General features: G+C 38.4%; 3 protein-coding genes across 5 annotated transcripts in view; 2 read left to right on the top strand and 1 right to left on the bottom strand.

Annotated features, from left to right (window-relative positions):
• The window catches only part of LOC6565482, a 1931-nt gene extending 1488 nt beyond the window's left edge, over positions 1–443 (bottom strand). Inside the window, exons 1-2 of the mRNA XM_001991528.3 lie at positions 203–443; positions 1–142 (exon numbers count right to left, since the gene is read on the bottom strand). The exon at positions 1–142 is cut by the window's left edge and continues 1488 nt beyond it. Of these exons, the coding sequence (XP_001991564.1) occupies positions 1–142; positions 203–362 (302 nt within the window). The 5' untranslated portion in view covers positions 363–443. The remainder of the gene's footprint in view (positions 143–202) is intronic.
• A 5040-nt stretch (positions 444–5483) lies between these two features.
• Positions 5484–7038, top strand: LOC6565483 (eukaryotic translation initiation factor 4E1). 2 transcript variants are annotated; one of them, XM_032738393.1, is made up of 2 exons: positions 5484–5592; positions 5776–7038. In XM_032738393.1, exon 2 carries the CDS (start codon positions 5794–5796, stop codon positions 6694–6696), a length of 903 nt encoding a protein of 300 aa, XP_032594284.1. In that variant the 5' UTR covers positions 5484–5592; positions 5776–5793; the 3' UTR covers positions 6697–7038. The 2 variants fall into 2 exon arrangements, with proteins under 2 accessions (XP_032594284.1, XP_001991565.1); XM_001991529.3 differs by having other exon boundaries at positions 5494–5592; positions 5779–6883.
• Positions 7039–43883: 36845 nt separating this feature from the next.
• On the top strand, positions 43884–140373 carry LOC6564669. 2 transcript variants are annotated; one of them, XM_032738390.2, is made up of 7 exons: positions 43884–44277; positions 68210–68355; positions 86387–86492; positions 100647–100688; positions 122611–122677; positions 137830–138183; positions 138294–140373. In XM_032738390.2, exons 6-7 carry the CDS (start codon positions 137931–137933, stop codon positions 139757–139759), a joined length of 1719 nt encoding a protein of 572 aa, XP_032594281.1. In that variant the 5' UTR covers positions 43884–44277; positions 68210–68355; positions 86387–86492; positions 100647–100688; positions 122611–122677; positions 137830–137930; the 3' UTR covers positions 139760–140373. The 2 variants fall into 2 exon arrangements, with proteins under 2 accessions (XP_032594281.1, XP_001991566.1); XM_001991530.3 differs by lacking the exon at positions 122611–122677.
• The last annotated feature ends 3806 nt before the right edge of the window (positions 140374–144179 follow it).

Below are 144179 nucleotides of genomic sequence, written 5' to 3'. Positions count from 1 at the left end.
TAATCGTTGCTGAAATCAATGCCCAAAGAATTTGGAACTTTTCCACAGGTGGACTTAGTGGCGGGTCTTCGCAGCAGTTCCTCCAGCGGGAACGAGGGCATCTCCTCTCGGATAAATTTCAATTTCTGCGGCCAGCTGGGTTCTAAAACAATAATATTCAGGTTAATAATAAAATAGTGACAATTGGTAATTAGTTTCTTACCCTCTCTTTTGTCAACCAGCAGTTCATCGATAAAAACGACTCGTTTAGATCGATGACTGTGCTCAGAATTGTTGTAACTGAAGAATGCGAGTAGTATGAAGATATTTATGGAGATGATCAAGACCAATATCTTGAGAAATCTCACACGACTTAACTGCATACTGAGCTCTGAGCTGCTATGCTATTTAGAAACGCTCCAATGTTTAATTACCAAAACTGCGCCACTGAACGATGTTTGATGTTTGACAGCTTCTTCTAGAATACCGTCAACAGAACCGTTCCGCTTTCGTGCAGCCCGCAACCAATGCTATTTTAGTAGCGTTGTCGCCGACGTATGTACATGTTATATTGATAAAGATATTTTTTTTTAGACTGACTGCTTAGGAGTCAGAGCAACATTCTTATTTACGCTAGTATATAATGTTTTTCATCTATAATGTTTTTATTTTGTTTACATAACTTCAATAAAAACTTGAAAAATTTGTTAAATCAAAGAGATTCTTAATGTGTTCACGTCTTTTTTCTGACAGCAGAATTCCAATTGAAGTTCTCAGAACACATAATTTCTTTATGAGGTAAAACGGTAATCTTGCGGTTGGTTCATAAATTATTTAACTCTTACTTTGGCACGTTGTTGATTGAGTAGCAAAAAAATTTCACACAAATCAAACAGGCAGATATGGCACATACATATAACATAAATACAACAATATTAAGAACCAATTAAGTAACATAATATAAATATCTATATATATATATATATATATATATATATATATATATATATATATGTTGGATATATAGATTATATAGTATATATTATCGATAGACAAAAAAGCACACACGCAAACATAAATCTGTTAGTTAACAGTTGTTGGCTCTGCAGTTGGCTTTTGTTGCATGAACGGAAACGACAAGTTGCGCTTGTGGCGCTGGTGGCAGACAGTGTGTCAGTGGCCCGTTGAGTGCCACAGTTGTGGCTATATTGTCTATATTTTCGACAAAATTATTCTCAAATCAGTTGGCCAAAAAATAGTTGGTCTCGTGTTAGTACGTTATATATACCATTTTTATAAATATATATTTCAAAAATATGGTCAATAATATGGTAGGCTTCACAGACGAAGCTGGCGATAAGCCTTTCTTTAATAATTATTTAATTTCCACACAATTTCGTGATGCTCATTGATTGGAAATTTTTTCGCATGAGCATCTGGGACGCTTAGTTGCAGAAAAGTGATCGAAGGCCAGTGAAGTTGGCTGCGATTGCACTGCGATTGCACTTCGATTGCACTTCGATTACAATGGGCGTTGCCACCTGCACCAATAAGTCCTGCCAATTGTTTGTCAATCAGAAAAACGCAGATCAGCTGCTCTCTAAGTTGCCGCCGAGTTCGAAAATCAAAATTTTAATGGGACATAAAACAAATAAAATGCAACAAAATTAATTTCCCATTATTTTTTAGGACATATCCTCACAAGCTTTTATTGTTAACTAAGTCTAATTTATATAGTAAGCAGTGAATATAATTTCGCCACCTCTTAAAATTGCGGACTAACTTTAAATGTCATCACTTTTGACTGCCAGAAACTGATTTGGGTATAACGGCCAGCGTTTAACACTTAACGCCGTCATAAAGTGCCGGGGGGTCAAGAAAAATTCTAAAACATTGCACAACAGACACAAAATGAGCAAAAAGTGCGCAGCTTGCCAGATTTGCTTTTAAAAAGCGCGCTGGGATTGAAATTGGCTCCGAGGCCAGAGCCAACTTGCTATGTAGTCAGACCCCAGCACCAGCTTTATCATCAGCCCCAGCCCCCTAGTCCCAGCCATCCAGCCATCCAGCCACCCAGCCCCATGCCCAAGCCACACCATCAGCAACAGCAAAAGCCTCAACCTACCAATCCTCAATTCCCAGCAACAGTGACTGGTCCAGAGCATCCCATTCATGCACACATACTTACATACTTCACTCCGCACAGTCAGAGCGCACTTACAAATGCGCTTTTAACTTAAATGACAGTCCTAGGAGGGGCCGCTGGCTGCTGGAACCCTTAGTACACTTCCTGCCTGTTTAAGATCCCGGGCAAAGCTCAGCTAAAAGAAGAAAGTAAATACGCATTGTAATTTTTTATTTTGAACGCTCCACGCAGCTAGCCCCTCCACTTTCACATGTATTACAACAATTTGATGTAAATATTGTATTAGTTGAGCCAAAGTGTTGAGTAAATTTATTGGCAGCACATAAATCGTTTTCTGAATGGACGATGCGTAGGCGATGCCACACCCGATGCCATTTGACAAACTTCCACAGGGATTGTGTGTGCGGCCACTTGCCACGTAAAAAATGAGTCAAGGTCTAGGTAAATTTATGTTCAAAAGATTACTGTTCGCTTTCAAGAATTGTGCACAATGCTTAGGAATCGTTATATCTACACAATTGCTAAGCCAACTTTACTTTTTATAGATATTCGAATTAAGTTATAAAAATAAAATATAGCATTACAATTTGGTGTAAAATCTAATTTGAATGCATTAGAATTGGATGGATGCTTGCATCCTTATTTATATTTTTTATATTCCAAAATTTCACAGAAAATCAAAATAAAGCTCCACGTTTCTAAACATATTATCAGCAATATGCAACTGAAACTCAAACGTTAGAATATGTGCTACATTTGTTATTTATATTTTTTATACACATACACCATAGTTAAATAGCATACTTGTTGGAGCAGCATATAACTAGTCTATTTTTCCAAGCTTATTTTTTTCACCAGCCCAAAAGTATAAGCAAAAAACTTCAATGAACTAAATTTTAAAATGAAAGGCAACCAATGGTTATTTTAGTTAGTTTTCACCCGTTGAAAGTCAGTGAATGGTAGTTTTTCATTTCATTTGTACGCCATCCAATAACCGATTGGCAGTCTCATAAATGTAATATTTAAATCCAAACAAAGTGCCTAATACATTATTGGCTAAACGTCAATTTTAATTTACATAAAACATGGTTTTCTCGTGTTCAGCTTTGCTTTCTGTTGTTTAATTTCATTTTGTCTCATGCTATTTGAAAATGTTATTTACTGTTGCATGGAAGCTGAGGGCAAATAGGTTGCGAGAAAACAATTGGAAAATATGTGTATTTTTTTTCTCCATATTTACCAGTATTCTATTAAAGTTTTAATATTTGTTGTACAAATGAATATAGACTTTCATGTCTACTTAAATACTTATATGCACATTTTTAATCGGATATAAGGAGAGTGAATTTATGTTTGAGTGCACAGTATTATCTAGTCGATCATTAAGATAAAGTTTATAAGATTTGGTATTTTAGTTTAGTTTATTTAATGTATTTAAGTAAATTAGAGAATGAAAACAAATCATATTTAAAACGCATTTCAAATTTTATAGGGAATATTTTTGAATCTGTGCAAATTGCACTCAATAATTTAGATTGTGACTAATTGGATACTCGGCACAAGCTTTCCTTATGTTGAATATATCCCAACGATGAATTTGGATTTCATGTGCCCAATGCACAAATATTTGCTAGCCATATACTACGAACTGTTGCCATGCCTTTGGACTTTGACATTTTTCATTTATCCATCTGCTGCTTTGGATGCTGTTGTTGTAGTTGCTTTTCCTTGTTCGCCCAATAACCCCATTTAAACTTATGTCAGCTGGAGCCAAATGAAAGTTTGCTCTTTTGCTTTGCCTCAATAACACTCGACATCAGCAAACAAAAATGTTGCCATTAGTTAAAGTTGGCTTACTGTATCCCATTCCCATTCCCATTCCCATCCCTTTCCTTTTCCTTTTCCGTTTTCTTCCATTTCTTTTTGGGTCCGACCGAGTCCCATAATAAGTTTGGAGCGCAACTTTGTACAGTTTTTGAAGTGCAGCTAATAAGAAATGCGTGAAGTGTTGCTCCAGCGTGTCGGCCAAGTGTATTGAGTGTGTGCGGCTGGTGTAGTGATGTGTGTGTGTGTGTGAATGTGCTTCTGTATGTGCATGAGGGTATATATGTGTGTGTAAATATTTATTTTGAAACTCGTCAAGTTTTGCGTGCGATTGGAATCGAAATTGGGCTTTGGGGCAGAACTCGAAATCCGACTCGCAATTCAACACTGCACACGTTTGCTCGCTCTTTTGGTCAGCTTTCAGCTTAAGACATTTCATACCCCATACTTTGTCCAGAAGGAATCTGACTTATTGTATATATAAGCAAGTATTTTTTAAAAAATAGAAAACTGTATGTTGTCGCTGATATAATGAAATGTATAATGCAGTAGATCCGAAGCATGTCGAGCATTCGAAACAAAAGCGATCTTTCGAGTTGTATTTACTTAGTATTGGTTTCTTGTCAATTTTCTAAAATGAATTTGAACAACAATAAAAACTATACTAGTGCCCTAGACGAGAATGCTTCACTAATAGATACCCTGCACCCAGCCCAAACATACAGTCGTAGTTTGATAGATTCACAAAAGCATATAAAAGATATTTCAAATATTAATTCCCAAATGTAAGCTTACCTAAACTTAAAGTTTATACCTATACTCTTTAAAATGTAAGCATATCATTTTTTAACTTGAATTTTTTAGTTCTTCGTTAGTTTTCTGTAATATTGCTGTTCAAAGTGTTTTTATGTTTGTTGTTTGAATGAATTTGTTTTTAAAGCTTTGAAGTATATCGATCTGATTGGCAGACATATGGCTGATCAACTCGAAATTTGCAGATTCAGATAATATTTATACTTTGTGTTTAAGCCAATGTGTATTTTTTTTTAAACAATTTTTAGTGGATACAGGTTATGAAGATACTTTTGCGTGTCAGTGTATTTGTGCATTGTAAAGGTACAATTAGCTGAACATGTTTCAAGTGAGTTGTACGTTCTTCGGATTTAATCGTTTTGCAACACTCTTTGTGTTTCGTACTTGCTTAAAGCCACAAGTTTGTATTTGCCTTCCAGAAATATTGGAGATGCACTTACCTTGATGTTCACATTTGAAAACAATAAATTAATTATATAAAAATATATAAACTAAAAAAAAAACAGCTAAATAGAGAATTGTAATTTTGTCATCAGTTTTAATTTAAACGATGCTGTGTTTATATAAACTTGTGCTCCAACAATGCCTACTTGGTTTACGTTAGTCCTAGTTGAGTGTCATGTGGGCAGTTTTCTAAATCACTTTCGCTTGAACTCAGCTTGCCAAGTGTGCGTTGCCAGAAATATCTGCTTCGAATAGCTTTCCAGCTGAGATATAATATCATTCGCATATTATAAAAATCCTACAAATTCAAAGCGAAAAAACTTGCATTAGTATCCAAGTTCAGCGACTCCTCATCGACTGCGATCACATTTATTTCGTTTGAAAAGGTAAGACAATAATTAATAAAAAAAAAGAATACAAAAATGATTTAACTAAGCGCAATGGCTTTCTTTCTTGGACCAATATGTATGTATATACGTATATACATATGCGCATACACATATCCATAAACTTATAAATGGTATATTCGTATATCGGAGTATCTTGAAGTCATTTTGTCTCTTCTGTAGTAGCTTGAACTTTTCAAGATGAAGAACTTTGCCAATCCAAGGACCATGTTCAAGTCATGCTCCAACAACGATGATTTCTCTACTCAGCCAGTACAGAGTGACTCGTTTAATAAGAGTGGCAACAAGATGGTCCCGAAACCGGTCTCTTTCAGCGGCAGCCACAAGAGCAACTTGAATGCAGAATGTCGCAGCAACGATGGCGAAAACGCTTCCTCGCAAGAGTCGAGTGCTCGTTTGCAGGTGGATGGGTACACAGCTGGTATGGATTATATTATGCCATTGGGACGCAGCGATCCCAGTGATGGAGCTGGAGCGGTTATGGACAGCGATGAGCCAGTGATCGACAGCAGTGAGACGGAGCAGTTACCAAGTGAACCGCATCATCCATTGCAAAATGAGTGGACGCTATGGTATTTAGAGATTGATCGCACCAAAAATTGGGAAGAAATGCTACACGAGGTTTTCACTTTCAATACGGTCGAGAACTTCTGGAGCCTAATTCATCATATTAAAACGCCGTCGGAGATCAAAATGGGCAGCGACTATTGCCTGTTCAAGAAAGGCATACGGCCCATGTGGGAGGATGAGGCCAATGTGAAGGGCGGGCGTTGGGTAATCAACATCAACAAGATCAATAAAAATTCTTTGGATAATATCTGGTTGGACACCATGATGATGCTGATCGGCGAGAGTTGTGAGTGCTCGCAGGAGCTGTGTGGTGCTGTCGTCAACACACGAATCAAAAACAGCAAAATATCAATATGGACAGCCAATGGGAGCGATGAGGCAGCCGTTCTCGAGATTGGGGGCAAGCTGCGTGATGGCCTGCACATAGATAGCAGCTATGAGCTACGCTATCAACTACACACGGACAACATGGCCAATTCGAAGTCTGTCGTAAAGACCATTTACACATGCTAAAGTTCACATAATTTCAACTCCAATGATGCCAGTTAAATTCGCTGTGAAATCCGTTCTTTTAAATTGATTTAGCTCTTTTGGACTTGTTGACTGTCAATACTAAAATTATCATACAAATTCCATGTTCCTTTATATATGTAAATAGCTATAACCAATTGAAGTTCTGCTAATATAGAAAGTATATTTAAATCTGTCAAGAAATTTAAATATATTTTCTATATTAACTTCAACTTCGATTTTGTTATGTCCAATTATAGAAACTTTAGCACTTCATTTATGTAATTACAAACATACAAATTGTTCACAAATTGGAGGATTGAGTAAATAAACGTACAAGCTCTATATATATTTGATAAACTTCTTACAGGTAGAAAAGTTCAACTGCTATTAGTTTGGGAACAGCGTATTACGTTGTCGGCTATGCTTGACGGTTCTTACTTGTTGTTGTTTTTTTTTTTTTTTTGCTTCGCTTGGCTTGTGGTCAATCGGACTACTCCGACTGCTTGGAACTGTTAGGGGTCCACGTAGTTGGCTGGACTTATTTGGCGCACGGCTTCACAAAACTTGGCCCGCTCAATTGTTTGATTTATTGACGTTTATTGGCAGTTGGCATTTTATTGTGACTATTTTGTTTGCCGCATAGAGCCGTCTGTGGGGGAGCAAATCAGGTGGTCCCGCCACATGGTTTCTAATGCTTATTCTAGCGACGCACCCTCCTCTCCACCATGCACACACACACAGACCCTCTTTGAGGTATTGACCACTTGCCTTTGTTGTTGCTGGTTCGTTGCCTAGCACTGGAACGGCGACCAGCAGGCCACGGGTCACTCGCAAGCCGTTAACCATTTTTCTTCCATTTGATTGGCTTTTTTTTGCTTTTCATTTTTTTCTATGCTTTGTTCTTAATGTTGGTTGTGTTGCCTTTGGTTTTTTTGTTCGGTTAACAATATGTTTCTGTATACATTGCCATTGAGAAACATTTCCATCAAACATTACTTAACAGTTGTTGTCGAATCCTGTAAACTGTCAATTGCATATTGACCTACTGCTAACTTGCCTTTAAATTACATCAACAGCTTCATATGATACATATCAAATCGCATTTCGGTCTCCCATGAGCAGTTGTATAACGGCAAGAGCTGAATTAAAATTCATCACCAATGAATTTTGAGCTTACCAAAATGACAAAAAAGCCTACAATGTTGCAGCCAACTGCGATTGCTTTGTCGGCAGCGGCTTGGCCAAAGGTCAAGGCGATATTGTTGGTGCCATAAATATGAATGCTGCTTCTAAGTTGGGAGAGCTCTCAACGTATTTGGCATTGATTTATAGCATTTAATTTCATTTTATTGCATACACACGGGGTGGTAGCAGTAAATTAGTTGTAATTGCGTCCTCGTCCTCGTCCAAAAAGAAAAACTTGACTCAGAAATTGATTAAAACGCTTTAATCGACAAGCAATCTTTATTGCCTCCGCCTGAATAACCAAATATATAAATATATATATATATGTATTGGCTGGCATATGCCATAGCCATAGCCATATACAGTTTCGATTCGATACTTGTTACACGTATGTCTAAACTGATTATCCAGATTGCATAGCACTCGGGCATAAATTAATTCAGAAGATGTTTGTTTATTTTTTTAATAAATATTTAAAGCGTTTCTTCCATGCCCATCCTTTATTATATCCCATATCTTGACATTCTAAATTCACAAAGCACTTACGGTGCAAACATTTTTGCGATCTTGGGTTTGGGGACTTGCCAACCCTTAAACCACTCGTTTCTTGTTGGAAAAAAAAAAAAAAAATACAAATAAAATAAAACCACATATATGTTTAGAGTAGTGACTTCAAGTGTAGCACAAACGAAACCGTCACAGAGCCCATTTTGACGTGCTGAAAATCGAAAAATATGCAAAATATATGGCGTAGACGGAGAGGCGCAAAGGGGAAAAGCAGACCATACACAATTTCAACAATTGGCAGCTCTACTACCCCAACCATTCCATTTCCAAGTGGAGCAAAAGAAAATTTACCTGTAAGCTGCCAACTACACCCCAGACAGCGCCAGCTAACGGGTCAGAATCTGGTGGGCCCCACAGGTGGCATTTGTGTTGTAAAACGTCGATTTACATGCGTGTTATGTGCTAGCTAAAGGGCGGTGCTGAGCTGCCTCTCAGTGTGGATGCCGCTTCTGGCGCTCAGCGTATTTCAATTTATTTATTTTTATTTGCGTATGCAAAATAGTCGGCTTGATTTTGGTTAAACACACACACACAGACACACAATCGTGCACACACTTAGTGAGAAAGTGCTTTTCCATTTGCGGCAAGGAGTGACAGAGGTATATACATACATACATACATACATACATACATACATACATATGAAAGAGGAGTGAGTTAGATGACTGCTAAAGTGATTGTAGTCTGTACTATCTTAAAGCTGAACCGGCATTAAATCCCGTATAAGTAATACAGAAACCGAGTGGAATAAACAATTTTAGTTGTCTAAAGTCGTCAATTGTAATACAAATGAGCAATTAATTTCTGTATTTAGCAATATGTGTTCGTTTATGTTTACTTTAAATACTGTCTTTATTAATTCAACAGCTTAACTATAAAATTATAAAATGAGTTTATATTATGATTTCTGACACACACAGTAAATTATTTGCTATTCTTGTTTACAAATTATGGAAGTTTAAGCAAAGCGGATAACAATTAACTTGAATCATGCAATATGCAATAATATATATGTATGTATCTGAAGCGCATACAGACTCTTAACTCTCTTGCAATCCCTAAGCAACAATTGCCAGATACAATTTCCAGAAACAATTGACAGATACGCCATAAGGATGGGTGTAGTGAGTGTGGGAACTTGGGGCAAGCCATTATTACAGTGTTGGTTAGTGCATGAATATTAGGCGAGGTCGATGTCCTTGTCGTCATTGATGTACTCCTGCCTTGCCTTTGTCGTTGCCTGCTGTCAATCATGCGTTGGTGTGATTACCTTTTAGCCAGTAATGACCGGTGACCGGTGACCGGTGACCGCTGGCCGATGAGCAGTGGCCAGTGACCTGTAAACTGTATATTGTAACCTGTGTAACCTGTTTTTGTCAAGCTCCAGGTTTGAGTTCAGTAAGTAATTTGCTTTGGCCATTTCGACCAGTCAATCAGCAATGTCCAATGTCCAATGTCGGCTGTCCAATACAGTTGACAAATTTTCGTTTCGGACAAACTGGCAACGATAAATGTTTGCGAAAATGTATTAAGTTAATTCGTCGTTGCATATCAGACTGTCCCAACAGAATTTTTACTCTTCGGTCCCCGTTCCCGTCCACATCTCCATCTCGATGCGCAATGTGCAACGTGCATCGAAATTGGTTGAGTTCAAAATGCAAATGTTGAAAATTAGTATAACGAAAGAAATGCAAAACAAATTAGAATGTGCAATGTCCTGCATCCCATGGCCATATATATATACACATATCATTCTCAATAGAAAAACTTCATTTTTCAGACCCAATTTCGACGGCCGTACAAATTAAGTCAATAAACCACAAAATAAACTTAAAATGTCAGTTGCACTTGTAACCTTTTTCGCCCTTTTAAGAAATTATTAAAAATTTATTGCCAGAGTCAGAGAGCAAACGCATTTTTGTTATTTCAATACTGAGCTACGGGAAAATAAAATGTAAAAGTTATCGGCCAATGAATTTATTAATATTATACATGCATATTTTAGTGGCACTGCTTGCCTATTTTTATACATCTACATAGGTAGATATCCTAAATCATGCACAAGGACATAGAATTTGAAATAAATAAATATTTAAATATTTTGACGTATGAAAATAAAGTTGGAAAAATACATATTTAGAGACATAAGTTTGCATTAGTTAAATAAAAAATCAGAATTCTGTATTATTGTCTGGGGGTTAGCAAAACTGGTTACACAAAAAACTTAAGCAGCCTTTGCTAGGGTTGGTTATGTAATCGCAAATTTTTGCTATGCGCGTAATTGGCCAATTGACCAGTCAGCTGCAGTTGTCAGCCAATGTGGTGGCACTGACGATGTTGTTGCTGCGATAGCGTTATGCCATGCCGCAGACCAAACCGAACTGAACCGAACCGAGCCATTTGCAAATTAACATCAGATCCTGGCTAAGGGTCTCGCCAGTTTGGCTGCCAACCAACCGCAACATGAAAATCCGATGCCAATTGAAAACGGGGCTGGCCAATAAATCGAAGGACGTCAGCTTTGTATGACCCCAAAGTCCAGCTATTACTGTTGCTGTTACTGTTGCTGTTGCTCTTCGTTTACAAACTTCATTAAGGACAAATTAAATGGATTGTTTTGCCCTGATCAAGATAACTAAGCCGACGTGAAGCATTCACGTTCATTCCTGTCGCATGTCCCAGTTAAAGCCCTGTCCTGCTGCAAGCTTCCGTTTGTTTGCCAAAGTGCACTGGCAAATGTTGACATTCATTGTCGTTTCTATTGTTGCTTTTGCTGTTGCTGTTGCTGTTCCTTTTGCTCCTGCTGCTGCTGCTGCTGCTGCTGCTCCTTTAATGCGCTTCTATTCCCATACCAAGTCCGATGCTCAATCCTATTCTACGTCTTCGTCTCGTCTGTGGCGCATTTGTGCGCTGGATTTTGTTTTTATTATGATTATTTTAACTGCCAAGGCAAAGGCAAACACACAGCACAAGGATCCGTCTCGCTAAGCAGCTGGGCTGTGCGGCCACTGTGGGGTTGGGGGCTCTAGGATAGGGTAGCGTCGTGGCAAGTAGCGCAGCATAAAATGCAATTTTCACATGCCTGACAGCAGTGGCAACTGGCAATGGAAACGATTGGTGGGGGGCAAATGAATTTGGCGTCAGGGTAGCAAAAACAACTAAAAGCCAGTAAAGTGAAATGCAATAAAACAAAAAAAGAAAATATATATATATATATATAAAATATAATAAAAAAAAAAGCGGAAGGGCAACAGCGGCATCTACAAAACGGTGACTGCAGCTGCGACTGTCTTGTCTTTTGGATGGGAGCTGCAAAATTGGTAAACGGCTACTGAGAACTGAAAACTGGCAGCTCGAGCTACAGCAGCAGCAGAAGCAGCAGTTGCAGCTGTGACAACGCTGCCTGTCAAGCAACACGCTGTTAACCCACACCACGCCACGCCACACCACACCAGACCATTCCCCATTCCCCCCCACCACACAGTTTCGCATCCCACCAACCATCGCCTAGTGGGAACGCTATTGCATTTACAGTGCAATGATTCAAATTGTCGCCTTGGATTATGGATTTATTACGCGTCTCGTTTTTAGTAAGCTGCAAGCGACTGCAATAGTGCATGCTGCTCGCAATTACTATCAATGTAGCAACCAGACTGACGACGACAGACCAACACTCTTCCCCAACCACCCCCCCCACTGACACACGCCTCTCCATTTTGGTGTAGTTTTCGGTTGAACTCTGCACTACGTGATACAAGTGTGTAAATGGGTGTGTGTGCCAACTTGACACTTAGTTTTGTGTTGGCGTCTGTTCTATATGTGACATCTCGAATAGAAATGCGAATATCTGCATACTAGTCAAATACAACCAGAAAACTGTAACACACTTGAATAAATATATATAAACTCTAAGTGTGTCCAATTCGAAGTCTTGAATCTCTCCGTAAATATGCTTTTTATTGTGCATAAAATTATAGTTAATATTTCAAGAAAAGAATATGTCCCATGCATTTATCTCTTATGCTCTGAGACCTGAATAAAGCTAAAGACTTTAAAGTACATATATTCCGACATTTTTACCTGTTTATTACAATTATTATTATTTTCCCATATTTGTATTACTATGCTTTTGAATTTTTAATAACATGTAATTAACTTCATCTAAACTAATTATTGCATTTTATTTCAATTGATTTTTGCACTTAAAATTGTAGTTTCCTTAATAACAAAAGAACACCTTTAACAATAATAATAAAAATAATACTAATATGAAATTGCGTAATAAATTATAGACTTGTATTGAAAGTGCAGAGTATCATAATTATAAGCTACACATTTTAAAGCACGTCAAAGTTCAATTTGTTTATTTCATGAATGCTCACAAAGTTTAGCCCAGAATCTTCAATAGCGCTAAATAAATTTTGGAGGCCATAAATTGACCAAGATTCCTTACAAAAATGTATAAGATAATAACAATAAGATTGTGCTTAGTCAGAAAATTTCACAACTGCCGGGTCGACCCTTCACCGGGCTCTTGGGTCCAACGAGCAATAATATTCAAAGGTACAGACAACGAAAATTGAGCAAACTCATGCCCAAGCTAACGCTTTATGCCACATGCATCATGCCGCATGACGCATGCCGCATACCATATTTTTGTGCTTATATCGTACTGGTGCCAAGGCCCCATCACAAATGCCTAAATGCGGCGACCAAAACATTTAAACAAAGCATTTGAAAGCTTTTCGTAATTATTATTATATATTATGCGTTATTTGTGTACAAGTGTAATTGTTGTCAACACAAAAACAAAAGCAGATACAACATTTTGCAATATGTTGCAGCCTCTGAAATAAATACGCTAGAAGTAAGTGTCCATCACTTTTGTCATGCAACATATGCAATCGATGTCGAAAGTGGCATATCTGTGTTCAACATTACTTCAAAATGTATGGGATAGTTTGTATTAAAATGAAGTCAAATTTTAGGCCGAAAATACAGTTGAAACCTAAGCAATTGTTGTATTTTGAACTTCAATAGTCAAATATGAGTTTTATTTTGGCATTTCATAAATATTGGATTACTCTAATTTCTTATAAATGTCTGATATAGCAAAGATTTATTTTACACATTTTACACACGGATAAAAATCCTGTTAAAAATATTTTTGGAAAATAATTTTCTAAAGCGGAATGTTGTGGCCTTAATTTTTCTAAACTAATATTAAAACTATTTAAAAACAATTCCAGAGTGTTTTTATATGTGTACACAGAACTTGAAAATTACATTTTTTTGACAATTACAAAAATTTGTATTTACAGAGATAAAATATGCAAACATTTTAGGATGTCTCAACCTTTTAAATTAGACGACCATTTTCAGAATTTTATAAAGTTTTCTTCTTCTATAAATTCAGCTTTGCATTCGTGAAAAAAAAGACATTTTCAATTTTGAGTATATTTTTTACCGTATGATGCCGAGTTGAGAATAATTATTCCACATCTTTGTTGGACACAAAGTATTTTTTAAATACAGGTTAGGTTGTTGAAACGGATACATTTAAGTAACCAAAAAACTTAATCTAAGCTAGGATTTTGCCTTGCATGGGCAGAATTGGATTAAGATCAATTTACTGCATTTACATATGGCACATTATAGTGTCTGCAAGGGTATTTAGGCATCTGCACAAGACACAAATCTAACTAATCATTCCATATTGTTGCTGTTGCTGTTGTTTGATGTCGTTGTTGTCACTGCGTTGCGAGTAAATTGCCGTTGACAACGCTGACATTTCAAATTTAGACGTTGCCTGACTGTTGACCGCACATAACCAAGTGCTGTTTGTGTGCCACGGCAAGTAAGGCTGAGACCCCGACCTCCCGCTACCACAAATGGCATCACTCGATGCCCCTCTCACCCCAGAAAGCCCCTTCAATTGGCAGGCAAACAGCCACAGCAAATAGCCCACAACTCAGTCACTCACACATTTTTTGCTACATTTTGTTTATTTTGTTAATTGTCATTGTGGTCGGCTTCATCTCCGTCTTGGTCGCAGCCGCACATAAAAAATTATGTAAAAATGTTAGAAGAATTTCCGTTTGGCAAAAACGTGTTAAAATAAAATGTTTATGGCATAGCATCTAAGCGTTGTCGTGCAGTCAACGGAGCCAGGGCCCAGTCATCGGGGGCAAGATTTGGGGGCATGGCAGCAGTTCGACCTGCACAAAGATGCAGCAGCCGCCACAATGGAGTTGAAGGCGTCACAGATTAATTAACGTCTCTGCGATAAGGCACGTTGCACTCAAAAGCAGCCCGCTGCCGATGTTGCCTCATCCAAACACCCAACGTAAATCCCATGGCCGTGATAACCATTTGGCTTCACCTGCGGCTGCCGCATTTGAAAACCCCTCCAAATGAAAGGGAGATGCTCCAACAAGCTGCACTTATCACTCATCACGAACAGTGGCTAAACAAATTCCAATTCTTTTGAAATATTATAGAGCTGTAAATGAATAAATGTAGATAAACAAGAAATTACTCTTTACTGAGATAGTAAAGCTCAAAACCGGAAAGGCTTTCATCTTCAAGACCCATTACAAGAGAAGAACTTCCATTAAAGAACCTATTGAACCTATTGAACCAATTGAAAATGGGTGAAATAGACGTATGTAAACGGCAAAAGGAAGCATCGCCGGCCAAATAAAAAATATTCTATTCTATTCTAAAGTATTATGGATCAGGATCAACAGCCGATTCGATCTATTGTATCAGTCAGTCTGTCCGTCCGAATTCAAAGACTATAAGAGCCAGAGAATATAGATTTAGAATATAGGTTATCGATAAATCCATACAGATCAGGCTTGCTTAATTTTGTCGATAACTGTCTCAGTTTCTCGAATATCGATAGTTTGCGACTGGCATAGGCTTCTAATTGATATAAAATAGGCATATCGAAATTATTAATCAAGATCGGATATGAAACACCCAAGTTAACTTTCATGGGGAATGAGTGCACGCTTGGGTGCACAAGGCTTTTGAAAGTAAAATGTGGCAAATAAATATATATATTATAATTACAAATACATAGGTTCAGGTTATATCGTAGTCGACCTCACCCGACTGCGTTCTTACTGTGTTTTTTCTTTTTTGTTCTGTCCTATTTGCAATTAACAAAAGTAATCGAATTTTGAAAATTAAATAAAAATACGTGTCCGATAATATTTTTTATATACAACACGTAGACCCAACAGTGGCTTTGGTCAGTTAAGGCCATGATTAATGAGAGCAATATCCATGGTATGTCCACAATATGGCTGAATTAGTTGGGCTGCAACTGCCGGAGAAATGTGGTAAATCGCGGCGCATGCTGATTTATCTAACATATCGCGAACAGAGCGACGGGAATAGGGATATGCGAGCAGGAGAGCGCTACGGCTCTCGACTGAGAAATGACGTCTAGACGATTTTTGTTTTCGGCCAAAACAATGGGACTCGGCAGCAGCAGAAGCGGCAGCAACAACAATAGCATCAAGTACAAGATTGCCAGCTTCGTATTAAAGCTTGGACGTTGCATGAATTTTAGCCTCTACTGCCTGCCTCCTCTGTTGGCAGCTGTCCATTTCCTTGGGATGTTTAATTTTTTATTTCTGCGCTTTTTTCAGGTATTGTTTTTTTCTTTCTTCTTTTTCTGTTTCTGACATTTCGCTTAATTTTCGTTGGCCTCGGCTCTTTTTTCGCTGTATTTTGCCGTCCAGCTAACTAAATACCTGTATAAATATTTTATTACGCAAATGAAACAAGCATTGTTTGCATTTTATTTGTATGCTTGGTAACCGTGCCACATCCTGCAACAGGATGGCGCCGTCTCTAACAAACCACTGCGCCATGTCCAACAGCGTCCAAGTCCTGCCTGGCTGATTCTGCTACTGGTGCTGCTGCTGCTGCTGCTGCTGCTGCTGCTGCTGCTGCTGCTGCTGCTGCTTTTGACCAAATGAAATGGCCACATAAAGGTGACGGCTCTGCCGACGGCGCGCCCAAGGAGAAGCCGATGAGAGCACGTGCCGTATCCTGGCGACATTCATTTGCATGCTGCCTGCAAGTGGAATTGAGAATGGTGAATAGGAGGAGGAATGTTAATGGGATGGCGAATGGAGGATAGAAGATGGAGAAAGGGGCCACCTTGACCACAGACACAGAGCAGCCACAGAAAGCATAAAGAAAATTCAAGAGAATTTCTAAAGCAAGTATACACATTTCTAACCAGTGAATAGAGGTGTGTGTACGTGTGTATGTGTTGAATGTGTGTGTGTGCGCCTGCGGGGGATGTCCTTAGTTGTTTAGTGTATGCGTGTGTGTGTGTGTATATACACTATAACTAATCAAAGTGCGTTCCTGGATAACAGTGACTAAAATTCTTATGACTGTCAGCTACACACTCCAGAATCGACTGAATGTCGTAAAATAAACAGGAAAAATGAAGACGATGACTGAATAGTTGCAATTCTCAGTTAATAAATATATGTATATCCATAAAACGAAATCAGTTCTTAACTCAAACTTGTTCACAGTGCATTGGAAGTAAGGTTATTTAACGTGAATGCAAGGATGGCAAAATACAGAATACACTCGAAAGGCAAATAAAATAGAGGGAAATGGAAAAGAGAGCACAGACTGCACTCAAAACGTGTTAGTTAAGTTGCCGTTGAATGGAAAATGAACAAATTTCAAGCAAGTGCTGCGTGAATAAATCAAAAGTTCAAAATTGCACACGAAAATTGGGTGAAATGTGTTGAATTCATATTTCCATTTGATTGTTGAATGCAAATTCACACTCGAAACCAATTCGAGCACCAAAGACAATCCACTTAACTCCAGTACTCAGCCAACAAAACCGGGAAAACAAATTAAACATAATACTTCACAGAGCTGGGCCTATTGGCCAAGTCAATGTGTTAATTGGTAACACAACAGCACAAAAAAGAAAGAGAAAAATATAGCAGATAGCAAATAAAAGACAGACAGACAGAGACAGAGAGAGACTGCTAATGAAGATTACGTCAACTTAACTTGAAGAGCCTCAGAGCCAAACCAACATGGGAAATAATGTGTATTTTTCATGTGAGCTTGTCGCAATAGTAAAATAGATTTGCGTATTGCTTCGTTGAAATTTCATGAAACTAAGCATCTGATGCATTGGATCGTGGAACTGGCAGGATCTGGACAATGGAGTCGTCTGGTGTCCCCCAATGATCAAGTTCCCTGTGCTGGCTTGTTGATCTTTAATCGACCAACTGGAGTCGGCTTTCTTCAATTCCTTCAATTAACGATCAAGTTCAGGTTATCCTGCCGGTGATCCGGAGCTGATGCAACCTTCGAGTAAGTATACAATAAATCAAAATTCGCTTTGCGCATCTTTTTCCTACAGGAATTGAAGCAGCCCTGCAAAATTCTAGTTTCCAGCAAATATATGCATCAAAGTCTGGAAGCATTTTCAAAAGTGTAACTACGAATTACAGCATTCCGAGTATAAACCTCATATAATTAAACCGCTTTCAGATTTTATTATCAATTATTAAGTACAGTTTCAAACTCCACAGCTGACTGTGAGTCTCTCCATGAAGGCGAATATTGAAGGAGTTCTAAATATATCGTAATATTAAAGATATAAAAAGCAAAAACCCTTGATCTGGAGCCAGCGAAAGACTTATTTTTTATTATTATGTACTGCAACAGTTTTTATTATTATTATTATTATTGTTATATTAGTTATTAAGATCATTCTGTGCATTTAATTTGTTTTTTTTTGGTTAGTATATTAGGAAGGATCTTCAAAGAATTTTGTATATTGACCCGATGCAGACTAATAATAAGTAAAAGGAGTATTATGTGCAAATCAATGTGACAAGCACATCATACTCGATGTAATCTATGTTTATTTAGTCTTACAACTTTCTGACTATGGTAGTCCTTCGTCAGCTGCAATTAAATTCATGTTAATATCCATAGACGACGAATACTGGTCACTTGTTAAACACAAATCCAACCCAATACAATCCAACTGTTAGCAGCTTCAAATGATTTCAGTTCAAAGTGTTGCAAGTCGTTGATAGAAAAATGTGATATCGATTCAAAAGGAACAAAAAATAAAAATGTTTATGGCAAGAATGAACGACTTTCAGATACTATGAACTCAGTTGTAGAGTATTTGTATAAATTCCAATATTTTTACAGTAAATAGACGTGTACAAAACATCACTGTCCATAACTTTGATAGACTCTGAGTTCAATAGCTGGACTCGTCCGGTTCTATTTACATTCCTTTACACTGTTCGCTTTATTATACCCAGTTTTACGCATTTCACAGGACACAGGGTACAAAAAAAAGAAGGAAACTGAAAAAGAAACATTACGCATACGTCGCATATGACAGTTGGCCATCCATTTTATACAGTCGTCGCTGGCTTGTTTGCTTAGCAAATGATAAAAACCGACGGATTGGACGAGGAATGGCTAGTTGGCTTTTAAGTCGGGAATAGCGTTTCAGGAAGCATTCAACCACGGACTTTGCTTTTAGCTTTTGCCGGCTAAATAATCAAACAGCGAATTGACACAAAAAATTAGGCTAATGACAAGCTTGTTGAGTGAAAGCGACAACATGGCTAAGAGCCAAACCAAACAAGCCAATCAGTTGGGTATCTCGGGCGAAGTATGCTGGAATATCTATCTTGTTTTCTAGATATATATATATATATATATATATATATATATGTATGTGCCTTTAATTTGGTACTCTCTTGATGATTTAAGTGTTTACTCGATTGCTTGTGCAATTATTCATTATTATTTGTGTTGTTTATTTATTTATTTGTCTGCCAAGCGAAGTGACTTAACAGTTCATTCATTTGTACTTGAAGCTCTTTAGTTAATGCAACATTCATATTTAATATGTGCGTTTATATGTATTTATATTTTTATTTGTATACTCTTAGCGTTAATGATGCAACTGGCTTCCCTTTGGGTCATGGTAAAAACACAAATCGCAATAGAAAAATATCGATGTCAATTGATTGGAAGAGCTAAAAAAAAAACCATTCAAATAATAGCAGCAGCGATTTATCAGCCTTACTCAGTTGAAGGACGGTGCCCAGCATATTTTTTGGGCCTTGTCGTCGAGCAGCCTTAATGACTGCCACACAACAGCAGCGTGTGCATTTCTTGGCCATTAGCCGCATGCCAAGTACGAAGCAAGGCAAATGCATTTTCCAACTCATTTAATTCGTTTGATTGTCCTGCCCCATCTTATGTCTGGGCTGCATGGCATTCATATTCCTTGCCTTCAGACTTCCGTTTTCGATTTGCCTCACTCTTCTGCACGCCTGCCATCATCATGCACACAAAGCCAACACCATTGCCACTGCCATTGCCATTGCCATTGCAATTTTCCAACAATTTCATTTTCATATTTTTTTACTCTCTTGCTCAAAGTTTTCTTCTTTATATATATATATATATATATATATGTATATGCGCTTTGCTTGATTTTTCATGAATTTTGATCACCTAGCCGAGAGATTTAATGGCTCCGACTGGCACTGGACTGAAGCGCTTAGCAATCCAAGCTCTCTCTCTCTTTCTCTCTCTCTCTCTGTTTCACTCGCACTTAAGTGATTTCAACATATGTGCATAAATTTCACACGTGGCAAGCCTGCCACGCCAGTCTTCATGCATTTTACATGCACAAAAGGATTTCCAGCTCAGCATCCTCAAAAGTCGGCTGTGGAGCATAAAATGCTTCAATACCCAACCAAAGTCAGTTGTTGATATTTCTTTTTTTTTAACTTTACATCTTTTCCTGTGGCCGAAGATGCAGCTGCCAGATGGCAACTGGTGCAACTTGTTCGTTAATATGGCAACATTTAATTTTTAATCGTTGCATCCGACTTACAATCGCAGCAGCAGGCAGCAGCAGCAGCAGCAGCGTTAGGGCTGACCACGTTGCAGCTCGTAACCCAATGCGTTACATATGTTTAATGAAGAGCGTTGCACGCACGAGCTGCCCCTGCCATGTAATTCCATCCATGCGATTGGAACTTCTGCACTCATTGCCATTTCCACTTGTCATTCCACTGCCATATCGACCGACAGTCCTTGAAGCCATAGTAACACCCACAGAATTCATCCACTGAAACGATTTTTGTGGTCAATAGTATGTCTATATTCATGCAGAATCATGTAAGTATTATTTTAATTTGCTCTAGATACGAATATCTTGCAGAGCACATGAAGTTCTTAACACAACAACTCAGCTGCAGATTGATAGTGTTCAATCCATCGATAAAAAATAAAATATAGCCAAAATTATAACTAGAGAGTTTGCAGAAAAAAAAGGAAATTTACAAAATTTATTAGGTTTAAGCACTTTATTCTTAACTGCTTATATATAAAATAGATTGGAATTCTTAAACTGTTTTTTAGTTCGGGAAAAACACATAATTTTGCATATAGAGCACATCGCATATAATTTAAATTCAATGTCATCGAAATGTATATAAGTGCGTAAGAATCCATAATATTCCAACATCCCTTCTTAGGAATTCTTCACCCAATCGATTTATGTTTACTGTGTACAAAATATAAATAAAAATAATGTGTTCTGCTGTATTTGGTAAGTATTCTGCAATTGCAATTGAAATTTTCTTGCAGCGTAGTTTGGTAAGCCACCTCTGTCTGTGCACTCCACTGAATGACTCTCCTTAGGCTTGCACATATGCATTTAAGGCCTTTACATGTATGTAGCTATAAATATGTACATACATACTTACATATACGTATCCGTATGTAGTTTCAGACGGATATGTATTCATGCGGATGGTTGCTGCAAGGCACTGCTCGGCACGGCGGGGCGTTGCGCTTGCCTCTGATGCTGCGGCAAGTTATTATAACAGTTCATTGATTTTCAATTTTCGATGCATTTCATTGCAAGCGTTTTCATTGTTTGCCTTTCATGTCCCCGCCCCAGCTATTGAATTGTAGTCGGTACGGTGAAAGCGGGCCTACCCAAAAACTCCGCTCGCGTTCATTCATAGGTCGTTTATTTTGGCAGCACTGGAATTAAAAAATAAAAAAAAATATAAAAAAAAATAGGTAGAAGGTAAATTAAAAAATAAATATAAAAATTGTAAATGTGGAAAAAAGATATATGTTAACGATTTTCGTTTGTGTGTGTGGCATTTTTTCAGTTGGTAGCTTAAACATAGCAAAAGTGCTGTCGTAATTCTGTAATTCTGATTGACTGCGACTTAATGTACTTCCATCTGAATTCATACACAGATCCATACTAATATACAAACGATTAGTATGTATCAATGTATATGGCTTTAAGTATTGTTTTTTGATTAAATAAAAGCAGATGCAGATATTCTTGTAAGATTTGGATTTAACTGCTGACTCTAGTTGAAGACAGGCAAATTTCTAAGAGGAGTATTCCAAGTATTCCGAGTATTCAAATTAAGTGGCTCTAGCTATATAAACACCAATATGCTCTGTGTATCGTCGGTATCAGGGTATAAGCATTCTCAGCATGGCTTATAAAACCACACACTTTGCAATAACTTTTAGCATATTTTTTCTTTTCCACCTGCTGTTCGTGTCTGGTCAGACTTATGCAATGCCAATGGACCAAAATGAAAAGCGACTGGCTAGACGCCCATATATCATATGTTATTGACAGCTTATTATTTATTTAACAATTTAATAGTAACAAAAAAAAAAAAAGTCATCTTATTGTCGCATATTTGGAGCAACACTTTTATCGAACGGCTTTTGTAAGTGACCGAACACTCGCTTTTTAGGATGGTGCTGTGTGTGTAGATGTCTTGCGATTGGCCATGGCTAATTAGTAGCACTTTCCCGGCTCTAGATCCCAATTGTAATGACCATGACTCTGTTTTCTATTTGCGGATACTTTCAAATTTAGCCACACAAAGCCCATGCCACATTTGCTGCCAGACAACGATTGGTCATGCTATTTAAACATCAACTGAATAAATATTTATTTACTTGCGCGACTGTTCCAAAATAATTTCATAAATAATATCTCATTATCTTTGCAGTTAAAGAAGGATCTTAGTTGGCCAAGTGCCAAGTTACACTCCTTAAAATATTGATTTAACAAAAATCAATTCAGTCATCTTCTGGAAGTCTGGAAAGAATGATAAAATCACTAACATTATTACAATATATGTATGTATATATGCCCAAAATATTTAATTGTTGACAATGTTGCACGTTTCTCAAACAATTGCCAAATCTAATAGCATTGGAGAACTCAGATAATTGACTGAGTAACAATAGTTATAACTAACGAGTCATTGTTATGAAATTTCTCATTATTAAAACATACAAAAAAAAAAAAAACAAAAAAAAAAATGTAGAAAATTGGTATTTCAAGCCAGTTGATATATTTATAAATTTGTTGTTGTGCGTTGGGTAATCAATGTCAACAAGTGGAATAAAAATCATTTGGATTTGGTTGAACAAAACAACAATTTTGTTCAGGTTAAAAGAAAACACAGCACAGAAGAGCCAAGATTGAAATTATGGGAAACAGATTCGAAAAGCACGCACAGATCTTTTATAGCACATCAAGTATTTTCACATATGATCATCTCAACAATTATCTTTATAAATTATAGTTTTAAGTACACTTAAATTTTAAAAGAAAATAATTAATTGGATTTTTAAAAAATGTATCCACACAACTAATAACACTAATAATATAATATAATAATAATATATAATAAAATTATACACTTGCATGTAAGAAGAATGTAACTGAATTTAATAAAGAAAATACTTCAAATATCTGATTCTGGATTTCAAAACTGTGCAATGGTTTTGTATTCAATCTAACAATTTTTATACCACAAATGATAAATCCATTTGGATTATTTATTTGCAAAATTGAATAACTTGTGTACTTATTTATCTAGCATTACGATTATTAAATCAAGAATATTTTAAAAACAAAGAAAAAATGACAATTTATTCGAATTTATTGCCAAGGAATATCTTGCATTCCTTGTGGAAGTCAATTAACGCGTTTTGTTACCCGCTTCGTGTCACCGAACAGAGCCACATTTTCAGGCATATCTCTTCGCTTGCCAGCCTTTATTGCTGGCTTGGTATTATTCATTTGAAGGTGTGCCGATTATGATTGTTCTGCGTCCGCCTTTGAGCAAACAGCTTCGAGTCATGTTAATGAGAAGTGTGCTCGTTCCCTTTAATTATGTGCATTTTGTAGAACTGCAGCGTGTCCCCTTCATGTGGTGCAATGTGCTGTCAAATGCACTGAGCCATTTAATTAGGCCAGCATGCCCCCTTATCCATAAGTCGAGCTACATGTGTATATATATATATATATATATATGGACATTTGTATACGTATGTGTAGGTGTACAGTTTCCTTTGTGCAATCTACAAACATAATTTGTTTCTTTGGGGGTTGTTGTCAGTTGCGCTGCACCATAGGGTCCATTATTAATTAAGTGACAGCACCGAGTTGGTTGACAGCAGTCGCTCCTGTGTTGGCAATGGTTGTTGTTTGGTTTTGGCCACCGTAACTGAGGGAGCCAGCCTATTGGTGTCATCAAATTAACACTTGTGTCGCATCTATTTCAATTTGCAATACCATTCGATATATTGCTTTCCCGTTGCTGTTGTCGTTGCCAGTGCAGTTGCAGTTGCAGTTGCAGAAAACTCACAGTTAGCGCTTTCTCAATCTAATTTTCGACTAGCTGCCAACCAACATTTAAATGCTGCCACCGAGAACAGATCCAATCAGCCCCAGCCCCATCCTATCAAATTGAAGAAGAATTGCGGGACCAAAAGCACAAATCGAATCGATTCTAAGCGGCTTATTTCGGTGGACATTGTAAAATGTGCGGTGTGTTAACCAAATTAACGAACTGCCCCCGGGTGTTGCCACTATCATTGGCCTGCACATAGCAGGCCACCATCCACATCAGCACAGTCCATTGACCGCCTTCAGTTCGTTCAATACCCGCATTGATTTAGAGTTCTGCAACACCAAATATTTAAATATACATTGATTAAAATGAAAATACACACATACATACACACTTGTATATTTTGCTCGTTATTATACCTTGATACCCAAAGTATCATAGTATATTGGTTTTGTGCAATGTCCACAATTCTCAAAAGCCGAAAACTCCCACAATTTAAGTGCTACAGTTACCAAACTTGGAAGGAAGATTACAAAGAACCGTCTCCAATAATAAATAAAAGCCTATAAAGGCAGACTTGAACGTTAGATTACTAAAGATCCACTTCAAAGATCGCTCCCCTCTGCCACATGTTGTCAGCTGGTATCAAAGTACTTCGTAATCTGCTACACTCGACTGCAACATTCTCGATTGTTTAAATTATTTTGGTTATTTTTGCATTTGCTAGCTGCAGTTTCCAATGGGACTATTATGGCCATTCATACATGTATCAAAGATTTTATTTGTCGCAAAATAAAATGGAATACCATAGCTATTATGGTAATATTTTGAAGCAATATAGTTCTATATTTATGTGTTATATGTGTCTAACAATAATTCATCATCATTATTATTATTTATTGATGATATTAGCAAAAAATTACAAATTATTATTGCTGTTATGATTCTAATTTGTATTATTAACATAAGCAACAATAATTATTTGCCTATTCCCATTATTATTTTGGAAAATTGACTTGCAACACAAGCTCAACAAACTTGCTTGTGGAACAAATCGATCTCAAATCAATTCCAGTCAACTCTTCACATATGTGTCTCAAAACAATTGTGGAATTCTTAAAGCTATTCCCAGTATATATGTACACATATACATATATATATACATATATATGTATGTGTATGTTCGACAAGAATTCGTCAGAAATAGTACAATCAAAAGATTTTCGCATCATATTCTTGGCCGCTGCCAACTGCAACGGCAAGTTTGTGGCTGCCCCTCCCGTCTGGCCCCAATGGCACCCCATGGTCAACAGCCGGAGCTAGGAGCAACTTTAAGAGCTCAGCACCAAATTTGTGGCACACGAGTGATTGCAACTTCTGGCAGAAGCTGCCACTGTCCCTTTTACGGCGACCTTAAGCCACATAAGTCCAACAGTTTGTTCACCCGCCCACCCGACCGCCCGCTCTCTCCATCTCTCCCTCTATCTATCTCTCTCTCCATCTCTCTCTCCTTCTCTCTCTCTCTCTCTCTCTCTCTCTCTCTCTCTCTGTCTCTCTGTCTCTTTCTGCCACTCGACTGTGCCCACATCCTGGTACTCCGACATTCATAATGCATGAGGTCTGCAACACTGCGCCTCGCCGCCCTTCAGTGCCTCGGTCGAATTCGCAATAATTCAACTTTTGCCATCGACAAGTTCCATGCATAAAAAACTAAGCGTTCCATCATTTGAAAGCCGAAACTACCAAAAAGGTGCAACTTTTCTTTGTTGTTGTTGCTGTTGCTGTTGCTGTTGTTGTTGTTGTTGTTGTTGCTGTTGTTGTTGATGTTGTTGTTGTTACGAGCGCTTCACTTTTTTTTTTTTAAATTTCCACATTGCCCATGCTCACCGATGCCAACACGCCCACAAAAATACGCCCCAATAATATTTTTCGAATGCAACTGTAGTTTTTGTTGTTGCTGCTGCTATTTTTGTTTGCCGCATGTTGCTGTTGCTGTTGCTGTTGCTGTTGTTGTTGTTGCTGTTGCTGTTGTTGCTGTTGTTGCTGCTGTTGTTGTCTGGCTACATTTCGGTTGTTGTCGGTACGCAAAAGTTGCCACTGGCGTTTTTCAACCTACGACCTACTCCAGCAGTCCCCACTCCTTGCCGCACCTCTTGTCTAACGGAATCTGTGTGTATCAGTGCTGAGGATTTATGTGTATATATTGCGAGTTTGAAGTTAGTTTGGCAGTCCGCGCTTTTCTAGGGCAGAGCAATTGTTGCTGTTCCTGTTGTTGTTGCTGTTGTTGTTGCTGTTGTTGTTGCTGTTGTTGTTGCTCAACAGGAGGCGGAGCAGGAGTAGCTGTAGGAGCAGTAGGAATAGTGGTCTGTCGTTGCTTCTTGGCATGGGAATGCGGTTGCACAACTGGCGGACGGTCTCATAAATTGCAGCCATGCTTATGTATCGCATCGCAAAAAGTGTTGCAACATCTACAAAAATAAACAACATCAAATTTTTGGCGGCACTGACAAGTTGCCACAGCTTTGCGCGCAGCGCGTAGAAAGGGGCATGGCCGGCTGTTCTGTATGGATTGATTTGTTTGGGTTATTCTCATTTTTGTGCGCTGCCATTGAATTGCTCTGATTGAATGCTGGCGGCCAGTGACTAAGCCATTTGGTTGCATCAGGGTGCGGGGAGAGGTGCACTGATTTTATGCTGATGGTGAACAGTGTCGCCGGGAATGACGATCCGATGAAGTATGCCCAGATGTGACAGGACAGCATAGTGAAGAAGAAAGATTCCATTCATTGAGTTCAACTTAAATAAATTGTGGAAATAAAAAGCTGAAGCAATGAAAAAAACAACAAAAAAAAAGCAGAAAGAACTTATATCTTTGGCGCACCAAATATTGGATATCCTGAATTGATTCAGTGATTTTCTTATCAAATATTATGAATCCAACAAAACGCATATTTTATGAAATCATTGTGAATATCTTGTCAAAAATAATTGTTTTAAAACGAGAATAAATTTATTGACCTGTTGTATAACAATATTTTAGCCCTTTAAGCGATTTAAAAGTCAAATTATAGTTTGGATATCAGAGTATAAATAAATATTTCATTAGTTCTTTCAGGAATCCCATAATGGACCCCATATCCAAAATAGTTTGCGCTGTGCTGCCATAAAAAAATTTAGATTGCTTTTTAAAAGCAGAACATAAACTAATGGAAAACCGTAGGCAACCAAAAAGAAGGAACAACACCAGCAGCCAGAGAGTAAATACGATCACACACACACGCATGTATATATATATATATATATATATATATATATATATACTATATTACGTATATAATCGAACAAACTGTTATGCATATGAAAAATTGCGTTGGGAAATTTTAGCATATTGGCTCACCTTCTGCAGCGGTAGCTTATTCCGCTATAAAAAACACATGGCACATAAATCTTGCAGCCTTCGTCCCATTCGTGCCCCTGCAACGTATTGCAACCCTTAGCCCTCGCACCTGGCAAGTGCTGCTCTTGCGAGACGAGGTGCTAATGTTCCAGTGCCGCCTGAAGTGGCTGCGAAATGTGCGAGTTGCCTCCTGTGCTGTTCAATTTTAAATGTAATTTCTGCCACACCATATACAAGCGCCCTTAGCAACGAATCCATGCCATAATTTAGTCCCCATTCCACAGCGACATCCACATCCACATCCACATCCACATCCTGTCGCATACTCCTTTTTTATTGGCGCGAAATTGAAAATTATGCGAACGCGCGTGTTTTTGGCAAAAGCGATTTATGCACTTAAATTGCCTGAATGTAAACGATTGGAATTATTGGAATGTTAACTACCAGCCGACTTTCACATTTGCGCTTATCAATTGCCATCGGGAAACAAATATAATTTTTCGAAAATTATGAAAATGTATTTTCTGAAATCCAATTGGTAACTTTTACACATTACACATTTTATTTTAACCACCAATCGTTATTTGGAGTTGTTCCTTTATCTAGATTAAATTCATCTCGAAATACTAAATAATAAAAAATTATGTATAATAAAAAAACAAAATAACAAAATCAAAAAACACTCTGCATAATTATTAATAATGAAAAAAAAGCGATTACGTAAAATATAATTTAAAGGCATTTTGACAGTTTAAAATTGAAATTAAAACTGAACAACTTTTTAAAAGCTATTCAATATAATCTTTAAAAATCATAAAATCTTTCTTTAATTCACGTGGAAAACCAGTTTTAGTTTAGTCGCAAACTAAAAGATATATATGTATTTACTTGGGCAATTCGAAGGACTTGAAACCGTATCCATGCCCGCAAATTAGATCCGTTGTTAAGGCCATATATGGAGCAGTTATGTGTCTGCTCTCCTATAAAATAAAATGCATCAGATATTCTGACCCTATAAGGTAAGCCTAACAGCTCATAGAAATATCTTTTTTATGTTCTTTAAAGATTGAACGAATTGTAGCATTTTCTATCAAGTTGCCTGTTTTTCCCAAAAGTGAGAAAACAAACATTTTTCGGTTCATGATATTTCATGGGTTTGATTCACTTAACATAAATTATTATGCATTGAAGGATGTACCGAAAAAGATCCCGGCGAGCCCATTAGATCGAATGCTTTAAATGTTGGTCCATCCATTCGCATGAACCAGTGGAACTATCAAAATTCTTGGCATTAACATATATTACATTAGTTAACATAATACCTTTGACTGGTATATATAATATTATATATTGTATAACTCGATGTGTATTATTATTATACAATTAGTTACCTGATTGTCATAAATAATCACCAAATGTTGATTAAGAATTTGGAGGGCATGCGAATCTCAATAGGAATTCCGAGCATAAATAATATCAATATTTAATGTATATCATCAAATAAGTCGATGACAAATAATAACAAATGCCCAGCTGATAATCGTTGAAACTGTAAATTGTTCAACTTTCATAATGATGCCGTCAATTGATTCAATTTTCCCAGTGGGCATTGATCGTCAATCGATTGATTTCGTGATCGTTTCGATTTTTGACAGCGATTTTCAGCTACTGCAGGCCATTTGCAGTTGCTGCAATATCGAAAATGCCTAAAAACTGTGCCCCATTAAGTGTTGCAGTTGCAATTGGTGGCAACACTTTGGCCAACGTGCTCGCAATTAAGCCAAGTCTAAAGCGAACGCCTCAAGTGCTGACGCGACCGAAAAAGGGCCAAAAACTTAGACGTTTGCAACACAAGTCACAGTCGCAGTCACAGTCGCAGTCGCAGTCGCAGTCGACGTCGCAGTCGACGTCAAGGTCTTTGTCTATGTCTGCGTCTGTCATTAAGATCTAGTGATCATCAAAGACCAAAAACGAATCTTTAACGAGTGAGGCAAATGACAGCACTCAGTCAGTCAGTCACTCAGTCAGTCAGTCAGACAGTTCGTCAGACAGTCAGTTAGTCAGTTAGTCAATTGGTTAGTTAGTCGGTCATAGCGCTGCAACCGAAAAGTGCATGGAAAATTAAAGTTATTTAATCGGTGGCTCTCCAATTGCAACAGCTGGCTGGCTACAAGACATTTCAAATCAGAGCGATGATCATTATTTCAAGACTGTGTCTGTGTTCGTGACAGGCAGGTTCATCTGTACCAATTTTCTGTACCGATTTGTAATCATTCGGCTCAGCTTATTTGTTGGCTGATTAATCCCATAGCACAGCAACAACAACAACAGCAACAACAACAACAGCAATAACAACATCAACAATGCAACTGCAATTTGACATATCATTGAGGAAGCACTACACAATTATGACTATGATGGGTTTACTCTATTTAATTTGTGTTTTGTTTCTTTTAAATGGGAATTGCCCAATGCAGGCGGCATCAATCATGGCCGACGCCTGCTCTGTGCTCTAAATAATGCTGTTCGCATTATTAAATAGAGAGAGTGCTATTAAACCTGGTTGGGGTAGGGGGATATTTAGTAAGAAATTGAGAAGACGCACAGCAAATACATGATTGCCCCTGATAGCTTGCGTACTCTATTATATAATAATAATATAATATAAATAATATTATTATGATCTTGTAAAAGGTTTTGCGGCTGAAAAATGTTAAGTATTTTGAGCAACTTTCTGAAAAATTAGATGAGTTACCCTCGGCGTCAATAGTATGCCGATTTGTAATTGTATTTGTGATTAATAGTCGAGTTTTTACGGACTCGATTTGTTTTAGTGACGGACAATTATCGAATTAGCCATAAAGTTTTACCAGTCGGAATAATTATCTATGATTGAGAAACAACGTAATTATTTCGAATATGTTTCGAAGGCATACCATAAAAAGTATTTGAGTTATGCTAGTAAAACTTTTTAGTTTGTAGCATAAGAAATATCGGTTAATTTATTATGCGAAAAACCAGTTTTAGAACTTTTGGTTATTATTATATTATTTACCATATATCAATCAGCCATCTTTAAAAACTCGAATGATTTAATTAACCAATCCGTTTGGCTCCAACATTTGCAACTGAAGGACTAAGCGGAGGACTCTTGCAATAAGCCCGATCAAGAATATATATAATTGTGCAATAGTGATGCCAATATTTATGACCACTTTCAAATATAACTCAATGGCATTTTGCACTCAGAGCTTTTGCTGTGTTCAACTTTTTTAGATACTTTTCAGTCTGTTATGTTTTATAGTCTATTTTTTCTCATTTTTTTTTTTGTGTTTTTTTTTTTGGTGTATGTTTTTTTAGTCTTTGGCATTGTAGAATTTTTTGTGTAGATTTCTGCACGGGAAGAGAGAAAAAAGTTTCTTTGGCAAAGTTTATGTGCCACTTGCAAAGATTTACTGGCTAAACTTTTGCATTTTGCATACACAGAGCATAGATATAGATATATATATATATACATACATAAAGTCCAATACAAATGTATATATATATATTTAGCTTTGTATATGCAGTGGTGAATGTTTGTTTTTTTTTTTTGTGTATTTCTTTCGTTGGCAGACAAAAAATTGAAGTTGCTAAAAGTCTGCACATAGCCGTCACACAAGGTGCAAAGCAAAGTTGAAACTGAAGCTGCAAAACTTTTGCAGACAATTCAAATCATGCGTGTCCTGTTTTGGCAACAGGCACAACGCCAACTCCTGAATAATGTATGTGCCTCAAGTCCTTGACAGGCAGAGCTAGCTGGCTGCTACTGATTTGGACACTTGATTACGCGGGCGAGAAAATTCAGTGGCAAACAGTTGCAAACGGTACACAACTAAAAGAGTCCAAAGACAGCCAGACAGACAGAGAGAGAGAGAGAGAGAGAGAGAGAGAGAGAGAGAGAGAGAGAGAGAGACACAGAAAGAGCATTAATAGTCAAGCTAACAAGTAACAAAGTCTAAAGACTAACTTAAGCATATTCAATAGCTTAATGATCTTCCATTGCCTTTGAGATTAAGGTTAGGGCAGAAAACTTAAATTTGATTTTGATTACAATTTGAAGATTATACGCTTACACTTGGATAATACAGCTCAGCTTGTATTTAAGATACATCTTAAATGAATTAAAAAACAAATACAAAATGAACTTTTTGTATGCAACATTATTGTGCAATGCAGTTCTCAAGTTAAGTGTTTAAGTTATTTGAGGCTTTAAGCAGTACCACTAAGTATACAATATATACAGATGATAGAGCTAAAATATATATTGACAACTCTATATTTTGAATGCTTAGTGACACTACTTCAGAAATGAGTCTCACTCGCACAGAAAGCGTTTCCCGGAATTTTAGAAGACTTTTGGCGCCAAGGGTAGTTTATTCTATTATTAAGAACGTATATGCCTAATTCGATTTTTCTATGATTAAAAACAAATAAATATGTCTAATTTCCAGGCCATTTCTTCGATAGTTGAGTGATTGGAGTGAACCAAAAAAATAAAGGCATTTTCTACTTTTAAAAAATATATTTCTGAAAATTTGAATAAACGAAAACCTTTATAATTTCAAGAACTTTCATTTGGTATATTTAGAAATGATTGCTGAGAATAAGAAAAAGTTGCTAGTTTTGAGGGCGGTTTTCTTAATTTCAACACGATTCTTTTTCCGAGTGTGGCAAGCTTATAGATAACTTTAAGCCGTGAATCTTGTGACAATCAGCTATAAATACTTAAAAAAAAAAAAAAACAACTCTTTTCACAGTTAGAAAAACACATACATATATAACTTTCCGTGCATACAGAAGTCCTAGGCCAAACTATTTGAAAATATGTTTTCTTGCACTCGATTGCAGTTGCCATAACATTTTCCCATGTAAATTGCGAAAATTGTGTAAAAAAAAAAAAAATATGAAAAAGAAGAGCTTAGTTGAAAAACTGGCAACGAATGCAAAAACATTTTTGTCAACTAAAAATACATAAAAAAAAAAAAAAAAAAAAAGCGGAGGCGACAAACAAACTTTTACTTCAACTGTTTTGCCAGAGTTACAATAGTTCAAGTAACAGCAACAGAAACAACAACATCAAAAGCAAAATCAAAAAGTTCATTTACGTAAATGTGAATTCGGCAAGAGATTTGCCATTGTGAGAAATTAATCAGCAAATGGATTTTCAATTTCCCCATTAACGCTCGACGACCAGAGTTGCCACCACAGTTGTGCCCCCCCCCCCACAAACATCCCCACTACCCACTGCCACCAATCCCGGCATCTTTACCAAAGCTATCTGCGCTTTGTTTCACACAACGAAAAGCAACAAAAAGTTGCAATTGAAGCCCAAAGAGCGCTTGCAACAGAAGCACATGTAATTTCGAAAAGGCGCTGGTGGGTGGTGGGGGGTGGGGGGTGGTCTGGCTGGGGGCCCAACGACAGCTTGCAAATCTTCTTGTCGCGGCTTGTCGAATAAATATAATTAAGTAATACCATTTTGAAAGAGGAGTTGTCGGGTGCTCGCAAGTAAATGTTTTTTACGCCATGCCTAATTCAGGAAACAAGTTGCGTCAGTCGCCAAAAAAAAAAAAAAAAAAAAAAACAGTTGCCGCATCAGCCTCTCCATCTGCCACGCCAACTCTATCACCAACACCAACACCAGCACCAACACCAACACCATCACCATCTTCAACTGTAACTCTCCAAACTCCAACTCGATGTCAGCTACCGCTTGCGGCTACTGGGTTTTGGGTATGGGTCAAAGTGTTTGCTTGCTGTGCACATCCACATGGTTACTTAGCTGGCCACGACGTGTCTGTCAGTCTGTCTATCCGTGTGTGTGTCTCAGCTTGTGTGCTTAGGTTTGGTTTGCTTGCCTAGTTGTTGTGCAATGCAACAATGTTGTTGCAACAACGTTGCATAACACACTGAACAATCGCCTCTTTCTGCTGCTCTCCAGAATAGTCAAGGTTTTCCCAGTTGACATCCTCCAAACAACTCCGCTAGGCTGTAACTATGATCATTAATATTACATAAACTACAGCATCAGCTCGCTGATACCTTGTTGATATTGAATTCAGTTGGGTATGTTTTCAACTGGCAGCGGACGGACAAGATTGTCCTGAAAAGTACACAAATGTTGTATTTTTAAGCAATCATTTTTATTTATACTAAAAAAAAAACATTTCGAAAGAGTACAAAGCGTTTTTTTCTATTTTTAATAGTAAACAATATTTGTAAAACGTTGCAATGAAAACCCTTATTTTTATTTTATTCTATAAAAAAACATTTCTGATATCCAAAAAAAATAATAATGAAATCAGTTTTTTTCAGATAAAATTAAATTAATATATAAACTACATAAAATGTTGTGTATATGAAATCATCAGTTACTAATAATAATAAAGGCTAATAATTAAAGCTAATGTAAGAGTTCTTTGCACACATGTAAAACAAATACCCTGCAAATATGATATATTTTTTCTAAAAAATACCCTCGAATAACGAAAAGGGCAATTTTTTCTGAGGTAAACATATGTTCGAGATCATCAACAATAACCGAAACAATGTAACCAATTCTAAAATATACATTTGCTGTCCATGTTTGGCAAATATCGATAAAAATCGATTTCCGATATTGAACAAATAGAAAAATGTCATAAGTATCGGATAAGCAACATAGATTTTGATAATGATCAAAATAAGGGAAAATCAAGTTTTGTTTTAAGTGGGAACAAAATATTAAGCAGCTGGGCTTAGGGTATCTGCTAGCCGAGCACTTACTTACTTGTTTTGTCAAGACTTATCTGCGAAATAGATGCTTATTTAAGCATTGGAATAATAAATGCACATATTATTGGCATACAAATTAACATCTGGAAACTGGTTCTAAATTAGTCAATGTTTCAATTCGTGGCCTCATTAAGCATTTAAGCATTTCATTCAGAAAAATAATCGGTGATTTGGAGTGCGTCTGTTGCTATGATGCTTTAAGTGAGTTGCTTGCTGCAAGCTGGACGCTTCTAATTGTATTGCCGATGTTGGAGGCGAAACGAATGGGCGGCAAATGTGTCTAGGAGGTGGCCAACAGCCAATAGCCTTTTAATGGAGTCTAATGGGCATTTTAATTGCCCCGCCTGGCACTGTAGGACGCCAAGCTCGTCCGAGTGCTGGCGATAAAAGACGCACAAGCACAGCAAAGCGCATGCAACACGCTGTCGAGGCAGGCGTGGAAGGAGAGGGGGGGGGGCGGGAGGGGCTGTTGCGTAGGCAGTTGGGGATTGCCAGACTCACGCACGCACGTTTTGGGCTTAAACGGTGACTGGGCGGAGTTTATCTTTATGAATATCGCGACACTTTATGAGCTCCAAACGGGCGACGGGCGAAGGGCGACGGGCGACGGTGTCGGTGACGATAACAAGAAACGTGTCCGTTCGGACAATGCGGCATATGAGCAATGCGACAAACGACAAACGACAAAAGACAAAATGACAAACAGACAAACAGACAGAAGCAACGTCACGTAGCTGATACATATGTCAGATGCGTCACTGATAGTGGCCCTGACTGGCTGACTGGCTACACTCCACAAAATCGTCCTAAAGTCATACACAGAAAAAATTATCTACTTTTAAACAAAAAAAAAAATTAAAACGTTTTCTAGAAAAGTTTTCTATTATTTCGAAATAAACAAATCAAAAATAAATCATAAACTGTTTGTTTATGTGAAATCTTCAAATACTCAAGTTGAACTTTGAGAATTTATTTTTCTATTTAATTTATTTAATATGGACTAGAAGCAGTCCAAAATTTGAACAAAACACTTGCAAATGTAATTTGAAATTCAATTTTAACATTTAATTATAAACTATGAAAAGTGAGAAATAAAATTGCAATTTAAATAAGTATTGGGGTAATAAATATCACTGCAGCTTAGACATATATAGACATAAACAAAAAGATATAGATAACGTGAAGTTCTCGAAAGGTTTTCTAAAATTCAGATCGAGATTTGTTCTGAGTGTAGTGGCGACCCACAACCCTGATATATGCGCCAACTGATCTGTTCTGACAACTTTGAGCAAGTGGGTCGACCTTCACCCACCCCTCTTTTCATTTCATTTCATTCGTTTTCTTAATTTGTATTTTGTATTTTGTATTTTGTATTTTGTGTCTCTCTTACCTCGCTTGGCATACACTCTGTAGACTGAATTTTAATTGGGTAAATTACGTAGTGAATTCAAATCATGTTCATGATGATGATGATGATGATAAGACATCGACAATAGAGTTTTTAATCAATATTTATTTATATTTATTTATGCTGTGGCTCGCATAATTGCATTTAATGAGCTTACATTACATAAACGGAAAGACTTATCAATGGAATTGTTAACAAAATTACAAGCATAATCGAAATAACTTGATTTATTTGTTCATAATTAATTTTATTATTGACTGAAATGACAAATTAATTGTGGGTTTATTCCAATTATTGAATTGATAACGCTTTCTTCATATATGTGAAATAAAAACATTCTTGTTTTTATTTAATTATACAACAAAATGTACCCTGGAATTAAGAACAACAGTTTGGAATTGCAAATCTGATTTCTGATCTGATCAATTCAATTAATTGAAACTGTTTTCCACAGTCGATTTGAAACTGATTAGATTATTAGAACAATTTCGAAAAATGTTTCACTTACCAACAACATAAATCGAAAGTGAATAATATTATAATTATCATTTATAAGTTTGATACGATTTTTACGAGACAAAAACGCTTTCAACAATTAATGCTATTTTTTTGCAGAGTCTTTTTAAGAACTTTTTATGCATATGTGTGGAAATGTGCTTATTTAAATAGAATTTTTGTCACTCTTTGCCCCATGTGGCCAATTTTTTTTTTTGCGAGTGCTGCAAACATTTTTGGTAACACTTTTTGGCCGTCTTGCGAAACTTTTTAAATGGCTGACGACTTTTTGACATTTGTCGACGGCAAAATTGTGAAGGAAACAGCACGCGGCAACATTCTCATATTCAACATCATAAACGTGGCCTTATTAAAAGTGCAAAAACTTTCATATTCTTGCAGATTGTTGTTGTGCCGCTGCGTGTGGGCGTGTCTGTGGGCGTAGGCGTTGGCGTCTGCTTGTGGGCGTACCTTTTGGCTATGCCTCGCATTACAGTCTACAAGTTTGGGTGGCCAAAAACTAACCAAAAAAAAAAAAAATTATTATCAATGCACGCATAATTCATTAAAACGTTCAACTTTTTGTGTGTGCGGGTGTAGGTGTGGAGGGTGGGTGGGGGGGGGGTCTGGGGGAGGCTGGAAAACTGCTAAAATTGTTCGCTGCCTGCTGCTTACTTGATGACAGCGAAGGCGACGAGCGCTGCTGATGATAATGTCAAAGTGCACTTTGTCATTATATAAGAAGGCGCATGTACACAACACACACACATCCACACACACACACACACACACACACACACACACACACACACACACACACACAGACACACATGTGAACCGCAAGCGGAAGGAAGAAACTAACTAGCTTTGTTAAAAGTACGCTCTGCTTATGCAAGTCTATCTGTCTCACTCCCACTCTGTGAAGTCTCTCTTGCTCTGCTCATATACGTGCTTGCCTCATTCACACTTTTTGTGTGTGTGTGTGTGTGTGTGCTGGTGTGAGTATCACTTCAATGAAGTTATCGTTCAAGTTTGAAGCGCGAACTTTTTGCCATGCCAGCAGCCACGCCTTTCAGCCCCACTTTTGCCCGAACCCAGTCCCAACCGCAGCCATTGCATTGAAAATTTAACGCCTTCCTCTAAGCGGAAGCCAAGAGTTCCTTGGCTTAAACCCCCCGCCCAATTCTACTACCTACCCCATCGTTGCCCCACCTACCCCTCCCACATACCACATCATAATTTGCTATTAGAAGTCACTTAAAAACTTTTGCAAGTTTTTCCATGCAGCTGCCAACATCGTTGTCAGACCGCCTAGTGCCACGCCCACACACACCAAACTATTCGATAGTCCACCTCTCTCTCTCTCTCTCTCTCTCGCTCTCTCTCTCGCTCTCTCGCATACACACACACATTGAGTTGGCAGACCGAAAAAGTTTTAGCTCGCTTTCATTGCTTTCGCTGAAAATTATATTAATTGCGCGGCATGCACTTTTTAATTGACCCACCCACACACCCACCCACACACCCACACACCCACACACACACACACAACCAAGACAAAACGGTGCATAATGCAATCCACAGGATACACAGCTGACAGCCACGATTCTTAGCAGATAATTATTTTATTAGCCTAATTGAATTGACCAACGGTTCAGTGTGGTAAGACAAGTCGATACTATTCAACTAGCAGATACCCTGTAAATATCTAACCAAAAATATTCGTTGCTTACATTTTTATATTTACCAAATTTCGGTTCACAACTTGTCTGCTGCTATTTGGGTACTTTCAATATATATATATATATATATATAAATCGCTTAGTGTAATTAGTAATTAGCTGCCAACTTCGCTTGCAAAATGAAGCATTTTAAATTCAAATTTAAACGCAACAGAAATTTGTAATGCATTCACAATTATCGCATTAATTTGCTTAATATATTAAATTGATAAATATTCCGTGGCAATACATACACTCACACTATATATGTATATATATATGTATATATATGTTTATATGTATTATATGCGTTGAGTCGATTTTTGCGCATTAAACTGTGCACAATATTGCGCATACGACGCGTGAGCCGCTTAAATTCGATTTAACATCGCACTTCAATTAAATTAATCTCCAGAAGCGGCTTCTGTTGCTGCTGCTGCTGCCGCTGCTGCTGCTGCTGCTGCTGCTGCTGCTGCTGCTGCTGCAGGGGCTAGATAGGGAGCCTTCTCCCCGCAAAGTATGCAATGAGTATTATTAAATGCATATATAATTGCATTTAAACACGCACAAACAAAAGCCAGAATGACAATGCCACCAAGCCCCACCCTTCTTATTGGACCACTTCCCCTCCCCCCCCCCCTGAAATCATCATTAAAGTAATTATAGCTGTCAACGCGACAGTGCAAAAAAATACAAAAACAAAAAAAAGATGGAAGTAAAGAACAATGAACAATTTATCTGGGGCGGTGCGATATAGACGACAGACAAGAGACAAGGGGGGGTGGGGCAAGAGACAGCGGACAACGGACAAGACAGACAAGAGGCCCATAGATAGGTAAATTGCCAGGACTCGACTAAAGCATCTTCATTAATACCTCGCTGGTTGGCAACTAGCCAATACGTTGAAGGCTCTTTGTTAGAACCAAACAATTATTGGTCTTTTCTCTTTTGCAGGATCGTGTTCCTCATATCCTCGTAACCTAATTGACAGGAAAGTATATCCGCCGGCCTTCAACGTTTCCTCAAACGTTAGCTTAACCAACCAACCAGTTAAATGTAAATTTTCTTTTCAATCTTTACAATCTTTAATGAAGTACAAGAAATTCTATACAAATTATTGACTTAATTATTATTCGAAATATAAAAAAAAAAACACACATTTTAAATTGAGCATATTTCTACTAAATTTTCTAAGACTTTCCAATGAATCTAAGAAATGAGAAGAAAGAAAAAAAACAACAACCTTGCGTTTTAGAAAAATACTTTCTGAATAATATGATTAGATCAGATAAGATAAGATTAGATTAAAGCACATTTTATTAATTTACTAAGTTAAACTTTTAATACACTTAAATACAAATAATATTACAATTATTATTACAGACCTTCAGCACAAAGTACATTTTATCTAAGTGAATTTGTTGAAATTTATGCTAAAGGCTCATATAAAATCGTAACTCAAATAAATTATGAAATAAATTTGAACTCAAAAGAGTTAAACCTGTGTTGAGTGGAGATCTGAAAGCTTTTTAGAGTTACATAAGTTAGTTCAAGGTAAGATCTAGATATGAATATTATCAAAGTAGTTGTTAATCGAGCTTGTTTGCTTCTGGAGAACTCATAAAATTACGCTCTTAAATAAATATAATGTGTATTGCGATCATATCAGAAATATTATTTAACAATCATTAAGCAGACGACGTCTCTCACAGGGCTAAGTACCGCTAATTGGCAAATCTTTGCCATATATCTTTAATTTAAATACACGCGGTTGGAAACGAAAGCAAAAGCAAAAGAAAAACCAAAACCAAAAGCAAAAACAAAAGCAAAAAGAAGCAAAAACAAAAGCTCAACATTAAGTTGTAAGTCAAAGTCATTTTAGCGCTTTTTTCTTTCTTTACATCTGCTTTCCCCCTTTTGCTCTTTTTTTTTTGGTTTGTCTAACATGCCTACCCAGCAGCGAACTAGTGAATGACCCCGTATCATTACCGAATGCATTCGGTATGCATACAATGTAATTAATTACATAGTAGTGCTCTTGTAGGCAGAGTTGCACGCTGAAGCTTCTTACATATACCTTATTTATGTTTTTGTTCCTCATTTGTCTTACTAACTCTGCTTATCCAAGTTTTGTATTTTTAAATGTTTGCAATGTGTGTAGTGAAAAATAAAATAAATGTATATGTTTATATATAAAATTGTTATATTTTCTGGAATAAGTTATCATATTGTATCTATATATTTCCCGTATTTGAGGGTGTAATGCAGCTGCATTGCGATATATATATATATATAGTTGTATGGTATTCCGATTACAATCCTTCCAAGCAAGGTAAAGCGTATAAAAAGCTTTGGGCAACGCATACTTTCTGCTTTGCAGGCTTGTGGAAAAGTAAGGCAAAGTAGAGCTTACGAATCGAGTTCGTAATGGGGCCTCTTCGCTGCTGGGTATCTTATGATTTGCAGATCGCTTCGCTCTTTTTCCTTTTCTTTCTCTTTCTCGCTTGACTTTGACTTTGCTTCGCCTCGCTGCACTTCATTACCGCTGCAGCCAACAACAGAACAGACTTTGGCCCCAAATGCTTTAACTATAACCTGCCTTGCCCGTCCCCCTGCCCCTCACCTACCACTCGCTTAAGAACTTTGGCACTGTGACTGATTAACGTGATTTGCTGATGAGTTTTGGTGCCGACTCAAACTTTTCTTCTGGTTATTGTTGCTGTTGTTGTTGCTGTTTCTGCTGTTGTTGTTGATGTTGTTGTTGTTGTTGCTGTTGCTGTTGTTGTTGTTGTTGTGTTTACTCTTCGACGCTTCTTTGGCTTGTTGACTTATTGTTTGCTGTTTGCTGTTTGTTGTGGTTTGTTGTTGTTGCTGCTGCTGCTGCTTTTAATAACTCTAGCAAGCGTAGCATGACGCAGTGCGTCGCAGCTGGCGTCGCAGCTTGCGTAGCTTGTTCTTGAGTTTTAATTGAAACTTCGCGCGTTCAGCCGAAGCGGCATAAGATTCATCATGAGATAGATAGAGACAGAGAAACACAGAAAGAGAGGGACACACACAACTCAAACATTGAAGAAGAAGCAGAGTACTAAAATGTAACTGTGCTTGTGCTTGGGCCTGTTGTGTGCAAGGGGTGACTTTCTAGGCTGCATCGAAATGCTAATGCGTCTGATGTTAATGAGACGACATGCTTACCATACACACATACATACATACATACATATTTGCGTATACACAGACACACATATGTACATACACACACATATCTACTGATAAAGTTTAACCAACGGCATAACGGTTCAATGCCGAAAAATATGTGTGCTCCGAAAACTTTTGATTGACTGCCGCCTGCATTGACAAGACTTTGCACTCAATTTTGGTCACGAACTTGCAACATTGTGGCAAGTGCATCTCGACGCCTGTTGCAGCCTGCCAAATAAATGTCAGCCAGCTGCCAATTGCCCAGCTCAAGTTTAATTTGAGTTTGCGCAACTTGATAGAAAAGATTAAAAAAAAATATGAATTCAAAAGTTGTGGACTGCGCCATACCCTGTATTTCAGCTACGAATTAGCCAATATATTTGACAAATTAAAACAAGTGCTGAACTTTGAATCACTACTCTGTTTGAAGATGAGCGCATAGTATGAGGATGTGGGCGAATGAAAAAAATTATATTAATTTAAAAAAATTATATTAAAGCAAACTATTAGTTATATAATGTTCCTTTTTAATATATTCTCCTTAATATTTCCTACAAATTAAAGTTAGACTGTACTCTTTTCAATGAAAGTGTCAAAAAGTAGCGAAAAATATTATTGCACCACCTAAGCATTCTTTATAGAAATCGCTTATTTAGTTATAATTTTGATAATTATAAGTGCACATTTGTAAAATTATATTAAAATTAGTTTCCTTCATTTTCTTCCTTTATTTTAAAATAATTTTTTTTTATTATTTTGATTTAAATTAAGTTTAATTAAATTGAAATCAGTGAATAAAATAATGTAATTTTTTTTAGTGTTTGCTTCCACTTCTAAAACGTATTCATAAGTTCCTTAATCGACACTACACACCCCATTTGCATATATGGTACAGGGTATAATAAGGCGGCAGAAAGAAGAAAAGGAAGCAATAGCTGCACTGCAAATAACTGAAGCACAAGGCAAATAACTAAAAATTCGCCGGGCTCTGCTTGACTTTGACGTTTGGGCAGTTCTCAAGGTCAACAATCAGTCAAGAACAACAACAACACCAACAACGACAACTACATTTAAATGCATTTTCCAGCACTAGCAGCAGCTATAACAACAACAACAACTATTAATTTCACAATGTACCTCACCCCCGGCCCGGGCTTTCGATATTACCCTATTCAAATGCTCAAAGTCAAGTGCAAAAAAAAAAAAGCAAAACAAAAACAACATGCGACATCCACTCATTAAAATGCTGAGTAAACGCTCATCGCACCGAGCAACGCGCCCCGAGCAACGCGCCCGGAGCTGATCATTAATACACACACACATATATATATATTTATATACATATATTTATACAGACTACTCTTCCACGCAGAATCTGTCATCTGGCATCTCGCTCGCACACACCATTGCAATGATTAATACTGTTGTTTCTTAGGATCGGGAGCTTAACTAATTTCATTAGTGCTTACGCACTCATATACAATATACACACATACATACATACAAAAGAACATACCTGCAATGAATTTTGCATTGAGTGTTAAGGTTCAATGTTTACCATAGAAGTGTGTGGAAACATGTGTGAGTGTGCGTGTGTGTGCTTTTAATCAAACGCAATGCTGTAAACACCTGTTACTTTACAGGTCAAACATGTTCCATGTTCGACATGTGCGCATGCGTCTTTCAATATATCGTTCGCCGCACCGTGGAATGCTATATACGACATTATTATTTATTTCATATTTAATTATTTTTGTTTATTATTTCCAGCCTGACTATTGCGACGAGTTGTTACACGTAAGAGTTTGAACAACTGGTTGTGGGAATATTCGTGCATTCATTATCTATCAAGTGCAAAGTAATTGTCTATATATCTGATTATCACACAGAACAATAATATTCAGGAAATTATTTAACATTCAGCAATGCGCATCGTATTAAAAATGAATCGACTTCAAAATGAATAAGATATATGTTAAACAGCCCTTAAGCATTTACATAGTGCACGCCATTAGTGTAAATAACAATGACATTTTACAGCCATTAAAAAAGATTCGCTAATGTCCGAAGACCAACTACATTTATTTGCATTGTCAATTTTCGTCATGCGTACACACCACTGTGCAAACGGACCCAGCAACATGTTGCAACAACAGCGCTGCTAACTGAGTCTGTTGATTTAACAGCGCGTCGTCAACTTAACGGTTGGCTGTTAGACCATGTTGTTAGTCTTTTGCCGGCATTCAAATCGAACGCGCGCATTTCACGTCCGCAGCCGCCGTGTATTTTAGCATTTTTGTAAAACGGTTCGCAGTTTACGTAAATATTTTGCTGTTAGTTTTGCGCGCGTGATTCGCTCATTGTCTTAGTTCGTTGTTTGTCATTTAAGCAATTGAAATCATCATAGAAATTGGCCCAAACATTATTTGTGGTCCGTGTGGCCAGCAGGACAAATATCAAACCACAAAAAATTGTGAAGTATTTTTTTTTTTTTTTTCAAATCTAATTTCAAGTGCATTTGCTGCTATTTTTGCTACACACACACGCACGCCTCTGTAGATCGGTATGTATGTGTGAAGCGTGTAAAAAGGAAAAGCCAAAGCAGCAAAAACAAATTTTTGATGTACAACAAGAAATGAGAAAAAATACCAAGTCCAAAGAAATTTAAAACCGGATTCCATACAACAACAACAACAACAAGACGAGCAGCTTCAGCTACACCAGCAGCCGATACACCACCAACAACAACAGAAAACAAACAAATTCTGCTTCTACGCACAGCAGCAGCGACGCCAGCGTCTACGTCTATCCTCCTCTGCTCGGCAAGAGCATCATCAGCAGCTGCTCAGTTGTTTTTGTTGTTGTTCTTCTTGTTTCTGCTGCGGCCACTGTGTGTGTTAGAGGCGGCGACGTCGGCAGAGCAAGCGCAACAGGAGCAACCACAACTCCAATCGCTCTGCAAGAACTAGAAGAAGCATCAGAAGACGAAAAAGAAGAAGAAAAGGCAGCAGCAGAAGCAGAGACAGCAGTTTGCAGACGAAGCAAAAGGTGAGCGCAGACTACACACACACACTCACATACACATACACATGGCCTGCGCAAATGTTTGCTGCTGTTGTTGGTGTTGTTCTTTCAGTTTGTTTGTTTGTGTGGGCAGCAGGAAAAAATGTGAATAGAGTGTAAAGAAACTACCAAGTAAGAGGAGAATCAAAGTAAAAGGAGACGCCGACGAATAGTATGTGTAAATAATGTTGGCAATTCTTCGTCTTCTTCTCTCCGAATGAAAATTGTGTGCAGAAATTAATTTCGACTCGGGAAAGTTTTATAATTCGATTGACTCATCCTATATACATAAATATAGATACATGTATATATATATATATATATATATATATATATATATATATATATATATATATGTGTGTGTGTGTGTGTGTGTGTGTACGTACACATAATTATGAATTATCTGTGAGAGTGCATTTAGAAGTGTAGAGTAAATCAGTAATAAAGTAGACTGAAGAACTCATTTTGATCCTAGAAAATACAACTGTAAAATGATTTCCAACGGTTGGAAAGTTTTGTATGTATGTGTGTTTATTTGTGTGATTGATTTACTTTCTCTGGGTAAGAATTCGACGATTGGAATGTTTTGAATGAATAAATAAACATGCAAATGTGTTTATCTACTTCTCTCTCTCTCTCTTCTCTAATATATTGTTCAGATTATAACAATTGCACGAATTCTCTATGTCTATATTATAAATTAAATATCGATTCAATATATCGTATGCTGATCAGTTCTAATTTCTAATTTGTGTATATTTCTACTTTTGTAGAACTCTATCCGTCCATGCAAATAAATCTCGAGAAAACGAAAGACTTTTGTTTTGCTTCTGCTTGGGAAAGTTGCAATAATACTGTGACAAACGTAAAAAAGAGAAATAAAATCATTCATTCATAATTATGTATATGTAAATCAATGCAAATATTGGTCACGATACAAGCACACACATGTCTATTTGTAAGGTGTGGTTGACGTGCGGCGCCATAAAAAAAAAAACGCTGACATAATGAGCTAAAAAGCTAAAAAGAACCAATGCAACATGGCCAAGACATGCAACATGATAATGCTATTGCAGTTAGGTTCTTACACATAATATGCCTATAGATGTATATATATATATATATATATATATATATATATATATGTATATATATCTACATACACACAGATAGATTTATTGGCATTGCCCTCTTTGCCTGCTTCTCTTTTATTTTTTCCCTGCTCTGCTTTGCTCTCGATTCATCCTCTTTTTTTTGCGATCTTAAAGCTCTGATGAATTATGCGAGGGGTTTCCTATTTTCCATTTTTCCATATTTTTGAAGCTGTGCCAGACCTAAGCTGTAAATTATTAAAATTTTTGGTTCTGAGAACTTCAGGAGAAGGAACCAACCGAGTATTTAATTTGGCAAATGAATTATTTAATCATCATGCAATTTCGCAGTGGCTAACAATGGTATTCCATTAGCATTCTGGGAGGGGAGATATTTAATTTTAATTTTGGCTTTTTTAATTAATTTTCACCAAAAACAAACCATATAAAAATTAAGAAATGATTTTTAAATAAAATGGAAATCAAATGTAAAATAAAATGATGAATTAGGACAAAAGTTACAAACTAAATGAAAAGTTATTACGCTCCAATTTAAAGTGAAATAATAAACAAAAAAAGGATATAAATTATTACAAAATGGGTATATTAAAGTGAATGCATGCAGTGTGTATTTATAGGCCTACCAATTAATTATTATACATACATTTCTATGCGAGATATGCAAGACGAAGACAATTTCTTTTTGCCTGCCAGCAGAGCTGCTAATTGAATTAGCACTTGAAGGGCAAAGGGGCAAAGGGTTTGCTGCGAAGGGGCGAAGGGAGCTGAGCGTAGCAGTCGACAATAAATTGGATTAATGCAGATATAAACAGAGCAGCAGTAGCATTTTATGGTAGCTCTTTATATACATATATATATATATATATAGACAAATGACAAAAACATACTCGTACACACGCACACACACACATATATATATATATACATATAAATATATATTTTTTTCGATCTACCTCTTTATCGCTCTTCCTGTAAGGATTTGGTTGGAGGGAGGGGGGAGGGGTAATCGTGTGCTCAGCGCCGGCGTCAAACGGATATTCATTCCCTAATCGAAATACAAATAATTGCTGTTAACTCATTCAAATTCCTTTTGTTGTTGTCCGTCGTTTTGTTTTGCTTTCTTCTGTTTTCTTTTCTCTTTTATTGTTATTGTTGCTGTGATGTTCTTATGTTTTACTATTTCGTCTTTTATGTTTATGCTTTATTATTTCGCCTTCGTCTCTCTGTCGTCCGTATTTCTACCCTATATTTGTGGTTTGTCTTAACGGTCACCTTATCAATTTTGTGATTAGAACCTTTTTCACCTGCACTGTGAATGCAGAACTGCATTTTGGTCCCCTTGTAAAGTTTTAGCAGCAATGCACATACATACATACACACATAGACACATAGATACACACACATTTGAATGCTAAGTTAAATGTGGCTAGTTGACAGTTATCGTTTTTTGAATAAACTTAACTTAAGCAGCGGCAAGGCTTGATTTGTCAAATTGCTGCTGAGACAGATATTTATAGTTGTTTATTGTGTTATTTATTATTATATATGGATTGATTAATCTGCTCTGTAGTTATCTGAGCGGATTACATATTCGATTTATTAACTATCTTATCATTTAATTGTCTTTAGTTAACAATTGCTAATAATATTATAGTCTAAAATAAATAATATGATTTTTATTTCGATTTATTTAGAATCAATTTTGGGTACTTATTGTTTGAGACATTCAGTGGTTTTAATATATTTAAATATTAATATTTATTGATCAAATAAATTGAAAAACTTTTCAGATTGCCAATTATCGATTTGATAATTGGATAAATATTCGTTTTAGTGGCATTTAATAAATACAATCGAGACTCACTTTGAAATATTCGAATTGGAGACAATAAAAGTAGATAAGCACTATTTATGGCCCGTTTCGCGTTGTAATAATAATATATGCAATAAAATGATATCATCTGTGAATGGTATTGCCTTTTGTGATCTGCTGATCTATTGTTTCGCTTTCAACATATTTTTTAATTCGATTTGCGAAAAGAAAGTGAAAATCGCATATTGCCAAAAATATGGAGAAAAAAAAACACTCAAAAAAAAACTGAGAGCCAAACCCATCCGCATAATCAGCATCAGCATCAGCATCAGCAGCAACAGCATCAGCAGCAACAGCATCAAGACATTACCATTAACTTTAACATGAACATTATCCCTTCCTCCCTCACTCCATTCACTACTCCTTCTTCCCCCCGCGCACCCCTGCCTTGCCTTGACTTGCCTTGCGGACATGTTAGCTAATTAAAAACAAAAAACAAAAAAAAAAAAGCTGGCAAAAAGACACTGATGTATTTTTGAGCGTCTCCATCGGGCTGATTAATGTCTTTATGGTTATGGTGGCCAAGTTATTTGATTTGTTTCGATTAGTTGCCGATGCGATAGCAGCACATGTTGATAATGATCACTCATTCACTATACACATCAATGTGTGTGTTGCTGTACTCACTCGTGCTGCGAATTCATAATTTATATTCAATTTTTAGCATTTGCGCCAACGCATTGTAATCTTATATCATATTTGTCGATTCAATTCCATTATGTCGAAATTTTTTTGGGTGTTTATTTTTATTGTTTAGTTTTTTTTATATATTTTATTTATTTTTTTATTATTTTTGGTGAGTGCAATTCATGTTGCTCTACTTTGGGTAGCCGGAAATGTTACTATAACTGAACTTTTATGTGTTACGACATGAAAATGGTTTCTGTTGCACTGCCAGTAATAGCATTTGAAATCCATCAAATAGCGCTGACAACCTGAGATAAGAACACCACCACGAGATATGAGCTTGTGTTTGTATTATCGATAAGCTCTTGTTTGTGTAGTTAAATCCATTTAACCAGCATTTGAAATTCACCTAACAATAATAATCAGATTAAGGAACCCAAAATTTGTCTTGTGAGAATTCACTTCTTTTTTTTTGTGTTTTTATTCTATTTAAAATATAATAAATGTATATTGCATATTATTTGTTACATTTTACATTTTAGCTTAAATTCTCATTTGAAGCTAATTATTTTTAATGTACTTAATTCTATTTTGATTATCTAAATTTCCAATTTTTTTTTTTTTTTTAAATTGGTATTGGTCTACATTTAATAAATAAATACACAAATAAACTTTCTTTGGATATTGGTGATTGTAGGAAATTTTCGTATCCGTTCTGTCATTCTTTTGTGTGAAAATTTGGCTTAATTCGCTCAAAGAAAAGTGTTTTCTTTTTACTGCTTGAGAGACCCACAAGTTTATAAGTGTACTTATTATTTTAGTGGCATTTCCACAGTTCCTCAAAATATCTTTAGATATCTGCAAGATCAGCTCGGCTCGTCAGCGCTTCGTGTCTAATGGTGTGAGCTTCACGCTCAGTTCTAATTCCCAGACCTAATGCAACAAAAATAAAGAAGAAAAAAAAAGCAGATAATAATAAAAAATTAAAACCACAACTTGGCAACCGCAAAACCGAATTACGAGCAAGAACCGAAAATACGAAAAGCGACAAAAAAAAAAAAACCAAACATTTTCTTTAGCTGATTTATTGTAAAATGTGCCTATTATCATTTTGGCTTGTTTCATTTTCGTAGCGCTTTTTCAATTGTCTAGCGTTGCATGGTTTTTATTATTTTTTTTTCATCGGTTCAGTTGGGTTCGGTTTGGCTCGAAATTATTTTTATATATTTAGCTGCTTCTTGGGGTCTTTTTGTCTGACTTTTTGCGCGCGCTTCTCTCGAGAAGCTCACAAATACATACGCTAAAAAAAAAGACCACAAAAAATAAAAAAAAAGAGAGGAAGCAAAAACAAGCCGCATAGAAATGCATGGTGTGTCGTGTGGCACGTTGTGAGAAGTGGCAGTGGCACAGTGGAATGCGATGTTACGGGGCACATTTATATATATGTGTATATTAAGTATATATATTATATAGAATTGCATCAGTGCAACAATGATCCAAATATCGTGACTTTATCGAGACTTTACATATAAAGAGAGACTCTATCGATCGAGCCGAAGGGGTTCGGTTTATTATTGTATATGTATAATAATAAATGCCATAGGAGAAAAGTCAAAGCTTAAGCGTCAATTGCATATTTCTATTTGTCTAATTTACGGTTTATTAATGGTAATTAAAAAATTAACACACATTTTTACATAAATCTAAAGTAAAGACTAAAGACAAGCTAAAGCTAAACTTACATAATACAAATACGAATACGAATGGCATAAATGTTTAAAGCCAGGCCAACAATTCGCAATATGTGCACATTGTCGGTTATCGATAATTGATCGAGTATGCAAATGGATGCGTGAGGAGCAAAACAAGTTTCTGCTACAATGCACAAGTGGCAGAAAATGCTGCCTCCTCCCGAATGTGTTGGTTAAGTTTTGCTCCAAACAGCTGTCCCCAGCGCTTTCGATGCGCTGTTGCTAGTTGCAAGTTGCAAGTTGTTGTTGTTGTTGTTCATTGTGCGTTGACAACGCCCCAACACTGCCCGCCAACCCTTGTGTTGGGCAACATGTGTGCAACACGAGGTAGGAGTCGCCCTAATACAACAGTCTTCGGGTTGCACTATGGGCAACAATGCCTGTTTTTTGTGGCATAAGCTTAAGCTTGAGCCAAGGATAATTTGAAAAATCTAAGGACTTGATAGAGATATCCGACGGGCTTGTCTCAGTTTGAGTTGCAGTTGCAAATGCAACTGGTATTTTTTTCTTCTTTTTTCTTTTGTTTGAGTAATTAAAATTATAATAATAAAGCACGTGTGCGTCTCAAGTGGGCATAGAGTCGGGTGGGTGACAGGGGGAGTGGTGGCGGGAAGGGGTGTGTCCACAAAGTGATGGAGCTCGCTGTGGTTGTGGAGGTGTGAACAATTTGGTGGCACATGTTGAGCCACATTGTGCCACAGCAATGGTTGTTGATGGAATTGTTTTTTTCGTTTTTAATTTTATTTTTTTGCTTTGCATTTGACTTTTGTTGCTGTTTTCTTTGGCTTTAGTTTGTTCTACTTGCTGTTGTTGTTGTTGTTGGTATTTGGAGTGCACACAATGTGAGACTTTAACGTGAGCATGTGTTATTTTTATATTCAGTTTTGGGGCTCGTCTCGTTAAAATTCATGTGAAATGCATTCGAAGAAAAGTGCGAGTAAAACCAAAAATTCTCATTAAAATAAGAAAATCACAAGAATCGGCAGTGATTTTAATTCAGCTTCAAATCTTATCTGCTTTTTCTAAATATAAGTGTTAAGAGTAAAAAATAAAGTTGGAGAAAAAAAATACATAAAATGTATATAAAATCTTTCTGCTTTGGCAACAAGAACAAAAAAAGATACGGTCTGGATTGTGTCGACTTAAAAAAAAAAGTGAATATGCATGATTGAAAGGCTGGGGATCCAAGTCAAGCCAAAGCAGCAGCTGGGGAGGCATCGTAGCAGAAGAAGAGTCACTAAAATATATGCAAAGACATCCGGTTTCTTGTCACTGTTGTTGTTGTTACCGATGTTGCCCATGTGTAGTGGATGCCTTGAACAAATTCCTGCAGCAGCAGTTGCACTGCGCAAAATGAATGCAAACAAAGTAAGAATGCTCCAATCGAGATTGCTGCACTAGCGTTAACCCTGAACACAAGGCTGACCAATCAGAAGTCTTATCTTATATCTTATATATGTGAAAATACGATTTTCTTTCGTGTTTCTTAAGATTTAGTGATGAACAGCAGATCAGCATTATGCCAATCCATATGTAGACCCGATTCGATATATATTCGATTTGGATCATATACTGCCTCTTCCTGCTCAGTAACATATATGTACATATATATATATATATATATATATATATATATATACCTTAAGGGATCGGAGCTGCTGCTTTTTGTATTTTAAATAATTTAGCACAACTTGCTATGCACTTGCAAGCACCCCAGTAGCAAGCATACAAGCATACATGCAACATACAATAAACAACAAACCACATGCAACGTGCAACATACAACAGCATCTGCCACAATAACAACAAACAGTAGACAACGCATGTTTTGGCAAAAGCAACAGCAACTCCAACAACTTTGTTCATCATTTTCGTCTTGTGAAGTTGAGCGAGTTGTGTGCGTCGCCTGCGGGCCATCATCATCCGCAACATCATCAGCAACATCATCAGCAACATCATCATCAACATTAGCATCAACATCAGCATCAGCATCAGCATCATCGTTGTCAGATTGTGTGTGATGTTAATGAGGAGCACTCTTGAATCAATTCTGCGCTGTTTTTATTGCTGCTGCACAGCTCCCGGGCCACGTTGCATGTAACAAGTAGCACACACACACACACACACACACACACACACACACACGAACACACTCACAAAGAGGCAGTGCGAGAGAATGTTGCTTCTGCAGCTGCAGCCGTTAAACTCTTGAATTCAGATCGAGTTTTGTATCCAAGCTAAATTCAATTTGAAGATTTCAGGGTCAGCGAAGAACAATTTGAAAATCTAACAAACTAATATATTTTATACATTTTCTTTTGAGAGACAATATAAATTTTCAATGTAAAATGGATTTATTTATGTTTTTTTTGTTTCGAAATGTTGAGTCATTAATGAGAAATGTTGCAGACATTATAACCTATTTATCCATTTTAATAACAAATTAAAAAAAATCGGACCGACCTTTTATATACATGTATGTATATTTGTCTGATGCCTTTTGGCATTGCGCTCGTATCAGAGTATTCTCTCTCTCTCTCTCAGTCTATCTGTGTCTCTGCCTCACTCCCTCTCTCCCTCTCTCTCTCTCTCTCTCTCTCTCTCTAATGTGGCTTCTCTCTTTGTTACTGCAGCCACTTACTGTGTAGATGAAATGAGGAACAGCGTTCTTACTCAAACCCTGGCTGCTCTGCCATTTTGTATGCGGTTTGTTCTGCCTGCGCATGAGTGGCCGACTGACTGCCGCCTCTGGCGCGCCAGGTTAGCTACACATATATACATACATGTGTGTGTGTGTGTCTATATATGTTTGTGTATATCTATGTATGTAGAACAGGTAACATTTGTGTTGCTGCTGTCGCTGTTGCTGCTGTTGCTGCTGTTGTTGTTGTCGCTGTGGCTGTGGCTGGCGGTAGGATTGCGACTCAGTTGCCGTTGGCGCTGCGGCTGTTTTTCTTTTCTTGTTTTGTTTCTAGGTGCACGCTGCTGGTTGCTGGTTGCTGGTTGCTGGTTCCTTGTTGTTTGTTGTCTCCTCAGTGTGTGTTGCACAGGTTTTGCGGTTGCATGTCAGCACTACCAAGCAGAGACAGCTTTAGAGAGGGAGAGAGAGAAGTGGACCATGTTAGCTAAATTGTTGTGAGCAAACAAGTTAATATATTAATATCGCACATGTATAGTATATATTAATATCGCATATATATTAATAGCTTGATATTGATTTGTTGATCCACAGATAGATAAGCTTGCGAGCAGCTTTAACAGAACTCGGTTTCACAGTACTCACTTTACAATTTTAAAACTGCATAAATTTATTATTGCAAAAGGAAGAAAAAAATAAGCTAATGAAAATAGAAACTTATTTTTGGCATTTCTTATTTCTATATACCTCTTCTTAGAACACACTTCAGATTATAGTATAAACATTTAGAGTATAAACATTTGTATATATTTACATAGTTATAGATAGTACTAATAAATATAAAAATATATATTATTAATAAAGTTGCAATTTTGCAAGAGGCCATTTAGATATTTATACTTTTTTTTTTAAAATAATATTTATGTACAAATATAACTGTGTTTTCTCCTGTTTTTTTGTTGGAATATTATTAGAATCTTTATCAAAATGTGCTGATCATTTTGGAGCTGTATTAAAGTTGAAGCTTTAAATGCTGTTGGTGGCATTTTGGCAAAACGCTTAAGGCTGCTGCTGTTGCTTTTGCTACAGCGGTTCCGTTTTGCCAAAAGCACTCATCACAGCTCTCTGCACCCCCCCCCCCCCTCTCTTCCACCACCCCCAAACCCTTGAAAAGGTGAAGGGGTAAGGGGTGGATTGCGGAAAAAACCGATTTGAAGGCAAATTGCCAAAAGCTTTGTGCGCCGCGTTTTTGTTGCTGCTGTTGCTGCTCTGCTGCTGCAGCTGCTATGCTGCTGCTGCTGCTTCTGCTAAAGTCGCTCCAAGTGCAGCAGCAGCAGCAGCAGCCGCCTCATGCCTGGCAATGCGACACGTTCGTTCACGTCAGCCCATCCTTCCAAGCCACTGCCACCCGTCAGCCGATTCACGCCCAAGCACTCCCCCCACCTACCGCTTATGCAAATGCACGTGAAAATATTCAAAATATTTCAATTTTTTTGCGCTTTGCTTTCTGTTTTGTTTTTTTCTTGCGCCTGCTTTCAATTTCACGCCACTCGTTGTGGGCGGTTCGACAACAACTGCAAGCACAGCTTCTAGCGTCGCAGTTCATCCCTCGCTAGCCTCCCCAATCTTCCCCTCTCCTCCTCTGCTGCTGCTGCTGCTGCGGCAATTCATCGCTGGCGACATTTTTCGATTATTGCACATGCTTTCACCCCCACAACCCAGGTACTTCTCCCCCTCCACTCAATTGCATCGCATCGCTTATTTTGTGTTTTGTTTTGGGCTCAAAATTTGTCAACGCCTGAAAAATGCAGCGCGCCGAGGAGCGGCTCCTACAGCCAACAACCAACAACAACCTTCCACTCCCTGCCTCAGTCCCAGCCCTACCCCCGAACACACCTAGTGCTGGCATCAGTTTTGGCACGCGAAACCCAACAAGAAAAAGAGGAGCAGCAAGCAGAGAGAAGTGAGAAGAAGCAGATTACGTTGACAACGTCAACGACGACGACGTCAGCGTCAGCGTCAGCGTTAACGTCAGCGTCGTCATCATCGTGGTTGCTGCTGGGGTTTCGTTTATGCTGCTGCTGCGCGCCCTAAACATACTCAGCGTGGTCTCTGCTGCGGCGGGGTGTGAGCAGTCTGTTGGCGGCAATTCAGTCTCTGGACCTGGGCGGCCTTTTGAGCAATGAAGCCAAACGATTGACGCTTATTTGTATACCCTTCTAGCGGAGGCTATAATAATCTCCCACTTGAATGTGTAACGCACTGAACGAGATGTCTCCGACTCTTGTAAAGTGTATACCCATAATCTTGATCAGCCATGTGCATCTGTCGCATCTGGTGAACTTGGGTATATGTGTGTGTTTCGGATCGGACCACTATACTATTTAACTGGCAAAGGAACAATCAAAAGATTTGTTCTTGTCTTCAAAATTGTAAGCTTCACCAAGATATTCTGAGCAAACTCTCGAAAAGAAAAGGAATATATATAAATATAGATATATATATATATATATATATATACTGCTGTTGTCTGATCGAGTTGTGATAAAATATAACTACAAAAATTTAGCAAAATTCAGTTAACAATCAAATGTGTAGCAGGCATAAAAATAAAAATAAAATTTGTTTGCAATGAAATATTTAATAAACCGACAAAAGAGAAATAAAGAAAAGAATTTAGATCTTAGCCAATATATCGACAAGGTATGCAAGGGTATGCAGTCTTCGGCGTGCCAATGGACTCTCTTCATTCTAGTTGTATTTCTTTGTGTTCGCTTCTTTTGCTTGCTGCTTCGTTTGTTTCTTCTTGAAAGCAGCGCGATTCCGTGCAATTTATTCCTGGCTGGCTTGCACCAACTCCCCTCCCCCCACATACACACACACACACCCTCCCATACCAGGTTGCACTCGCACCCATGCAATGCATAAAGTCCTCTCTCTCTCTCTCTCAGCTCACATTGAGTATGTGGCTGGCAGAGCGTCGTCTTTATAAAGTTTCAGGCAGTTCGCATTGTTTATTGTTCACATCTTTTGTGCCAGCGACAACATCATAGCCATCGATTTATATAGCTGTAAAAGTGCAATGGGTTTTCAATTTGCTTTCAACAAAATTCAAGTGAAACCGTTTGTGTGTGTGTGTCTGTGTGTGTGTGTGTGTGTGTGTGCGCGTCTCAAGTGGCAGTTAGTGCTCAAAATATGCACTCGATTCTTGAAGTTGAACGGCGATCGTGGGATCGTGTCATCAGTTGAAAATACTCTCGGGTTTCTTAAGCTGTTTACCAAGTTGTTAGCTGATGATCTTGCCACGATCATAATGGGCCATATACACCCATGGGCATTCAAATAGTGGTGAATATTTTATCCATTCCTTAATTCATAATTTTTCACATTTGCCTTTATTTCTCTCTGTGCAGCAAGTTATTTCTTTTTTTAAATTAACAAAATTAATTATCGAAAGAGATTTCATAAAAATTACAAATTGTGGCTTGTAAACAAAACAGGTTTTCCCAAGAAATGAAACGATATTAATTCGATGTTTTTTTTTACATTAATTTTACATAATTACAAATTAATAAATTATATTTTGAGCATAGTATTTACATATTTTATTTTGATGAAAATTCACAATTTATCGTGTTCACAACCTATTTTACTGGCCATTAGTGTACACAGGTTACATATGTAACTGTGGAGAAACTGGTTCACATTGTCAGCTTGTTTACTGATCTTGCCACAGCTGGTAGAAGTCGGATTATGATTGGTTGGTTGTTGTAAAATCACGATTATATGAATACATTATCTTCTAAGTAGATAAGTGAAAATCGGCAAAGACCAGGCGCCTTAAACTTATAGTTATAAAAGATCTTAAAGTGGGCAACACCGATAAGGAAAGTCAAAATGTTCAGTTCCGTTCATAGAAACATTTTTATAGCTGGATGCTTGTGGAAGCAACCAATACAAATAAGTATAACAAATGAAGTCCACTTAAAATAAAATGTATAAACTACATATTCGTGTGAGTCTATTAAAAGTCGATCATGGCGTTCATCAATCAGTGTTATCACTAATCGATCTGCACTGCAATCATTGAAAACGCACTCAATCGATTAGTTAAGTTAAGCCATCTGTTAACTTTGCTCTTGAGTGCTGGCAGGGCATAGTCCATTGATTATGGATATATATTGGGCATTGACCTCCAATTTACATATTACTTCATAGAGTTGGGCTTCAGTGCCTGCATCTTTTGCCACTGCAGGCAATTGCCCAATTGGATGAGTTGTTGCTTGATGTTTATGATTATAATTGTTTGTTGTTTGTTGTTTCTTTGGGTTATTTGTTGTGTTGTGTTGTGTTGTGTTGTCTTAATTAACGCACGAGCCAAGGCCTGAGTGAGCCAAATTGCGTGTGTTTTGACCCCAAGGCAACAACAGGCCAAAACTTAGCTGCCAATAAAAAAATTGTATCTCTGTAGAAAGAGAAAAAGGGCGAACGCACCATGAAACACAGTTATTTGAATTTAAAATCCACTATTATCAATTCAGAGCTTAAGCAACGACGACTTGTCTCTTCATTTTTAAGCTCGGAAGTTCAAGAAGAAAGATATGGGCTTGATACTTTTAAACACAGTCAGGGATCAACAAAATTCGGTTTTTATATATTGTATAAAATATGTTATGTTCCTGCGCAGATAATGAAATCTCTTTATTATATGTCTTCCATCAGGCAAACGATCTGATATGCTAAGGATCATTTTTCAGTTGGAATTAGAAATAAGAAAGAATAAATCTTGCAATTGGTGTGAGGACGGTTTGTTTGTCATCATCGTTAAAAAAAAACCGTCTGATGCCAAATCAAGGAATAACGCAGAAACTTGATATTAAAAAAAAAGAATGTTGTTCGATTATTATTATTATTAAAAATTACTCTAAATTGCAATACTTTTCTCATATATCTAACCTTATTATTCAGAAAGTATATTTCTTAAACGGAAATTTATATCTTTCTAAAAATCAGCGCTTTTCATTTCTCTTTCCAGTGTAGATTTTTCTCAAATTAAGACAAAATATGTCTAATTTCTGCTTTATTTTTTTTGTATTATTAATACTTAAATTATTATTAAACATTGTTATTTTAAGAATTCACACATGACTTTTCGGACAATTGAAGTTCTCCTCTTTTATCGCCTCAATTCCATTTTGAACGTAATTTTTTAAACATTGTTTTTAAAAGCCAAAAAACAGCTTGTTGCAGTGGAAAAGAAAAATATCAACAAATGTAAAAGTATAAAGCATCTAGGAACTGTGCCAATTCGGTTATGGGTAGAAAAACTCTTATTTATTTTAGTGCAATTTTTTCATCCGTAGCTATATTTGTAAGTATATATATATATATATAATATACATATGTATCTTATAGATACGCGATGAGCATTGCACAAGCGTTGGCTTATTTCTTTTTAGCGTAATCATCATCAGCAGCAGCAACAACAACAACACCAACAACAGCCACAGCAACAGCAGCAACAAACACAGCATCTTCATCATTATCCCAATCTTCATCTTCATCATCATCAGCAGCATTTTCTGCTTCTTCATCTTTATCTAGTTCATTTTCTTCGACAATATTTCGCAGTCATAAAAGAAACTTTTACTTTTTCGCTGCACATAATGCAAAATAATTGGATAGAACAAGGGGGAGAAGTTGTTGTTGTTGCTGTGCTGATAGCTGTGTACTTTCAATGATGTTGTTGCTGCTGCAGGCACGACCCAAAACGTTTAATTTGCGGGCAACATCTACAACAACAATAATAATAAGCAACTGCAATTGCCAATTCGATTTTTGCAATGCAAAAATTGTAAACAAACCAACCGCAACGAGCCATAGCAAAATAACCCCACCACTACAACTCTTTCACCTCGCCCACCTCTCGATCCTACCCACCACCTACCATCTACCACCTACCACCCACCACCCACCACCTTCCACTATACATTCCACACTCCCTGCCCTGACAAATGCTACACAATCTTCGCACAACTCATTGGCCTGGGCAGGCATTTGGCCAACAGCAGCAACAACAACAACAACAACAACAACAACAACAAAGTCAAGACGCACACAAGCCAAGCCAAGCCAAGCCAAGCCAACGTTGTTGATGAAGATGAACAAAGCGCTGCCAAGTCCGTGCAACTCGTTGGGGCACTTTGGTTGGTGGTGGCACTCCTCAGTCTTGACTCTGCCGCACGCTTGCGGCCGCGTTGCAAGTTAGCGCTCCTGCCGGCAAAATGTCAAAGTGACAAGCTTTTTATTTGCACAACACGGCCACAGGAAGGGGCAGCAGCAGAAACAAGCGGCAAAGCGGCAGCAACAGACCTGAGTCGTATAAATGGCAGGGCCAGCCAGCAAAGTTTGGCTGATTTTCTTAAGCAGCAACTGCCACATCATTTGCAGAGGCAGCGTCGTCAGTGGCAACCTTGCCAGTTCAGGAAACTAATCGAAAACGTTTGTCGCTCGATGTGTGTGTGTGTGTTTGTGTGTGTGTGTATGTGTGTGTGTGTGAGTGTGTGTGTGTTTGTGTGTGTGTGTGTGTATGTGTGTGTGTTTGTGTGGGAAAACAATGCAATGCAAATCATCGATGAGCTTCAGCGACCTTTAAATGCAACTGTCACTTGAGTATCTCGTTGTGCAATATATATTGCATAAAATTTGTTAAATTCGCTCAATAACTGATGCGAGTAAATTTATCGATTTAATGCATATCTGCATATCTATCAGAACAAGTAGGCAATGTGAGCTCAATCAAGCGAACTAATTCATTCTATTGTGGCCCCTTTTGAGCCTAAGACATGTTTCCCTAGGATGTCGCATCTTTCACTGGCTCACTGGCGACACAATCCGATAACAAGTGCTTTGAGGATTCGCTCTCATTGTGAGAAAAATCGGCGGATTCCGCTACTAATTATACGTAGATCAGCTAGATGACCAAGAGTGAAAACTCGAAGTCTGTTCTTCGTTAAAATTAATACCCATTGGGAAGAGACGACTGTATTAAAGTGATCTAACAATTTAAACAAATTTGAACTATAATGGTTTTACAGACTTTACATTCGAATCGATAGCTATTATTATTATTGTTATATTGATGGAATATACATGCACTGTGACCCTCTTCTATCTCTCTTCTATATCTTCTATCAACCCAAGTTCTTCCACGAATGCAAGAATCTTTGTTGGGTTGTGGGTTTCCATGTCGTTATAGGATACTGTATCTTTTGGTAGGTAATGCGATACAATCTGCTAAGATGTGCTCTGAGGATTCTTCCTCCTTTCACAAAACCCAGTTTAGATAGGTGACTTCGTGGTCTACGATGTCCATCGATAGTTGATCGATTGCTATCGATAAAAAAAAGAAAACAACTCGATTGATGGAAATTGAAATATCAATTTTTTTATTGCTAAACTACTGTTTTATTGTCGTTGTATCCAGCGCCCAGCTTGTATGTTGTGTAGGCAACATCTATCGACCAAAACCAGTTTTCGACTGTTTCCAATTCCACAGTCATTTTTCCCAAAAAACAACTGCAACACTTCTAAGATCATGTGCCCGCCGTTAAGCTATTCCGCTTTGCTTGACCGCCTCCGCCAACTGCTTACGGCAGAAGAGAAACAACCGAAATATTTTCACTGCACAACAACAAAACTTAAGCGGCTTATCAGCAGCAGCAGCAGCAGCAGCAGCAGCGGAGGCAGCAGCATTAAAAACGCAACTGCAGCCAAAAGGCAAACAGAGCAATGCAACCAGGCGAAGCGAGCTTGGGGGAGCAGATGAGGGGGGTGGTTTTGGTGCACACAGAGAGCAGCCAGCCATCGAGTTTGGTGGTCACTGCACACTGGGTAAGGTTGTCATTTTTGAAAATAAATCGTTGTTTTAATTAACTATTTCGTAAGAGTATATGTTGAGTATAAAAAATGCCTAAATATATTCAATATTATTGATGACAACCCTGAAATTGCATTTTAAATTATAATACTACTTCTGTGTATTGTGTCCACATCTTTTTTGGAGTGGAAACTAACTTTCTTTCAGTTTGTGAGAAAATTGTATTATTCGAAATTGGTGTCCAATATGAAATGTTTAATATATTCGTAATTATACTTTTGTATAGATATTTTGAACCTCGCAGCTAAGTTTTCTCATACAGGTGGCAGCTATATGGATATAATTGTCCGATGTCTATAATTTCTTGCACGAATTCAAAATCAAAGAACCAAAAATCGCTTTAAATCACACAAAACAGCCTTCAAAAGTAGACAAATTATTTGGTATTTTTTTTAAGAAATATCTTAGAAATATACCGAATTGGAATGGTTTTTTTTTATTATTTATAATAGTCAAAAATATATCTAAAAAGTAGAAATGCATCCTTTTGGGGGAAAAAATCATTTCAAAAAAATCATAAATTAGTAAATTGAATTGGAATGTTTGGCGATTTTCTAAAATTTATTTCGGGTTTTCTTCAGAGTGTATATAGTAAGTAGCTCAGTATATTTTGGTTAATAAAGAACTAGCTTTTGACTAATTGTTCCTGAGGGAGCTATATGGTGTTATAGTCCGATGTCAAAGATCCGAATATGTCTGAATATGAATTACATAAGAATACGAATTTTCAGTGATAAATTTTGTATATAATGGGCGTGGTCAGACAGGTCTAAAAGTGTGATTTACAATTTACATCTAATAAATGTGTATCTGTTCCACTGTGCAGTGTTAAAAGCAAAAGAACACAACGAACAAAACGGTGGGCGGCTTTTAACATTAATTTAATGTTTTATATATGGCGCAAATGCAACACCAACAACAACAAGAACAACAAGAACAAGAACAACACACGGAGACAATGACAGTTCTATTTTGCTTGCTAGCTATCTCTCTCTCACTCTCACTCTCTATCTCTTTTACTTTCTCTCTCGTTGCGGCGCTCGCTGCTTGTCGCTACAAGATGTTTGTTTGCACTGCTCATGAATAATTTGCTTTGGACATTTGTCACAACAACAACAACAACAACCACAACACTATGTAGAAGAGCTCTGCAGACTTAGTAGCCAAAAAACTGTAGGTCCACTTTCTCAGTTTGGCGCCCCTCGGCCCGTGTTCTGGTCATTCTGTATTTTCAAGCTTTAATTTTGTATTTCAGCTGCGGCTGCGTTTGCGGCTATATTTTTGTTTTGCCTTTTTTCTGTCTGGTGTTGTTGTTGCTGCTTGGGTTTGGCTTTGGGTTTTGGATTTTGGTTTTGATAAATCGCTTTGAAATTTATTTTCGCCTCCTCATCAGCTAACCGACTGACTGACTGGCTGCACTTGGAGAAAATGTTAAATTCTTAGCAAATGAAAATTATTTAAAAGTTGACTTTATTTTTAAATATCTTTTTTTTTTGTACAAACTAATTAATTTCATATTTGCAAACTCCGTTTTTTTTTTTTTAATTTGTAAATTGAGCACCTACGTTTTTGTACAAGTGTGGACAAACTGGACGTGAACAGGCAGTGTGTGTGTGTGTGTGTGTGTGAGAGGAACGGTTCTGTCAAGTGTCTGGCTGGTCATTTGTCTGGCTAACAGTTTAGCGCCTGCCACGCCCACAGCTCGACAAATGCTGCGATGTCAACCGGTTTAGAATCAGGTTGAGTGAATGGCCCCCTCCCATAACCAATTGGTCTGCCCACACAGGGCAAAAGTTGGTCAGCTCCTAAATAGCCAAGTAGTGTCTACTATTCTTATATATATTTGTAACTGTTGATAAGGCCAACCAAGCATTGGCCTGTAATTTCTTTGTTATTATGCACGTAGAGAGGGAGAGAGAGAGAGAGAGAGAGAGGGAGATAGTCAGCTTGGAGGATAGGGTTAGCATTAGCATAAGAAGTAGAGATGGGGGAATCATTTGCGAAAGATTGGCGTACATTCAGGGGCTCATAAATAAGGCGTTGCGGCAGAAGTTGTGTCGTCAATAACAGTTACATCATGATTTAAGCGGCAGCGATCCGAAACACCCCTTACCCCCTGATAAATGTAAATCGCGTACGCATGCTGCATGACAACAGATACAATATCTCATAGATATTTTGCTTAGCCCTCCAATTCAACCCCCCTCCCCCCATCCCAAACTACAAACGACAAATAAGGAATATCTATCAAAGGCAAACGCCTTGGATAAGAGCAAAACAAAGGAAACGCATATGTAAAAAAAAAAATAAAAAAACTGTTTGCTTTAAATGATGCAGAAAGTTAAATACCCTTCCAATTGCATGGCAGATGCATGACTTACAATATTCTATATACATCGATTATAGTATAGATATGTCTGTGATTATATATATAATATAAGCTATATTACAGTTCTTGGGCAACACCGATAATGTATTTAATTTCATTTAATGTGGATTAAAAGCAGTAGATTTAAAAAAATGTGAAATACAATTTCAAATAAATAAGTAAGAGACAAAGAAAATAAAACATATAATTCATAAATAAATAAATAACAATATAAATCAGGAAATTAAACACCGGAACCGAAATCGTTAACCAAAATTAACCGATTGAGATTCAGAAGCAGATCTCGTCAAGGGTATTAAAAGGAAATTCGACAGATTGGAAAACCGAACAACGGGAAAAAGGTCCAAGACAATTTATAACAATTCCTTTTCATTTACATGGACTGGACATGAGACACGCCCCATTTCTTGTCCCCTTGACGCCCATGGACCCCTCACTTCCATACGAGTAGTAGGAAATTTGCACTATTGAATACTTTATAAGCGATTTTGGCAATAATAATAAATGTTTGGGCAGTCACTGGAGGCAATAACAAATTGCTTAGCTACTTATGTATTACATCTATTGCATATTGCATATTACAATTATTATTATTATTTTTATTTTTATTATTATTGAAAATGTAAATGAAAAATGCTTGAAAATCCGTAAACTGAGACCCCCCGCCAACCCCTGAGCTAACCCAAGGCCCAATCTATTTGGCATTGTGTGTGACCCTCATTCGGTGTCCGATGAGCCAAAAAAAAAGGCAAACAAAAAAAAAATATGGGGAACAAAATGAAAAAGGACTGCGATTCAGCAGTCAATAAGATAAACAGCCTTTGATTGCGTTTTGCTCTCACTTTTGCTTTTCCTTTACGCTGAGGAAAGGGTATATTGTAGTTGGCCAAAAGTGTGTAACAGGCAGACGGATATTTGTATATATTCTGGATCTGGATTAACAGCCAACTCGATCTAGTCAGAGCTAGTCTCAGAGCCTATAACAGCTAGAGACTCTAAATGTAGATTTTATGTTGTCGATTTTAATCGATAACTTTTGTCGTTTTTGCGAATATCGATGCAAATTAATTTCCGATGGCAATAAAATATATATACTTTTTAAAAGATATATCTTTCAAATCGTGAATGTATTTATATATAAACCTTGAAATAATATTGATCATCTGATCCAATTGTTAAATTTAATTTTAACAAGATAATACAATTTGGCTGTAAATAATCATATGTTGTTTGAATATCTAAGGCTTATGATAGCTTTAGATTTGTGGTCAAGGTATATTCTAGTCGAGCACTCGCGACAAAAGCATTTTTAGTGGATTTTTGTTTTTGTTCTTCGTCACTGGATTCTCGGGTTTTGGGTTTCGAATTTCGGTTATCGTTTTTCTTGTCGCTCAGAGGCCGGCCCCCGTCGGGATCGGCCCTACTCAATGTGTGCACGTGAATTATGCAGAAGTGCAAAGCGCAAAAAACACATCTGAATATTGCGTGATTGCAATGTGGTGGAAACTGCGTATTTATGTATTTCTAGCATCTGCTGGTTGTTTCCTAAAACGGATATTGTCTTTTTTTTTTTATAGCTTTCTATTGTTTTTTGCTTGTGTTTTCGCTTATCAATTATCCCGTTGATCTTTTGCCCAAATCCAACGAAATCGAATCGTAAGTTGTGAAAGAAATATATATTATTAAATTGAGGCTTTGCTTAATATACATCAAAATTGATCAATGTTGCGAGGCTTTATTAAGCATAGAATTGATTGTTTTTTTTTTCTTCTGTTTATCAGTTTGTGTTGTTTTTAACAGTTATTTTAAACTAGCGATAATAGTTTTACATAAGTGTTAAATAACATTAAAAATTGGCGTTGTGCCTGAAATGTGTCAGTATTTATTAAAGTTATTAAAGGTTGAGCTATTTTTTACTTCGTCACGCTTTGGATGAGCGTATTTAGCTAGAAAAATGAGCTTAACACATTCTACATTAGCTGCCACTGTTGCCGGCTCTGCTTTATATCAGCTAGTTAAATTGTTTTCGCTTATCGCTTATGGTTTATCTCCCTTCAACTGCACCTCACACTCTCTCCCCCCATTGTGTGTGTGTGTGTGTGTGTGTGTGTGTAGCTCCACTCAATGGAATTCATGTCGAAAAATGAAAGTTGCGTTAATTTTGATACACATACGTATCTGTTAAACGTATTATTATTCGGTCGTTATTGTTGTTGTTATATTGCTTTTAGCGGTTTTCATTTAACATGCTGCTAACTGTGATTATTATTATTTGGTTATTATTGCTGTTGCTGTGGCTGTTGCTGTCGCTATTTGCCTTTGCCACTTGGTTACCGAAAACATTCACAAAAATGACGCCAAATCAATTTATTGTGCCATCTTCTCCTCCTCTGTATTACATTCTGCAGACTGCAGTACGACTACACCGCCCTCGCCCATTCCCACAGTCGGCTGCAGTTTTAATTAAGTGTTTAATTATTGTTGATGATGATGATGATGATGATGCTGGGCAGCGATGCCACTCTGCCACTCTGACGTCTGGCCGCGTGATGTGGGCACACTGGACAGCCACTCAAATGCCAATGAGTTTTGCATATGTGAGTGCAATGGGATTAACTAATGAGCTCCGAATAACCGCAACTTCAAAGTCTCGGTGTGTGTCTGTGTCTGTGTGTGTGTGTGTGTGTGTGTGTGTTGGTTGTGTGTTTGTTTTGTGATTAGCTTGCCACTAGATGAGAAGAGATGAGAGAAATTAGAGCTATTTACTATAACTTTTAATTAATTGAAAGCTATACACTTTTTAAATTAATTAAACAACAATTGAAAATTTGTACTTGAACAAGAATTCAACTATGTGCATGAGGACTGTAGGTTTGTCAATATTCAATCATTGATAGCAGAAAGGCCCTGCTTGAATTGAATTCTTACCATTTGAAGCTATTGATCACACTACATTGCACTTCGTTAAAACACAATTGTTTGCCAACTTTATGCCAAAAAAAATCCAATTAGGGCATAATATACTTTGTATGCTGGTTTGTCATGAGAATTTGAGTGGGTAATTATATAGACTAAACTGGTTATATAAAAAGTATACACACATTTTTACGGGTCTAGTAATTGAATGCTATTCCTATCAAATAGTTTTTTTTTTAACGACGATTACACTTTACGCCTGTTTGGCGAATTAATTGGAGTCAGCTTTAGAATTGTGAATTAGCTTCGAGTGCAAGGTAAATATTAATATTACGATTATTTGAGGGGCTCATGCACGGCAACTCATTCTGTGCCATTCTACTGATTACATCTAGTTTACATAGGTGAGTGTGCCAGGTTTAAATAGTTTATCGTGCCTGGTGCCTCCTGCTTAGTTCGATAGTCGCAGTTGTCTTTCCTCGATTCTCAGTTGTTGTCGCATTGTCTATGGTAGTGGTCCTATTGGAGGACTCTCTGTCGCCTGCACCTTGCTCGTTGCTTCTTTTCCCGCCATATCCCTATGAGCCGGAACTGATCTTAGTGCAAGCATATTGAGTAATCCGAGTTTGTCTAGATTGGTTGATTGGACTTCAATTGTTGACGCTGTGAGCAAAGTAATAATTATAATTAAATGGATTTTTGCGTAATCGACGGACGAACAGTAGTAAATCGGCTTTCACTGTTTGTTTCGATTGCTTGCATTACAAAATGGTTTTCCTCAAATGTTCAAATGCTTTGAACTCTTCTTATTACAAGTGAGTTGCCAGTAAATCGAATTTCTATGTATTTACATTTGCCAGATTGTTAATTAGTTACATTTCGAACATGAAAAAAAGCACAATAAAAAAAAAACCGTTGCACAAGTGAAAGGAAAATGCATTGTCTGAGCTTTTTCTGATTTTCCCTTGGCCTAGTGTGATTTTTTTTTCTTTTTTTTTGGGCTGATTGGCAAACGAATGGCTGGCTGGCAAATCGTTGCAGCTCATTTCTGTGCCCTTCTTTCACCTCATTGCCGTTGTATGTTAACGCTATCTGCCCGTCAACCTTGCCACACATATTCAACGCAATTTTCAGTTGCATTTAAAACAAATGCAATTTTCACTTTTCATACACTTACAAACGCCCCATGGCTCAGTGGTTGCCAGACTCACAGACTGACAGACTGACTGAGTGACTGAGTGACTGACTGATTGACTGACTGACTGACTGACTGACTGGGCAAACTTGCAGACATGTGCGTGTGTGTGTGTTGTTTGCTTGTTGGTTTGTTGGTTTGTTGGTTTGTCTGTTTGTCTGTTTGTTGGCGCTGTTTACTTTCTGTGCGCACGCTCTGCTCGCAAACATTGCGCATACGCCGCGTTCGCAAAAGTAAAATCAGAAGTCTGCATCTGCTCATTGCACGTGTGTGTGTTAAAATTGTGAAAAGCGTATCTGGAGCAGAAAATGTAATGTGCTCCCGCCGGCAAAACCAGCAGCTTTTCTTGCCACCTTGCAAACCAACCTCCTCGCAGTTGCCCGGTTTCGTTATTTATGTGCATAATATTCCATTTAATTTATGTTTTGTTTTTCTTTTTTTTTCTTTTTTTTTCTTTTTTTTTCTTTTTTTTTCTTTTTTTTTCTTTTTTTTTTTTACCATTTTATCAAATTTTGTTTTGCAATTAGCCAACCTGCATCCATATTTTGCGTGACAGCCTTGACGGAAGGAGAGAAGGAGAGGGCGGTAGAGAGAGAGAGAGAAAGAGAGAGACAGAGAGAGAGAGAGAGAGAGAGAGAGAGAGAGAGAGAGAGATATTTTCAACCGATTTATGTATTTTGCTGGCCAGATAAGATTTGAGGGAATTAGAATAGCTTTACATTTTACAAATAAATAAGACTGTTTATCTGCGATTTGTAGCACGGTAGCAAGCAGTAAAGCAAACAGTACTTGCAACCTGTTGATAGAATTGTTGACGTTTATGCTTTCTTCAATTACCAACGTTTTTTTTTATTATTTATTTGAATCCGTATCTATATATTGTTTTCCATTAGTATCACTGATATTTATCCCTCATTGTTTAAAATATAGTTATCATTGAAATCTCTTGAAAATGTAATAGATTGAAAGCAAGATTTCCGGCTAAGCTGTATGTATATATATATACATATGTATCATCATTTAATAAAAGTGTTAGGATATCTTATCTTAAGTACTTCATATTTAGTTTGTTTACTTTTAAGAATTTACGTGGCTAGTTGAACGATAAGGTCTTCGTCATCGTTAAGTGAAAAAAAAAAAACAATAACTAAAAAACCTTGTGGAAAATAACTAAAGAGATTAGTATCCGTTGTGGATTTTTTTTTTTTTTTACGAACTCCCAAAACAAGAAACAAAATTGAAGCTTAAGCTCTGAAGTGACTAGTCAATTTATATACATATATTCTACAAATTTAATTTGAGTTTCACTGGGATTGCTGCTCAATTACTTGGGTTAGTTAGAACTGCATGATAAACATCTTTCATTGCAGGCTGTTTATGCCTATAATTAGATTTTATTAGATGTATGTGTATATATCTATTTTGAAAATGACTTATTGATGTATGTATAAAATATTGCTTGGCTTTTGTTTTACAGATCGTTTGGAAAACTCTCGGCAATCTTTATGGAGTCGTTGCACACACCCGCACACACACGCACACCCACACACACACATATGTAACAGTGTAACAATAGCAACAGCAAACAGCAATTCAACAAGTTGCAGACGTGTCTAATTGCGAGTAAGTCGTAAAATGTAATTTCTTTATAAATGTTGAGAATTTTACGCATACATATTTATACATTATATAGATACATCTATTACAATTGTATATATTCGCCAATGAGATAGGATGTCTGGGCTGCTTTTGTAAAATGTGTTGACAGCTAGGTGGGTGAGGGGGAGGGAGGGGCTGTGGGTGGAGGGTGGATGGCGTCGCAAAAATTGTTGCCTTCGCCAACACTTCATGTAAATCGCAGAACTCGACAGCCAAGGCAAGGCAATGGCGCTGGCAATGGCGATGGCGACAGCTTGCTTGACTAGCTCAAAGTCCAACAGCAACAACGAACAATAATAACAACAAGAACAACTGCAGCAACGGCAGCAGCAAGTCGTCTAACTTGTCAGATCGCGTGCCAAGAAATAATAATGAAGAAAAATCGTGTTACTTAGGCCCGGGCCTGAGGCAGTAACAGCAGCTTCAAGCACTTTATGCCTAATAATCATAACAACAACAACAGCAACAACAACAATAAATGCGACAGCAAATACAACAGTGCCAACCCCCTTTAACTGCCATCCAACCCACTCCAAGAGTGTGGGGATTGCTGTTGTTTTATTTCATATTTTTTGTCATGCGCCTGCGTGCCGTCTAATTAGCGCTCACTGAGAAATTCACTTGATGCGAACACCTCTCCTTCTCACAAACACGCCACGGCACGCCACGCTCCGCTCAGCTCCGCTCCACAGCAACGCTTGAATTTTCCTGTAGTACTGCATTTGTCAGTCATGCCATGCCAATGTGTACTGGCCACTGCAGAAAATTAGTGTGGTTCTAAACAGAATCAATCATCAAATAACATTTCATTTAGAACCATCATTTAGCTCCCTTAACTTATCGCCCATTTTGCTGCTGTATAGCAATAATATAGTAATTTAATATTTATAATAAATACAATAAATCCGCATTCCATTTAGTTGTTCGTTGATTGCCATTACACAGACAATGAAATAACTCTTTTAATATTTTTTGTAAGCATCACGAGTAGATGTCAAGTGCTGAAGCGGGCTCGTGATTATACGACTATGCTAACAAAACAAAACAATACAATACAATACAATAGAAACGTTTAGTTTGTTTTAGGAAAAGAACAACCTTGTCGTCAATCAAATTTTTGAATTGCGTATTTGACGACCATCAGTTAGTGTGTTGAGTTGGAAACGACAATTTTGAATCTTGATCCCAAGCCCATAAAACTTAAACGTATGTAAATGTTCCGTTTCAGTTGGTTTCAATGTGCGTGACTGCAATTTGATGTGGCCGATGTAGTGGCACGCAGCAGTCAACTAATTGGCAATTAAGTGCTTACGGATAAGTGATACGTGTACTCCACTCTCACGAACCAAGCAAGTCTTGAGCCAAGTCCCAAAACATGAGAAGGAAACAAAATTTACACAAAACACACTCTTTAGATGGAATACTTGCTATCGCAGCAACTAGCAGTTGAATTATTTAATCATAAACAAATCACAGAAAATAAAAATAACTTATTTAATTTCATATATTTGCAAACACAGATTATGTCAAAATATATATATATATATTTATTTTTAGCTCAAAAATGATTTTATTGGTTCGCCTTGGTTTACTTTTATAAGATAAGATAAGCTAACTGTTTCGACACATACTCGTTATCATAATCGGATTTGTATCTTTACTTTTCTTAACGACTAAATGAAGATCACAAAACAATCATTGTTATTTTTCGTAATCATATGTATTATATTAAGTAAAATTAGGCACAAAGATCAGCCAAGAAGAAGCCCACTTGAATAATAATTCAATTGTTTGTGCGGCTATACTTATTTTGTTGATTAAAATATTCATTATTTATTGCAATCCATTTAGGAATTTGTATTCAAACCTCTGCCGCGTATACCTGATTATTTGCATTCGATAACTCGATAACTCCTCCGTTTCGCGAATATCGATACAAATAGATTTCTAATGGTAACAAAAGCCGCAATTTTAAAGAGAAATTTGTGAATATAACTGTAACCGGTGTGTCTTAATCGGGTATCTGTTGACAGTTGACAGACCTCTCTCGACCACAGTATACATACTTGATATAATTTAATTTAATTAATGCGTTTTTCGATACAACTTTTCATACCTCTGACAGAGCTCAACTTGAAACTGAATTTCAACATTTTCACAAACCACAAAGAAAGAAACGAGTCCATAAGCTATTGATATCTAATTAGACGCATGTGCCAATAAGATTCCCCTTGGTGGCTTCACCCTTGACTGGCACAGTCCCAAGCCACAACGACACTAAGCCTAAGCTCCATTTAAGCCCGCATAGCTCATCAGATGTGCCACGTTTACCCTTTCGCCAATCCCCTAAACTATTTTGTCGGCTAAAACTACAATGTTCTGTTGCTGTTGCTGTTGCTGTTTCTGTACCTCTTTTGTGTTCTTCTTCTTCGACTGTTTCCCTATCGCACACCTGTGCTGTGCACCTTGCGTTGTGTTTGCCAGTCAACCAAAAAGCCATTCAAAAATCCCTAAAACAACTTGCAACAAACGAGCTGTGTTGCGGCTGGCAGCCCAACATGCTAATTAAAAGCTACTTTTGCCAGCCGCATTAATAAACATACATACAAATACACACACAAACACCAAAACACCGCAAATATCTGTTGTCTGCACTGGCAGCGGATTAATGAACATTCACGAGGCGGGCCGCAACACGGGGCACAGGACACTCAAGTGCCATCTAGCTGCTACAAACCAATCGGCTCTGTCAGCCATGTTTGTGTCCTCATCGTTGACGACACCGTCGCTCTGTTGAATGACAACAATTTGCATTTGTTTCATTTGAAATGTGTGTCTGTGTGTGTGTCTGTGTGTGTGTCTGTGTATATATACACTTGTAAATATCAGACAGAATGGATGGGTGTACTTAGGGGGGAGTGTGGTAGCTGCCTGCTGTCTGGGGACCTTTAACCGCAGACACGCGGAGGCACAGCGGGCGTGCTCAGTTGCTGGTCTGGGGGCGCCTCCTACTTGCCTTGGGGCGTCATTAAAAATGTCTTGATAGGTTTGTGGCTTTGATTTCAATGCGTTATTGTTGTTGTTGCTGCTGCTGTTGCTGTTGCTGTTAGCCAGACATAGCAGCAAATTGACAACCGCTGAACTCAGCGGAGAGTGCTGCAAAAAACGTTTGCGTATCGTATATAACAATGTGGTTTAAATCTCAGCGATTAACAATCATTTGACAAATGGATTTGCAGTTTACGTAACATTTGTGTAATCTCCATACGCCCTTGGCTTGGTGGGCACTTGCGATAACTATTTCAAAAGGACATCGTAAGCCTTCGAACAAAAAAAAAAAAAAGAAGAAAACTTTAAAGAAATATTATTATTTTTATTCCTTCTCTTGACCCGTTCCGTTTTTGTACCCTGAACCTATTTAAAGTGGATATAATAAAGGTGTTGCAGGCAGAACGAAGCATCACCAGCGAGAGTCCACGAATTATATATATATATATATATATAACTGCGTGATCAGCATTAGCAACCGAGTCGATCTGACCATGTCCGACCAATTGTCCGTCTGTATGCCACACGCAAATCAAGTTTATTTTATTTTGATCGGTAAATCTCGCTTGTGAATCAAAGCATGTGCAGCATTAGTTTTTTGTTTTGTAGCCATCAGTACCTGTGCCGGCCATAACCAATGAGAGCACTTCTATCTGGGGTATCTGATAGTCGAGTTCTCTCGACTATAGCAATTTTACTTGTTTCTTTTTCACTGCGTTTTTTTTTTTTCAAGTGTAAAGTGTTCAAGTCAAACATGGCGGGCAGGTCCTTTCCGCGGCCTCTTTGGCGCATCCGTCTCTGTCTTAACACTTTGCAGCTGAACTTTTTGACAGTCATAAATTTGCGTCCAGTATGAATTCGACAGCAAACTAAGGAGCCAAAGGCAGCCAAAAAATATATTTTCTTTCCCTTCTTTTCCATTCTCTTTTATTTTTTATTCTTTCTGTTTGTTTCGTGCATAATTTTTGCTCTTTGTGGACTGCAACTGGCGGCGGCGGCGAACAAATTTACAACTTAAAGTTCAAAACCTCTTAAGCGGAATGAAAACTTGCCCTACATACTATTCAAATACATATATAAATATATATATATATATTATGGTTTTGTTTTTGTCAGAATGGGTTATATTCTTGTATTCGCAACTGTAATCCTACAAGTGGCCCGATTAACAACAAAAGTCTTAATTGGTGTATTGTTGAATGCAATTAAAACCATTATAATAGAGAAACTTCTTTCCTACAAACTTAGATATTGAAGAAATATATTGTTAACAGTTAGATAACCTTTATATAAGCCAATAAAATAAGTTTGTAGTTCGACAAAGTGAAGCATATCAAGTTATTTGAGTAAATGTCTAGCGTTGAATATGAGAACCAATTCACTGGCACACCTTTAACTTATGCCTTATGACTGTTGCTTTGTGGCGCCGCATTCAGTTGTCCCTTTGTGCCACATGATGGTACGTATCAGTTATTCAGTCATTCGCTGTTGCTACCTTAGTTGAAGCCTCGACTCGAGTCGTCTCGAGTTGCCTCGGCCTCCAATCATGACTCTCGATTCTTGCCTGGGGCTTCCTTAATGCGCTCACAAGCACACAAGGAGGACTGGGCGTTGTTGCACTGCTGCTTGAGCATACAATATTCCCCAACAAGTACTATATCTTCAACCTGCATTTTTGTAGCTTCCAGTTCCAGTTCCAGTTGTCTTTTTTCTTTTGTAGTTGTGATTTGTACTGTTTTGCTGTTGTTGCTGCAATCGCATTGACTGCTCGAATAGCTGAGTAGTGTCAAGCAGAGTACAATTTGTGGAAAAAAAACCTACTTAAGAAGCAGTTGTTAAAAACTGATATTGCAACTAGTGTTCGCTATTTTTCAACAATATTATTCAAAACAGAGTAGCTTTTCGCAATGGTTCAAGTTTTTGGCCCAACTTTGCAAGTATTAGATCTCAGTGCTTGCAAAATAAGTACCAATTAAGTTGGACGCTTAAAATGTTATACAACATTTATAACATCAATATACATACATTACTTGTGTGTCCAGCTGATTTTTAATGTACTTACATTTACCTTGAGCCACTTGACTTAAATTGATCGCATTAAACAGGAAAGTTGCACCTGCAGCTTGTGTAACAGTTAGTCGCATTATTTGATTGTATGTGTATTGAAGAGCGTCGCCCACATCGAATCAATATTTATTCATGCCCCAATGCCATAAAACTCTAAATACAAATGGTAAACAATAAATGCCACACTGTGTGAAGCAAACAAATGCACGTGGGGCTGTTGCTCATGTTTCTATTCCTGTGGCTGTCGTTGCGGCTGTCTCTCTCTCTCTCTCTCTCTCTCTCTCTCTCTCTCTCTCTCTCTCTCTCCACTCTTTCTCTTTCTGTCTGTCTATCTATATGTCTGTCTCGTTCTGTGGATAGACAACGAACACAACAATGGCACCGCAAACGTTTAAATAATCAATGTGTCTTGTCTGTCGCTCCCTCTGTGTGTGCATTGTGTGGTGTTGCCCAAAAACCGTAACTGGCAACTGGACAAGCTGAATTTAATATTCGTTCATTCGGTTCATTTGATTGGTCTTTCGTTTGAACTAGTTCATTATTCATGTGTTATTATTTGCTTAGTGGTCGATGCCACATAAAGTTGCCCGCACACACACACACACACACACACACACACACACACACACACACACACACACACACACAGAGTACACTGATTTCATGGCAAATCATCAAATTGACATTAAAAATGCTCATCGGTTCGTAATTTCACTTTAAATGTGCAATGGAAGTGAAATAAATCAAAACCAAAAACCCAAACACAAACCCAACCCGAACTGCAACTCGAAGCGGAGACTTGACGCTGATGCCACTTAAGCGCATTTCCTCGACACACCTACATATCAAGATGGGGTGTATTTGTGTGGATGTGTGTGTGTTTATGGGTGTGCTTATGCTTCAACATTGCAGCTTACTTACGAGTAAGAGCACAAGTGCAAGCATGAGTATGTGAGTATAAAGATATATATACATATATGTATAAGTATGAGTATGAAGCATAAGCGAGTCGAGTACTTTTCATATTTTTAAACCCCTGCAGTGGGTATTCCAATTTGTTGGCAAAACTTGTAACGTATCAATGAAACCAAAGACGACGAAAAACATTTATATTAAGTAAGATATTCGTGGCAGGTGGACTGACAAGATCAGACTACAATGCCATAGAAATAATTCATGGACAATTCGTGGAGTACTTGTTGAACTACATTTTTGTGTGAATATTTGTGAATATTTTCGATACAATTCTCAAATGTGTTTTCAGATTCTGCAAATAGATCATTATTATTTTGTACTATTTCATAAATAACTTGGCTCATTTGGAGGCAATACAACGAACATTTGAATCTGATGTTGCATATGCGCAAGTGTATTTTATGTTCGGCTGCCCGAGAAATAACTGTCCTTTCTCTCGTTGCCAGTTGCAACACTTGCCACGCATTTGGCCCATTCATGCGGCACGGTTGCAATCGTGTTGGGAAACCTCACTTTTATTGTTAACACTTTTCTTATGCCGCCGACGGCAGTTGTGAGTGGGTTTTGTGTGCAAGAGTCTGTTGCAATGAATTCGATGCGATTTACAGTTGCAAGTGTGCAACAGCAGCAACAGCAGCAGTTGCAGGGCAGAAATGCGCTTCAAGCCACATTGTTGCAATGTGAAAGTAAGAGAGAGCTCACAACTTCATCTGATTGCCCATAATGTTGCCGCTCAATACAGTTGCCACATAAAACGGCAGCAAAATGCTTGCCTACTTTACAGAGCAGCAAAATGCCAAAACTCGACATTGAAGATGCAAATAAATAGCAAGGCACTCGGTTAAAGGCCAAGCATCAATGGGCAAGGGAGAGGGACAAAGAGCGCATGGCGAATGGTAAGGACAAGGGCAAGGACAGAGAGATACAGAGAGCACTGCCACTTGCCACTTGCCAATTGGCAGTGTTGGTTGTCGCCTCAGATCAGTGACAGCAACTGCCACTGTGACTTGATTATAATGATAAAATCTAATTAAAAAAGTTAAACTTAAGATGTCAACTTAATTTTGCAAATGCGCGTCTCCTCCACAATCCGTGCCGCAGCTTTAGCCTCGTTCGTTCTTGGCTCGTCTGATTTACACACACAGAAAAGAATCACACTTACATTTAGAAAATAATATTATTATTATTAATAGAAAATAATATTATTACTATTAATGAATATCAGTGAATGAAAAAAGTAAAAATAAAAATTACAATTTATGCATATTCTAATTAAATTAAAAAACAAAAAAAAAACAAATTTATAAATTTCAGAGAATTTTGTCTTATAAATACCTTGTGACTTTGAATACCTTGTATTATCCCTTGTTTCTAATAAAGCATTCCATCTGAAATTCACAAAAAAAGTCATTGGAAAGTTCAGTTGAAAATGAAATCGGCCCCGCCGGCCTCCTCCTCCCTAGAGTTGTAAGTGAATCGCGCTTTCGCACTCGAATCGCAGACGAGACATCGTTTTCAAAATGAAATTTTATAAATTCTTGACCTGCTGGAGTCAGCAAAAAACATATTGCAATGATAAAAAGACGTCTTCACAGCAATAAGCAAATTAATACATTTATAAGCTTCGGAAAATGTCTTATTGTATCAAAATCGTTGATATTTTTTTATTTGAAGAGCGGTGCAATTATTAGTATCTCTGTGCACACATAAGAAATGTGGCGATGTTCTAAATATTCGCTTAATTTGCTGAGTGTAGTTTCATCTTCACCCGCATCTTTTTTTCTTCTAGCTGGCTGCCAAAAATGGGAAAAAGAAAAAAGAACCAACAAAAAAAAAAAAACAAAAAAACAAAAACAAAAACAAAAAACAAAAACAAACCCGTTCAACAGCCGTTTCAGCCTTTTCACTTTCTATTGCGTTGCGCGTCGCGTCACATTATGCTGCTCTTCTTCTGCCCTCTGTCCGTCTATCTGTGCGTCTGTCAGTGTGTCTATCTGCGGGTCTGTCTTTCTGTCAGCACAAACATCCTAATTACCAAGTTTTTGCCCAAGTCTCAACTCTCATCGGACTTCTAGTCTGTGCTCAGATCCAATGGGGACACATTCATTGGGGGCATGCCTCGTTGGGTCAGTCGAGCGGCATTCAACCTACTTTACATGTTTTGATGCCGTCTCCATCGACATCGACATCGACATCGTCATCGTCATCTTCGTCGACTAATTACGTTTGTGCCCATGGACAAGCGTCACCTAATGACCCAAAGCTGCCAACAATGAGAGACGCCACAGAGGCAGGCTGAGAAAGCAAACTTTTGCTTTGTGTTTTACGCACTTTTTGATGGCGTCCCCCGTGCAACTTCTTGGCCCAAGTGCAAATGAGTTGTGTGCGTGTGTCATGCCCCCAAGTACATTTCTAATGACCTTCATTACATTGAGTGCTTCGCCTTGCATCTCCCCCCTCCTCAACCAAACACTGGTTTGTTTCGTTTCGGTTGTGCGTCAGCTTCGAAAACCACCATCCTGGCTGGTCAACTATAAGGCTGTGGCATAGCTTGAAGGATCCAAAGTACGGCTATGATCCTGTCCAGTGGTAGCTTGTGGCAAGCTGCATGGACGGTGCGTGTGGTGGACGTTTGTTGGCGTCTGTTCGCACGAACGCCTCGGCAGAAAGAAATTGTGACAAGGCCTGAATTGAACTAAGTAGTTTGCAGCACAGTTTTGCAGTCAACGATGCGATACAATCCCACAGACTGGCTGCTCTCATTGTTGTCGCTGTCGCTGTTGCTGTTGCTGTTGCTTTTGGTGTTTTTGCAGTTTCCGGCTAATAGCTTTGAAATGAGTTTCGCTTTTCGAACCCAGTTTGCTTATGACTTGGTCAGTTGCCGCCCCCTTTGTCGTCTCGTCTCGTAGAATGCAAAGTTCATTAAAAAACTTATGCGCCGCAAACAACATTAGCGGTCAGATAGTTTTTTTTATTTTTTATTTTTCTTTTGCTGGTCAGCTAGTGCTATCTATAAATATATATTATTATCATCTATGCGATGTGCCCTAATGCGCTCTCGGCGCCTTAAGCAAAATTCAAAATATTCATTATAGTCAATTTAATTCAATGATAATCAATACAAGATTTGTAATTGGTTAATGATGGCAATATAAAACCACTTAAGATTCTATCGTACAAATAATAATTTATTAAAATTGAAAGCTACTAATATGATGAAAAAAAAATGTGTTCAATTATTCTATGTACTTGTTAAACAAGTCAAATGTATTATTTAGTTTAGCATAGACAAAATCAAGTGAATTTCACTGATCACAACTTTCAGCTAATATATTTGATTATAATTGTTTTCCTTCGTCTTATGTTAATTAAATACACTTAAAAGCTTTAGATATAAATTTGCCCTGTGTCCTTGCGAAAATTGGCTTTAAGTTTCTGATTTATGACGCCAGTTATGATCACAGCTCAGCAGATAAACCGAGGAGCAGAGCAAAGGTTGAATGCAAATGTCATTTACAGAGCACATTGCTCATACGCCATGCGAACAGCCAGCTGTTTTATCAACTCTGCCTTTACGCTCCCATTCCTTTCATCATTTACTTTTTGTTATATTGGACTGGGTGTGAGTTAAGCTGCTGTTAGTGTTGCTGTTGCTGCTGTTGCTGCTGCTGCTGCTGCTGCATCCTTTGGTCCAGATCCACTTCCACTTTTCGTGGTCGTTTGAAGTTTTTATCCTTATTTATCTTCATAAAATATTCATGCACTTTGCTTTCGGCTACTTTATTTATATTTGAAGTGTAGTCCTGCGTACTCTCCGAGCACTTTCGGCTGACCTGGTCAGTTGGGATTGGAGCTCTGCTCAACCTTATCCTGGCCGGTTGAGCACTCGACTGTGCTTTGGTTGCTTTCAATTAAAAATTGTTTTTCAGTACATTTGAGTTGATTGATTTTTAATTGATTGCAACTGAAGAAAGCAGTTTCAGACAAATAGTGTGCGAGCTCTTAAGCGCATATAGCCACGCACACACACACACACCTGCACACAGCCACAAACCCAGAAACAAACGTAAAACCTTTTAAGAGGCAGTCAACCCCGCTCTCACCATGAATAAGTTGCTGTCTGCCGCAATGCTTATATATTATTGACGAAGAATCTGGCTAGCAACGATACAACGTGGCCACGCCCGCAACAGACCCACTCTCATCATACGCATTCCATTTATCCTCTCATCTCATCTCCATGTCTCTCCACTTAACTCAACAGAATGCAAATTGCATGGGTCACGTCTGCGGCTTTTGTGGCTCGTAAATTCTTAACAAGGATTTTGAACATTTCAATAACAAAATCCCCCCCAAAAAAAAAGAAGGAGAAATAAGAAATTAGAATAAAATATGAAATTATTTAAATGGCAAGTAAAACCAAAACGAAATGTTGTTAACTGACTTTTAATTTGCCCAAAAACAGAGGCGACATGTGTGTGCTGCAGGATGGGATGAACTGGCGTGGGGTTCGAGGGGCGACCGGATGTCCGCAAGGGTTGAAGTGGCGACAAACTTGTTTAAAGCTTGTAAAAAAAAAAAAAAAAAAAAAAAAAACAACCGAACCGAATCAAGGAAAGGGGCGTCAAATTACAGCCAAAAGGGTATTAGAGCCCCCAATTTTTGGTTGGACAACCCTTTCTGATGAAATATTAGCAACAATCTGGCAAAATTGAAGTTAAGCAAACAAAGTAATAACAGCCATCGGCTGCCGGAAAAAGCACAACAGCCAAACAGGGTTTGCCGAGTTTCCCCCTCGGCTAGAGCAGAGCTCGCATATCATTTATACCTACTACAGAAGCACTGCCTGCGGCTTCGTTTATTGTCTATCGTTGAGTTTCTACCAGTTCCTTTGGCATATTTTCAAGAGTTCTAATTGCACAGTCGCTGTAAATTTCACTAAGTTGCACTTTTGGATGCCTGCTAGTTATTCTCGTTTGTTTATAGACAAATTCAATAGGTATTGCCTGACCCGTTTATATATGATCGATAATATGCTGTTAATATCAATCAAGCAATATTATTGTCAATATTGTATGCTGCTTACACACAGTGTTTGTTGTGCTCTTAAGTAAACTATTCCTATTCTTTGTGCACTTGACTTGTGACTTTGTGTTATTCATGCCTTTCTTTTCATTTTCGGTTTTCTACACACATGCTATGCAAATACCCAATGCGTACAGATATGTATATATATATATATATATAATCGTAATCACTTATCGTTTTGTATGACAGTTTTGTTGTCTCTGCCGGCATCGCGTGGCATATGAATGATACGCAAAATGAGTGCGACTTTTGGCAACAACAAGCATCAAAAAGCTGTGCAACAAATACAACAGCAGCTAGCTGTGGATGTGGATGTGGAGTAGTGTGTGTGTGTGTCCTGGGCTGTCACAGTTACCTGAAATTTATGGCAAAGCTGTCAATATATACATATATATATATATATATGTGTATATATGTTTGTGTAACATCGTGTGCGTACGAACATTTTTGTTTTTTTTTTTTTTGGTTTTTGCCTTTTTTTTTTTGGGGTTTTGCAGCTTGTTTTTTTGCGTGTCTGAATTATGACTGAGCAGAGCGGCTCAGTGAAAGTCGAGAGGAGAGCACACACAGGCCCTTTTGCTGCAGGAATCGAGCTGCTGGCTGGGTGCCCGATAAGTTAGCAAAGGACACATGTCCTTGTCGAGAGCCCTACTCCTTGTTGCTGCTACTGCTGGTGCTGCTGCTGCTGCTGTTGCCGCTGCTGCTGTTGTCGTTGTCGTCGATGTTGTTTTTGTTAGAAAATTGTTTTTGAAATGGCTAACAAGCTATTAGCAAACAAACAAAACGCTCTTCATGCTGATGACGCTGAGTTTTAGGAGCTCTCGGAATACTGTCTACTGTCATTTGGCAGCTGTTGCATGCCACCCCATGCCCCCGATAAGCGACGTTTAAGCATTTGTGGGTGTGTTGTGCCAGTGCAGCTCCTGCCATTTCTTGAGCATCAATCAACAACTATGGTAACAACAATTCATTATCAAGCTGGGTGTTATTGTTGTTGCACTGTCACACCTAGCCAATGATTTATGATAGTGGCACCGATGCTAAAAAAAATCAAAAATGTGTGACGCTATTTAACTTGTTGTCTGCTTCGTGTTGCATGAATGTTGAATCAAAATACGTATAGTAAGATAGAATGACACACAGTGACAGAGAGAGCGAGAGAGCGATAGAGAGAGTGAGAGAAGAGACTGTCAAATCACATCAAGCCCTATGTTACAGCAAATTAAATTCATTTGTCCCTCAAACAAGTAGTGGTCGTTGTTTATCGTAAATGCAAGAAAGTCTCCGCCGCCCCTCACAAATGTAGGCAACAGTTTTTTTTGCCGCCTATATATTTTAGCCTTTTTTCGCAGTCATTTCATAGTCGAAAAACTGCAAATCGAAAGTTGGAAGTGAATTAAAAATATAAAAAAAATTTAGTGCATGTGCCTGACAAGCAGCCAACTGATATGGGAGGGCGTGCGGAAGGATCTGTTAAAAATTGGAAAAGTTGTTGAGCTCGAAAAGGTCTGAGCCAAATATCTGTGTATATATATATATATCTGTGTGTGTGTGTGTGTGTTACACGTACAAAAAAAATAACATGAAAATCAATTAATATTTGCAGCTACAAATCCGCACACACCAAATGCCCTTCCACTTAGCGCCACACACGAGCACCGCTCCTCCCCTTTCCATATACACACACACATACACACACACACATACACACACACACACGCACACACACCACACTCGTCGCCTCTTCAAGCAGACAAAACAAAAATTTAATAAAAAGGCAAACAAGCATAAGCCAAACAGAAACTCAGCTAAAACAATACAAAAGGTGCCCCCATCCGGCACCTTCCCCATACCCATGCATGTGTGTGTGTGTGTGTGTGTGTGTGTGTGTGTGTGTGTGTACATGTGTTTGTTTTTGTTTCCGCTACCAGCCCCCCATTTCGCTTAATGCCCTTCCTTCATCACATAGCCATCTTCCTTACTCTCGCCGGTTCCACTTAGAGTTTATTAGCTGGCTGCGTTTTTGCCTGCTTATTAAAAATCGCAAATGGTGAATGCGGCTGCTTCCCATTGGCCTGACCAGACCAGAGCTGCTGATTATGAGCTTAGGCACACGGAGTCTGTGCATCCCAGTAAATTCTCAGCAACTCTCCCCCTCCACCCACACCGCTCTTACAATTCAAAGCTCGCTTTCTTTGCTGGCTGCTTAGATGGCTTACCTTTTTGGGTGGCCGACAAAACAAATGACAACCCAAATTATTTTGACACCATTACCGAAAATGTTCACCACACACACGCACACGCACACATACACACATACATGCATACGTGTATATGAATGTGTGTACACATGAAGCAGCACACGCTCAAGTGGCAGCTAGACGTGAGGCTTGGCTGGAGGCGGCAGCTGAGGCGTGGCAGACATGGCAACATATTGTGCCATGTTCTATGGAACAAAAACACTTGCACACACACACACACACACACACAAACACACAGACAAACATACACACAAGCATAGGGGCAAACATAGTCTCTGCCAAAACGAGACTCGCTCATGGAAATTGTTGGGGACGTTAGCATTGCTTCTGTTTCACTGTCTGTCCGCCTTCGTCCTCTGCCTGTCTGTGCGAACCGCCTTTATCCCCAACCTCCCCCTCCACCTTCCTGCCTCCCTCAGGCCGGCCGACTGGCCGTCTGGTCGTGCTGTACGTGCGTGGCGCGCGTTGCTGCAAATTGCCAGTTAAAATTTCTGACATGTCAGCAAACGGCGACGCCAGCACCAATTCACCATGGGAATGCTTCTGTGGCGTCAACGGAGAATTGTCAGTTGGTTAGTCTGTGCTCCAAGTCACATATTATCATTCAAATATTATTGGTAGGTTCTCTATTGAAGTCGTATCGATTAAAGTTCTCGCGATCGACATTATGGATAAAGTGTTTGTTATTCTGCCTATATAACTGTAAATGTCAGTTCGTCTTTGAAATTATCGATTATTTAACAACTATCGATAACTGAGATAGTTGTAAATTAAAGCTTTACACACACTACTCAATAATTTGCATATTATGCATATTTACAATGGATGAACTTTATTCTCATTATAATCGATAGACAACTGAATATAACGATAGCAATTAATCGATAATTTATTATATCGCACAGAACAGGTTTTCTGTCTCTGTTTATTTAGTGCATTATACTCAACCATTGTGCCTATTATGCAATTCTATCTGTGCGAGTGAGTGAGTGTGTATAGAAGGTTGTCTGGCTAAGTGGTATCTGCTGGGGGGTGCAACGATGTTGGCGAGACGGCAGCATACTCGAACGGAAATCAACAATGTTGGAAAGCATTGCAATTCGAAAAATGACGACATGCAGTTCAATACCAGGACGAGTACACTCAGAAGAAATGTGTTCAATCAGTAGAAACATGAGCTTGGAAACTAGCCACACTTAAAAGAACGGTTTGCCTGCTTAGATATTTTATGAATATTTTTAAAATATGTTTTACAACAACAAAATTTGGTTTAAAAAAAAATAAAAAAAAACAAGTATAAAAATGTACTAAAATGTGAAAGAAAGGTTTGTTTCTAAATCAGAATCGGGTTTCTATTTTAAAAGTTCATTATTCATATATTACATACAAGTATTTGTCAATTGTGGAAGAAATTTCCGTTCTTAAATTCATCTTTTTAAGAGTGAGCAACTTATCATACTTGTGTAAGTGTAAAAAACCAGGATTTTTTCTCAATATTACGTGGTTTGTTCTTAAAATCCCAGATATATTATGCAAAAAGATTAAAAATATATTATAATCAAACTCTGTTTTTGCTTACAATGTTTACATGAAAGTTGTTCCCTAAATGCAAAGAAATGATTAGAAAAACATGTACTTAAAAATGTTAAGTGTTTCTGAAAAAAAGTTGTTTTGCTGCTAAGAAATTAATAATAATAATTACGAAAATATTTGTCAGGTAAATAATTACTTTAAGATAATTGTATTTTAAGGGTGATGTTCTAAATTCTGTTTAATATTTAAATCTGAGTGTAGAATCACATCGACGGCAACAGCAATGGTGGAGAGAGCAGATAGGTGCCCAACACATTCAATATATGTGCTGTGTTGACTGCATGGCCGACTAACTGACTGACTGACTGACTGACTGACTGGCTGTTAACAGTAGCGATGCTGTGCGAGCATTGACAAGATTCTAATTGAAAGGCAACTGATGGCGCTCGGCAACATTCTGTTTAATATGCATATGGATGGATCCGGAGCCTAAGCCGTGTCCGTGCCCGTGCCCGTGCCCGTACCCGGATAAAGGTGTCACCTGCACTCCGCCAGCAATATCAAATTCTGCCGTTATCTGGCTGACAAGGCAACGTTTAGTTTTGAGCAATTTAAAGTCGACGCCAGCCACCCCCAACCGCATCCAATTCTGTAACTAAGCTGCCATTACGTGTCACATGTCCAACGTATCCAAACTTGGACTCGAAATAAATTACTTAGCTGTTAACTTAAGCATAATTAAACACACACATACAGTGCAGTGCACACAGATACACACATATTATTGATGAATGTGAGCAGTGGCTCATTAACTCTTATGCCGTCGTCGATTATTGATATTTACTTATGGCTGTGCCGGTTTCGAGTCAGGCAATTGTCAACGCCTGCACACGGCCTTCAGGTAGCCATAGCCTTAGCTATGAATATAATTGAAATTGAAAACTAAATGCTCACCAAGCTATAAATATCTATTAAATCAAAAGCAACAACGAGCGAACAAAATACGCAAAGTGCGGGGCGCATTCAAGGGCATTCGACATGAGTCTGAAACGTGCCACACAACAAAACGAAAACGAAACTGAAATTGGTAATACACACACACATAAGCCGAGGGGTCTAAAACTGCATTCCAATGTTGATCATCGTTGCGAGGGTGAGGGTTAAATGGAAGGATGGCCATTACTTTTTGACCCTAGCTCTCGCCCTCTCTCTCCCCCGCTCAGTCGCAGCAACTGCTCAAGTATGCAAAGCACAAAGCGCGATAAACACACACAAAATAAAGAAGAATTGACTGAAAAATTAAGGCAAAAAAAAAACCAAATAGCGCGATCAAATGCCATTGAAATGTCAGTTGGCCACGCTAAAGTGTTTTGGCCATAACGCATTCGAATATCAAAATGTATGCGGTTCAAGTTGGGTCACCAGCTGGCAAATTGGAAATGGTTGTGGAATTGGTATTCGAATGGGCAACGAACACTTGACTTTGGCCGTGCGACAACTGACAAACTGAACAATTGTCAATCGAGTGTTGTGCATTGAAAACAGCTGCCAAAAATTAGTTGTGATTGCCAGCAAACATACACCATATACATGTATACATATGTACATATGTATGACACTTGACGGATAAAATACATTTTTTGCTTATTGTCTTCAAATTGCTGTTGTTGTTTTCCGCATTATCTCAAGTGGCAGTTGTAAGTGGCTGCTCTTGGCAGCGAGTAACAGAAACGGTAATTTTTCAGACACTTACTACGCCTGTCAAAGTTCATCTTCTAAACTTAACAAGATTTCGAACGTTTGCTCAACAATCAATTGTGTTAGTGAGTTTTGTTATTTCTATTATTACAAATATACAGAATTAATCTACAGAGTGTAATATAGAGAATAGTATGGTACAGAGAGTATATTATGGACCTTTGGCTATAAGTCTTAGTAATGAAGAAATAACAAAGTAACAATGACACTTATCACGAAGCCAGTGGAAAACTATTTTAAATTAACAAAACTGGTCAATTACATTAGATAAATGATAAGGTGGTTTATACTATTTCAGCAAGTACAATTTTAACATTCAGTTTTAATTGTCGATCATTTTATAAATATATAGCTGGCCTAAACGCAGTTTGGGCAATATGTTGCAAAGGTAACATGGGACAAGTGTGCCTCAGCGAGTATTGGCTCATCCCTCACTCAATGTGCAAATTAATATGTGTATGTATGTGATGAGATCACGTTCCCTTATGCTAATTGGGCGCACAAAATGTCAATCTCTCAATATAATCGTTGACATAACGCACAATCACAATGACAAATACATTATTAGACATCGAGAGCGTTCGGCACTGGTCTTCATATGGCACACCCCTTGTGCGTTGCTTTTTACCCTCCAACTACATAAATACCTTTGTATAAATGTATGTGCATGTGTATATAGTTGTGTGTATAGCAGCATATCGTTTTATCCATAACAATTTGCCCGTCGCTTTGTTTTCATTGTTGGCTGTCACTCGGCGATTTGGCGCACATTGATAAATGATGCGCTAGAGAACTCAACTCTCAACTCAATTCGGAACGGGCAACTCACAACTCGACGCTAATTTTGTGTGACAAATTGCAGAGAGAAACGACATGTCAATTTCTTATGGATTGTCCTGCGCTTCGCTTCAAGTGTCTGTCGCCTGTCTATTCAATTTGAGGAATGCCGCTGGGGAAGCAGCCTTGATTGGGGCACTTACGGCACGCACTTAATGCCAGCTTGACATGCAACTGAGGCGTTTACCGGATTTGCCGTCTATAGTTACATGAACATGCATATATATGTACAGCAAACACACACACATTCTGATTCTCTCTATTTCTCTCCCTCTCTCTATATATATATATATATATATATATTTGTGCCTTGGTCCTTGCTTATGCAAATCGCTGTAGCTATAAGTATAAATCTATATAAAATATATACATAAGTATATATATATTTTTCTTGCGCAAATGCTAATCTATTTTGTTTTCTGTTTCAGTATCCGTTCTCGCCATTTGCAGGGCCCAAAATTAATGGTAATTTCATGCTGTCATTGCGCAAAAATCAACACGGCCCCCGAAGCGCCAAGAGAACAAAACATAAAGGTAGGTAACGTAGCTGTGGTAATTAAAAGTCTATTAGGGGTAGGCTCCACAACTTACAGCAGTCGCGTAATTCCAGTTCCCATCACATTTTCATTGTTACCGAAAGCTACCAAAAGCTCATCGTCTTATATTATAGCCCAATAAAGGGTGAGGACAGTTTCTTTTTTGGCGGTTCGCGTCCTTCGCAAAATGTTTGCAAATAAAAATAAAATTGGCAGCGCGAGTGACTAGGCATGCTTGCACAGTTGGGACTGAGGGTTGGGAAAACGATACTTTGATAAGAGCAAATTGAAAAGTTGGCTCCGTCTTTTGTCACGCCAAACTCAATCAGATGTTGAGCTAATGTTGTGCCATTAAACAAGATTTAATTAATATCAACAGGATGCTGTCAGGCAAAAAGAGAGAGATATCCTCACAGTTTCTATACTTACTAGGCAAGTTTGAGTGACTCAGCTGGGGTATGTATTCAGTTTAGTAAATCCTACATTAAAAGCATATTAACTTCAACGATTAACGATATCGCCAAAAAAAAAGAAAGAAAGAAATTGAGAAAGCTTGTTAGTCCTATACAAATTTGAAACTCATGTGCCAATAGCTACTCTAAAATGTAAAAAGATTTCGCTTGAAAATATTGACAATCAAATGAAAATAAGTAATTTATAGATGGAGTAAAAGCATCGAGGGTTTAGAGTTCTCATCTACGCTTTGTAACTCTAAACAACTAGACAAGCACTAACTTAAGCGCCCTTCTAAGTTAATCTTGTCAATTCTATGGCTCTTCATCCATGAATTAGAGTGCGAGAGAGAGTCCGCTACTGCGATGAGATCAACTGCCAAATTAAAACTGAAGAAACATGGTAAACCGCTTGAAAGACTTGACAATGGTTTATTTTGAGTTACGACCTTGATTTATTGTGCTGTTTACCATCTCAATTAACCGAATGGGCCAAAGTGATTAGATCATCACTCAATAATATAAATACACGCAGCTTATGTATGTACATCTTTCGTATATCGTTTAAGAACTCCACATTATAAGTTATGTATCATTGTGCTGTGCGGCACATACATATGTATATAGATAGATTATGTATATAGATGTGTATTAAATGGCTTTCTCCACGCAAGCAAGCCAAGTGTTGCAACTGGGTTAGTCGAACATTCATTCATTATAACGCAGATAGAAACCATTTCATATGATATATGAGTTGGAGCGCCACAGCGAAGTTTAATTGAAATGCATTTTGGCATTTGGCTGCTGAGTCATTATACATACATACATACATAGATACATACATAGATACATAAATAGATACATCATATGATATGTATGTATGTAACATACGTTATTGGATGGCTCGTGCTGTTGCACACCTATTTCTTATCTGATTTGTCATGCCGACCTAAGCAGAGGTAACCCAAGTAGCAGTAGTAGATTTTGCCTAACGCTAATTAATTATCTTTATGCGCATAATTAAATGGTGTACACAGATTTATATTTGTTTTCGTCATGTTTGCACTGGCGACTCGCCCGTGCTGTATGGCGCTGCGCACGGCTGTGTTTTGTTTAGTTTTGTTTTGTTTTGTGTTTAGACCAAAGTTTCGCCAGCGATTTTTCATACATCTTGGCCATAATGGCCAGCAATTACGTTTGCCATCCGGCTGGCTGGCCAGCTAGCTGGCTGAGTCTGAGACTGGCAAAGTCCATCTCTGATGATCATTATCATTAAAAACATAATAATAATAATAAACATAATCGTAATCATAATCGTAGTTGGCTAGATGTAGTCGTCGCTCATCTGCCGGAAGTTGGGCATACGAAAAATGTTGTAGGTAATTGATGCCCTGGCCTGTTCGGGTCAGGTCGGGTCGGGTCTGGTCGGGTCTGGTCGGGTTTGTCGGACTGTATGGCTTTTCTCTGTTTTTGTTTTTGTTTGTTTATTTGATTTTCATGGTTAGGTGAGTTGCTTTTTGTGCAAAGTTTTAAATTTCACATCGAGTTGCTCAATTTATTTATGCGTTTGCTTTCCGCAAACCTGCCATCTTGAACAGTGATTGATTGTAAGGATTTGCAAGCGGAAATGTAGAAAATTCTTTATTTTATATAAATTATGAGATCATCCAAAAAGCCAAAGCATTTTCATTATCAGCAGCATCAAAGCTTATATTATATTTGTAATTAACATTGTCATTAAATGTTTATGAGCAAAACGGTGTTTAACATTGACTCAACAATACAAACTATCCATTAACAGTATCAAAATAGAATCCACATTAATTATGCAGTTCTGCGTGGCTTGCTGGCTGGCAATGTCAGCATCGCTCTTCGAATGATTATTAACTTTTAATGCTTATATTGTTTTTTAAATGTGCGCAAACGAGTAAATGACAACGTTATGTGTGTGTGTGTGTGTGTGTGTTTGTGTGTGTGTGTGTGTGTGTGTGTGTGTGTATGTGTGTTTGTATGTGTCTGTTTATATGGACAATTCAATATTTTAATATATACATGTAGGTTTTTTTTTAATACCTATAAGTTTGTTTTTATCATTATATCGCTGATGGACATTATATTTTTTCAATCATACGCCTTGTTAATTGCGTTAAGCCCCAGTCAATTATCAAATATACAAACCACAGTGATTATGATCATGATGTTGATGATGATGACGATGACGATGACGATGATGATTATGATTATGTTAAATAAATGATAATGAAGATGGAACAGAAGCCGGGGCTGTGCAGTTGATAGAGGAGAGTTCGTTGCCAGAGCCAGCTGACGGCTTGCTCACATTTTTAATTATAATTCCATGACGTTAACGACTTGTCTGTTGTTATTTTAAATAGTTTTGCCATTGCTATTGCCATTGTTTCTCGTTGTTGTCGTTTTGTCGTCGTTGTCGGCGTTGTTGTCGACAGATGACATGACGGGTTTTACAGTAGCTGACATCATGAATTGGCCAAAGCAACATATGCTTATAAACATGTGTACCTATGTATGGACTGTTAACCAGCTCCGGACGGGTGCACAAAGCCAAGGAGACTGTAAAATCATACAAATTGAACGCAAGCAGAAAAGTTGACCATGGCAGAAAAATGACAAGAAAATGAAGAAGAAATCAAAAGAAAATCTGCTCGAATTAAAATTCTTAACAACTAGAAGAAAACTAATACAATGACACAGTGCTCACAGCACTTATAGAATGAAACTAAACTCGCAGACTGTCGACGTTTAATTTCGAACTGATTTTTGCTCTGGCGAGCAGGTCAAAACAAGATCTAATGCTGTGTGTATATGTTAAGCGATGATTACTATTATCTAATCTTAAGCTGCTACTCATATGGTATCTACTTTTAAGGGTTTGTGTAATTGTTAATTTATTAAAAATCAAATGTAATCTTAACCTCTATCATTAACTAAGTAGTATATAGTAAGGTGAAGGCAACTAAGGGAATTTACTAAGATCTAAACCGTATGATAAATACAAGCTGAAAAGATCTACTGAGAATTGCCTAAACTTAACAAAAAAAAATGTATTCTGTTTAGCAAAAACCTAGGCTGTATAAAGAAACAGCAACCGTAAAAGTGACAAATGGAAAAAGATCAGGGAGAATGAGTGAGAGAGAATAGAAGCGATTGAAATAACTGAATAACCGATCATGGCAACAACCTTTGCTTAAACAGCAAACGCCAAACAAATCTGAGCCGCAAATCGGTTTTTTTTTTTGTGTTTTGTGTTTTTTTTTTTAACTTTTAATTTTGCTTGTTTGAAGTTTTTTGAACTCCAGCCAAGCGGAAGTCGGAGCACTTATGACTCATTTGATGGATAGATGCAGATAGAGGTGAAGCTGCTTCTCAACGACAAGAGACGTCACAGCCTACAAAAAGCGACATGCGATGCTTTTCCTTACCAATTTTCGGTGTATGTTTTTGGTAAGACGGATACATTCCAGTTACAATCATGAGATATTTTTGGGGGGGTTTGACCCTTCCGAAAGTAATAAAACCAAAGAGATATGGCGAAGCAGCGATTGTCTTTAGATGTCGTATTGTAGGTGTGGATATATGTATGTGTGTGTTTATATATACATATATATATATATATATATATATATATATGTGTGTGTGTGTGTGAGTAAGTATGTGTGAGGGGGCGTAATTCTCAGCCACTTCAACACTTCATTTAATAAATGTTGTAAACACGCACGAATTGAATTATTTATGCTTAGTTGTCATAAATTCATTTTGAGAAGGGGGCATCGGGTGGCACACCCACGCACATGCTGAGGTGCTACATCGAAGAGGGGTGGGGAGGGGAGGGGTTGCTTCCCCTGCTCCAACGTGTCAAACAGATGTGTGGCAATTAAGTGAATGTTGTTGCTGTAGCCGTTGCCGTTGCCGTTGCCGTAGCTGTTGCCATTGCCGATGACTGACAATCCCATTCAGATGACATAGAGAGGCGCCTATTTTTACTCACATGATTTACGATAGCTCAAAAAAAGAGCGGGGGATTTATGAGAGGGGGGGGGGGGTCGTTGGAGAGTCGAGGACAGCGGTAATGGGGGTAAAATGAGGAGGGGAAAGGAGTGGTGAGCTGATTGAGGTGTGATTATCAAAAAGCTATCAAAAATATATGCATAAAATTGAAATTTGTAATTAGCAATGCGTTGGAGCTTAGCTGTAAATGTTGCAGTTGCAATTGCAATTGCAGCTGCCACTCCACCGAAATGTTGGCAATTAAATTATGCGATGCTCCCTTTTTCACTGACCCATTTCCCAGGGCGAAAAATGCAAAAAGTAAAAGAGAGCCAGAGGGATATGGAGAGAATGAGGAGCAGATAGCGAATAAAGGCGCACATTACTGAGGCACTGGGCTAAAAGGATGCCTCAAGAACTCAAACAAAAAGTCGCAACACCCGTACCCCTCCATTCGCCCTTCCCTGCCACAAACTTTCAACGTTGTCTGCATTTGTCTGCCGCCGACAGAAATGAAAATGAAAATGGAATTAAGCACACAAGTTTTCCTAAGTATGTACCGAGTGCATGCATATGTACATATATATAATGTATATAAATATATGTATATAAATATATGTATATATGTGTGTGTGTGTGTCAGATTCGTAGAACTTGTGGATATTTGTGTACATATTTCTTTGGCTACTGCGCTCGCTAGATACTTGCCACACGTGCCCATAGAGTTGAGGGGCAAGGCGAGGCGATGGCAAAGCGATGCGATGCGAAGCGGAGCGAAGCGCAAACAAAAAGTTCAAGTATCCTAACAGTGTCTTATGAGTGCTTTGTCTGATTGTGAGTGCATGTGAGTGTTTTGTGTGAATAAGTGTTTAAACTGTTACACTCTTCTTGGAACTGCTGCTGCTGCTGCTGTTGCTGCTGCTGTTGCTGTTGCTGTTGCTGTTATTGCCTTTGCCTTTGCCTTTGCCAGTGAATTCACTTGCATTCTCATTGCTGTGTGTGTTTTTGTCCCTCTTCGGCTCTTTTCTGCCTACAAGACTCAACTTGACTCAACTAAAATGGACCGTTTATGTACTTATATTGTTATATTTCCTTGACTTGACTTTCAGTTTGTCTATCTGTCTGCCATTCATTTTCCACGCTTCATTTCCTCGTTTTCTGTTAGACCACTTTATTAGTTTATTTAAATTTGAATACTATTCTGTGGACTTTTAAATCTATATTGTTTGTTTAACGCATTGCAGAAGATTTGAAATTAGCATTTAATAATTCGACATGTCAATACTAATGTTAATGTTAAACTTTAAACGGTATAAGTTATATTCACCAAAATATCACATTACTAGTTGATTTAAACTGAGATGCGAAAACACAATATTTGTGACAGCTTTGACCAAACCAATTATGCAATTTGAACAAAGTAATTTAATGCATATATGCGCGTATTTAGGCCCAATTAGCGGTTACATTGCAGAAATCAGACTAAAAATTTCCAATGTACGAGCATTAATTAATGAATGCTGATTACAAATTCGCCATTCATTAAGTTCAGCGTAAATCATAAAAATTGTTATGCCCTGAAGCCCTAATAAATGGGATAAAGGGTATGTTGAAGTTGTGCAAAAGTATGTAACATGCTGACATGATATATTCTTGATCGGCATTAATAGTCGTGTCAGATCGAAAGACTTCAAATCTTGTATATAAATTCTCGTACACGCAAATTAAGTTTATTTCAATTTATCAATTTATGCACCCGTTTTACGAATATCGAATTTGGGTAATATAAACGTATTTTCATATTGAATATTAGCCAGATTTCACTGTGCCCAGCAACATTTCAAACATTCTTTAGTGTTTGTTATGTTATAATGTTAATAATAAAGCCGATAGGCCTCTATTAATTATTAATAATTATATTATTATTTTGATTATTGTTATTAAAATGTATGTTTGTACTTTATTCCGTCTTGAAATATCAACAGTCAACTATTTTACATTCTGAAATTATTCGAGAATATAAGAAATGTTGATAGTGGAATATAGAATAAAATTTAAAGGCTGTGGTCAGAGTATCCTACTAATCGTCTAGAATATTCGAACTCCTTCAAATGGGAAATTAGAAACAGTCATAACACAAATACTTTCGTATCTCATGCCCTCGATTCGTCAATCGCTCTCTTTGAGCAAATAAGCGGAGGATATTCACTGTCGGTTTTGATTAGATAGCAGGTAAAGGAAATGAGTTGCGAGCTATGCGAATTATAACTGGTTGAGCTCTCTGGCAATTCGTAAGTCTCTGTAGAGCACTGTAAAACAAAGACAGTAGCTCAGTCGGAGACGGAGTCGAAGTCTGGGGACAAAGGCAATCAACAGGCAGACAGACGAGCTGTTGCTGAAAGCAGCGGCGAATTAATCTCTCCGATGGCAATGTTGAGAATGGAGAACGGAGAAATGAGAACTGAGAACTGAGAATGAGGCCGCCGGGAAGCATATGGCGCTGCGTGCCGACAGGACTTTAATCATTCAGGAGCCGTGGCAGACAAGTCTGCCAGACTTGAGCCATGGCCCGTTACAGCCTCCCCGCCCGACCACCCGCCCGAAACCAGCCAACATCTGTCCGTCCGTTTGCCCGCTCGCGTCTGTCAGTCAACGAATGTGTTTTGAATTATTGTGCTGTAAATTCAAAAAGGATGATGCGACGGCGGGTAGGGCGAGAGAGGGAGTGCGGGGAACAGGACGATGCGTGTTGGGTGCTTGGTGCAGCTACTCGACTCGAAAAATGGCAAAACAAAAGGATATTGTGACAAGGATTTATTAGTATGTATGTGCTCTGCTCTGTCGACAAGCGCAGGGTAGTCGTGTCCATTGTCTTGCCTTGCCCGTTGTCATTTATGAATTTCAGGGTTGATTTGAGACACACATAGTATGCAGCCGCTAAGCTGCTGGTACTGCTGTACACTAAAAAAAAAAGAAGCTAAAATGTTTGCATTGAAATTTCGAAAATCGCTTTAAAATGGGAATCAACCTGAAGAAAACTATGAAGTTTTTTTCCTTTTGTTTTTTGAGAAATAAATTCTATATTGACTTCAATTTATTAACCTTTTGAATCGAAGATTTTTTTTGTGTGTTAATAAGGCTGGAAAAAATATAAATTTGAGAAATCCATGCTAAATCAAAATTTATTAAAGAAAAATCCAACTTTGACTGACGTTTTCTGAAAAACACACCTTTCACAAACAATCTTTTCTTGAAATTATTTGTATTATATTAGGTATAATAGGTTCGTAGTTTTGAAAAACATTCGTCATGTTTTTCAGCAATGCAACAAATTAATTTGTGTTCATCCATTGACTAATCCCGGAGCGATTTTGTCGAGTGTGCCGGGGAGTAGGGGGTCATATGAGAGATTTGCCCGCTCAAGTGTCAAAGCGCAATTATTGCTCATTGCAGCGCTTGCAGCTTCCGCTGTGTGTTCCCAGCAAGCACCCATATGGACCAGGACACCAGCAGATCCTGAGTCCTTTCAACTCGAACTCGAACTCAACTGGTCTCGTCTCGTCTCGATTCATTCTCGATTCATCGTCGACTCATCTCGATACGACTCGTTGCGGCTCAGCTGCGATTTATTGCATTCAATCTGTTTTCGAAAATATGGTATGCCATGGTCGCATCCCGCCCGCACCGCTGTTATTCTACTCGCTTTTGCTTTTGTTTTGTATTTTTGTGTCTCTCTTCTACGCTTGCACTTTGGTTTAATTACATAGAAAATGTGCTCATGGCAAATCCTGAATGACAAATGTTTTGCTTCTGTCCCAGATCCAGACTGTTGTGCTGTTGTGTCAGCTTGGAAAGTTAAGCTTTTGAGTAGTTACAGAATTGAGCAGGTGACACGAGATTTATCTTGCAATTGATGCTGACTGCGATCAAGCTTTAATGTTCGCAGACTTCTTGCCTACAATCCCCAAAAATCTGTAAATGGCCAAAATACAATTTGTGGCACACTTGAACTGTTGCCACCCACACCCATCCACACTTATCCACTTAGGTAGAACGCAAAACGGGCAACCAAAAACATTTGACTAATTTATTTAATGGCCTGGTTATTACACGAACATGACGCTGAACCTTAGGCAAAAAAGCCTGGCGAGGCGGGGGGCAACCCATTCGAGCCCATCTATGTATACCAGGGACCAAAAACTCCACTTAGAAGCTGCCTGCATTTACCAGGCATTGAATAATGGCCAAATCTGCTGCAAAAGTTTTATTGCACTTGCCAAATTAATTTGCCACAAAGTAGAAGGCGCCAGACTTGTTGTTGTTGTTGTTGCTGTTGTTGCTGTTTGGCTGGCACTTCGCTAATGTGGACTACTTGGCAATGGAAATGGAAATGAAAATGGCAAAGCAGGGGAAATGGAAATGACTATAGAAAGCAACAACAACAGTAACAACAACAACAATAGCGAAATGTGGAAATGGTTGCTGAGTCTTGGGCTATGTTTATTTATTTTGTTTTTTTTTTTGTTTTTTTTTGGGTCTTGAGTTTTGGGAATGAATCCCCATCCGCTCTTAAATGTGCGATCATTAATTTAATTTTTCATTATGCAGCGGCAAACGGCAAATGAAAAGTGTCATAAGACCGTCTTTCGGCCCACAAGCGCCATGAGCCGTGGCCATAAACAAAAGGCCAGCAAAACGAACGAACTGTAAGACCCAAAAAGGCAGCACCTTTTATTTTAATATTTGGTCATTAAAAACAGTTTCCAGACTCACTAAGCGCAAGACGTCGGCCCCAAAGACCTAAAGAGCTACCACCCTCCCTCCCATCGAAATGAGTTCAATCCACAACGTTTTTGATTTCGTTTTTTACACACACACACATTCACACACACACACACACCTATACGAGTTGCTTGTTTTTTTTATGATGACAGCGCAAAATGCCGAGAAAAATGCGTAAGGGAAAAACAAATCGTTGCACACGGCAGCAGCAGCAGCAGCAGCAACAACAGCAACAACAGCAACAACAATAACCTTTAACGCCCCAACAATTAAGGCTAAACGCTTTTATAACATCAATTGTGGGCGGGGCGAGTCGAAAACTTTGGATTTTTGTGTAGTGAGTGAGAGGGGGAGGGAGGGTATGGAGTATGAGGGCAGGTCTGCTTTGGGGTTTGGAAAGTCCTCAGATTAATGACACTGCGCGATTTTTACGATTGTTTCTTCAAGTTACGGAAAAAAGTTACGAGGTATTCGGTTTGTTTTTTTTTTCTTCCTTTTCTTTTATTTTTCTTTTGTTGCTTGGAAATTTATGAAATTTTACCTTTTGGCCAAAGCAATTTGCTCCATTTACATTCTTTATTAGCCAAACGGCGAGTTAGCGGCGTTAAAAAGTTTTTGTTTTTTTTTTTTCGCTCTTTGTTGCTGCTGCTGCTGCTGGCAAAGTAGAAGAGCAATTTCTTCATCCTATGTAAGTTACATAAAATTGGCATACAATAGATTAAGCCGACCAAACAGTCGCGTAGGGTAGTGGGAGTGTGGAGAGCGGAGAGGGGGGGAGGGGGCTGCACCACAAAAGTTTTGCTTCAATGCTGAAAATAATGTAGAAAGCCTCAAGGCCAAAGTCAAAATGAAAATGCAAACTTTGTAAATTTGTAGGTCATACCTCAATATATTTACTGTATATTTATGAATAAGATTGGATAAAGCAAACATTCTGAGAATATTGAATAGACAAAAATAGAATCAACAAGGTGATGTGAGAGAAATTAGCAATGACCAAACGTTAACTGAGTTTGAAATAGAAGAAGATAAGAGAAATGCAATAAAAACTGAAATTGAATATAATTATTAATATTATTATTAGTATTCTTGTAATGACATTGTAAAATAATAAGTAACGCGTTCTTTAAAGTCGATCTCAACTAAAAATTTACATTTTGCAGCAGGAAATTTTTCTGTTACTAATGCAGGTCCAGGTTACATTTTTTTAAATTGATAAATTTTATATTTAATTTCCTGGTCCTTCGTTCGTGATTTGAATTGTTTCCTATTGAGCTGCAAGGCCTCTAAAGCAGACACCAGCAAAATTTTAATTTAACAGTCGACAGACCAAATTTCATTACTGTTTTCAACATTTTTAGAAAGGATTTTTTTTATAAATAAGGGTTGGCCTTTCTACTTTTTAGAAGCATTTTCGTATATTTCAAATTATTACTAAAAACCAGAACATTTTTTAGTATTCAGGGGAACATTTTTTTTTTAGTTTAATATGTTAGAGCTTTAATATTCCTCAGAACTGAATATATAAATGCAATGTAACTAAAACTGATCTGTGGCAAATGTGTAATTGAAATAATGTTTTTCTGTTCTCATTTATGTAGTACATTTTGTTGTTGACCCCTTTAAGCCAACAGCATCATTAACAATAATAGCAACATTTTCAAACTCCACTCAAAACTGGTCAATATCTATGGTACTCTAATCAACACTGCTTACCATCCAATCATTAGGGTCTATATCTAATGCTATTATGATTAATTAAGACAATGTGACTTTATTTTTCTATTAATTCGTTTATTTCCAATCATTTTACTATCGATATTTGTATAAAGAATTAAGTATTGCGTTTCCTAGTCTCAGTCTTATTTAGTTGTGTCTCTTCAAGCATATAATTGCATAATATTTATTATGTTACTTCATTCAAACACGCCCACATTTTTAGCCACGTGGGGAATTTAATAAATTCATCATCCTTCATTTAGTTGCTGCAGTCGAGTCTGTTACATAGAAAAGAAACTCGCAAGGACCGACTGAGGGAGTGAGAGAGGGAAAAAGGGAGAAAAACAAAGGAAAAAATTATATAAATGTGTGTGTGTGTGTGTGTGTGTGTGTGTGTGTGTGTGTGTGTGTGTGTGTGTGTGTGTGCTTGTGGAGCAGAAGGACGGAAAATCGCCAGGAAATAAAAAAAAAATGTCACAGACAAGCATGCACGGAAGATGCGCGCAGGCGGCAATGGAGGCGTGGCAGCGTCGCTGCTGACTAACAAAAAAAAAAAAAAAAGCAAAAGCAAAAGCAAAAGCAAAATCGTGACTGTCATTTCAACGAAGCGAAGTTATTTTTCATGACAAAGCAGCCGAGCAGTCCTCGACTCATTTTGCCAGCCGGCGGTAAAGCAGATAATGGCGACAGGGATCGGGACAGTTACTTGTTGTTGTGGGCTGTGTGGAGTTGGAGATGGAGGTGGAGAGAGTGATAGGTGCACGGTATACACGTTGTACAGCAAGTTGTGCAATGGTGCGGGGCAGAGGAGTAAGTCTGAGCAGTTCAGCGTTAAAATACCTTTTACTGGCACATTACAAGCAACGCGCTCGCGCTGCCTAAGCGAGCCTCCTCCTCTCCCCCCTGCCCCTCTGTCCACACCCCTGTGTCCCCATCAGTCCACCAAGTAAGCCATGCCGCCGAAAAAGCAGCAAACGAATGGAAATGCAGCTCTGCTGCTGCCAACATCGCTATTGGCGTCGCTGCGTTTTTCATGAAATTATTACGACTTTGGAAATGGGGTCGTACAAAATGTCGTTACGTTAAGTCAGAGCCTCCCGTTCGTTGTATGTATGGAGGTGGGTACATTACTCCTCCCCCCGCCACCTATTGCAACCCTCCTCCTTTTGCTTTCCTCGTTGCTCGTTTTAGTTTATTGTTGAAAATTTCTTGATTGTATCTGTTGAAAATGTTTGGAAATTGGTTAAAATTGAAGCCGAAGCTTGGAGCCATGATGCAAGCTGACTGACAAGCTGCTGGTATACCTACATAATCATATGAGGGTCTTTAATTGTTTAAATCAATTTCCCACTTCAAGTCCATATACAAACTGTCAACAAAAGATCGAGAGAATAAGAGAGAGAGAGAGACAGAGAGAGAGAGAGAGAGACAGTTTAATTCTTGGAGTTGAATTCGAAGTGACCCACAAAAAATCGTCTCGTCTGGTCACATCCCATATCGTCTAGCCACAGAGAGATATTTGTCGCACGCTCGTAAAGATCGCATTAAAACGCCATAAAAAAAAAGAAGCAAAGCATTACTTTTATTTTTTATATACCAGGTACTACGGGCACATCGTATTTCTTTAGTTATTTTTCACTTTTCGCTGGGCACAGTTTTTTTTTTTTTCTTATTTTTAATTTTTTTTTATTCGACTTTCTCGCCAATGAAGTTGCCCATCATCGCCATCATCTTCATTATGGCCATCATCGTTCGAGAATGTAATAAGCGTGAAATAATTGACATTTAAGCAATGCGCACACGCACATAGAGACAATGGAACGAAGAGAAAAAACCGCGCTGGACAAGTTTAGATAGCCTCTCCCAGCACCTCCTCTCCGCGTTGCTCCTTCTCCCTGTTTCACGCTTTGTAGGCCAACGCCGCTGCCAGCCATCTGAATGGAGCCCAAGCGCAAACGTTAAGTCGAGAATCATGACAGATGACCGCACGTACTCACTTCTCTCCACATTTTACATTTAACGTCTCACGACCGAAACGCAGTCGAAACTTCAACTTAGCTGGAGTTGTGAGCTGCCAGCTGCCAGCTGCCAGCTGAGAGCTGAGAGCTGCGACTCACTGATGGAGTTAAGAGGGACGCGGTCGTAGTCACAATCGCTGTCGGAGATTCTTTTGGGACAACGTTTCTGGGTCATGAACCGAAAATGTAAAATAATGAGTTGGTTTTCAAAAAAAATGTCGTTGTGCCTGCTCCTCCTCTTGCTCCCCCCCATTCACTTCTACTTGCTAACCTATTTGAGTTGACTCCTCGCGTTTTTGTTTTTACTTTTTGCTGGGCAGGGTCTTGTCGATTTGCCAAACATTTATTTTATTTTGTTCTTTTTTTTTTTTGTTGGGGTTTTTTGGCATTCAACTCTGCGAACGCTTCACCTGTGCGCGAGGGGCCAGCGACATGAAACATCTGTCAATGCGACACGTGATGTGTTTGCAAAATGTTCACACACACACACAGATGCACGTATATATATATATATATGTAGTTACGCAGACAGGCCGCAAATTGGCGTTTAAATGTGCGATAGTTGGGTGCCAAGGTAATCAGATTAGATGCCAAAATGATAGAGCCCGTGGAATTTCATAGAAATATTGCAATTACTGAGCAAATGCACGTTTCAGATTCGATTTTCAGACTAGGCTCTTATTGTGGAAACTGTTATCAAATGAATGATAACAATAATAATAATAATAAAAATAATAATAATAATCATATTTCAACTCTAATATGAGTCTAATCCTGCAATTTGTAGAGTATTAAGACTTTATTTCAGTTTGGACAAGTTTTATATAGTTTTCATTTCGCTTTACTTTCGTTCTTTAATGTCATGACAACCTATTGAAAACCTCTATTGTTCTATTTAAGCCTGAAATCTGATACCCTTGTGAAGAGTTTCTGATGCCTTGAAAGACACGGCTTCGCCCCTCTCAGCCAGTTTGTCTGTTTGTTTCTATTTAAATCTATCTTCATGAAACCGGGAACATCTGTCTTATCTTACTTATGTGTAAAGAGATTACATGCATACAAAATATCAAAGTTTGCCATAATAATCATCATCTGCTTTTGCTTTTATTCAAATAAACTACAAATCCCCAATTCTTCATTATCTTCTTTTTGTTGCAGTCAGCACCATTGCCATCAATGACCTCAACTAAGTCGTAAATGGTAAGTGCAAAATTGTCTGTAAAATACATTTTAAACTCACAATCAGAACTGAGGGCGAGACTATACCCCCCAACTCGCCTTCAGCCCCTCACTTTTCCCCACTAATGCATAGAATATAGCATAAAACACCCTCAACATGCAGTCGCCCTCGCTGTTGCCCTCGACCTTAACATCAACGACGGTCACGCCCAACGCCTCGTAATGCGGCGCCAACTAAATTGCTTTGCTGCTCAGCAGCAGAAGCCGGGGCAGCATTACCTATAAACCAAAATGAATGACTAAACGAGCGTTCCCCCGCTGCTTGCCCCGTACAGCAGTTACATCGGTGGGAGATGGGAGGTGGGAGGTAGTGTGGGCTGGGGTGTGGCGACTGCAATATAAACGGCTGTGAATTTAAATATATGCGATACGATGGGAGATGGGAGATGTTCCGATGCCGATGCCGATGCGAGTATATGCAAAAATGTCATGCTGACTGCAACCAACATAGTCATCACCAGCACTAGCAGCAGCATCAGCAGCAGCATCAGCAGCAGCAGCATCAGCAACGGCAGCAGCCGGAAAATGCAATCGCATCGGGCGGTCATAATATGGGCAAAGGAGCTATAAGGGGCGTAGGGGTAGGGGTGAGACTGGGCTGGGCTGGGCTGGGCTGGGCTGGCGTGTGGTCTCATCACGGGGCAAGTTGATGGTGCTAAAAACTGTTGGCCACATGCAATGTCATCATCTCCATATATATACATACACACCACACCCATCATCATCGCATGCAACTCTAAATGAAACATTTTGCTAAAACCCCCAAACCGCCTCCCCCACCCCTCCATTTAACTTTGACCACGCGTAAATTTCACTCATTCCCCTCCAAACCGACAAACTCTGCGCACTGACATTTTATTAGGAAAATTTCTAGGAATGGGTAGGAGTCGGATGATGGTGGGGTGGTACGACTTTTGTGATGAATCAATCCGTTGTAGCGGCACGACGCCACATTTAGCGGTTGCAGCCAGACGCCAATGAGACTTCTGCCGCATTACGCCATCTGCCGGCAGTTAAATAAGTTAAGCAGGCCCGATTACAGAGCGATGCTCCATTTCAGCCACAGCCACAGCCACAGTAGCAGCAGCAGCAGCAGCAGCAGCAGCAGCAGCAGCAGGAGCAACAGCAGCAGGAGGAGCATCAGCAGTTGGGAGTTGGGAGTTTGGAGCTTAATGCGGATTAATCTTTTATCTTACCCACTTGCGTAAAGGTAAAATTGGATGCGTAACTGTCGTGTTACGAATGGCAGTGAAGCAGTTTTATTTTATGCAATTTGCTTAGCTTTGAAATTAGTTAAATTAATAGTTGATGGAATGTACAGAAAACAGCTAAAAGCAATCAATTTGATTTCGATGAGATACAAGAAATCTTACTTTACTTTACTTCAACTACTGCAACTGCCTCATTATCTCTCTTCACTGCCGCAAGTGCGTCAAAGCGTTTTTGTCCCGTTCAACTTTAGCCATTTGTTGCAAATGCATTCTTGTACATATTGTATGCAGATATTTTTAATTAAAATGACATTAGCTTCTTTTTTTTGGCAGTGTTCAGTTGAGGGCTCTAAGCGCTAATTATGATTAACAATTCAGTCAGCTGTTGTCCTTGTTTAAAGTCACCACTAATCCCCACTCGTCTCAAATGCTGCTTGCACGTGCATAATTTAGCTGTTGCCTGTGTTGGTAATGCATTTTGTTGTATTGTTTTCATTTATTTTTGCTAGCCATATTTGCACAACAGCGACCAGGGTCATAAATATGGCGTACGTCGCCTTTAATATGCAATAAGCTGTTGTATTTATTTGCACAGCTCAACAAATTCAAATGATTTTTTTCCATAACTCATTTGGCACAGCGACTAAGCTCACCCTCCTCCCAAAACATATGTGTACCGCTCTGGCCCAGGTTAACCACTTGCCACGCATTTGAAATCATGACATAAACACTTTTGCACATCCCAAGCAGCAATCCATACATACAATTCACACAAAATTTAGCATTTATTTTGTTTATATGCTTATTTGTTTGCCTTGTTTGTTTGTTTGCTGCGGCTGGCTGTTGCCAATGACTTTAATGATTTGTGGTCAGGGTTATGCAATTGCAGCAAGGGCCACGAATTGAACACATCAGCCAACTACACAGGGAAACACGATACACAAGCTAAACATATCTCATCCATATACAAAAATATAAATATATACGAGTATGTATTATGTGTGTGTGGCAAGCAATTAGCACAAGAGACTTGCACTTTCCGGACAGAAGTGGATCTAAAGCAAAAACAAACTTATCTAATCGCCTTTAAGAAACACTGCTCTCCATTGTCGTCTACCAACCAGCCAGAGGAGCTATCGCATATCTCAGCAAAGGCAAATATTGTCATACGCTGCCAACGACGCTGACGGCGAAGACTTTGTTCAATTTATCAGACTTCAGAGGTAAGAACGATGGAAAGATTTCGATGTAAACCAAACTGTGCAAATTATTTACACAACTCAAAATTCACTTTAGTGTTTCATTCAGTGCAAATATTTAGTTTGTAGTCTTCAGTTTAAATGTACCTAAATTGGTGGTTCTCTTATCAGAGCCAGCTAAATAATTCCAAGCTCTCTCTCTCTCTCTCTCCCTCTCTCTCTCCCTCTCTCTCTCTCTCTCTCTCTCTCTCTCTCTCTCTCTCTCTCTCTCTCTCTCTCTGTACTATGTCTATTTTCAATTGTCATTGACATGAGTTTGCCAAATTTGGCATATCATAAAAAGAAGACAAAATAAATCAAAAATAAATTTTTTTTTATTCTTTCAATTCCCCCCAGAAAATCAATACGAGTACCGCACTCAATGCAGAGAAAAAAATTGTTTTTCTTTTTTTACTTGCCTGCTTTTTGTTCAGTTCTCAGATCAGAGATCTTCGATCTTAGATCTTGGCATGCAAGTCATGCGCCGCGCTTTTGGGGGAGGCCTCGACGTCGTTGCTTATTGGGGTCTCCCCACACACTCTATGTGAGTAAAATGTAAAATGTCAACATGCTGCATGTGGCTAGAAGAGCCAGAAGAGCCATAAGCTGCTTACCATTGTAAACGGTTGCCCATTTTTGGAGGCGCAACGGCCTTGAACATCTTTTTTGGCTTGTTTATTGCTTCGGTCAAGCGTTCAATTGCTAACGATGCGTACAAATTGAACGAACAAGGGGCTCCATTGATGGAAGGAAGACTACCCTTGATGGATTGCCGACATTTCAAGCTTGACGCTGAGAACTGTATAATTTGCAACATGTTCAACTTTAAATGCTATAATTTAAGTCGCAAAAAATCACCGATACACAGACAATGCATATCAATTAAGTTTCGCTTCAATTTCAATAATTGCTTTAGCTGCCCAACAACCTTATGAATTTTGCACTCCGCTCAGCTTGGACTTGCAATGCAATGAGATTTAAACTACTTGTTTGGATTAATCTCACAACATCAAAGCACTTCATTCAATTCTGTTTAACTTCAACAACAATTTTACTTTTCATTAATTAATTGTACAGATTGTGTTTTGTGGTGAAGTTTTGATTCAAATTCAACAATTGCATAATTTTGCTGTGTTATATCATTATAATGTAGAATTATTTACAACTGAACTATCTGTATGCCATTGTTTCCCTTGTTCCTTTGAGCATGCTCATAACTTTATTCGACTATTTCAATTAAGCTTTCAACTTTAATCAAACTTCGATGCATTCACATTTGTGGCCCCAACTCATCGAGTGCGAAGTAAATCATCAAACCAAATCGGCGTTAACTGCTTCGCATGGATAACTGTCGAAAAGTCAGTGCTATTGGACTCTTCCATTCAGCTTAAGAGGGTTGGGGGCGTGGTCACTGCGGTTGCTCGTCATTCACCTTGGCAATCTGGGAATGCACATTGGAGCGGAAAAACCAGTAATTAAATGGCTTCACTTTTACGCTTTTTCTCTTTTGCCTAAACACAAAAAAAAATGTGCTCCCTCCTTTCTGACTTTGGTGTTTTATATTTTGTTTGTTTGTTTTTTTTTTTATTTTTTCGCTTCTTTTGTTTTTTATGTCGCCAGACAGCCCCCTAGTCGGAGCAGTCGAGCAACCAAAGCAATAGTAACCAGTCCAATTTGTAACTGAAACTTTCATTTTCATTTTTTGTATATATTTTTTATAATTTTCTGCTTACAATTTTTAAGCATGTAACGAAAAACCGGCACCAGCAAGATCTGTCAATGTACTGTGTACCAGTTGACATTGTGGAAATCCCCTGTCTCCGATTGCTCTCTTTACCATCAAATGCTTTGCTGCATTTTATTGGCACGCGAATGTCACAGCTGTAATAATAAAACCAAAAAGTCTACAAAATGTTGATTATGCTGAAGCTTAACATAAGATAATAACAAAAACAAGCTTCGTCACATCAAACAAATTGCAATAACTATTGCAATTGAAACTACTTAATATTAAAGTGAAAATTGAGCAATGTTCAAATTTCATGATTTTGATACCAATGCATGTGCTTTTAAGTTGTAAGTAAAAGTGGATGAAAGTGAATGCATCAAAATTAGAAAGTGCATTAAAATTGAAATACAAGAACTACAGCAAGAGAGAGACAGATACTGTGTGTGAGAGAGAGAGATAGAGAGAGAGAGTGAAAATGTGAAAAAGAGATAACAAATGCACAACAAATTTATTTCGTAAATATAATATTACATTGAAAATATGTATTGCAAATTTCATTTATTATTATGATATTGATATATTGAAAAAGGGAAATGCAAATTTGTAGAAGTCGAAATCGACCAATTGACAATTATTTGCAATATTTATTTACACTCAATAAAATGAGCTTGTTGAGCGAAAATCTACTTAAATATTTTGGTTTTTTTTTTTTTTTTTTTTTTTTTTTTTTTTTGTTGTAACGTGCAGTTGCACACAACATTCTCTATCCGCTGCCCAGGTGTCAGTCGCCAAGACGGGCAAATAAATTGGCCTGAAATTTGATGAGTTTATTTCGCTTCCGTCGTCGTCGTCGCCGCGCAAAGGGTGAAAAGTTGTGCAATGAGTGTCTCTTACAGATGGCAACCACCCTCGTCACCTTGTGTGTGTGTAAATGAATGAGCTGCCATACTAATGAATGACAAGATGCACCTGGCCCGCAACAAAGCAGAGTCAAAAAAGTTGCTAGTTAGCGCTTGTTACCTGTACGCAAATCAATGGCTCGACTTGAACAAGTGATGAAATATGATATTGGGTTGCATGGCCAACGACGCGGCGTTCGACGTTGCTGTTGGCTTTATCGTTAGCCACGCAAATAGCTGCACCACAAAGTCCAGTTAGTGTAAGCGAAACCCAAGCTCAAAACTGAATAACGGGGCCAATAGCAACAGCAGCGCTCTGGCTGCAACTGAAAGTCAGACCGAGAGGTGTGGAGTGGATATAGTTGCTGGACATGTCAACTTAAACTTGTCAAGCTTCAGTGAGGCAAAGAGGGCGACAGAGACAGAGACAGAGACAGAGAGAGAGCGAGAGAGATAGAGATGGAGAGATAGTCAGAGAGCAACATATATTAAATACCATAAATAACGCATACGCCGCATAAGCCAACTCATATCAAGCCTCAACGGCGGTTCACAGATACAAAAAAATTGCCCGTAAATGAACAAAAAATAATTAAAAATGCATTTTTCATTAAGGCATTAAAATGTACAAGCATATATATATACACACATAGACACACACACAGACAGACACACACATAGACACACATAAACACACACACACACACACAAACACATACAGATATTCACAGACACTGCAATGTCGGCCATTCATTTAATTCATTTATCTTGGGCGGGGGTTGGCTTGACCAGTTCATTGATTACAACGCCATATCCCTACCGCCCCTCCACCTTCCCCGCCCCCTCTCCAACCAAACTCAGTGTATACCCTTCTCAGCGTCGCTGCACCACCCCTTTACGATTTAAGCTGGAGAGCCGTCCGGGACACTCAGCCCTGAAGCTCTTCGGCCGCTTTTATGTCATTTGGAAATTATCATTAAAGCTCGTTGTGACTGTAGGTCGAGGATGGGATGCAACGGTGTGCGAGGGTTACACAGCACAGATATGACCACTTCATTTTGCAAACAAACACTGACAACAACAACAACAACAAACAAACAACAGCAGCAGCAGCAGCAACAACAACTTCAACTGTTTGGCCGGTTGGCTTTTGCTACAGGCTTGCGGCGCGTGACGGTCATTGAAACAATGCGCGAAAAAACGCGTGTAATTAAAACAATAAAAGGCAGCAACAACAACAACAAAACCAAATGGAAGAAAAAAAACGACAAAAGCAAACTGTTCAGTTAAGTTTTCATTTTCACAAGTGTGAAAAATACTATTGAAAAGGCCGCACACAGAGCGCGCGCCGCGACAACGAGTTATTTCCGCCAGGGCAGCAAAAAAATGGGCGAAAAAAGACTGTAACACCTGAAAAAAAAAAAACATATTAAAAATGAAGGCAAATTATTAAAAAGAAAGAACAATTCTCAACAGGCTGGAGAAAAATTAATATACTTGAACTTAATAAAACTCCAATCGAGTGCTTTGATTTGATTTAATAATAAAATATAGTTGGTAATTGGTTTAGTCTAGTCAAGATATCTATGAGATAGGAAAATAGCTGATTTAATTGTTCTAGAATCTGCATTCCGGATCATTATACAACGCTAATGTGTTTCAGCCGCAGTAATTGAATGAATATACCCTGTCAAAGGGTATTTACAATCAGAAGGTTCAGCAAAGTAGAATGTTTCGTCGTTGTCGCGGTCACTTTGCTCTACTGATTGTGGACATAGTTTTAAATTAAATGCTTGCTCTTGCGCTCGTAAATACAAGCAGTACACATATATGTATATAATATATACTTATATGGACATAACGATGTAAATATGCGCTTTGAAGTTTTTCAAGAAATCGGACACGAATTTGAACACGATCGATCGCATTTAAGTGCACATTCTGATACAAGTTGCGAGTTGTCCCCCGTCAAAGTGTGAACCGCAATTAAAATGAATGAAGGCAGTAAAAAAAAAAAAGTAGAATTTAAGTGGAATTCTTGTGGTCAATTTAAAATTAAATAGTAATGAAATTAAAACTAAGTTCAAACTTAACTTGCCTCGATAGCAAAGTAATTTAGTTCAAATCTTTTTGCAAATCTTGTAATTAAAACGGATTTGAAGTTAAACTGAAATTGAAACCGTCTAACCAATTGAATAAAAAGCAATTAATAACTTTAAGTTCCACTCAAATCGAATTTCGATTCATGTCAATTTGAACTCAGCTTAAAAGTTTAATTCAATATGTTTGCGTATGTTAAGTAAATTATTCTACAGCCACACACGCAAATGTAACTTTTTGTTGTTGTTGGTTATTTATTAAATAAATTAAACAGCTATTTGGAACACAGATAAAAGCTGTAGATAAATTAAATATCGCTTAACAAAAAAAACATTGCCATTGGATAATTAATTGAGTCGAAATTCAAGTATACACAACATTAACTGAAATTTAACAATATTAAATGGAAAGGAAATTGTTTGAATTGTAACAAGAATTACATTGAACGAGCTGCACACTTAACTAAACAAACAAAGGCCCCAAAATACAAAAATAATAATAGAGATTGGCAAAAAGTGAACGTCTGTGTAAAAAAAAAGCTGGAGTCGACGATTATTTCTAAGCTCTCCGAATAACCACAACCAAATGAAAGTGAAATGCGAGCACAATTTTTGGCCATATATTTGTGGTTGGTTTGCCAGTCATTGGGCTGCCTTCTTCTCGTGGGTCGCGTTCCGCATTGTTATGCGCTTATGCAATGAGCGATCCCCAATCCCAATCTTCAAACACAAAACCCATTCCCAAACCCAAAACAGTGACAATGATGTGTCACATTTTGGCTGCGGATGCGGCTACGGCGGCGGCGGCTGTGTCTGTGTCTGTGTCTATGTCTGTGCCTGTGGCTGCCACTTCAACACTATGTCTATGTCTTTGCTATAACTGTAACTGCAAATCGGAAATGAACAAATGGCTGAAATCAATTTTCATTCGCTTGACGAGCAGCAATGACAATGACTGCATTTGTTTGTTGGTCTTACTAGTGTCGTGTATATATATATAAACTTATATATATATATATATTTATTTTTTATTTTTTATTTATTTTTTTGCTGGTGTTGAAGCAATGTGAAGTAATCACTGTAAACAGTATAGTAAATAAATAAACTGATGAGCGAGCGCCAGGGTACCGATTTTGTTGTGTAAAGCAACAACAACAACAACAAATTCGACCTGATAAAATGCCAATCATGCGCGATAATAACAACAACAAACGCAACAAAAACATTCACAAAGCTGATGGCAGATGATGACACTGAGGAGAGGAACTGAATCAAGCGGAGATGAAGCCAAATACGCTTCTTTTTTTTTTATCTTTTTTTTTTTGTTTTTTGTCTAAGGCAACATGTCGAAAATCAATTTAATGCAGTGCAATCAAAATTTGAAATTGACGACCGTGCGGGCAGCAAAGTTGAAAATACTAGGAGAGCACAGCACAACAACAAACAGCAAGCAAACAAACCAGCAACAAGCAACAACAATAACAACAACAACAACAATAACAAACGCAAGCAATTACTTTGATTAGTTGCATAAAAGGCGGCAAGAGGCACCAGGATGGGGCAAACAGCGCGAATGATGAATTGACTTCAATTTTCTGTTGTCAACCATATAAGCATATTGAAGCATCGTAAGCGATTTCATTATGCAACTTGTGAAAGAAGAAGAAGTGACTAAGCACTACTGGGCCAAAACAAAAGCAAAGTTTACAGCCGATGCGAATGTTGATTGAAACCATCTGCAATCAAATTCATATATATTTTTTAAAATCGTATTTAGATGTGCATAAGATCGTTATATTCTCTTTAATATTGATCTAAAATATAAGGATATTCTATGTAAATGAATTGTATTACAAAAATCGGTATTCTTTTCAATTTGAATATTGATACAATTATGTACCTTTGAATGCATTCACTTCCATTAATCGTAACAATTACGATATTTTAAGTAAATTAATTGAATTCTGTTAATCAGCTTTATTTTCAAAATTTAATATTGATTCAATTGACAATATTTTTTGAAATCAATCAATTTCATTCAATTTCTTAAATTGATTATTATCAACATCTAAAGCGCATCATATTAGATACATATGGATTGAGAGTATATAATTTGTGTAAATTACGGAAAGTTTAACAATATTTTAGCATTTTAATCAGCTTAAATCTAAACAAGTGCATTATTCCAGCTTACATATTGATGAGCTTACAAAACATTATAGTCTGGAACTGAAAATGAAAACTTTTCTTTTAAATTTAATATCTTGATTATGTGTGTGTGTGTGTGTGAGTGTGCGTTTGAAAAGCTGACGCAAATTTGCATAAACACTAAACATTATGTGGGATTATCATAAAAATATGTATGTATATATATATGGTTTCGTATAAGGTCTATCCCACATGGTTGACCCCGTCTACGCCACCTTCACTTTCAATGCTGCCACTATCTTTTATTAGTGAAAAACAAAATAAATATGTATATAAAGATATACATATATATGTGTCAACAATTTGCTGGACGGGCTGTTGCGTTTTGGCCGTGGTTGTAACAAACAGCAACAAATAAACATGTGAATATTTTTTCGGCATATGTGCCGCAAATGTTTCCGGCTATCGTTACAACGACAACAAGTGTGAGGATTGCAAAATACGCTCTCACACTTTTCCACGCCACTCAAGCAACTTATGCAACGCAAATAAATCATAGCTCATCACATGCAATAAAGGGGCGAAAATGTGAATTTATTAATTTAAATTGAGTTGAGTTGAATTGCGTACAATTGAATCGAATTGAATTGAATTGAGTTGAATTGAACGTTGACTTTTGTGCGTATATCAAACTAATTAGCAGCCAGACGCACTCAATTAAAATAGCAGCAGCAAACAAGAATCAACGACAACTATAACAAAAGTTTCAGTTTTAGAATTGCATGATTTATGGTTATGAAAGTTGCTCGACCTTTGGGGCCGTTGCGGCTTCAGTAATTCCCGTTGCAGCTTCGGTCTGGTTAACGTTGCGTATGAGTAATCGCTTAACGATTTGCGGAAATTGCCATACGACATGTTGCTGTTGCTGCTGCTGCTGCTGCTGCTGCCATTGTTGTTGCGTATGCGTATTTTTGGTTAAATTAGCAATTAATCGAAATAAATTAACACATTTAACGTTTGATCTCTCTCACCGAACGGGGGCGAATATTGCCGGATCATATTAACAATGTATGCAAATGATGCCAGCAGCTTTTGATTTATACGCTGCGGCCAGGCAAAAGTAACGCAAAATGATTTCGTCAACAAAACACGCTCGGACACAAAACCAAAACAAAACAAAACAAGAAACGATCAAAAATATTTAAATACTCATTCTCAATTTGTGGCTAAGGTGAATCAGCTTGGTAGCCGTTAAACTGCTTACTAATAACCGATAATTTCTTGTTAATCAACCGATAAACAGGCGTCAGTTTGTTCTCCGAATTCCAATGAACCATATATCAGTATCAGTAACCCTTTGGAGGAACTAAACACTTAATACTTAATATGAATGCTTAAAAATGCTAAATTAAAATAGAGCAATTTCAATTATATTCACCCACTAAAATTTGATAGATTGTTTGGTAATATGCTATCAACAAATCTGGATAGTAACAATAAACACACGAATAGAAATCAGTTGATAGTTGGGCAATCCAAAAATGCTGTCGTTTCGATGGCCTTTTTGCTAGGATACATATACATATATAAACTGAAGGTTGAAGATAACAAAATGCCATCCTTAATAACAGTTATCGATAATACGCCACCAATTGGGAAACTAATTACAAAGTCCAGAAGACATATTATTACTTCATGCATGCCTCAAATCTTGCATTGGTTGTCGGCCAGAGACAAAGCCAAATTGCTTGTTTACCAAAGCTGTGTTTTTGTGTCCGTTGCATTTACCGCTATGTGCGTTCACTCATGAGTGCTGGTGCATTGACTAACTGTTTTGATTGGGATTGCGTTGCTTGCTGCCTTGTTGCCTTGCCTGTTGTTGGCCCATTTAAGCAGCATCTGTTTCAACGTCTTCAATCAATTGATTGATTATGAAAACACAAAGCATAATCAATGTGAATGAAAATGATGAAAATGATGATGATGATGATGATGATGTAGACGTAGACGTAAATGTAGATGATGATTATGATATATGAACTGTTACCATATTTATTTATTAATATCAAATAGCGTTAACTGCCAAGACCAGCCGTTGCTTACGCCAAGCAAAATGTAACAAATACAAATACAACTACAACTACAAATACAACTACAAATACAAACACAAATACAAATACAAATAGAAATTGTTATTAATGTTTGCTTTGGCTGTTTATTTTTTGTCCATCGGGTTCGCTTCTATTCGTATGCGTTGCGTATTGCTTCATTTCTGTTTCCTCATTGCGGACTAGTTATTAAATTTAGCTGTTTAATCGACATTTGCACTCGCCGCTTGAGAGTTTTTGCAATTGAGGACAAGGTTATTCTGGATGTACTCGTAAATGAAAATACAGACTCGTGCCTAACATTTGCTATTCACATTGAATACACTGAATATTGTTGCTATTATTGAATTCAATTAACTAGCTGCAGTTTCACCAGCCGCGCGCTGCCCATGCCCGTCGCCTTGTTATAGTTTCGATCGACATTTTTGCTTATATATAAACAGACCGGATTGGTTCGTGCATCGACTCAAATACGCTGACCGGCGTGTTGGCCATGTGCCGCCCGCCGATCGCGCAGCGAGAAACCGGCTTGACACGTTGCCAAAGTTAGTTTTGTATTTATTTTATATTTGTATATAAATTTTTTTTCAAACGCCAATCGCTGGCGACTTTTACAACGCGTTGTTTTGTTAAACTTGAACTTGCCAGGGGATGCGTAGCCCCAATTTCAGTGCGTGTGCGTCTCTCTGTGTAAGTGTGTGTACGTGAAGTGTGTGTGCGTGAAGTGTGTGTGTGTGTGTGTGTGTGTGCGTGTGTGTGTGTGCGTGTGTGTGCGTGTGTGTGTGTGGCTAATGGAGTACAAAAAAGGAGTCGGTGCTGCGGCACAGCTGCCGCCCACTAATATGACCATAGACCATTGATAAGCAAAACTATCTGCTTTCTATATGTGGCCTTAGCAGAGGTGAGGATGTCGCATCCTCGCTGTTCTCAGGTGTCGGTTGCACGTTGCGCAGCGCCGATACTTGCATAGTTTGGACCACGCTTGCCAAAGTTCAGTTGAGTTCAGTTCAGTTGAGTTGAGTTGAGTTCAGTTCAGTTGAAAACTTTCAAGTGCAGCTGCAAAACTTGGCATGCAATGTGAATTTTCAGCCTGAGCAAAACTTGTTAACGGTTTCGATAGATTATCTTGGCTTGGCTGCTTTAATGGTCTTGTGCGTTGCGTCGTATTCATCGAATAATTCAAAGCACTATCATCAATGTTGACATTGCAGAGAAATCAAATCCTAGCTTAGGGCACACCGAACAACGAGCTAAGCTACTCATAGAGTATTTGGCAATAAACGTTGGCGCCACTCATTTGATTGAGCTCAATCAATTAACTTGTAGGCAAGATATCAATTAAAATGTTAATTAAATGGGGTGCACAAAAGTGCTCTCAAATTAGTTAGTTCGTATATTTGATTTGATTGCGTAAAATACCAAATTGTAGTTACTCCAACTAATTAACTCACTTAAGATCCAAATCTTAAGAATTGGATCAACTAGAATTAAACTTAATCAACAAGATGTAATGTATTTTTTATTAGGCAAACAATTAGCAAAAGGTATTAAGTTAGTCAGTTAGTAACTACAGTTATGTAAAGTGCAAAGCTTTAGTTACACAAACTGATTAACTTACCTGTTCAATCTAACAATGATCTTATCGAGAAGATAGGTAATGACGTTAACAGACACGTAAGCGGCTGCCATCGTAACCGTAATAAAACCTTCCGCGATAAGAGTTCTCCGAACTGTAAATGGCCTTAAGATAATTTAGAAGTTTTCAATGTGCCTGCCGAAGCATTTCGACTGCAGTCTATGTTAGATGCTTAAACAACGACGTCGTGTTAAATACTTGCTCCATTTCCGATTACATGATTACAATTACAACATTACCCAAGATCAGAGTCCTAAGGGTAATAATAACTAGATATAAAATATGTTCAATGCAAAATTAAAACTAACACAGAAAAAAATTAATAATAAAATAATATTAATAATATTTAAAATTACTATTATTATTTATGAATAAATAAAGAATAGTGTGTAGAACTAAATAAAGTAGGACCCTTACGGAATTCAACTTTTATGCAATAATAAATATAATTACAATATGCTTATATTCGTTTAAACTGTTCAGTCTGAAATTGGCGTGAAGGTAACATACATATTGGTATTATTACCACTATATTTAGATTAGTAATTATCATCCCCGCTCTATCGCAAAGTGGAATGAACTCGAAAACTTTGGCACTATATATATTTATTATCTGGTTGTAGCTGATGTTTTTGTTTTTTTTTTTTTTTTTTTTTTGCTACCTATCCTACCCCACTCAGAGAAGAGCGAAAGTTGATGATACGCTCTGGCTTTTGTCAGTTTTGGTCAAAGCTTTCGCATAAGCGACAACGACAACGATTTAAAGCCACGTAAAACTTTGCCATTTGAAGCGTTTTGGCCGAACAAATGAAACCCGTTAGTACGGCTAGCACGGACAGCAGGCCAAAGACAAAAAGATCGATGATCGTCGGCGATCCCGCGATGTCTAAAAGACTTTCATCTCAGAGCAAATGCGTTGAATGACCGAAGCAAAGCTCGGAGATCTGAGCAAACTGGAGTTTAACGCAAACCTCCAACTCAACTCAAAATGTTTGATTAATTGTCTAAAATATTTAGCTTGAAAAGGAAACTAAACACAACACGACAAGTCACAGCTGCCGCATATGATTTCTGGAGAAAAATCAATGGATTTCTTGCGCATGACTTTCATGTCTTTTTATATATTTATAACATTGTTTCGGTTCATTGTTCGCTCTGTATTTTATACAATTTACAACAGCAACAACAACAACGGTAACTGCATTCCCATTTTATGTGTGTGTGTGTGTGTGTGTGTGTGGGTGTGTGGGTGTGTGCGAGGGCGTTTGTCATTTTCGAAGCGAAAGCAAAGTTGAGCCATTAATATTCATGATGAGCATTTTGCAAATCTTTGGCCAACTGAGGCTTAGGACCATAATAAATTGGATATTTTGAATGAAAACTTAGATTTTCTCATTTGATTAATTGCATTTATACAGTTTTCACCCGGATAACTAATCGGATTTTGCATTTGAGCTCTTCGAATGCATGCCAACTTAACTTTGCCAAATTAATGTATTTAATAATGGGGATTTAGCCATAAACGAAAGTACAAATGACACTTGCACACGATATAGTATACTTATTATATATTAAGAGAACTAATTATAATTTATTTACTACTTGGTATATTGCTTGCGATGCAATAAAGTGACGATTGAAATTCACCCTGTAATCAAATATCAAAGTGATTATTCCATTAACATCAACTGTCGTTTAAATTAAACATGTCAAGCTATCTAATAACTAAGAGATGACTTTAAGCTTGGTGGTTGGTTGTTGAGTTGATGTTGCTTGCTGTGGCCATTCACAGTTCTCTGCCAAGTTCATGGCAGACAGCCCACAACTATGCATAAGTACAATAACAACAAGTACAACATAAAACAACAACAACAACAACACAAGACAACAAGAATAAGCAAGAAACCAAACGCCACTTGGCAGAGGACTTGAGAAGCGAACGCCCTTCAATTATTTTGCAACATTCTTTTTCGGATGCATTTGGGTGCACTCTAATTACATTTCAAGTGTGGCCATTGGCCGGCAAGTGCAAGAGCAAGAGCAAGAGCAAGCAAACTCATCATCAACAACATCATTATTAACATTTTCAACAACCGCATCTTCATAATGATGTTTGCAAAAGAGCCTCAACTCTTGACCAAAGACTCTTGCCTGTTCGCTCAAGCATAGGTCTTTGTTTTCTAATTTGACTTTAACCTTTGCCAAAGAGTCGGCCGACTACCATAAACCCATAGGGCGCAATGAAACAGAGAGAGAGAGAGAGAGAGAGATGAACAGAGATAGGTGGAGGTGGTCGGGGGGAGTGAGATATAAAATACAAGCCAAGAGATGTAGTTAAGACGAAAACGAGCCCCAAAAGTGGAGGTAATTGAACCATGCCACATAACCTTGACTTAACCGTGGAATTTTGCAACTCGTTGCCGCTTCGCTTGTCGCATTTCCTCTTTGCGTATCTTTCGCTATCAAATTGATGCCGGGCGGGTGGGCTGCCTGGCAGGCTGGCAGGCGGAGTGGTGGACAGGTGGGCGCAGGTGAACCGCCCGCTGCAACAACGGCAAGAGTCGCAGAGGCAAATGAAAAATGCGCGCATCATTTGTCATGAATTCGATTTAAGTTTTGTTCGCAGTTGCAATTTCAACAGTTGCACAGTTGCTCAGTTGCAGTTGCCGCTGCCGCTGACGTTGTCACTGACTGAAATCGATTTGGGGGCAAAAGTTTTTGCCCGTGTCGCAAGTTGAAAGACTACACACAAATATTTGCATATGAATATAGATAAATTCAATATATATATATATAAAGTTTCAATATATATATATATATATATAGTATCCAATAAATATATATATATAGATTCAAATCGCGATAGACATGAGCCGGTTTTTTTTTGTTGCATATTTTCGCTTATTGCTTACAGCAAATCCAAATTGAAAGATGTGCAAAATAATTATACAATCTCAAAGAAATTTCAAAATGCCTTCCTGTTGAGCAGATAAATGCAAATATTTCACATATACAAATTTATATATATATATATATATATATATATAGCGCACAGTGTGTAATAAATATTATGCACAAATGGAATGGAAATTGTTCATTAAGCGCAATTTGCAATTAATTGAAACGTTTTTTTTTTTTTTGCGTTTGCTGCTCGGCTCACTGGCAAGCTGTTTTATTCAACTTGACATTAATCCGAGCTGTCAATTGGATTTTATTGTTTCTGATATTGTTGCTGCTGCTGCTGCTGCTGTTCATTGATGGTGCAGCAACTGTCGGCGGCAGTCAACGAGTCAACGACACATTGGGCTATAAAACGGCTCAGTTCCTGTTTGACATTTTTGGCTAATAAAGTCGGTTTCTCAAAGCTTATGCCACACATAACACCCTCACACACACACACACACACACACAGCCACAGATATACACTCTTCTACTACACCAGTTGAGTGCATTGCACTTGACCGCATCATAATTGTGACAGTCATTGCGAAAGGCCGTTGCAGTTTATCGCCCCCCTCTGGCACCCGTTGGTTGCTGCCTTTGCTTGCCATCAACTTTTAATTTGTTTTAAAAACTTTTTGATTGTTTTGTTGTTGCCGTTCTTATTATTGTTGTTGCTGTTTTTGCTGCTGCTGCTGACGATGATGATGATGTTGATGTCGCTGTTGTTGTTGTCGTTGTTGTTGTTGTTGTTGTGCAGGCATGCAAATGAACGCTCACATTTTGGCGCCAGTGCGTCTTCTTGGTCTTCTTGATATTCTCATCTGTGGTCTCCGGCCTGCCTCTCTCTCTCAGGCTCTCGTTGGGCGCTCGGGGCATTCATTTGCCGAGTTGCTTGATTAAATTGTCTTGCGCTCGCTGGCTGGCTGTTATTTAAAGTTTTTAATTTAATTTTATTGACACTGGCAACTGGCAACTCTCTCGCTGGCCACAGCTCAGGGCAACGTTCAAGCCGTTGGCTCACTGCCGCAAGTTTTCACCATTATAGTTGATATTTTAGCTGTTCCTGCTGCTGCTTCTGCTGTTCCTGCTGCTGCTTCTGCTGTTCCTGCTGCTGCTGTTGCTGCAGCTGTATCTGTCCTTGACAGTTGCACCTTAAGCCAAACAACAATTTCCAGGCCCAGACCTTAACAGCAGGTCAAAGCCAAAGGCAAACGCATTCGGCAGCTGTCAGTGCAATATCCTCAAGCATGTCAAACACAAGTCGTTGTCGTTGTCGTTGTCGTTGTTGTCGATGTCGGGCATAGGAGTGACATTAGCTTTGTACCGCTCATAACTGGCGTTGTGCTTACCTTGTCCACCAATGTAAATAATATTTTCAGACATCGGGCTGTCACCAGCAGCAGCAGCAGCAGCAACAGCAGCAGCAGCAGCAGTATTAAAAACATTAATCCAACGTTTCAAAAAAGATTTGATTGCGAAGGCCAGTCAACAGCAACATGTGCATGCATACAGTTGGGCACAAAATTATATATTATATACGAAAAACTCATAGACATAGACATTGTACGACCATTTAAAAGAGATTTGGATTCGTCCAATCACAAATTACTTCTCCATTCAACCAATGGTCAATTCAAAAGTACCTTGGCAAATTTCAATATTGTCAATTTTTATTTATTTCCTATTTTTTTGTAAGGATTATTTTTTGACAGACATCTTAGATATCTGTCAATTGTTTCGACACTCAATGATGTTGATGATGATGTAATATAGGCTGGTAGGCAAATTGTGTTTCAATCAACCAAGTAAATGAATAAGCTCGATCGAGACAAAATTCAGATACTAAAAAGGCGCAAAAAAATTGCAAAATTCATAATATATATCTTATGAAGAGTAGTACTATTATTTTGACCGAAGCTGTATGTGCTGAAAGCACCGTTATGCGATCACACTAACAACAGCAAACAGCAGCTGCAAAAATCTTGTCTTGCAGGCGTCGGCAACAATATGCGCGTGTTGCTGACGCTGCGAATGGCTGCTGTTGCTGTGCATTTTGCAGCAGCAGTTGCTACATAAAAAGAGAGGTATTCAAACACACAAACACTCACACACACACACATACAGTGACACACCCACACGCTCGTTTGACAGCCAACACGCGTCAGCTGTTATTGCTGCAGTTCGGCTTTGCTGTGCTGCTGGGCCAACTTTTGCATCTTGCTGCTGTTGCTGCTGCTGTTGCTGCTGTTGCTAGCCAACTAATAGTGAGTCAGCAGCATGGGCGAGCGCCTGTTGGCATTCTAATTTATTTATGTTAATGCAATAAAAACACTCAATTTGCCGCTGCATATTCGAAATATTTTCCATGTTGCTGTTGTTCTTATTATTGTTGTTGTACTCGCTTCGCAAACGCCGCATATTGGCGACGTTATCGCAACAGCGCCAGCAGCAGTAGCAGCATCAACAAAAAAAATAACACAACTAACCTTGTTATTGTTATTTAATTTCACTTTTTTGTTTGCCATTGTTGTTACTGTTATTCTTGCTGCTGTTGTTGCTGTTGTTGCTATATTTGTTTTTTTTTTTCTGTTACCATTTTGTGTTGGCGTTTTTCGTGCTGGTTGTCTGTTTTGTTCTTGTTATTGCTGTTTTATGCTGGTCGCATGATTTAAGTTGTTGGCGGCATTTCTTGTTGTTGTTGCTGTTGCTCATTTGTTTTTGCTGCTGCTGCTGCACCGTGGTTATATCGCCAAGTGCTTGTGTCTAGTTTGTCCGCTCGCCATTTGAAAGTTGTGTCGACACGGATCGTTAGTTGCCACAAAATGTGAAGAGCTGATCTGTGCTGCTGATCAAACGGCAGCAACATTAACATTAATAACTGCTCAACTATAATACAATGACACCAGGCTTATTTTGCTGAAATATGCTGGTCTTTTTAATTGAAGATCATTTTCGCATATACAAAATTGATTAGTTAACACATTTATATATTTAATGGCCATTTCGCAACCAGTATAAATAATTATCAAAGATTTCTTCGACTTTATGTTAAATACCTTTTCTACGCGCTTTTCCCTTTGCAGGGCTTAAAAGTAATTAGCAACAGCAGCAGCTGCTTCAAGTGTTGTTATTTCCATACACATCTTTGCAATAATCTGGCACTGTCTGCTCTACAAAAATTGTTGTCAAGCGCTGGCTGCGATCTTTCCATTTGAATTTGATTGCTGTTTGCTTTTGAATTGCGTCACATCTGCAGCTCATGGAGTGACAGCAGCTGTCAGTTTTGGTACCACTGTGCACACACACACACACACACACACACACACATAACCTTTGCATGGATTTATTTATTTTATTATATTTTAAAAAAATATTTTGTATCTCTACAACTGCCCACTTTTAAAGTTGCCAACATCAAAACCAGCACCGAGTGCGTCATTTGCATTTGTCATAGAAAAAAGGTCGACCGACTAGACTGGTGGTGCGGAGCGGTGCGGTGCGGTGTGGTGCTGGAATCGGGTGGGTGTTGGCCTTTACTGTTGGTATCTGTGTTGGGCCGTTTGCTGCTGCACTGCCAGTCAGTACGATTTACTCTGCCCTAAACCATAGAACTGGCGAATGTCTTTATTATTTGCACACTGAAAGTTTATAAACAGCGCCTATCCTTTTTCTCTCTGTTGTCGGTTTTCGTTCTTGTTGGTGCGCCCAGCTTTTTAATAAAGTCATTTTATTTACATTTGTGCTTTTGTGTTGTAATTTATTTACTTTTTTATGCCATTACATATATTTGGAGCTTGCATATTTACTTTTGCTGCTGCTGCTCTAGCTATTGTAACTGTTGCTGCTGCTGCTGCTGTTGCTGTTGCTGCTGTTGCTGCTGCAGCCGGTAGCCGAAAACATTTTAAATGCCATTTTAATTATATTTGCTCTTTTGTGCGTTGCCTGGGCGCAAATTCCACTTGGCTTTGGTCGCTCAGCTTGCAAGTTTTTCAATTAAAATGAAATAAAGCGACATAAATCAAGTCTTTCGCACACATATGTACAGAAAAACGATGCCTGACAGCAGCAGTACTACAAGCACAAGAGCAGTACCAAAAAAAAAAAAAATAACAATAAATAAATAAATAAAAAGAAAAGAAAAACAAGACAAGAATAAAATATACTGTATAAAAACTTACAGCAACCGCAAGTGACTTCATTTGGCTCGATGCAAACGCAGCGTATGTGCAATAAGTGGGCAACCCAGCAAAAAAAAAAAAAAAAAAAAAAAAACAGGCAACACTTCAAGCCATTGGCAGTCTTCAGCTAACTGGCATTTGCATTGTTTAGAAATGGGTTTGGGTTGGCATGGGATATGCCAATTGTGTGGGATGGTACAGCTTTGCTTGCATATTGGCTGTAGCTGCACTTGACACGTGCATTAATCAACAACAAAATCATTCAGCTGGGGCAATCTAAACAGGAAAAAAAGCAAATCCAAACCACAAAAACTAACTGGAGGAGCAATTGCTGAAAATTCAAATATATTTTCGTTTTCTTTAATACTTTCAATCAACAATAAATGCACTCACACGTGATTCAGTGATCAGTCTGTCAGGCTTTGGGCCAGCTAACAAATCACACAATGCCAACTTGACAAATTGCATAACGAAAAGAGTTTATTTTAACTATTTGTCTTTGTCGCATAACCTAATATTTTTTACCAGCAGCTATTTGGTTACTTTGCAGTAGCTTTCTTTATAAATTATTTCGTAATAAACATCAAATTGTTTTTGATATTTATGTTGTTAGAAGCCATTTAATGTATTTAATAATTATTTGAAAAGCAAAGACCAATCCGTTCTCACTCATTGCTCTCTTATGCCACAAAGCTAGACGTAGTTCGAAAACTCGACTTATCGAATTATTAATCTGGTAATACTCGAAATTTTCCTGACACTCACTGAACTTTCAACAGCCAGCCCTGTTGGCCATTACTTTTATCACCCAATAACCGATAAAAGCCTTGAACAAAGGCCACTTTTCGCATTCGATATACGACTCGTGCCAGTTTTTGAATGAAAAGCATTTATGTGGGGCTCAGCTTGAGTCGCTTCAAGCTCAAGCATTGCAAAGGCGACAACAATAACCACTCGAGCATGGCCTGGTTATTCACTTGCCACTGCCAACACCAGCGACACCATCACCCTCTAAAGTCCCCCACTTCAGTGAGTGCACTTATCAGCGTCAATTGCAATTGTTTATAATAATTCACTTTCACTATTGCGTCCGCAGCTGGCGGCCTGAAACACACCCAAAAAACCTTGAACCGCATTTCAGAAAATTTCTCACCGGATAGCTGGCAACTGGCAACTGGCAACTGGCAACTGGCAACTGGCAACTGGCAACTGGCAACTGCTTGCGACCAATAAAACTCGCTCTGTCTCCAGCCGGCAGTTGCAGACCAAAGCTGTGAGGGGGCCAGGCTTGGGACTGGGCTAAGCCCCGGCCTCAGTTTCGGCCTGTTGCCACTTGACTTTGGCCTTTTGCATACGAATAGGCAAGTGTCTGACTCTGCGTGTGTGTGTGTGTGTGTGTGTGTGTGTGTGTGTGTATGTATAAGTCTCCCTTTTTCAATTTTTTAGAGTTGCACACTTGAGACAAGGCAGCAGACGCTTTCCGGCGCTTCGACCGCAAAGGGCAAATAAAATTAATGAGCTTAGTGGTAAACCCAAAGCCGGAAGTCGATTTTATACTATGGTTTCTATTCTATTCCAATACATTGTTCACATTTTCTTAAATTGTCCTTTTTTTTGTTGCGTGGCGTTGCCTTTAAAATATGCTTCACTTCTAACCAAATATTGCTTCTGTTTTTCCAATGTTCTCGTTGCAGCAAATAAAACGAACGCAACAATTGCAGCAACAGACGTCCTCAACTGTGAAGAGCTGTGCCTTGTGAGGTAATTAATAATTGTTACTGCTATTTTATTTAAGCCGGATTGAGCCGGCTTGTGCTATTGAAAGCTTTGTGTACAAAAATCAATAGAACTTTTAACATTTTTAAGACGGACGCATATGCAAAATCATAATTGAGTATAAATACGTTGTTTTGAATTTAATCTCTTTGTGAATAGAGAATAGTATTATTTATTTATCTACTTTGTGCTCTTAGTTATTTCTCCTACTGAAATTGTTCAATTCAAACATCATCACTTCCTTGAATATTTTTCGATTAGGTATTGAATTTTCTAATGGATTTTCGTACGTTTTTAACATTTTCTAAGGCCATTGACATTTAATTTGCTTAGCTTGTTTTTACATTTTCCTCATTTTCAGGCGTTTACCCTCACACCACCCCGCCACCCACCCGAAGCTGCTTACAATCTCTATTGAAAATAAATTGCTGTTCTTTTTGTTGCTTGCCAGTTTCAGTGTTCAATAAGAGCAACACACACAACACACACAACACACACAAAAGCCTATGTACGTACTTATTATATTTTAACTTGTTCAATGTGCCGTGCCAATTGTTGTTGTTGTTTTCTTTCCTTTTGGTTACTTCGCTAGCACGTTAAGCCATCCGACCCTGCTCTTCCGCAATCCGCTTTTGGCTCTCAGGCAACCCACTGTAATTCTTTTTCTTTTCTTTATTTTTATTTTTTTTTTTTTGCTATGCTCTCTGTTGCTGTTTTTGTATCAAGTGGCAAGCCCTAAAATGGCCAGCGGCCAGCCCACACCAACACCCAAATAAAAAACAACAACAGAAACAAGATGAAACGACTCGTTTTATCCTGCTGACTGGGCTCTGAGTTGAGGCAGCATTGCCCCAAAAAAGCTGCCGACTGCATTTCTCGCATTGAAACTGTTTGCCATTGCTGTTGCTGTTGCTGTTGCCTTTGATTTTGATTTCGTTGGCTAAGCTCAAGCGGTCAAGAGATTTCTAAGGTCGGCACGCTTTCGCATAATCGGGCGTATTATTCCTGGCCCCGAACTCATGCATCTAATTTATGTGCCTGCTCACAGTACACACAACACACACACACACACACACACACATACACACACACACATACATACATAGACGTCAACAAACTCGGATACCAGGCCTAGAGCAACAGTCAGAACCAGAAGCGAATGTTAGGCTGGCATCACCATTGGAGTAGGAGTAGAAGTTATAGTAGAAATTCGAGTTGGAGTAGAAGTCGTAGTCGGAGTAGAAATAGAAGATGAAGTGGGAGTCGGCGTAGAAATGGGAGTAGGAGTTGGATTACGAGTAGGAGTAGGAATAGGAGTAGAAATAGGAGTCGGGTGTCAGAGGAAAGCGCCGCCAAATGCTTTCATTTCATTAATTATAGAGCAAAAATCAACAAAAGAGACGCTCAGTTCTGCGTTTATATGTGTAAGTCTATGCGGATACTGTTGAGCGGGGAGGGTGAGAAGGCGGAGGGGGGGGGGGGGGGGGGGCTTGGCTCCAATAAAACTTCTTTCAATTCTCCACATAAGCACATAAATGCCAATGTGCACATGTAACCCTTATACCCTGTACTTTTTTGGCCCGCGAATGAATTGACAGCAATATTATAAGAATTGCAACTTCATAAGGAATTAAATGATTTTATGTTGTGCTTCTCTCTTCTAGAGTCTGGCTGACTTGGAATTAGAAAGATAAAATTGTTAATTCGTCCATCATTTAATTCTCTATTAATGACCCATTTTAGATAACTATCTTAAAATCGAATAATAAAATAACAAAAAATATTGAGATTATCGGATATGATGTTCCTTGAACATGCAAGTGAAAATTACCCAAATAACACTTTGATATTTATTATAAATCGGCTAGTCAAGATGACTGAAGGATAAATAATATGCCAGTGTGATTATCAAAAAATTGATACAGACTATCCTGCCAGTCGAGCATTCCTTCTGCAATTGCAGATTAAACTTGGTTTATTTGGATTTGTACTTTATTTTTGGCTTGTTTTGTTTTGCGGCTACAAATCTGTTTATGTGCTGCCGTCGCCACAACAGCGGCAGCAAGCCAGCTACCCACCACCCTAACCCCATCCTATACCATCACCCAACCATCTCTCGGTTGGGTTAACCCTTCGTCAGGCAGCAAACACAGTTCCAATTCGGTGACTTCCCTCGTCCCCTCGTCCCCTTGCCAGCTGCCAGTTGCCAGTTGCCAGCGTACGTTTTGTGCATTTGACTTTTATATGAACTAATTCATGAAAAATGCATGCCGCTTGCTGCCCGACTGTCCCGCTTCCAATGCCGCATGCCCCCATCCATAAATGAAGAAAAAACCGGCCACCATAAATCGTCGTCTGCGTCTCCATCTCCGTCGCCGTCGCCGTTGTACTGCATCAAATACGAATGTGACTGCGACTGCGACTGCAAATGTGAATGGCAAATTTTACATATAGACGTGTATATATATATATATGTGTGTGTGTGTGTCTATGTGTGTGTATGTGTTGAATACATGTTCTGGCTTTGTTCGTGTGGCAAATAATTAAATTAAGATTTTTATAGCTTAATTGGATGGCTGTCGGGCGCCGAGCGCAGTAACCTGATGAATGACTGCTCAAATGCTCGTCAGCCAGCCTGACTGGCAACATGGCCAGTTATACATTTGCAACATGCAACATACAACTTACAACTTACAACAAGAAAAATTGCCACAAGAGCCAAGCCAAGCAGCTAAACGGCAAGTAAAAGGCAACAAGTCTTCGCCAGCCTGACTGGGTTAGGCAAACGGCATGGGGGTGGCTGGGGGGGGTCTTGGTCCGGCATAGTCGTCGTCGCTGGCCACGTCTAGCAAACAATCACTCCAAAAATACTCCCTCCCCCCCCCAGACTGGATAAATTAGATAGTAATGCAAACAAATAAGTGTTGCATATTTTTACTATGTTTATATTTTCCAGATTTTAATTCTCACAGAGATTCTGTCTTAGAAGACAGGCCAAATGTCTTTTAGGTAGCTATAATCAGAAACGAGCCGATAATATCCAGAACAGACTTATACCTGTAGACTAGAATCCTCAAAGCACATTATAGCGGATTGTGTTGCCATAGCTAGAAGAAGATGCAGTATCCATATCATATTTTCGAAAGACACAGAAATCCTCAATCCGATAAAAATTCTTGAATTCGTGCAAGAATCATAGTTGATGGAGGCACAATAGATCAAACCAAATCGCAAATAATAATAATGATAATAATAATTGAGAAAACATAGGCCCAGAACATCGATAGAAGCAGATATTATAGTGGCTTCATTATATAACGTTTTTAATAAACCCTTTTTTTTGGAGATCACAGTTGCTGTTATTCTGATTGTGAGCTGATTGCATTCATTCTACGCGCTTTTCAAAATGAAACTCTTTATAGTCCAACCATTTGCACAGCATGCTTTTATATACAAAAAAAATAATATATATATATATATGCGTATACTTATATATTTATGTATATGTGTGTGTGTGTGTGTGTGTGTGTGTGTGTGCACTTACCTAAGTAGTGCACATTGCTCGCTCATGTGCCACATTGCATTTGGCCCTAGGCCCTGGCATTTGTTAGCGTTACTGTTGTTGCTGCTGCTGCTGTTGCTGTTGCTGCTGCGGCTGTTGTTGTTGTTGGCGTTGGTTTTCTTTGGGTTACCTGGCCAACAGCAAACCAACAAATGACTGCAGCAACACAATCTGCACAGAATCTAAGCTCACGACGAGAAGCAATCCTTGAACTTTTCGCATTTCCAATATGCATACAGGCATGCAAAATCCGTTCCTCTGTGTTGCTCGTTGCTCGTTGCTGGCTGCCAGCTGCTGGCTGCTGTTGCTGGCGGCTTCTGGCTTATGGGGCTCATGACATCTCGGCCATGGCACGGCAGCCATGTGTAGAGTAGAGGACGCTGCGTTGCATCTGCAGTTGCCTTTCATTAACATGCAGCGCAACGGCAACGGCGGCGGCGACGAGGACGACGACGACGACGACGGCGACGACGACGGCCATCAAAAGCATAAATTGCACATGCAAATCTCACAGCCAAAGTGGGCGGTGGTTGGGCGTTGGTGGTATTTGTTGCTTGTGTTTGTGGTAGTGCACCGCCGACGAATCACGCTTTGTACTCAGATCTTTCCCTTTTTTTTTAAACCATGCGTCTCACTTTTTTCACAAAAAGTTATAATTCTGAGAAAAAAAAAGAAATAGGATGGAATCAGTTAAAAACGCGACCCTTGCCGTTACTCTGCAGTCGTCTGTAGCCGTACACATTTTACAAATACTAGATTAGTTTTGAAATTTTGAAAAATTGATTACATACATTTAACAGACATACATCTAAAAGACAATTATGTCGAAAATGCCACCATTTGACTGGTATATAAGCCATAAACTATATTTGAACGATTTTCGAGGGTACAGGGTATATAAAGAAACCCGCCGATGTCAAATAGCCAACTGGGCCAAGAAGCAACAGCAGCGACAACAACAATAGCAGCTGTTGCAGGCAAAGAAATGGTTAACGCCTACAACGAACCAGTTGTAGACTGGTATGCATACATACATACATACATACATATACACATACATACATACATACATACATACATACATACATACGTACATACATACATACATACATGTATACTTACATACATACATACATACATACATACATACATACATACATACATACATACAGACATATATACTTACATACATACATACATACATACATACATACAGACATACATACATACATACATACATACATACATACCATACATACCATACATACATACATACATACATACATACATACATACATACATACATACATACATACATACATACATACATACATACCATACATACCATACATACATACATACATACATACATACATACATACATACATACATACATACAGACATACATACATACATACATACATACATACATACCATACATACATACATACATACATACATACATACATACATACCATACATACATACATACATACATACATACATACATACATGCATACATGCATACATACATACATACATACATACTTGTTCATGTACATGATGAACACACCGACATAAGCTGCGTTCGTTTCCTTTTTCTTGAAGTTAATACATTGTCGATGGACCCGCAACACAAATGAGAATAGGGTATACCATAAGTTTTTCTTTTGGTTGGTTGTTCAAATTAAAATGCAATATTTATATTGAAGTCAAACATATATAATGCTGAAATGGTTGAGTTATTTGCCATTTGAGGGACAGAGTTTATTATATTCAAATATTTAACACAAACTGAGAAATACTTGTGTACGCGAAATTTGCTTTTGTCATTGTATCGATATACATACATATTTATATAGTTGCATAGTATTTGTGTTTGATCATGTACTTTGCACCTTGCTGCGGCAACTGTTGACTTTTTGCCGCCACATTCAGCGATGAGCGATGAATGATGGTGCAGAAGGTGCACGGGGTAAAAACGTTGGTGGCAAATGTAGCTGTTCGTGGTGGAGGGGGGGAGAGGTGCGGATTGGGGTTCATTGCATTTGTCTTTTATCAGAAATTGATGAGCCACAATTTACCGACTCTCTTCCTCTCTCTTTCTCTTTGTTTTTCGGCTTGCCAAATTGTCGTTGTCGTCAATGTCTTGACAATTTCGGCAATGTGCGTTGAAGCGTTGCACACGATGCCACCGTTGTCAATGGCGCGGGGGGCGTTGCTATTGCCACTGCCACTGCCACTACCACAGCCACAGCCACAGCGACTGCAGCACTGTCTGTCAGGGCTGCCAGCAGCATCCTTGGCGCATAGCAATCAAAGTCTGCGCACTGACTGACTGACTGACTGACTGGCTGACTGACATTCGAACGAACTTGCAAAGATATGCCGCTTTACGTTTACGTTCTCTGCACGTCATTCAAATGCTGTTGACAACTCCGGCAACTTGCCCCAGTCTCTGACTTGGTGTCAGCCTCTGTGCATCTACAGTTACAGTAACTACTACCTCAGCCTGCTTCTGGTTCCGTTTCTGACTGTGGCTGTGGCTGTGGCTGCAGCCAGCGCTGACTGACTGCCGCTTTGGTGATGGCAGCCAGCTTTTGACTGCTTCCTTATGTTGTTAGCAGAAACGTGACAAGAAAATCAAACACGCAAAAATCTGTGACAACAACAGCAACAGCAACAGCAACAGCCACAGCAATCACATTAACTGCCTTGTGCCCATGATAACACTATAGGACTAGGCAGTAGCACACACACACACACACAAACACACACACACACACACTGGCAACCACACAACCACAGCAAAAGAAACGGGAGTCTAGAGAGACATGTCTTGCAGTTAGTTAGCTGCATGTTCGCTGTGCAGATTTCAGTGGCATGCAGCAGCGACTGAAGCCAAAGCTAAACATTTCGTGTCGCATTTATAGACAACGTGCCGCAAGTTTTTTTTGTTTCAGCCTTTATTTTTTGGAGTTAAACGTTGATTTGCCTTTCGTAAAATTGTTTCCCAATTCGCTGGTGGCGACCCGTCATACATTGTATCTGTGTGTGCTTGTGTGTGTGTGTGTGTGTGTGTGTGTGTATGTGTGTGTGTGTGTGTGTTTGTGCTGCTGTTATTGTTGTTCTGTTGGTGTGTTGGTGTGCTATCTGTAAATTGGCATAACAAGTTGGCAAGTTGGTCGCTGTTGCCAGGTTGCAGGATGAGCCAAGCAGCTAGCTGTGAAAGCTTGTGTGAGATGAAGACGCTGTGTTCATGTTGCGATTATTGTTCCTCCTGTTGTTGTTGTTGTTGTTGTTGTTACTGTTGCTGTTGCTGGAGTTGACGATGCTGATTGATATGCTGTGCCCTTTATGGTGGATCAGTGGCAGCTGGTCTCCTCAGCTAGTAGTTAGCTAGTCTTAGCTCGCAACGTAAGCTGAAGTGACTCTGATCAGCTGGTCAGCTGCTCAGTGTCCTAGTGTGAAGACCTCACCAGGTGATTATCATATAAATTTGATATTGATGTTGACTAGCGAACAGTACCCAAAGACACCAACCCAATAGTTAGACAAATGACAGAAGTCAATAAATTTGTAATAGGATCAGTAGAAGTGCCACTACTTATAGAGACGAAATGATCACCAAAATAGGCCATGGACAGCCCAGTTTTTGTTGCAAGTTTGAAGAGAAATGCACAATTGATTTGCAATGGAATTTCTAATAACGACAATATTTATTTATTTTTGTTTATGGAAAGCTAACTTATTGCCTAAACCTTGAATGTAACTTGGATTAAAGAGCAATAGCAATAATGGCAATAACACGTTGAATTATTAATATTATTTCCACCAGCTGCAATACAACTTATAAAAAATTCCAATTTAAATATAATAAAATATAAAATTCGCATTCGGAAATGTAAAATGTAAAATATAAGTGAAAATATGGCTTAATTAAAATGATACACGCTGCTAGCAACAGTTAAAGCCGATGATAGTTCTAGAACACATATTCAGCTCTCAACATTGATGAAATTTCTTGGACGATAAATATCTGTTGAACTTGCTCGCTTTCAGCGCGATAAGTGCATGTATCTTAAATGTGAGCTTGTTGACATTTTCTGAATTTTCACTGCATTTCACTGAAGTTATTAAAAATTGTTTGACTGGCAAGCACTTCCATCGCAGTTGCACACGGCTTGCTATCCATTCGCATACACAAATCGTATACAGATACAGATACAGATACAGATACAGATACTGATGCAGATACAGATACAGATACATGACAACGAACCTGGTTGCCCCAATCATTTGTATATATATATATATATATGTTTTCAGTTTGAATGCTGCCTGCTGTCTGACGGTCGGGTCTGTATTTGGTGCTTTTGGCGGGGGGCAGGACAATGGGCGGTGACTTTTGGGCGGCACATTTTCCGCAATTTATAATGGTGACTTTTTGTGCAGTTCACTATTTGCATTTTGTTCGCCGTCGACCAATAATCAGCCAAATAGCCCAACAGCGACCAACGGCCGACGCCCGTTTCATGTCTTTTGACAACTTGCCGCATTGTTTGTTAATTGTTAAACATTTTAAATCACTGACAACGATTGCAGTTACTGCTGCTGGTGTTGTGTTGTTGCTGCTGAATTTATGAGATACTCGTACATAATTTTCACTTGTCTGTTTTTTGCCCAAAAGCGTTGCGCTATTTAAACAGCAACGATAATCGACAATGGACTGATTGTGATTGTGATTTTTTTTCTCATTTTCGCTCCCTTCTTTTTTATCTTGTGCATAAATTTTAGCATAATTTGAATTAAGAATCGCAGAATGGGAATGTGTGGCACGTCACCGCATCCGTAATGTGAATGTGGTTCGAATCGCATGTCGAAAGATACTCTGCAAAAAAATGGGACAAAAAAAAGAAAAAGTCGAAAATTGGAAATGATGCACAGATTCCAGCTACAGTTCATAAATCGTTAATCAGTTGCGAGGGCGAATTTTAATTGCAAATTGTAAATCGAGCAACGGAAATGTTGTCAAATGCAAACGACATCAACGCTATGATGCTCCTCCTCTCGCTTTCTGTCTGTGTAATTGCATTATTTCTAATTAAATTCAGCATATGTGTGTGTGTGTGTGTGTGTGTGTGTACTGTATCTGCCAGGCATACACAGAAGTCATGTAAAAAGATAAAGGTACGAAATGTCATTTGACTAAAAGGAAAATCAACTTTGGACGAAATAACGAAAAATCATTTCGCTATCAATCGACAGGCTGCTGGAGGAGCAGATGCGAAGTGCCCGAATGAAATAGATATCGACAGACGTAACAAGTTTAAAACGTATGTCTGCAAATCTATATGTATGTGTATGTGTGTGTGTATGTGTATGTGTGTGTGTGTGTATGTTTGTATGTGGCTCTTTCGTCTGGGCATATTCATGATATTCACGCACACGTACGCAAATAAAAGGATGTGATGCGAATTAAAAACGCAGGCAGGCAACAGCAGCGGATACAGATACAGATACAGATACAGCTAGAAAAACATCTAAAGATACAGATACAGCTAGAGATACGTAGTGGATACACTCGGTAGCAGTCAGTAAGATATGCAATATGTGCGTGTGCGTGTGTGTGTGCTGTATGTGTGTGTGTGTGTGTGTGTGTGTGTGTGTGTGTGTGTTGTGTTTTGTGCTTTGCGTTGTCTTGCGCTGAGCGTAGACGCATCCGTGAGATACATTTGGCACGCACGATACTTAAGTTCATTTGCGCCACTTTGCGCCTGTGCATTTTAAGTGCGTGCGACGTTTTTCTTCTTCTTTTTTTTTTGCTTTTTTTTTTTAATAAAAACACCAACTCGCCAAAACACTTTGCCAGAGCGAGAAAGTTATGTATGTAGCTGTCAGTTACAACAAAAAAAAAAATAAATAAAAATATGTATCTCAATGCTAAACGGCTGCTGCGCTTGTCAGGCAGAGAATCGAACGGTTTTTTGTGCCAGTTTAGCAATTCCATTTAATTTCTATTTTCTATTTGCTGTTTGCCTTCAGTGACTCTTGATTCTTGTTCGCATAAATGATGAATGTGTATGTTAAAATCAATCTACGAGTATGTGCATGTTGATGGAAGTGAAAATGTTGTAGGAGATATAAATGCTGTGTATATATGTATATATGTATATATGTATATATATGTACAAACGGTTCTGAAACGGTCATTGCTCATGGCCTAAGCTAATGCCCCATTCTTAGCCAAAGATTGTTTCGGAGTGAGATCGACTTCATCGATAATGTGGCCAGCAGCTGTAATTACAGCGCTGTTTGCCAGTTCTATATAAACCTTATGGGCGGCTCGTTTGGTCGTCGAGAAAGCTGTCATAAAACCCAATCAATGGCGGCCATAATGTTATAATGTTATAATGCTGCTGCTGTCCAACTATTATCGAATTTGAACTGATCTATAACAAAAAACAAAAAAAAAAGAGAGAGAAAAAAACACCCAACTGCCCAAACGCAAATGAGTCACACATCCATGTCCATTTAGATGCATAAGCTTGTCGTATTTATAGAACTTTGAATGAGACATTGGACAACTTTTAGATAAGTCATTAAACGGGTTTTTTTTGCTCCCCCCAGACACATTCCTCATTGACAGAAATTGAGAAGCAAGTGATTGATTAGGCGACTCAATAAAAGTAATGACTGAATAATTCCAAATAAAATATATGACTTGAGCCATTTCTAGATGTTTGCTGAGCAACTTTCATATTCAAATATGACACTCTTTCTCAAACACTTAACATTACTCCATTTTCTATATTCACGAGAATAGAAATAAATACGTATTTAAGTGTTTTCAACATTAATTACTTTATGATTATGCATTTACTTTAGTTCAGTGCAGTAAGCTAGTTGTATTTGTGGGGCCTGGTAGGAATTTCACGCAATCTGAGTCGACTTGACTTGAGTTGGTTTGGGTTGCGCTGATGCTGCATGCAGCATGCAGCACGCAACTCTTTTTTCTTTTGCAGTCATCCTTTATTGTGCCTGGGGCACAGCTTTGTCTCAAAATAAACAATGAAACGCCTCTGTCAGAGGCAGTCAGAGAGTCTTTTGTTGTTGGTTATCTGCTGCTGTGTTGCTGGTTGTTTTGCACTCTTTGCTGCACTCTTTGCTGCACTCCATCCCACTCCACTCCACTCCACTCCTCTGCTCACCAGTTCACCCCACACCGACAACACTCGCCATTTGCGGCGTGATAAGCTTTGATTACATGCCAGACAGCAACTGATCAGCCCCAGTGAGTGGAGCCAACTTGCAGCGCAAATTAAGTGGCAATGGAAAAACATAAGAAAATGTATAAGAAACAGCACATGAAGTTGAAGAAGTTGAGAAGAGAAGAGAAGAGTAGAGAAGAGAAGAGAAAATTCTATAAATATTGCTTGTGCTTGTGTTTGTTGAAACTGCTGCAGTTTGGGGTCGCGCTGTGGCGGGGGTGCATGCAGCAATGCAGCAATGCAGCAATGCAACAAGGCAGCAATTGCAGCAATGGGAAACTTGGCGAGCGAGTTATTTCCAAGAAATTTTGCAGCAACAATGCCTTGTGACACGCATTTCCTGTGCCTGTGCCTGTGCCTCTGCCTGTGCCTCTGCCTCGGCCAGTGGCAGGCAGTGGCAGCGTCAGGCAGACAGGCTATAAAATATATCTATCAGATACACAGACACACGGCTAGAACTTGTTTGGTGGCTTTTGCGCGTGCGCAACACACATTTCCGTTAGATCAGCAGCCAAATAGCTCCCAAGCCCAAGTGGAGATCAATGGTCGCAGCAGCCGCGACAACAACAACAACAACAGCAGCAGCAGCAGCAGCAGCAGCAGTAGCGGCTGCTAATCGAATCTGTGAGCAGAGCAAGAGTTAAGCATTTTTAATTGTTGAGGAGGAGAACGCAGAGAACGCGCTTAGAAATTGTGAATCATTGAGGCTCATTGACCCATTTGGAAAGCTACTTACTGCCTGTCCAAGTCGATTTTTTGAAAAGTAGTTGAATACTTGGACATCATTAAAATATATATGTATATATATAAATATATATATATATATATATATATATCCCCAAATGGTCGAGTGACGAGTTTTTTGGGCGCGACACACATTACGGTACAGCAGTGCCAGCAGTGCCAGCAGTGCCAGCAGCATTGCCAGAGGCCGCATTTTGAGATCGAACCTGTTTTGCCTAGCAAATTAGCGACAACAACAACAACAACAACAACAACGAGCAATGAACAAAACAACAACAGTTGCTGCGAATATTTTTGTGGCACAATACACAAAAAAAACAGAAGAAGAAAAGAACAAACCCAAAAAAAATCGCATAACCGTAACGAGTATTAAATAGCGAATTGACCCAAATCGTTTGGGTGTTAGAATTGTGCCTGAAATATCAAAGTGAGTTCTTTGGCGTCTAAAAACGAGAAAGTTCCTCAATTTAGCTTTTAGTAGAAAAGGGGCAAACTCTTGTATCTTGTAAATGCTAATGCCTGACATGTTTGCTTGTTCGATATGGATTTGGGTTAAGTGCGCACATAGACTTAAGATTAATGAGCCACTGCTTAGCATTTAGGGTCCATGGCTTTTCACTGATCCAATTCTCAAAACGGAATATCAAATGTCTTTCAAATGCAATCAGAAATCCGAGCAAGTTATGAACGTTGTCACATTCTGCAGCTACCAACAGCTACCTGCCCGACTGTTGGATACTCTATCCATAAAGCACAATTGTTCGCTCTCAGTTAGATGATATTGCTCATCGCTTTGGCAAACCATTAATCTACACAAATCTTTTGGTCATTTGTACTAAAATTGGTACATCTTCAGCAGGGGTTTTAGCTTTTAATTGTATTTGTATATTAAACCGTAGTAATGTCCACCAATAGCACAGTAAAAGTCACAGTCAATTTAGTAATTTGTTACTTTTTTTGCCAAACAAAATACGTATCTGAGTTGTGAACTATCTGCATATAAAATCTATGACCACAAACTTCTATAGCAATAGTCGTAAATATAGAAATAGTTGTATGTCATTTAGATGAAGAAAACTCGTATGCCTCCGTGTGTGGCACTCATGTGTACAGGATATAAAAAAAACTGGAGATTTTAAGTCTGAATGCAGCTGAGATGAGGCGAGTGCAAATCATCAGAGATTTATAACAACTTCAGGCACAAACACACAAACACTTTTTATAGATACACATAGATGCACATATGCACACAGATACACTTGCAGATACACTTGCAGATATGTAATCCTTGCATATTTCAAGAGCCCCGCAGTCAACCCAAGCTCTGGGATGTGTTTCTTGCCAAAAAAAAAAAAAAAAAAAAAAAAATATTACGGAAAAAATTATAATAAAATGAAAAATAAGCTTGTTGAAAGCATGCTGCAAAATATTTTGTATAATTTTCGCTAACTCTTCAACTTCAACTGACTGCCTGTCTGTCTGTCTGTCTGTCTGTCTGTCTCAATGTGTGTGTGTGTGTGTGTATTTTGTGTGTTTGCTGGGAAAAGTTTTTGCGGCACATGCAAATGAAATGGAAAACACTTGAGCAAAAACTCTAAGCTGCTAGGATGCGACCTGTATGTGTGTGTGTGTGTGTGTGTGTGTGTGTGTGCTTTGCATTTGCCTGATTTTGGGCTGCAGCAAATGTTGCATTAGATTGTTGATTATGTAAAAATTGCATTAAAGCTGCGGGCGGTCGGGGCTTTCTAAAGGATTTTAAGTGTCTGCCTGCTGATTTCGTTGCTGCAGCAGCAGCAGCAGCAGCAGCAGCAGCAGGAGCAGTTGCTGCCTTTGAAGTAGGCAATCCCACTGGCAGACAATCATAATAGAGTCTCAGGTGTGCCAGAACTCTCGCCCAGACTTTGTCCACAGAGGGTAAGCTACACGAGCTGTTTAAGCAGCCGGGCCAACAAACTGTTTATTGCCACAGGAAGAAGGGCCATGGATGGGGCGGTGGTGGAGGAGGCAGAAGGCGGACGGATGTAGGCTAGTCTGCCTGGCAAAGAGATTAACTGGACATGCAATTTGCTGAGCACACAAACGGCATTCAGATACTCAAATAACTATACTATATATATATATATATGTATATATATGTATATATATATATACAGTCGCAGCTCCGTCAATTGAAAGGGCAGACAGAATCGAACAGATACAGAAACAGAAACAGGAACAGGAACAGGAACAGGCACGTAACGAATTTAAAGTGTCTTGCCCGTTATATTCGTGTTCGTGTTCGTGTTCGTGTAGGATGTCAGCTCAAATGTCCGACATTCAGTTGCCATTGCCATCCATTTGCGACAAACAGACAGACAGACAGACTGACAGACAGACAGACTGACGGAGCCACTACCTGCAATTTGTAGACAAAAAATGAGCTATGTTTTGGTCCCACCCAGCTCAGCTCAACTCAGCTCAGTTCAGTTCAAGGCTAGGCGAGCGAATCGTGCCTTTTGTTTATCGCTTCGACAGCCACCTCGAGGCACGTTACGAGGCGTCACTGCTCGGCTGGGCGGAGGACTCAGTCGAATATTTGGAAGGGGTGAAAAGCTCTTGCAGTGTCATAAATATTAGAGGCTCGTCGTCGGGCATAACGGCAACTGCGACACCAACACCAACACCGACACAAATACGCAGCCGTTAATGCCAACTCCAACTCCAACTCCAAGTCCAACATGGTCGTGTGGCACACACAAAGATACAAAAGCGCAGATAGACAAACAGATTGTGGCCTGAAGTGTTGTGGCGTGTCGTGTGTCCAGATGGAAATGGAGAAGGCAACCGGTTAACTAAAGAGCGACCTGAAGTGGATTGTAGGAGGCAGGACTGCAGGATGCAGTGCAGCAGCTGATTGCCACTTGACCGCATTGAAATAAAATATGCTGTCACAGTGGGTGCAATATGTCATTGGTTTTGTTGTTGTTGTGTTGTTATTAGAGCATTCAATAAATTTAGTTCACAATTTAAAGCTAAGCTTAACAATGAAACCAATTACAATATTATATTACACTTACCTCATGTAAATCGAGAGTATGTCTACTCATTGCTAAATTCTTATCTGTACTGTGCTATTATTATATAAATTGAAAAGAAAAAAAAATGCTGATAAAGGCTCGTTCTCGCTGTCCATCTCTGGCCGGGATGGATGGCCATCTGTCCTGGCGTCTGTGCCCCCCGAGGTGTATCGGTGGACAGCGCTGTGCGAAATATTACACGCAATTTTCATGCCGACACTTTGCATCTGAGGAAAACGGAAATGGTTGCGCGGCTGGCCGACATATTAAAAATGAGTGACAGCATTTCATTAGTGGGCAGTGGGGGGTTTGATCAGGGGATGCGGCAGATGCGGCAGATGCGGCAATCAATGTTGTCGACATGAAATGCAAAGTAATTTACCAACACCACCGCTTCACATCAATTTTTGGCTGATAATGGTCCAAAAATAGTCAACCATTTTATATGTATATTGGCCAACGTTGCCTAACGTGTTCCTCTTGATTTCTATCATTGCCAAACAGAAAACGCACAGGACAACTGAAGGAGGGACAGAGACACAGACAGTTGCTAATCGATTGGTGATTGGGCCAAGAGAAGGAAATAAAAACAACAGTTGGCTAGAATGGCGCACTCAAAGGTAATACTGAAGATACTGTTCTCGTTGTGCGTGTGGTCCTTTGTGATCATTGGGCTGTTCAAGATGCATGGCACAAATCTAGTGCCACAGGATTATCACCAGATGCCGGCCGACTACCAGCAGCTGCCGCTCAACGGGCGCAGTCTGCTGCAAAAGGATATGCTGCGCTATGCGGAAACCACGTCTACCACAACCGATCACTTCGATCCCAGCGAAATACTCGTCGACAATCGCACAGGTGAGCTGGCGAGCAATCAAAGCTTGAAATATTAAATCAATCAATCAATTTGGTTGACAATCATTTGTATTATTTTTTTTTTTATTTTTTTTTTTTGGCAACTCTTGCAGCCATGGACGATGATCAGCTGGTGCGCGACGTGGAGTCAAGGATACCATCGCTACCGATCGCCTACTGGAGCAAGAACAAAAACTTTCTACAACAGAAGTCAGCGACATGCGCCAAATATCCATCGATCTTTGAGCTGGAGTTCAACAACATTTACTGGCAAACGTTGCGCACATCGAACGGCACCTTTCAGCTATTTGGGGCCTACTATGATATCCGTCGCACCTCGCTGCTGGGGCCGACTGTCCGCATTCTGGGCATGATCGATCGGATCGAGCCGAAGGTGAAGACCTACTGTCAGTTCTGGTTCGATGGCCAGAAGGAGCCGTTTATTGTGAAGACGTTCGAGTACAAGTACATCTGGTACAACAAGTGGGGCAACTACAAGCAGGGCATCTATCAGCCATATCTGATTGCCTGCCAGATACCAAAGCCCTTCCACGGCGTCGTTCCCAGCTCCGTGTCAATGGTGGAGAAGGAGTGCGATACGGCCACCAATAATTTGCGTGTCATCTACAATCGTCCGCCGGATGATCAGAAGAAGGGTTTCGCTGTTTGCGTTAAGGGTCTGGACTTTCTATATGATGATCTGAGCGTTCGACTGATCGAATGGATCGAGATGCTCAACATATTGGGTGCCGACAAGATCTATTTTTATAATCTGCAGGTCCATCCGAATATCACCAAGGTACTTAGCCATTATGAGCAGGAGGGCAAGGTGCAAGTGATACCATTAACGCTGCCCGGTGGCCAGCCGAATGTGCCCGGCTTCCAGCATCTCTATCTGACCAAGAAGACCAATCATAAGCGACAGAACGAGGTGATACCCTACAATGACTGCCTGTACAAGAATCTATATCTGTACGACTACATTGCCCTGCTGGACATTGACGAGGTGATCATGCCCAAGGGTAATTCCATATTGTGGTCCGAACTGATGGAGAAGGTGCGTCCAGAGTCATTGAAATTCAAACCGGACGGCTACCACAGCTACAACTTCCGCAACGTTTACTTCCTGGACGATCAGCAGCATGAGCATGGCTGGCACAAGGATATACCCAAGTATATGCATATGTTGCAGCATGTGCATCGGGCCAAGAACTATACGAAGCCCAATCAGTATGTCAAGTGCTTTCACGATCCGGAGCGCGTGCTGACGCTGCACAATCACTTTCCGCTTAGCTGTCTGGGCGGTGTTTGCAAATCGTATCCGGTGGATACACAGGATGCACAGCTGCAGCATTATCGCGCCGATTGCGTCAAAACGCTGAAGAAGAGTTGCGAGGAGTATCGCGAGAATTCGGTCGAGGACAAAACAATATGGAAGTACAAGGATGAGCTCATTAGGCGCACCATTAAAACGCTCGAGACGCTTGGCTTCTTCAGGCGAAGCGGCACCGGCGCCGGTTTCGGTGGCAGCAGCAGCGGCCTTGGCGGTGGCGCCACAACACACTCAACGGAAAGGTGATTCGCGCTACTCGGCAGCTGGTCGTGGCCCTGGCTGCCAGTGACGCCCTACATCGAACCAGCGGCACCTGGCCCACTCGGCAACGAGGAGTTTTTTGTCTAGTAAGACTTGGATATCAATATCTAATAGCGAGAGTGTAAGAGAGAGAGAGAGAGAGAGAGAGAGAGGAGAGAGATAGGGATCCTTGCCGTCGCAGAAACCGTAATCGAACTCAAATCCAAAACTTGAACCCGTCCCCCCGCAGCCCTGAGCTCGATTTGTTCATTTTCTGTATTATAGAAGTGTTTTTTTTTTTTTACCAATTAATATTATTATTTTGTAGTATTCTGTAATTTGTAATTCCCCCACAATATATATATATATATATATATATATTATTTTTTAGTTAGTTCATATTATAAAGTTATTCTTGATATGTGTATGCTCTTATCGACTACTTATTACTTTATTACTATATATATATATATATATATATATATATACATATACATACATATATATATGTATATGTATATATATATATATACGCACTTTCGTATGGCTAGTGTAAAAAAAGCGGATGAAAACACTTTTAAAATTGTGCCTTCAACTTTAAATTGTAGTGTGTAGGGTTTTAGATCAACGACTCTTCAGGTGTTCCGTCACTTGACTATGTATACATACATATGTACATATGCATACATACATTTGTACATGCGTATGTTGTCATATATGTATGTATAAATGTACCTATACCTATGTATATGTATGCACATGTATAATTGCTTATTGGGCGCTTGCCCAACAAAAACAAAAACAAAAGAAAAAGAAACAGAAAAAGAAAGAACAACAAAAATAACAAATACATTTGTTTATAAACATTACTGTATTCACAAAACACGTTACAAAATACAAGCCCAATTTATGAGTTATGAGTTATGAGTGGATAACACAAGCGAAAGGTATAAGAACATGAAAGTAATATACAAGAATGAAGAAAACCTATACTAAGTTCAAGACTGATGACGTTTATTAATAATTAGATACAATTGCAAAAGCCCTTGGAAAACAAAAACGAAATTATGTGAAATTGAAAGAAATTTCCAAAATTTATTTCAAATTATGTGCATAAGCAAAAAAAAACAAAAAAAAAAACATTTCAATTGATATTATGTATTAACTAACTAGTTAGTATTTGTTGTGGCTGCTCGCCCAGCCGCTTCTAACTGTATTTAGCTAACGACAACAACAACAAAAAAAAATAAGAAGAAAAAAAACTATATCACTAAATGCTAAGCAAAAATCCGAACAAAAACAAGAATTGTACATAGTTAAATTGTTAAAAAGAAAACCTAGACATACTTTATATATATGCATATAAAATAATATCATGTACTGTAAATATTACTTTTATTTCATTCTTGTTCAAGGATAAAACTAAAGTAGTATTTATAGTTGGCACATGCATAATTCAACATTTGCATCTACTTTTGGCAAGCTGCTCAATTAAATATAGTTAGCCTTGCAATTTTTGAGTGTATTTTATTTTGTTTGAGACCATTTTAATCCTATACTTTTTAAGTTCAGTTATTTTGTGCACCTTTTCATATCGTTGTTTCACTTGCACTTTCATTTTCATTTTATTTATTTATTTATGATTTCTTTTATTTTATATTGATCCATTGTACATACAAATTGGACATTCTTATTTAATATCGATTTTGTGTTCATTTTCTGTCGATTCAATTTTCACAATTTTTTATATTTTTATTTTATTCAATTCCACGTTATTTTGCAGTTTAGTCAAATTGTTGGAACTAAAAGAAGATAGAGTTATTTGCACTTAGTATAAGCGTTGAATTGTATGGGACGTACTATATATTTATATATAGTGCATATATACACCAGGTTGCAGATACATAAACTATTGCACTAGATCACATAGATCTACAATTAAATTTAAATATATATATATATATATATATATACATAAATAGATAAACATATACATATACATAATTACAATATATTGTATTGTATACATAAATGTATTAATGTTAGTTGATAATTATATGATGAAACCCAATTTTTTTTTGCATAGCTAATAACAATTGATATGAGAAAAAGTGATTAAAGAATAAAATTTTAAAAATTGTACATTCTCCAACCTGTTTTTTGTTTAAATTAAATAGTTGCATCTAATTAAGTATTTCTCTAGCAAATAGCTGCCGACTCTTCTATATTATGTATACACAGATTACGAAAAGCCTCAATTAAGATTCGACTGGAGTTGTACAGACTTAGTTAAAGCACACTCGATCAGAGTTCAAATTACTTAGCACTAAGTCTGTTTAAGTTTTGGCATCGCACTCATTTAAGTAACCGCTTAAACTGTTCATAGTTAAACAAAACAGATAAATTCATTCGTTGGCATCGCCGTGACGATGGAATTTCTGCCGTTGACTTCAATTCAACGTAGTAGGCCAAATGGTTTCGCACTGCAGTTAAGCACAAGTATACTACTTAGCCCGTTGAAGATGTCCAAAACTGAGGCATGCAAACACAGATTCACACACACACACACACACACACAAGAACCAGGCAGACTTACACTTGAATAGAGACAGTATACCGAAGACTTTTCCAGTTGAATAGTTAGCTATCCAGGCACCTTGGCAGAAACGTGGCATCGTTGCTCACAGCGCGTCCAGAGTGGCAAGACGTGAGATACAAAACTTCTAAGAATGTAAACAACAAAGCATTTATTCTCGGGCATAAATGAATCCACTTACGCACAACTTGGCGAGGAATGCGCAGTGCCCACAGATGGCAGCAGCAGCAATCGGAGCACCCAGCCACACAGCCAGCCAGCCTGCCAGCCAGCCTGCCAGCCAGCCAGCCATTCAGCCAGTCAGACAGCCTGGCAGGACCTAAAGCCAATGCACACAGAAAGTTGTGGGCAAGAAAGCGATGAAAAGGATGCAAACTACAACAATAACAACAAATAAATAAGAGAAGTTACAGGGTATTTTTGGGGCTCACACAGCGGCAGGCGGTGTGGCAGGTTGGAGTTGGAGGATAGCTGGAACCAAAGAACAAAATTTGTATAAACGCAACTTAAGTGAGCATTAAACACGCTCCACTAAAGGACTCCTGCCGGAGAGGTCCCTTTCGAAACGGTGGCGCTTAACTTGGTTAATAAACATTACCAACGCCACAAAAACCATTTACGTGAACTATTAAAATTCCGAAGCGTTATTTTAGTTGCCTTCGCCTTGTTTCACGATTATGTTTATTTATATGGCAGCAGGCACAAGAGACGCACACCACCATCCACACACCCATATCCACACACCCATATCCACACACCCACATCCACACCCATATATGTATGTACATAAGATGCTGATGGAGACTCTATGCGAGAGAGATGAAAACCCCTTTTGGTTTTGCATGTGCGTCAGCCGTTAAGTGAAATCTCATCGCAGCTTTAAGTAAGTCCATATATCCTTTTATGAATGCCTATTAAGCGGCTCAGAGGCTGGGGCTTCTTAATGCATCTGCTGTTTGGGCCAAAGGATTCTTGTTGAATTTATGGACCATCATTTCGGCCTCATATACTCGTCCATTTGCAGCAGCAAACGACTAAAAACTGGCAGGTGAGTCTGTCAAGCCGTTCATCGACCAGCATATATATATATATATATATATATATATATACATATATATATTTGCATTTATTTCACTTTAGCATATATGTTGACATTTGGTGCAACAAGAATGATTTATAAATGATTAATAATACAATTTGGAGCGCAGACTTGATGCTAAAATTGGACGGGGCCAACGTCATTGGGCAAATGCAAATGCAAATGCCGGAAAACTAATTAAAATCCACTATAGGATCGCCGGGCAGCATATTTATAATGCATGCGCATAAATCCAGAATTAAGCACTCCGCATACGCATTAAAACGCATGCAAAAATAAAATGTGCAATTACGTTACAATTTCCATATATGCCTGCAAATGTATGCGTATGTGTGTATGTGCTCGTATATAGAAATCCAGCTAAATTGAGCCATTTACCTAGCAGGCAAATATTCAAATCCTTCAAGTGCTCTGCATTTTAACAGCCGTCTAATTTAATGTGTAGCGTTTTTTATTTAGTACGTGGCCCAAGTTTCAAATGATTTCAATTTGCTGAATAGTTTCTCAGACTGTTATTTATCATTAGACAATTTGTTGTCTGAATGCGCCTCTTACTTAAATAATGAATTTCCGGCCTTAGTATTTAGTCATATTTTAAAGGTTAAGTTTATTTGTTGCGCCTCTTCCTCTACTCTTATTTTAATATACTTTTCTTTTTAGTATGTCGACGAACAACAAAACGGATCTTTTTAGGCTCTGCTGCAATGATAAAAGTGGGATCTGTGTGTCAA

This window comes from Drosophila grimshawi, unplaced genomic scaffold, assembly GCF_018153295.1.
Source record: "Drosophila grimshawi isolate 15287-2541.00 unplaced genomic scaffold, ASM1815329v1 contig_848, whole genome shotgun sequence".
NCBI classification, from domain to species: domain Eukaryota; kingdom Metazoa; phylum Arthropoda; class Insecta; order Diptera; family Drosophilidae; genus Drosophila; species Drosophila grimshawi.
This window is presented reverse-complemented; position numbering and strand designations above follow the sequence as displayed.

What these genes read in the sequence shown, in the direction of transcription:
- LOC6565483 (XM_032738393.1), top strand. Translation starts at nt 5,794, where the DNA reads ATGAAGAACTTTGCCAATCCAAGGACCATGTTCAAGTCATGCTCCAAC.
- LOC6564669 (XM_001991530.3), top strand. Translation starts at nt 137,931, where the DNA reads ATGGCGCACTCAAAGGTAATACTGAAGATACTGTTCTCGTTGTGCGTG. An exon ending in ACTCGTCGACAATCGCACAG is followed by an intron (nt 138,184 to 138,293) that starts GTGAGCTGGCGA and finishes CAACTCTTGCAG; the next exon opens with CCATGGACGATGATCAGCTG.